This window comes from Sander vitreus, chromosome 16, assembly GCF_031162955.1.
Source record: "Sander vitreus isolate 19-12246 chromosome 16, sanVit1, whole genome shotgun sequence".
In the NCBI taxonomy this organism is placed as follows: Eukaryota; Metazoa; Chordata; class Actinopteri; order Perciformes; family Percidae; genus Sander; species Sander vitreus.
Window position 1 is genome coordinate 5,185,681 of NC_135870.1, and position 144,179 is coordinate 5,329,859.

At 40.6% G+C, this 144,179-nt stretch overlaps 5 protein-coding genes across 7 annotated transcripts in view; 3 read left to right on the top strand and 2 right to left on the bottom strand.

Moving 5' to 3' along the window:
- adamts6 (ADAM metallopeptidase with thrombospondin type 1 motif, 6) overlaps window positions 1-20,293 on the top strand; it is a 67,344-nt gene extending 47,051 nt beyond the window's left edge. Inside the window, exons 17-25 of the mRNA XM_078272192.1 lie at window positions 2,519-2,642; window positions 3,525-3,605; window positions 5,862-6,025; window positions 7,414-7,552; window positions 10,224-10,353; window positions 12,864-13,068; window positions 13,150-13,326; window positions 16,860-17,016; window positions 19,720-20,293. Of these exons, the coding sequence (XP_078128318.1) occupies window positions 2,519-2,642; window positions 3,525-3,605; window positions 5,862-6,025; window positions 7,414-7,552; window positions 10,224-10,353; window positions 12,864-13,068; window positions 13,150-13,326; window positions 16,860-17,016; window positions 19,720-19,829 (1,287 nt within the window). The 3' untranslated portion in view covers window positions 19,830-20,293. The remainder of the gene's footprint in view (window positions 1-2,518; window positions 2,643-3,524; window positions 3,606-5,861; window positions 6,026-7,413; window positions 7,553-10,223; window positions 10,354-12,863; window positions 13,069-13,149; window positions 13,327-16,859; window positions 17,017-19,719) is intronic.
- A 16,367-nt stretch (window positions 20,294-36,660) lies between these two features.
- On the bottom strand, window positions 36,661-65,021 carry cwc27 (CWC27 spliceosome associated cyclophilin). The gene is made up of 14 exons (XM_078271775.1): window positions 64,780-65,021; window positions 64,341-64,437; window positions 63,256-63,368; window positions 62,909-63,052; window positions 61,971-62,069; window positions 61,764-61,867; window positions 61,466-61,535; window positions 59,991-60,070; window positions 59,865-59,901; window positions 59,593-59,768; window positions 49,379-49,482; window positions 41,945-42,054; window positions 41,702-41,808; window positions 36,661-37,199 (listed from the first exon to the last, which is right to left on the bottom strand). Exons 1-14 carry the CDS (start codon window positions 64,819-64,821, stop codon window positions 37,031-37,033), a joined length of 1,452 nt encoding a protein of 483 aa, XP_078127901.1. The 5' UTR covers window positions 64,822-65,021; the 3' UTR covers window positions 36,661-37,030.
- Window positions 65,022-65,457: 436 nt separating this feature from the next.
- ppwd1 (peptidylprolyl isomerase domain and WD repeat containing 1) lies at window positions 65,458-72,867 on the top strand. The gene is made up of 11 exons (XM_078272311.1): window positions 65,458-65,642; window positions 65,752-65,854; window positions 66,378-66,481; window positions 66,657-66,777; window positions 67,226-67,673; window positions 67,756-67,946; window positions 68,933-69,122; window positions 69,239-69,420; window positions 69,517-69,598; window positions 70,431-70,613; window positions 72,694-72,867. The coding sequence occupies exons 1-11, from the start codon at window positions 65,510-65,512 to the stop codon at window positions 72,835-72,837; spliced, it is 1,881 nt and encodes a 626-aa protein (XP_078128437.1). The 5' UTR covers window positions 65,458-65,509; the 3' UTR covers window positions 72,838-72,867.
- A 4-nt stretch (window positions 72,868-72,871) lies between these two features.
- On the bottom strand, window positions 72,872-88,116 carry trim23 (tripartite motif containing 23). 3 transcript variants are annotated; one of them, XM_078272314.1, is made up of 11 exons: window positions 87,971-88,116; window positions 85,589-85,751; window positions 83,029-83,150; window positions 82,669-82,947; window positions 82,030-82,188; window positions 81,695-81,910; window positions 79,679-79,813; window positions 79,442-79,571; window positions 79,203-79,313; window positions 76,236-76,360; window positions 72,872-74,988 (listed from the first exon to the last, which is right to left on the bottom strand). In XM_078272314.1, exons 1-11 carry the CDS (start codon window positions 88,067-88,069, stop codon window positions 74,794-74,796), a joined length of 1,734 nt encoding a protein of 577 aa, XP_078128440.1. In that variant the 5' UTR covers window positions 88,070-88,116; the 3' UTR covers window positions 72,872-74,793. The 3 variants fall into 3 exon arrangements, with proteins under 3 accessions (XP_078128440.1, XP_078128439.1, XP_078128438.1); XM_078272313.1 differs by having other exon boundaries at window positions 72,872-74,973; window positions 82,006-82,188; window positions 87,971-88,107; XM_078272312.1 differs by having other exon boundaries at window positions 82,006-82,188; window positions 87,971-88,107.
- A 7-nt stretch (window positions 88,117-88,123) lies between these two features.
- On the top strand, window positions 88,124-94,735 carry mzt2b (mitotic spindle organizing protein 2B). Its single transcript, XM_078272315.1, has 6 exons — window positions 88,124-88,140; window positions 88,603-88,697; window positions 89,342-89,530; window positions 89,797-89,960; window positions 92,867-93,004; window positions 94,460-94,735. Exons 3-6 carry the CDS (start codon window positions 89,355-89,357, stop codon window positions 94,603-94,605), a joined length of 624 nt encoding a protein of 207 aa, XP_078128441.1. The 5' UTR covers window positions 88,124-88,140; window positions 88,603-88,697; window positions 89,342-89,354; the 3' UTR covers window positions 94,606-94,735.
- The last annotated feature ends 49,444 nt before the right edge of the window (window positions 94,736-144,179 follow it).

Below are 144,179 nucleotides of genomic sequence, written 5' to 3' on the forward strand. Positions count from 1 at the left end.
GCCCCTGTGATAATATAATTACACACCGCACTATGACATTATCCTCAGTGGGCTCTTGTGATTGTTTGTGACTGTTAGCTTTACATTAACTGGCCTTGCAAGAGTTTCCTCAGTCTCCATGCCAGGTTTTTATCTTGGACAGCACAGTTTACCAGATTACTGATTGTGTAAACACGACTGCCAAAGTACAAAAGCGATTGTGCAAGAACAATCAGGCCTTTGAGTTGCTGATTGTGATTGGATGACTGGCATTGCTCTCTCTGACTCTTATCACGGCTCTGCAGCCTCGACCAGGATTGTTTTGTGATAAATAAAACAGACATCATTGTTGTGATTGAATAATGATTATATATATATATATATATTTGAAAATTGCTGATTTAATAACATTGTATTGAAAGTGAGTTGGCAGTTAGTGCTGTCTTTGTTTTCATGAGCATAAATCATTTTTGTGTGGAGATGAGGGTTTTCTGAGATGCAGCTGAAATAACTTTTTGGTTCCTCGCTTTAAGTATTTGCTTTGACTTCCATCTGACCGTACCATTTGAATCCTGTTTGGCATGAAGATGCAACGTCTGTGCCAACAACATTACTCTGATTTTAATACAAAAACACAACATGGCGCGTGTTTTAGCGGGTTAAGAGGTGGAATATTCCCCACCAAAGGAGCAATGCAGGTTTATTTCCAGTCTGGATCCAGCATAGTCGTTTTTATTTTAGAGGCTGGCTCTCTGGGTTCACTGCCACACTGTGATAAATCTCTAGAACACTGTCTGCTTGGAAAGCTTTCAGAAAAACTCAAAAGCTGCGATGCTGTTTACAGGTGTTGGAGAGAGGGAGAGAGAGAGGGAGAGAGAGAGAGAGAGAGAGAGAGAGAGAGAGAGAGAGAGAGAGAGAGTTAGAGGAGAGGTAGTGACACAGAGTCAAAAAAGCTGGGAGATCTAAAGGAGAAGTGTATATATATATATATATATATATACAGTATACTACTATCTGCTATTTTACTGAAATGTATGTTATAATCGGGTATTTACTCGATTGAATTGTCCATAAAATGTTAGAAATGGTGAAAATGTCCTGCTTTTGTTCGACCAAATGTTTAACACCCAAAGAAATTCTATTTGCGATGACATAAAACAGAGAAAACGCACAAAGTTTCACACTGGAGAAGCTGCAACAAGATAATTTTTTTGCATTTAAATTTGAGTTAATGATTGAATCAGAATAGATTGACAGAATAGATTCATATTGAATAATAAATAATTAATAAGCTCTGATATAGTGCCCTAAAAAAATGACCTCAATGGAAGAAAAACCAAGTATTTACTGCTCTGCTAACTTGCCAAGAATAAAAACTATTTAATTTAATAAATATCTGTAAATGTTACGTGCAAAATAATTTGAAGAGGAAGGATAATTAAAGTGCACATGTTGTTAAACATAGTACATACAGACAAATTATTAAAGGACAATAAAAAGACTGTACACAGATTTTACACAGAGAGCACAATGAAATAAGAGTACTCTACACACATTTACGTAAGTATATTTCTAGACCTTTTGATGTCAAATGTATTAAAAATATACAAATTAAACTTGATTCCTTTGCAAATATATCACAGTAGACCTTAAAACAGACTGTGGGCCTGAAAAATAATGAAACACGGCTCTTACCTTCAATCAGAATACCGCTGTTCCATCTTTAAAGCTCCAAGGCATGACTAATCAAATAGTGGTGAAGCAATCATTACAAACTGAGCACAGATAAAAGATTTAATGGGCTCCATACGGCCTGCGTGTTAAAATTTATATGAAGTCAACAACTTTTTATCTGTTACGTTGGCTAGTTTAAACACCATCATTTTTTATGAGTGCTCATATGTTTTACATGTAAATCACTGCCAAGTTACAGCTGTAATTGCTTGTATCAGTGTTGTGAGAGGATCAGTCTGACTTTATTCTTTTTTTTCTTCTTATTGTCTACGAATGGATGAAAAAAAAACAAAATCAACAAAAGTGTTAGTCAGCCCCAAGTCCACTGGTTCCTACTGAAGATGTAAACCTTTGAAAACAGTTCACAGATATACAGTTTCTTTAAAAAAAACAGATCATCTTAAATCAGCTGGGCACTGTATGTACTCAAACTGTAGTAAATAGTGCATTGGTTGGGGACTATTTTCAGCTACAGATTAATACACATTTGGTGTTATATAACGTGCTAATTAGTGATTAGCGTTTTCAGTCTTTTTTTTTTTTTATATAAATTCGTTTGTTGTGTGACCATCATTAAACAAACACGTTTTCAGTCTTTATGTTAAACTAAGCTACCTGTCTTTGTATTTATCAGACAGGCATTCTCATCTACAGTAACTCTCAGCAGGAAACCCAAAATGTGGAAGACCATGAAGCCTGTGCTCTGAAATCTGACTTTAGGAGATTTGTAATGAACTCTAAATCCGGAAACCATTTCCCAGTCTCTGATTAAAACAATGCTCCCTCTCTTTCTCTGACTTCAAAGCATGTGGGCTGCGACAACATCCTGAGCTCTGACGCTAAAGAAGATCGATGCCGTGTGTGTGGAGGGGATGGCAGCACCTGCGAGGCAACCGAGGGACTCTTCAATGAGTCTCTACCCAGAGGAGGTAAAACATATCCCACTCCAGGCATGTTGTTTTTAGGATGAGAGACTGAGATATTCTGTCCCCTCGGGTTTCGTAAAGAGTAAGTATTTACCAAAGTCACGCTGTAACAAAAATGATCCGATCGAAGCGGTGGTAGAGCAGCAACTCCCGTGTTCTGTGAGGTACAGTTTCTGTTTTTGTGAAAGGAGTCTGGACAGCAGGACATTGCTTAGCTTCTGTGTCGCTAGTCCTGCCTGCTTCTCCAAACTGGGGGCGTGCCGACCGCCATCTTCTATAGCTAACACACTGACTATGGAGAAGTAGCTCATGCAACCACACTTGAAAAAGATCCGAACTATCCCTTTAAAGTCACCAGAGATGATCGTGAGGAAAGCAAAGTAACTCAGCCACCGCCCTTTTGGCAAAGCAGCTTTTGTCCAAAACATCCCCAAAAGCCAGGAAGATACTCTTTCATGGAAATGTGCCTTTTTTCGTCTTTGTCACCAGCCGAACAGAGCATATGTTTTTCTTTATTTAGAAAAATGTTGTCAGAATATACAACAAAACATGATATTTTCCTCATTAATTACATCATGGAGTGAAGAAATCAGGAGTAGAGATTGGGACTTGGTGTTGGCTTCAGCCTGAGGTTGTCTATAGAGAGCAGGAGAGAGAGAAAACATATTTCTCCTTCTATGGTATGGCTAGTAAACCCTCTGAAAATACTGTGTGTCCACATGTGTGTGACTGTAAAAAAATAATAATAATAATAATAACGTAGGGGATTGTTTTGTCCTCCTGCTTTGTCCTTTTTGGGTGATTTGGAATTACATTCTATATGTACTCCCTTTGAGTTTGAGTGGGAGAAATACCACCTTTACGATCCCTGTCCTTGTCCTCCAGGCTACATGGAGGTGGTTCAGATCCCAAAAGGATCCGTTCACGTCGAGATCAAAGAAGTTGCCATGTCGAAGAATTACATTGGTAAGTTGCGTCACATTTAGAATTAGACTAATATGTACTTTTGTGAGCTTTATTGTTGCTTAGCCATGACTAGCAGCATGGCTCTACCCACCTCTTTGGTCCAGGCTGAAATAGCTCTACAACTATATCATGAATTGCTGTGATATTTTGTACAGACATTCGTGTTCCCCAGTGGATGAAGCTCACTGACTTTGGTGATCCCTTGACTTTTCGTCTAGCATCACCATGAGGTTGAAATATTAGTTGTTTTTAGTTAAATAGCTCAACAACTATATGGATGGCCATTAAAAGTTCCCCAGAGGATGAATTCTAATGATGATGATCCCCTGATATTTCCTCAAGCACCATCAGCAGGGCAGAAATATTAGTTATCCAGTGAAAGATCTCAACATCTACTTGATAGATTGCCATGAAATTTTGTAAAGATTCATGTTCCCCAGAGGATGAAGCACACTGACTTTGTTTATCCTTTGACTTTTCCTCTAGCGCCACCATGAGGTAGACATGTTTGTTTTTTAATTAAATATATCAACAACTATCAGACAGATTGCCCTTAAATTTGGTACAGATAATAATGTTCCCCAGAGGATGAATCCTAATGACTTTGTTGATCCCCTGGCGTTCCATCTAGCACCACGACACGGTTGACATTTGTGGTTTTAAATGCAATGTCGCCATGAAATTTGGTTCAGACTTTCATGTTCCCCTGAGGATGATTATCCACTTTGGTTAATGACCAGATACCTGCAAAACTAACAACAGCTGTACTCTAGACTGGTGGTGAACATGGTAACCATTACATGCATTCAGCTCAAAGCAACGCTGTGTCTAACTACAGCCTCATAGAGAGAGTGTTGCTGTGGACTCTCCAGTCTTGTTTCACTATCAATCCATCAATCTCAGTCGACCCTGCAGCTCACTACAGTGGGGCGAATTAGCAATTTGCGACATGAAGCTGTTTCATATTATCTGTTCAGTTCTGTGTCAACCACATTTCCAGGGATTTCCTTGCATCTTTGTCAAGAGCAAATTAGAAGATGCCATCGTTAAATCTCCTAATGTCAAGCCGTAAAAGTCTTGTAGAGTCTGTTAAAACTCGCTCAATCCTAACACGCGTGATGGCTCTCTTGGCACCAGACTCATCCGCTCTGTTCCAGACTAAACAAAAACCATTTGCAACACTGGCAGCTTCGGACGCAAAACAATCAAACAACCGGATTCAATTAAGCTCGTTCTGTGCCTTTTCATTAACAAGAGAAAGATATGTGACAGCGTGTTGAATTTATATCGGATGGTGTTGATGGAGGGCTTAAGTTACACTTTGAACCAGAGAGCTGCATCAGATTTATAGGGCCGTGGTGACAGCTGCCTGGTCCACAAGGATTATGGCGGATATGATGTCTATATATCAAAGTTTAAAGACTGCAATTTTGGCTATTGTGTTGGACTACTTTTACCGTTCCAAGCAATCTGTAACTTTGTTATGAATTTCATCTGTGACCCCAGTGATAAAGATAATATTTTTCTTTTGCAGCATTATCTGAGTCCTGGAGATCTGGGTCAGCAAAGTTTGCAATTTTTAACTGTTAACTATTAAAGCAAAAACCAAGTGACACAGTTTAAAAATTGAGAGTTGGATGCCTGTGGTGACTTGTGTAAACTGCACTGTTCAAAATCACAATGCTCGCAATCAGTGCCAGATGTGCTGAAAATGAATTTATTGAGAAGAGGATTTTCATATTTTAAAGAGGAGTAAACTATTGTTTGAGGGAGGGAAGAGAGGGGAATCTGCAGCGCACGAGCCAGAGAGACAGAATAGCGAGTGGTTAGATTGTTTCTCCTGAATTTGGCCCCATTTCCACGCAGAGAAAGTGGATATTTTCAGATCTGTTGTGCTTGGAGACCAGCTTTTGTTTTGACAACCAGACAGAGTGGTATTCATGAGATTCGTCCAGGCTTTCACCTGAAGTGTGTTTTCTTTCTCTTCCTAATTTAGACGTATGTACATGTCAGTGCACGTGAAAGTCTGCATTTACAGTGTGTGTGTGTGTGTGTGTGTGTGTGTGTGTGTGTGTGTGTTTCTACTCAGAAAGTTGACATCAGGGAAGCAGAAAGTGATGATGATGATGATGTAGATGAACGACAGCAATGACATCAGACCAAATGATTGCCTCCACCTGTTGTCTCGGCTACTGTTCCTCTGTGCTTTGGATTCCATCTTTCTGAAAGTATTTCTCTCTTTGTGTGATTACCTAGCTCTGAAATCTGAAGTGGATGATTATTACATCAACGGAGCATGGACCATCGACTGGCCCAGGAAGTTTGACATCGCAGGGACGGCCTTCCACTACAAGAGACCAACTGATGAACCGGAGTCTTTAGAGGCGCTGGGTGCTACCACTGAAAACCTGATTGTCATGGTAATATTTTATTGCATACCATGCAAAATCACACAGTTTATTTTGAAATTGCCATAGAGTTGCACAGTGGAAGAACCAGCTTGTCTTGGAAGTATTTTCCCCTACTGCATTCCTATTTGAAAGTTTTCTTTTAACAAAATCCTTAATAATCCTCAACTTAGAAACACAGGAGTCTCCTGGACAATTTAAACCTGCAATAACCCACCTTTTACATTGATATAACAAACAGCTGCTTGTTTACACATCCAGCAGTCACAGAGCAACATGATGGTTCAGTTGGAGTCATGTTTTGTGTCCTTATTTGTGAATGTAAGTCCAATGTTCTCTCTCATTTTTAGCTCTGTTTTTGGTCTCTACCAACTCATGAGGGAAATATCTGTCTCTTTCGCTGCTGAATGCTCCTCTATGTTGACCATATTCTCTAACTGTGTCTGTCTGCTTTGAGATAACATTATGAGAGCGGTGAGAGTGAACCAGAACAGTAAAAACAATGAGCTGAAACTCACTATAAAGCTCTGTAAAGCCGAGGGATAATTCTCTGTCGTTACGACAGACACTTTTGGCATTGTTTTCACATTGTCATTCCTTACATTTTTATTATGAAAAATATTGATTATAGCCACTTTCAAGATAATATAGGTCGAACTATTTCAACTTTCATCAATTTGTCATGGCATGCAGAAAATGAATCAGACTTTAAATTTCGGAAACTTGGGACACCCAAAATAACTTCTCTCACTTTGCAACTCCATAGTAAGTCCTGTGCATATCATGCTGTATGTTTGCTGTTGGTCCACTTAAACTCAACATCTGGTTGCTAACCTTAGCTGACTGTCAGCCAGCGGTTTTGGGGTTAAAAGCTATTTTTATGTGGATATAGAAAAAAAAAACCTGTGGAGAGCATCTGTGTTGCTGAGATGCTTGTTCATGTTAAGTACTTTTAGTCTCTCTGCATGTTTGTGTGTTAATGTGAGGCAACTGAGCATTTTCTTGTCGTAATACTCTGTGGTTTCTGCCTTGACATGAATGCTGAAAATACCAGACCACACAGCACCACTGGAATAGACGAACAACCGGCCACTCGACCACTAGCCATTTCTTTGTGGCTTGCAAAGCCTGACTCCCTCAGGCTCCCTCTGCATCCAGCAGACTAATATAAACCTACCAGAGCCTCAGTGATCTGGACTATTCAAACTTCATTTAAAGCTGTTATAATCAATATTTTTTACAATGGATGAAATGACTATGTGTGATGTGAAAGGGACGGCTTGCAGTCACAAACCCACACAGTTCTCACCTGATTGTTTATAGTTTGTTTTAAATACAGACATTTGACTGAATGTCTCTTTTTTTGTGTCCTCACCTTCTGTTTGCTGCTTCCTCTGCAGGTCCTCCTTCAGGAGCAGAACCTGGGAATACGCTATAAGTTCAACGTGCCCATCCAGCGCACAGGAAGTGGTGACAATGAGGTGGGCTTCTCCTGGCACCACCTGCCCTGGTCTGAATGCTCGGCTACCTGTGCTGGAGGTGAGTCAGCACGGCAAGCCTTAAATGTGGTAACTTTCCTCTCTGGTCATCTGGAATTTCAATGGCCACAGAAAACAGTCTTTCCAATGTGAAACCTGTAGCGAAGAACCTCCGGGTGTCCAGTTTAACTTTTCACACAAAGGTTAAAATGTTTATGCAGTTGTGTTTTCTTCGGCTGGGAACTAAAGTTAAGTTTTCATCCAAATTAGGTGAAAATCTTCACAGAATTTCCATAAAATCAGCAACAGAAAATGCAGATGAATCTGCATTTCCATCCACAGTAAATATTAGGCGTTGGTGGTGCCAATTCTCAAGTCAAATGCCATTAGACCTCTGCAGAAGAATATAGCGCAACAAGATGATGTAATTGAAAGTGCGGCAGTCAAAGCCTCAAACAAATGAAAATAATGTTTGTTTCATGTATTCCTTCGAAGAACGTTACGATGTCCTCATTGCTCCACACAGATCTGGTGTTTTGATCTTTAATGCATTAATTTGTTCTTCACTAAATTCAACTAACTCCCTTTACTCATGTCAGGTTTCAAATACAGAAACGCTCAAATTGTAACATTGTTACATGATTTTAAATAGATTTTTTTAATCAATTCTAACGTTTTATCTTTTAAAGTTTTAGTGCGTACATTTTTGATATCAATGAACGTCCGTTACATTCAACCCATCGCCAAATGAGTTGCTACAAAGCTAATTAAGACTTTCAGCTCCACACAACTCTCTCTGGATTTCTCAGTATATCGCTATGTTTAGAAATTGGTGTCGTCCGGCGACTTTCGCGTGCAGAAACTCCACAGAAGATAATTAGTCCATCATGTTTGTCAATCCTCCGTGTCATGCTTGGCTATGTAGCAACTGCGTGGAGGAGGGGTGGGGGTGGTGCACGATCACCAAAGGCTTGCGTCATGTGGATGCAACGACAGTTTTGTTGTCATTACTTAGAATTCTTAATGGGGGAGACAGAAACTACGCACTATAGCTGTAACCGTCAGTCACAAAACATACAGAATGTCTTTTATTGTGTGTAAATCGCTTCATAAACACTGATTTTATAAAACTGCTGTACAAGTTTTCTCTAAAGTTTATTTTTCTGTGAGAGAAGAATGGCGTCTTCTCTGTGTCGACCTTCTGCTGAGCTCCAGTGGCCAGTTGACTTTTGCAAAAGAGCACTCCAAGCATTTTGGTGTTGAATAGCATAACACGCTGTGGGTGTTTAAATTCTTTTTGAATATTTCTAACCTTTCTCAAATATTTAAGACTTGTGTGTGTGTGTGTCATTCTGTAAATCTTGCCCAACCAATAATTACACAAATGCTGAAGAGCAGTGTGTGGAAAACCAGTATCATAATTTGCGATGGCTTTCCAAAATCATTACTTTATAGCTGGAGATTCAGCCCTCTAATAAATTCAATATGTTTATTTTCCATTTTTGAGCCAGAGTAATGAATATGGTGTAATTTCTGTGAATGAGCTGCTCTGCATAGCTCCTGGTTTACCAGCGCTGCACACAGATACGGCCACTCTTCCAGAGCGCTTGTCCTACAAAGTCAAAACATTCAAAATCTGAAACCGCAGTGAAATGTTGACCATGGCCTCAAGAATGACTAAACCAAACTTTTTAGCCCAAAAGCAATGGGTTTCATGTAACAATAAATAGTGTTTCTTCCCAGTTGTCAAGTGTGGCCTGGACGGGTTTGTAATATTTTGTAAAAGCATGACTGAATAAGCATGTGGGTTTTTCTGAGGAAGGATTTCCAAGTCCGGAGCAGAAGTTTGAAGCTGTTCCACAGAAGGGGAAGCACACATGCTCCTTCCAGTGCTGTAAACATGCCTTTGCATTGTTGATTCAAATGATCTAATTCGAGTCTCTGAACGCGCCGGGCTTTAAATCAGTAAAATGTTATTTAATCACACACCCATTCGATACAGCTAGCTCGGCTAATCATGAAGCGTTGTTTAATATATCACCACAGTAATAAAATCTATGAAAAACACCTTCTGACAGCCTTACAACCAAAACTCTTCTACCCCATGCTTTGCAATGTTCCTCCAAACTGTATTTCACTTCTGTGTTGTTGCACAGATGGGTAGATTTTCTATACTTTACATACACACACACACACACACACACACACACACACACACACACACACACACACACACACACACACACACACACACACACACACACACACACACCATATCTCATTACATCTGCCAGACAAGTCTGCTGTGGGAAATGTCCCACGAGGGCCCAAACAGACCCTTTCTGAGTTGGTATGGCACACACACACACACACACACACACACACACACACACACACACACACACACACACACACACACACACACACACACACACACACACACACACACACACACACACACACACACAGTGGGAGGTGACACCGATACGGTAGCCCTCACTCTGTCCATTAGAAGCCAAAGTAAAGAGCTTTCTGCTCTGTAAAAGTGATTTGCCAAGATATCCTGCAAAGAATCAGGAATTTACATGTCTGGATTTACTACAGACTGAAAGCGATACCATCTCCGCTCGACACGACGGCCAGCCTCCATGTTTCTGAAGGGGTTTAAATGTGCGAGATCAGCTGAGCTTGGTGCTGCCTTATTGATCGGGTCTTTTTTTCTCCCCTGCTAGGTTCCCAGAAGCAGGAGGTGGTGTGTAAAAGGCTGGATGACAACTCGGTGGTCCAGAACAACTACTGTGACACAGACAGCAGACCTCCAGAGAACCAGAGAGACTGCAACACTGAGCCGTGTCCTCCAGAGTACGTAACACGGAGCCTAGATTGTTTTTCCACTATCAACTGATTAATTGGTCAATTGTTTTGTCTGTAAAATGTGAGATATTAGTGAAAAATATCACAAGTTCCCACAGCCCAAGAGCCCAGACGACTTTTTGTTTTGTTCGACCAACAATCCAAAACCCGAATATATTCAATTTACAACGATATGAAACACAGAAAACCAGCAAATCCTCCCACTTGAGAAGCTGGAAGCAGAGAATCTTTTCTTGATGAATGACAAACATGATTTATATTTATGTTGATTAATTAATCACATTTTCTTTCATTCCCCCCCCCCCCCCCCCCCCCCAAGTTCTGCTTTCCAGCGTAGTTAAGCCTGCTTCGTTCAATACTTTTGTATTTTTGAAACTTTCATTGACACAGAACGTATCAAAAATGCAGCTGAAACAGGCTGTTAACACAACACTGACATATTATAGCCTTTTAAGGTAACTAGCAAACAGTTGCCTATGTACACATTCAGCAGTTACAGAACAACATTGTCATCCATTTGGAGTTGTGTCTGTGTTCACCTGATGAATCTAAGTCAAATATTTACTCTTCTTTTGGCTCTGTTTTTGGTTTCTACTAACTCCTGAGAGAAATATTTTGCTGTTTATCTGCTAAATGCTCCACTATGTTCACCAGCTAGCCGCTAACTTCATCTCCCGTTTGGTGCTTGGAAAGTAGCGGACGTTGAGCTGAGAACAGCTGCCTGCTGCATCTGGAAACAACGCTGATGACAGCAGTGAGACTGAACCAAACCAGTAAAGTTGCGAGCTGTAAAACCAAAATAATTAGCTGAAAGATGTTAAAATGCCCCGTAGAGGTGAGGAGGTGATAATTCTCTGTAGGTTTTCTCTTTACGAGCTGCACCTTTAACATCACACAGAGACATTTGATCCATTCTTAATATAAAGCTATTGAGAATAGCAGCTTTACGTTAATGCTTTCAAAAGGAAAATCCCTCCATAAAAATGAGACTGACTCGCGATATTAATTTGCCTTCAATGAGCCCTACTTTGTGAAGCGTTTGGAACAAAATAATAAAATAAAATGACCGTGATTTATAACTTCACATGTTAACTATTTTCAATGTTCGCCTCGTGCCAAAAATTAGAGCCTTGAAAATGACCACCTGTGTTTGATTGTTTTGGCTTCTTTACCGACCCTCGAGGGGTAACATACACATATACAGGTGGAATATGAACTTGTGTTTGGTGGCCAAATGTCTGTAAACCTCACACTCTAGCTGGAAGCATGAAGCCTGTCTGGAAAAAGAGGGATTAAATGCATCGGGTTGATTAGTTTCAGAATATCTAAAAATGGCTTGTGTATGAGAGTGTTGGTGTCTTTCAGCCAGAAAAACTGATAGTATCGTAAATCTACTGTATAAGTGGTCATTTGTTTTCATACATTTAGACTGTACTGTCTTGGGTTATTTATTATCACATCTGTATTCAGCGCACGCAGACCGGTGCTATCTTATTTATTTTGGTTAGTACTTGAAAGCTATTGCAGTGCATGTGTGTGTATTGAGTCACAGTGCTGTCTGCCTGTCTGTTAGGGAGGCAAACACCCCCCCTGCAGCCTGAGGAAAGGCCGACTAAAGGAGACCATGTAAACACGATTGTTTTAGAATAGCCGGGGTTTTATGGGCTTGAGTAATGAAAGCTAACACAGATGTTTGAACACGTCGTTAATTCTGTATACATTCCTTCAGATGATGTAATATCTCACAGGCTGGATGTGTTTGAAGGGCTGTTGTCTGGGCAGTTTTATGATATTAATTCTGAAGTCTTCATTCGGAGAGATGAATAGGACTGGGACTAATTTTCTTTCTTTTTCAAGCAACACTAAAACGAGGATGCCATATGAAATAGAGATTGTATAACATTTTTCCTCATTATTGAGACGCAGGAGTCGAAACATGTGCTAACCCGACTTAATTCAAGCGTAGGTGAATTTTAAGAAATTACAGCCTGACGGGTCCAATCGGGATTGAGCAGAGAATCAAAGCCCTAGTAGGGCTGGGTAGAGTTTGAAGTTCTTGAAGTATTATCTAAACACAAGTAGCTCTACAAGAACTTTGCCCAAATAAATTAGTCTTAAATTGTCAAAAAAAAAAGACTGATTGATATAAATCAGTAACAAGATTATTCATTTGATCACACATTCAATGCCACCGTTTGACACTTGACAGTTTGCACTGTGGACATATTTCAGCTGGTACCAAGAAGGTACTGAGGTTCGATGCCCTGCGGCGTTTTCCAGCTTTGCCCTTTTGGCAATCCAACCTTGATAAAGTCACCCAAATGTACAGAACCATAATGGGATTTTACACTCTGACATTCTCAAAAGCCTTTGTTGTTTTGAGAATGTCAGAGCGTTTGTAATGAAGTAACCGCAGGGAGCGTAACACACTGGTACACAGAGTAACAACACTGAGCTCACTGTTAGCTTTGGTTCTCCTGCATGTCCCTCTCCATCAGGTGGTTTATTGGCGACTGGACGGAGTGTGGGAAGACGTGTGACGGCGGGATGAGGACGAGGACAGTCCTGTGCATCAGGAAGATCGGCCCTGCTGAGGAGGAGACACTGGAGGACACCCACTGTCTGACTCACCGGCCCATCGAACGAGAGTCGTGCAACAACCAGTCCTGCCCGCCAAAGTGGGTCCCTCTGGATTGGTCAGAGGTGAGATCAAATTCTGAAACTATCTTTGGCTCATTGTGCCATCGAAGGCTTTTCTTCTCACACATTCTCCTCCCTCTGCAGTGCACGCCTAAATGTGGCCCCGGCTTCAAGCACCGCATCGCCTTGTGTAAGAGCAGCGACCTGACAAAAACCTTCCCGCCCGCCCACTGCCCGAGCCACAACAAACCTCCGGTCCGAATCCGCTGCAGTTTAGGACGCTGTCCTCCTCCTCGCTGGATCCCTGGTGAATGGGGACAGGTAGGACGCCACCTCCCTCTGCACTTCTTTAAACTTGATTTTAGTGGGCTTCCTAAACAGCAGTACGCTGGTTAATCCTTTAAAAGGATAGCTTGGATGTCTAAAAGACAAAAGTTGCACAGATGGATACCATGCGATGGTGAATGGTTAATATAATTTACACCTGGATGACATACTAAGCAGGCCTGTGACGTGTGTGTGTGTCTGCGTAGATGCTGTGTTTGTGTGCGCGAGTCCAAGCGCTCCAGAAGGCCTGGAGTGTGTGATCAGTGGCAGTAATATCCTCCTGGCTGTTTGAAGTTTATCTCTGCCTCAGACCAGGCCTCTCTATCACTTCCAGGAACACGATTAGAGGAAGGCCGAGGAGGAGCATTCTTGGGCTCACTCTGACATGACTTAGTGCGCTCAGCAAAGCTGTTGAACACTTTACAACACAGCTGACTCATGTTGATGAGGGGACGCCAAAGAAACGTGCGTCACAGCGAGTTGTACGCACAAAAAGTACGGCTTGTTATTTTTTGTAGGATTTGTTAATAATATGGTGTAAAAGTGGAATTTTAAACAGTGTGCTCCGATGTTTAGAAGACGGTCACTCGTGCTCTGGTGGTTTGAGCCCTGCATTGTTCAGGTCAGAGGGCAAAGGTCAAGAGTCAGGCTGTCTAGGTCACATACCCTTGGCTTCTCCTCATAACGGCCACATGTGCGTTCACAGACATCAATAACACACCTTTACAATTCGATCAGTGCCATTAACAGCCGTAAACAAAGCAGACCTGACTGATAACCTCAGCGTAGTCCATCAAAGAGCCGAGCCAAGGTTTAATACCTTTTGGAGCAACAGCTGGAGTCAGCGCTTGCACAACACTTGCTCATGCACTGCAGATGGGGGTGTGTGTGTGTGTGTGTGTGTGTGTGTGTGTGTGTGTGTGTGTGTGTGTGTGTGTGTGTGTGTGTGTGTGTGTGTGTGTGTGTGTGTGCGCAATAGGGCTGGGTATCGTTAAAAAAAATGTTGATACCAATACAGTGACTTCGATACCGGTTCCTGAACAATACTTTTTTTTTTTTAATACCAATTTTATAAAATCCATTTTAACAAAAAATTTTTTACAACATTACACATTAGGGCACACATCTTTTTATTAATTTTTCAGCTCATATTACGTGAGCCCCGCCCCAACTCTACGTTACATGCGTAACGTAGAGTTTTTCCTGCGTGTCTCAGCCAATCAAGAGCATTATTAGATCTTGGTAGAAGCATGCTGCATGCCTATTGGCTCACTGACGCTGATGAGATTTATTCATTTAGGTATTGAAATTTGGTATTGAACGACGAGACATTTTTCCGATACTTGATACTATGGAGGCAATTTGGTCGGTGCCTAAAAGGTATCAAATTGTGTACCCAGCCCCAGTGTACAACCCTCTCCCTCAGCCTCCACCTCTTTTGTTTTGTTTTTGGCTGTAATTACAAGCTTCGCCCTCGCTGCTCCGGTCCCTCGAAGCATCAGAAAGGGGAGATTGTTGCCAGCTCCTGAGCTCCTGGTCTCCCAGGCCAAAAGGTCACCAGTTCAAATCCCACTTAAGTCGCACCATTGACGTACGCCATCTGTCATGGCCGGCAGCGGGTCCTAATAAAGACTCTCTAATTGGGAAGGGATGACATGCGGGCTCACTGATCTGAGGCAGCCAGAGAGGATCATTGAAGGTGACGGAAAGCCCGTTAGTTCTCTGGTCAGCCGAAGAAGCGGCCATTTGTTGACGGCTGAGTTCATATCACACACTCGCACACACGCATCTTGATGGCTGACAAGTGTGTTGTTTCTCTCTCAAAGTAGAGCAATTATGAAGAGTCATTCGAGGCTCTTGTTTTGCCAAAGGTGTGCTGGCATCTACTGCAATTGTTTTTGTATTTATTTATTTTTATTCCAAAAAGGCGTTTAATGGCCACACATAGAACCAATCTCACTTTTTATTACAACTAGCACTTTTATAGAAGTCAGGTGCACAATTTGGGTTCAGTACAAGAACCGTTGTTCATGTGTCAACAAACCCTTTCTCCCTTAGTTCTGTGGCCAAGGCGAGTCCATCGAATAGAGTGATTTTTCATTAACCTTTTGCTTCTTTTGTTTTAGAAAATCAAGCCAGTATGAGCAGATGCTAAAAGAAGCATCTTTTAGGTTGCTTTTATTAAGATCCATCAACATTTAACACTCTAATCTTTTGGACAAATCCTAAATAAGACTGCAGTACTGGGAATAATCCCGGAAGATTGTAGACATTCATACTTATTCTTTTGTTTAAGGAACATAAATATATATCTGGACATTGGCAAACTGAGGATGCACCTTCCGCAGGAGAATGGACAAGCAGATTAAAGAAAGTAGACGGGAACTATGGACAAAACGTTTGAAAAGAAAAAAAGGCACCCACTTATTAGACATAATGTCTGTCCCATGAAAGAAACAAAAATAAATCCATCCACTGGCTTTCATTTCTTTTGGGTCTTTTTTTTTTAAGTTTTTGTCTCATTTCTGCAGCTGTATTTGTAAGACCATTTTTGCAAACTGGGTGGAGAGTTTGGGAAAAGGTGAAAGGGTCGGGTGCATGCAGGTGTTATAAGTTAGTTATTGACGATTAACGATAATATATCGTATAGTTATTGAAGTTTGCCCGCTGATTTAACCCATGAATCAACACCGTCAGCAGTGAATCCCAGCTCATGGAGGCAATATGTGAACATACTTTGCAGCAAATTGCACCACAATTTGTAATCTCTCAGTCATAACTGAGTGAAATCTGAACACGCAGACATGATACACACATTGTCAGATTCACTGTGACTTATACTTTCTGAGGATATCATTCCTCATGAATAAACATCAATAAATCTGCTTAGAATACTGGACTTACATTCATCAGGTGCACACAAACCTGACTGATGAATTTATAAAATAAAGGTATTTCAGGTTTTTGATGCTTTCTAGGTATTGCCTTTCTGCAAGCAGCACTTAATAGATGTGGCCTTATAATTCAATCTGAAAAGATTCACCCTCGTCTCCTTGAGCCGAGCACAGTTTGTAGCTCAGCTCTTTGTCTGTAAAGAATAAAAGTGAAATTCCTCAGGAGAAACAAGAGGGAATTGTCTGTGTGTCTGTTTCTCTGTCTCTCCTTACACATACACAAAAAGGAGGGGGAAAAAAACTCACAAGCAACAGTTGACCTGGTTACTCTGAGTTAGGAAACACAGCCACTGACAAGCAGCCAGTTGAATGAGACAATAGGGAAGGTGAGTCTGGCTGGCTGTGTGCGCTTGCTGCCTGCGTGCCCTGATGATTGGTTAATTGGATCAAGTCGTGCGGCGTGTGTGTGCAGGGATTACTCAGAATGGCTTAGCATGTGTCTGTGTGCATGAGGGAGTGAAGACTTACAGCACTCAGGGTCACAGAGGAAAGGTGGTCCTCATTTGCCTTGTTGAATCTCAGTCTTCATTGGCCAAACTTGCTCCTGCGTAACTCTGACGTTTTCTGTTGCAGTGTTCAGCGCATTGCGGCCTGGGGCAGCAGATGAGGACTGTGCAGTGTCTGTCTTACACCGGGCAGCCGTCTAATGAGTGCGCAGACTCCCTCCGACCCACCACCATGCAGCAGTGTGAGAGCAAGTGTGATGCCACCCCCATCTCCAATGGCGACGGTAAGATGAGGAAACGTAAGACACACATCTGACTCTGCCATCACATTTTAATAGCGCTGGCTCTGCGAGCTGTCACCTTGCACTTTTTTTTTTCCATCACGAAGAAAATGCGTGCTCACCAGACGGACAGTTTCTATTCAAAACTGCAGCTCCTTTAAATGCAAAGGCAGATGGTTTATGTGAATACCTATTTGCGCTGCACGTGAATTGCTTTCACACAAAGCCCCAATTGAAAAGGTTATAAACTGTCTCTATCTTCATCTTCACTGTTCTACTATGACCTAAACACGCTTGGATGACACACTCCTCTACACTTTGCCAGCTACATTAATCTTTCCAGCGAGGTTGGATCATGGTCAAAGCGAAACAGCTCAACCCCTCCATATACACTTACACATGATGGATGGTTATTCAGATGCATAGAGAAGGGCCTTTCGATTAGCCTGAATGGAAAACGTGAGCAGCGTTTAATGGGATTAGCTGTAGGCTAATTGTTCCTTTACGGACAGCAGTGAGGCAATGTCTCGTTTCATTTGGCTCTGCAGAGGCAGGGGCCAAAGCCTAATAAGGGAAGACACTCTGATCGTGATAAGGCATTCAGAGCACTGCCTGTCTGGCATCCAGCAAGCAGTTTGTGTGTGTGTGTGTGTGTGTGTGTGTGTGTGTGTGTGTGTGTGTGTGCATTTGGATGGCAGGAAGCCCAGTTAGTGAACGGGGCCAGTATCTGTCTCAGCTTCAGCCTCTGCGTCCAAGTATAGTTTGATTCTGTTGAGGCCTGAGGGAGATGCACCAGTCCTCGTATAGCAGGTTAGCCCCAGTTTGTGCCTCTCATGTATTCTGTGAGTTACAGCGCTAAGCATCCGATTCTCTGAAGAAAAATAAATATACCTGGCGGTATTTGAAAAACCCAGAAGGTTTTTTTTAAAAGCACTTACCACTGCATTACATTTGTTGCGCAAAAAAAATATTTCCTAATCAAGTTAGCGGAATTGATGTGTTCATTTTGTAAACACAAGCAAAATATTAAGACATTTTGTATTTAATATGAAATATTGGAAAGAAACCTACAGGTATTGTAAAGCATTGGATCAAAGCATTCAGTTTCCTCAAATAAGGCCTTAGAAGGGCGTCTGGGTAGCTTACCTGGTAGAGCGCGCGCCCATATATAGAGGTTTACTCCTCGACGCAGTGACCGCAGGTTTGACTACGACCTGCTGCCCTTTGCTGCATTTCATTCCCCCCCTCTCTCTCCACTTTCATATCTTCAGCTGTCCTATACTAAAGACCTACAATGCCCAGAAAAGAAAAATGACCTTAGAAGGTATTAAAATAGTCACAAAAGTCTTAAATATTTTCTTTTGCCTGTCGCAAGCAGTATTGTTAGTTGTTAGATGTTTATGTATCTGATTGCAGACTGTCAGGAGATGTTATACACCTACAAACTAAAAGAGGATGCACAGTAGGCTGTTTAATCATGTTTTATTCAGCACCATAAGACCTGCAGCAAACATTGTCACTACTGCTAACTACAGTAGCAAGGAAGCTCATCAACTCATAATGGGCACGTGTTAATTTGAGCAAAAACCTACATGAACTTCACCTTTTTTAATTGGTGTTAGGGACATTTTGATTTACATACTTTCTCTCTTGTTAATATTAAACCGTTTGCATAGAATAATATTATACTGAATACTCTAAACAAGATAACATGGAGCCATTGCGTGTCCTTTTCTGGAGCACGGTGTGATGCTGAGGAAGGAACAGGTGCTCCCTGACTAGATAAGGGAGACGTCATCGTCTCTTACCAGATAACAACTGACGACACCAACTCTTGTATGATGATTATCACATTCTACGTTGTATTACAAAAGCTGCTGTGGAGAGCTTTTCGTTAGGTCACTGTCTGTACTATTCCGTAGTGCGGAGAAGGCCTCCTCGTTGGGTTCTCGAGTAAAATGAACTTTAATATCTCTTCAGTGGTCCCTGTCTATCATTTGATAATATAATTATTCTAACAATTGGTTAATCTATCCATCCATTTTACATTGCTTATCTGGGTCCAGGTCGAGTTAATTTAGTTAATTATATCATTAGGAAGTATTGGTTGTTTTTACTGCTGGGAAGTACTGAAAAAATACCATCCCAGCTGGTTTTCATTTTGGATGTTATGCTTGTGAAACAGGAATTGAATTGCATTCTGTGTGGTGTTGAAAAGATCCTAAAAAGTCTTCGATTTAACTTAGCGAACCTGCAAAAACACTGCACTAATATAACTGATAATGAAGTTGTACATTCTTATTCACATGGAAAACATACATACCATTTCCAGCTATCCAATTTGAATTAGGAAAAAGAGTTGCAATTTGGGAATTCAAGTAGTTTTTTATTCTTGCAACAGACCTAAATATTTTTTTTCATCCAGATGGTTAAAGAGTGTTTGAGGGGTCTTAAAATACTTTCAGTACAACAGTGGGCTAAGTGCTGTTAAACGACATTCTGGGCTTTTCAAAAATTGCCAGAAAATAGGATGCTGTGAGTTGAATGTAATGGAAACACATGAGGCCGGAAGCTGGTCACCTCTTAAAAGGAGAGTCATCCTCATGAAAACAAACATAAAACATTACAAAAGTCACTCAGGAAGCTAATTTAAAATGTATAACAATTCTTCACTCTTAAACCCAGCCCTCTTCTTTCTCTCTGCAGAGTGCAAAGATGTAAACAAAGTGGCCTACTGCCCGCTGGTACTGAAGTTCAAGTTCTGCAGCCGTGCGTACTTCAGACAGATGTGCTGCAAGACCTGCCAAGGGCACTGACCCTTGGAGCACGAAAGCGAGACGTAGCGAGAGGAAAAGGCAAGACAGATGGAGAGAGGCTGATACGGCACTGACAGGGAGAGAAAAAGAAAACAGGGCTGACTGAAAAATAACTCAAACCTCTGGACCAGTGGAAGGCAGACGAAGAGAGATCAGCGCTGGAGAAAGAGACGGAGAGAAGTAAGGATTTCCCCGTTTTATCACACCTGGTCCTCTGGCCCTCCATTGCAGTGGAATCCAAACCACTGCTCAGCCCATAACGCTGACACAAACTTTGTTTTTAAATTTCACTTCTGTGAAGTGGAACTTGGAAGATTATTCGTTGGAGATGTTATTTTTATTATAATAATAATTATTGATATCATTGTTAGTCTTCTTTTGTTTTATGAATCCAAAGTGCTGGACACATCGCTCGCAGAGGATGTTACCCCCCGGAGACGGACAGACAGAGGGGAGGACTCCTCAGTGACAGGGCGGGGAGGAGTGGGGGTGGGTGGGTGGGGGTGGGGGGAGTCCTGTTTTTGGGACGACTGTGATGGTGCTGTTGGCAGGCAGACTTTTGGCTTCAGTGCACTTTTTTGTTTAAATACTTTGCCAATGTACTCGCTCAGATATGACGGAGAAACCCCATCAGTGTACTGTATATTTATTGTACAATTCCAAACAGAGCTGAGATATTGTCCTCTCATCGTGTTTGTGTCAGATAGTAGCCTACTGTCATGGAAGGGAATGTAATGTGATCTCGGTGCTGGAATGAAAATATTACATACTGTAACATACGTTAAACCCTTATATACTGTAAGGATTTGTATATTATATTAATAATATATATATACAATATATATATATATATATATATAATATATATATATGTATAATATATATATATGTATATATATATATATATATATATATATATATATATATATATATATATATATATATATATATATAATATATATGACGTTAATCCAGGACCAGAAAATACCACGTGGTCATAGGAGGATATTTAAAATCACTTTTTCTTTCCCCAGACGGGTGCCTTAGTTCCTAACACTTAAACAAAAACTTGCCCAGAGTCAGCCATTAGTCCTAAGTATTGTTAAATATATTGTGAGACGGTGCCTGGGACACACGGAACACTACTACCAAACTGGCCTTTACGAAACAGTTCAGTTCACTATTGAAGGATTCATTTTGAAGGAGCATATTCTGTGAAGCAGCTTGTTCATTGGAATCACAGTGCAGTCACTATTTCTTACTTTTTTTTAAGCTGGATGATTATTTAATCAAAAGTTGTCATGGTTTCAGCGCTGATAAGAGTTAAAGGAATAGTTCGACATTCACTTTCTTGCTGAGAGTCACACGAGAAGATTGATACCAGCTAGTCTGGCTCTGTCCAAGCGTAAAAACATCCACCTATTGGCACCTTTAAAGCACGTCACATCTCATTTCTTTAATCTGCCCAACAACCAAAGTAGAGACACTTTGTTGATTCAAATCATTTGCATTTCAATCTGTTACGGTCAGTTCAAAACGAGGCCCACCATCACTGTATTTAACCATTGATGTAGCTTTTGCTGTCCTTCAGTAAGCTTTTTAAAAGGCAGTAGCATACTGTATATCACAGCTGAGCTAAGGATGAACTGGATACCATGTTCTAAGACGGTGCCCCATTCATTCCTATGAAAGTTGCTCACTGTGTGCATGAGCCTGAAAAGCCTCCACGCTATCTGCAGGCACGCTCAGTAGAGTCCTTCTCCAGCCGAGCAGGTTGAGAGCATGCAGCTCTGAGACTTCAGAGGCGGCTGATTTCCTTCCATATGATATTATGTTAATGGACTGAAAAGATAATAATAAACAAAAAGAGTCATTTGAGGGGGTCTGTGACACTCAAAACAATTCTCTTACAGCTTACAGCCGCTCCTTTTTCATCATGTCATGAACGCGGAAGTTGCAATACCCTATGTGGCCACTAAGCCAAAATTGCTCTGCAGCTCCGTTCCTGACTTTGTTTTTGTAAGAATTAAATATACAAGATAAAACGAGTTAATTCGTATATATTTCAGGGTTGCCCTCTACTTTCTTTATGCTAAGCTAAGCTGTAGTTTTATGTTTAGTGTACAAACATCTTTTCAGCTATTGTTCAGCAAGAAAATGAGTACGCATATTTCTCTAAATGTCTTAACTATTCCTTTAAGTACGTGACCAGCGCTAAATATACACACACATCACATTTGCTTTGGATACCCCCCCCCCCCAGATAAAGTTACCCCCCTCGTCCTCTTTCCCTTTCCTTTCATCATCTTTGTCCCTCAGTGAAAAGACAAAACCAGCCAACTCAATGGTGCTTTTGCCCTCTTGTATTTTATTTTTTATTTCCATGGAGTACTGTGTTTACCTCTTCTTTTCCTCCCGCTCTGCTCCGAGGGTTACAGCCTTCCCAGGCTTTTGGTGCTATCAAGTGGGTGCTTCCATTCATCCCTCCAGTGTGCTTAAAAGTGAGGCTGGATCCAAACAATATGAAATAATTCTCCTTGACAATATCTCTGTTGGTAAATGCTGGTCATGTTATGTTTTGTTTGTATCTGTTTATACCTCACACTGGGAATTTTCATTGTTAACCGTGTATTGCTGTTTGTGCTACCAACAAAATGGACACTCACCCGGTTGTAACGGACTTACCCAGGTGACATTCCTGCTGGTGTAGGGGTTGTGAAAGAGAACGTCTCCATCACACACTTGTTATGGAGGTACAGTGGGAGTCTTTAGAAATCTGAAAGGACAATTTAGGAGTTTGGAAGAATCTCATCGAAGCTGTTAACAACTAATTTCTAATTTTGCTGCTGCTACTTTTTTCGTAGCCACGTTCAGTATGACAATGTCGAGCAGATTTGATCGGTTACCAAACCTTGAATGAGGCCGTTGGGAAAGGACAGTGGATGCTGAGAAGCATTTGAAATCAATTTTAAACTGCTTGGACTAACTCATCAACTGGCTGCGGGATACGGAGCCTCCAGAAAAAGAAAAGTGAAATCACTCAAACTGGTACTCATTGCTGTGAACTTGGATGTTTGAATGTCACATTGCTTATACCTGTACCTAAAGTGCAAGAGAAATGAAAAGCATCGTGATTAGTTGCGTATATTTTATATTCAGTATTAATGTTGGTACACTGTTACTAATTTTTTTTTTTCAAATGTAAATTATATGCTAATTTATTGCGTTGTCTCACTTGTACATTTATTTCACTGCATGCAAACTGAACTTTAGCATAGTGAAAAACAATGCAGTGATGCAGCCCTTCACAGCCCTTTTTTAAAGTAGATACAATAAAAAGAGCAGCTTTTAAAGAGACTCTATTAGTGGATTCATTTTTTTCCCCCTGCTTGTCAAAACACATCAACACATGACTGCGCAACATTTCTAGCGGTGTACACAAGTGATCCCTGTGAGAGGGAAAAGCTCAGCATACACTGAGGATCAAATGAGTGTTGGTTGCCAGGGTGGATGCTCCGTTCTCACAGGCTTTAAGAGATATATACTCTTGTCCTTTCACTCAACTCTTGGAAAGCACCTTACAGCACGAGAATAGCTAATGGCATCACACCAGGATACCCGTTACCACCGCTGAAGAAATCCATTCATTCGCTGCCTCAGTTTAGGGTGACCGAATCGGAGAAGGAGGGCAACGTTTGTAAAAGCTTTTGTCCTTATCTACCTAACTCTGACACACCGGCTGCGTCATCATCGGAGATTCAAACATAATAAACGTCAGCTACTCTAAGAGAGCAGCGTCAAACACCTTTCTGAACTGCCCCAGCTCTGTTGCCATAGCTTTGGTATGGCACTCTCCTTCCTCTCATCCTGGCCTCAAGTGTCTGGATTCACTCTTTGGGAACTGTGAGGTTTCCAACTCTCCTTGGTAATTAATTCCAAATAAACAGTAACTAGCCCACTTGGCTGGGAAACGCAGCCGTCTCCTTCTAATCCACAGTGTCCAATTACAGAGGGAGACAGATGGCCTGTTTGGTCTAATGTAACCAGTTTAGAATACCTGTACGTCTGGCCCTGCTTCCGTCTCCCGCGCTGGCCCGTCTGCAGGGGTCTGTGATTACATTAGTCCTAACCCCACAGAGCTGAGGGCGACAAGAAGAGAAAAAAAAGATAAGGTGATGGAGTTTGTGTGCAGATGACCTGACAGCCCTGAGGTGGCAACTTCACATGAAACATTTGCCCACGATCATGTGCGCATGCACATACGTCGATAGACACACGGCCAAGAGGCCTCCATGATGATGATGCGATTAAAGTAAGATCGAGTTCAAGACAACACGTCATGCAGTATTGAAAGTATTTTCATGGTTTCAGTTTGTCTGAGGTCTGGTTACATTAGAAAGTTGTACGGCGTTATTAATAAGCATATGGTTGCTAAATATTTGGCTCTAGAAGCTGGGTGACGTAGTGACTATACTACTGTAGCTGACGAGCTAACCGCCAACCCGACTGGGCTAGTGCTAGTCACTTTTATTAGCACCTGGAGATTCCCTGTTTTCTCTCTACTGTTCCGAGAGAAGAGAGAGAGAAAATAAAGATTTCCAAGTGTACAACCATGCTAACGGTCAGTTAGCATTCTCGTTAACTTAGCTCCAGTTGCCAATGGAAAAATAAGTTCTCACAGTTTATTCAAAAGACATACTTGTAACATCCTGCCTCAACACTGTTTGCAAACCTTTCCTCTTTTGCAGAACAGTTTTTACTCTGACAGAGGAGGGTTAATTTAAGTGAAGGTGCAACACAGCTATGATAGCTTCCTCCAATTTGGGCTCTTTGTCCACTCAAAGGTCAGCACTGCGAAGACAGGTTGCTATTGGTCAACGGTGCAAATTCAAAGTTCACCCGAAAAATGTGCGCAGACTCAATTCCCCTCGGAGAGCAAATCCACTAACGGTGGAAATGTTAATTCGACAGTAAATTTCACAGTAAGACACCGTCAGCATGACTGTTTACAACAAATTCAAGACTGCAGAAAAGTACTGTTTAACTCTCTTATTCCTGTATGTTGACTTTATTAGTCAAGGGGATAATATTAGTCTCCCTGACATGTCTCATGTGCATTTGACTGAATAAGTGACACAGTGATTTCCCAGCACACGGAGCTCACGGGCTGCTTATGATAAGAGGTGTAGAGATGATTGGGAACAGATTTCTCCTCTTCTCTGGGATTCTGCACTTCAAATGAAAACTACTGACAGTGACAGAAGCCATTGCTGTTGGCTTATCAGCAATTAAATATTCCTCATAAGTTTCATGACAAAACAAAGGTGTGCAAGATGCGCCATCGAAGTACTAACATGAGGATATAGGAATAGTTAAGACATTTTGAGAAATACGCGTATTCATTTTCTTGCTGAGAAATAGATGAGAAGATAAACTACAGCCAGAAGACGGTTAGCTTAGCTTAGCATAAAGAAAGAAGAGGATAAGAAGTTGCATGACAAAACAAAGGTGTGCAAAGTTGCGCCACATTATTACAGTACTAACATAAGGATGCACAAAAACATTCACAAAATATTTAATTCTCTCGGGGGGTAATCACCGGCCCCAAAAGACCTGTGGCATTGCTCTTGGCGTGGGTCCTGAAGACATCTCTTAGCTGAAAACCTAATGACAGTGGCTGCTGTATTCATTCGGAGGTGTGATGATTAGCAAAGGGACGAACAACATATCTCTCTCAGGGTTCATCATTCTTAATCAAAGTTGCTGTGGTACTGCGGTGTCGTCGATGAGTGCTTGAAGCGTTTCCGACACTCCTCCATTTGAACACAGTGCAGCAGGACAAATAGCCCCAGATGGTGTTGGTGGAAACAGTGCATGCATGGACAGGGGTGGGGGGGGGGTCTGACAAGCAGGAATGCTGGCCAAAAGGTCACGGCTCCAGCACCTGCTATCTACTGTGCTCTGTTTGGGCTCAGTCCTGTTAAGCCTCGCTGCTCTTTCCCACAGCTGAGGCCCAGATTGAACTTCCATGGACGAGATCAAAGCGGAGGAGAGGGCAACAGCCACCTCATCACATATACCAGGAGGATGTGTTTTTTCTTTCACACCTTTAAACATGTGAAGAGAAGTGTTTCAGCTGTGCACCGTGGCCTCTTTCAAAGCTGTTTTCTTCCAGTGTCAAGAGCTCCACACTTTTCTTATCAGCTGTGAAGCAAACACAAACATACACATTATTTTGTGCATTTCAACAGGACACTGTTCCTTAGTGACCTCTCCTAACTGCCCTGTCACATCACAAAGTGGCACATTGAAATCGCTTGTCATAATTCCCCAAAAGGAAATTCTGCTTTAAAAGAAATTGCAAATGGAGGAGCCTGGTGCGCCCCATGTACTAAGGCTCAGTCCTTGCCGGAGCAACCCAGGTTTAAGTCCGACCTACGGTCCTTTGCTGCATGTCGTCCCCACTCTCTAGTGTGGAAATTAATTGAATATGGGAGTGCCCTGGTGGCAACATGAACCTTGGCTGCAAGCTGTTGCTCACCACCCCAAAGTCAGGGTCACAGATCAGTCTTTAATCTGTAAAGGGTGGATTGTGCTTCAAACAAAGACGTTTGTATGAAGTGTTGTGTGTGAATGGCCACACTCAAAGGCAGGGTGAAAAGCCTGTTATCACAGAGAGGGGCAAAACATAATGGGGAATAATGGACAATTTCAGACATTCTCTCCTTGAAGACATTCTTGGTGTTGCACTTGTTTGTGCACACAAAAAGGATGGAAGTTAGCCTGGGAAAACCCTGACGAACTTCCGGCAAATTTGAGATTTGCTCTGCAAGTCAGTGTGGCCAAGAGCCCATTCAAGCCCACTTCCAATTTGTCCAAATCGAGGCACCAATCACAACCGTTGAGGCGGGCTTTATACGATGACGATAGCACAGCGACGGCAAGCAGCTTTTTGTTTACATTCAACATGGCGGCCACCAAAGCGCAGCAACCCATTGATGCTGCTGTCGCTGCTACGTCACCCGGATCGTCGGTCTTATTGGTTGAAGGACTTTCCAAAATGCGCCCAGAGGCATTTGAGCGGCGTCCGTTGGTGACGCCCCTTTGGGAATGGGCTGTGAATGAACCTTGCCCAGACCCACTCTCAGTTACAACTGAGAGTGGGTCTGGTGTCAACCAGGCTAGATGGAAGTAGTTGAAAGAATTACTGCCTACTTTCTCACCTCTGCACACCCGGCCAATCGCTGCGTGAAGTGGGCACACTTGTCAAAGTACAGGAGGGAGTTTCAAGCATACTGAGGCCTTAACTCTTCCGGCTCCATACTGTACGTGCAGCAGTTCAGCAGGTAGCTGGGTCACCTTTAAGGGATTTGTTCCTATACTGTCCTCTGTCAGCAGGACAGACAGCAGATAAATGGATTAAGGGTATAAAAAATCAATAGCCAATCACTTAGGCCAATGGAGTAAAGCCAAGAGCTTTTGCTTGGTTGTGGATGAGGCTGACTAATGTTGTGTGTGTATGTGAGTGTCATCATTTGAGTAGATGGTGCTCTTGAACAGCACGCTCTATGTACAGCATACTTAAGGACATCTTCTCTCTGGAGAACATTATGAAATCCATCAAGAATGAATTATGTCGTGATTTAGCCTCTTCTGCTCCAACCGTCCACGACTTATAAATGACAGCAAGCTAATGAGGACAAATGATAATGGGGGTGTAGTCGTAGTACAGAGAGCTACAAGGCTCATGGTTATTACTCCGTTCAGTTACATTGTAATGCTGCTTCTGTCTCAGTTTCATAGCCTACATGTCCTTCACTCTCAACAAGGAAACGGTGATAACACACGGACGCACCGAGGACATCCAGCGGAGGCATACTGAAGGTTTGACAGCAACCTTGATGGTCCGCTGTTATATGAACCCTCTTTAAGATGTATTCTTTTAGTAGCTTGTAACTGTAATTATGTTCTGATGTAATAATGTTTTATGGAGGAATAAATAATCCTATTTCAGTGTCTTAGTTGTCCTTAATGTCATCCCTCCGCGCCCCTATTACAATGAAAAAGTGGCTGTAAGGACAAAATGATCTGCTTGCAAGCAGTTTTATTAATTGACTAGAGATTCATCAATCAAACGTCCTATTTCAGGAGTAGGTCAATTGAGTTGTCCTTGTCTTTAAGATGTTAAAATAGCACAGCCACTACAACAAATACCACTCTGCTTTAAAGTCACATTGAAATAAAAAAACTGCCTTTTCCTTTTGTAAGCCAACTCTCTATACAGTGTCTCTTTGGAAAAGAGACACATACAGTATCCCTACTCAGCTGGCCTCTGCCCTGGGCTGGTATCTTTGAAGTACATTGTCTAGAGTGGGATTGTGTTAGCCTTGATGCCAGCCGAACTTAGCCCCGCCCACAACATTTGAGGTCGGGAAGTTCGGTCTGGACTTGATCTCGAACCAGAGCTGTTCGGACCAATCAAATTGTCAGGGCGGGCTTTATACGATGATGGACAGATGATCAACAGTAACGTAATCAACCACAGTCACCAAAGAGCGCTTGGGTTGAATTAGTTTACAACAAAGATGGCTGCCATCGCGTCTGTTAGAGAAGATATTAACAGCGCATTCATTTTGAAAGAGGAATAGAGAACCGTGATCACGTATGTATACACTTTGCCACAACCGTCCGCACGACTCTGCCTTTGCTCTGTCGAAGCCTGCCTTTGACTTACAGCTTCTGTGATGACTGTCTCCGTTGCTCTGATTGATTGCAGGTCTATCCAATTGAGTGCAGAGGCATTTTCTTTCCTGGTTCGGTTGAAACATGCCCCATAATCACAGCTTAATGGAGCAGTATCAGACTCATATTCTGACTAGAATCTGAGTAAGACCACGTCAGGCTAGGATTTTGTCTGAACTGGTTAAAATGTTTCTGACTTTGCCTAAGGATCAGGTCAAGGCTCCAGTCAAGACCTCAAGTGTTGTCTATTTTTAGAAAGCAGAACATGTCGGCACTTCAGTTCAGAAAATACCTGGAATTATTAGTTGAATTTAAGGCATGGGGTCTTCAATGAAGAGGCCACAATAGTCATAACTGGCTATTTACATGTATTAAGAGCATAAAACTAAGAAAGAAAAAGGAGAGGAGGAAGCAATTATCCATCCTGTGGGAACAATGAATGTTTGTACAAACGTGTGTGCCAATCCATATTACAGACGTAGAGATATTTCACTGGATAATTGAAAAGTTTGACTTGCAAGTGGTGTTAGATTAAAAGTCACAAGATGACCAGAGTCATTATTATATATCCTTTTGGGCATCATGAATATTTGTACCACATTTTATGGTAATCCATCCAGTAGTTGTTACGATATTTCAGCCTGTACCCAAGGTGTTGGACCGGCCGACAGACGGACATCCCTATCCTCAGAGATTCACGGCTTGTTTGCCTAAAAACATTATTGATAAAACCATAATGGTTAACCTGTAACAATTCAGTTTAACTAAAACTAAAAGCTGAAATAATAATTAAAACAACATTGTATTAATATGACTGCACATATACTAAGAATGGTTGGCATCCACATGTAAACCAAACCACATTACATCTCACCAAAATTCAATATTATACTTAACTCTTTCTCTGATGATCTCTCACAATATGGAATAAATTCACCCAGAGCTTAAATGGAAATACGGAGGTTAGATAACAACTGCCTTCCATGTAACTCAATGCTAAATGTTCTTTCAGTTTAAGGTGAAGTATTAGTGAGGTTTTCTTTTTTGAATTTGACCTTGGTCTTAGTTGTAGTCCTTCATTTATTGTTTAGTTTCCTTCTGTGTGAGGAGAAATAACATTCATTCCTGATCCGTCCTGTCCAATTGCTGTGGTATTGGAAATTTCATGGGGCAAGCCTGGCTTGGACCTCATGTGTTTGGCAAGACGTAGAGGAATGAATATGCTATTGTTAACAGCTCTCTGCTCCATTTTCTTCCTCTGGCTGGCATCTCTCTGGCTCATGCACCTCTGCACTGACATGTCATTTTCAAGGTGTGTCTGGGGAGATTTATCTATGATCCACAAAAATAATGGCAACAAAAGAGTGTAGCAGCGCTGCCAGACAAAGACTGCTTTGTATTACTTATTTAAAGTATGTTCTAACAAGTGTGCATGCTAATTTTGCTCTGGTGTAATGTATTGTGAGATTATTGTTCACAGAGGGGGAAAAAAGAGATGAAGTGGTGTATTGGGGAAGACTTGGCCTGGATGAAAAATAAGCTTATAAAGTAGCTGTGAAATATGATCAGTGACATAAGGACATTTATTCAAGTAAAGCATATTAAAGGAGAAGGGGGCCCTGATTCAGCTTGTGTTAAAGGATCGCTTTACATTTTTTCAAGTCTTAAAAAACAATACCTACATGCCCAGATGTACATTTAAAGAGTTTCTGGAGACTGTAAGTCTTCCTCCTGTCCATTCTGGCTGTAAAGAGATCCCTTGCTAACAAAATGACCTTGCTCAACTTTTACCACTATGCAACATCATCTTTGTGCACATTCCTGGTGGATTATTTTGTACCGTGACAGCTATATTCCTACTGTTGACCTCTCGATTGTTGCGACAAAAGATAAAATAATTGCTGCCTCAATAACTTTCCACAGTTGTAAAATCCTGGCTCATAGTATTATAAACTGCTGTGCAGAGTTCTGGTGTCTGATAAGCCTTCAAACTGGACTTCCTGGATTTTATTTCATGTCTCACCAGTACCTGAAACAACCCCTCGAAAAATCTGCAGTCTTCATTCTGTATAAAAATGCATTAAAGTAGCTTACTATTTACTTGGTCAGTGGCTCTCAGCGTCAGATACAGACGCAACAATCACACTTTAGCTTCTTGATGGGCTGCACCGAGCGTAGCAGCAGCTCGACCACGACTGTAAGATGACATAGTGTTAAGAGCGACATCAGTATCCAGCTTGGCGGCCCAATGGTTAGTACTGTGACCTCACATCAAGAAGGTTCTGGGTTCAAATCCAGGTTGTTCCAGACCTTTCTGTGCGGAGTTTGTATGCTCTCCCCATGTTTGCGTGGGTTTCCTCTGGATGCTTCGATTTCCCCCACCATCAAAAAAATGTACTAGGTTCTCTGTTCAATGAACTTGATCAAGGCACTGGTGCTGTAAATGGCTTCCCTCTGCTCCCTTGAGGGATGGGTTAAATGCAGAGAATTAATTTCACTATGACACACTTTCACTTGTGACAATAAAGTAATCCTTTAAGGAGGAAGGTTGGGGTTCTTGTGCTGCGTGTCAGTTAAATGTACATATTTTAACCCTGCACGTTGAAAAATGATGCCAAATCGGTCTCGACCCAGAGTGTTAAAAAGTGACTAAGGCTACTAAACCAAATGAGGGAGTGAGAATGTGTCAACTACTTAGTAGGCAATTTCCTCTTGGTGTTACTGTCCCACAACTGCAGCTGAATAAAGGAAAAACAAAGTGGGACTTTGGTACTAAAAAGATTGTAAATTTTGTAGATAAACACATGATTTAAATAACAGACTGCTGAAGCTTCAGATAAACTTTAATATATTCTGATTTTGTCCTCCATCTTTAAAATGACTTAAGGAAAGGATCTCTTCACGGCCAATATGAACAGGAGGGACAATTCCAGCAACCAATGACTCCTTGAATGTATATATGGGCATGTAAGTGTTGTTTTGACATGGACTCGAAGAATTCAGAACCTTTCCTTTAAACACTAAAGTAGAGAACATCTGCAACACAAATAGATTGCTGCTCTGTCCTTGTAAGTCTGTGAGTGACTAACCATTAAACATGAAAATCTGCCTGGCCACACCACCTTCTCTCTTTGATCTCGCCAACTCATCAATATCCCTCCTATGAATGTGTGCTAACTCATCGAGCTCTCCTCTTCCGCACATTCTGTCCATCACACCCTGGGGAATTGTCCGTGGAGGGGAGGACTTGTGGTTCAGGGGTCAGGCATGTGGGCCATCTCTGCTGCTCACACGCACACATGTCCATCCAACACATCAGTTACAGCAACAAAGGACCACTTAAACCTGCAGTGTGCAAAGGAAGACATGCAAATACTTGTGTAAATGCTGATTCAGCAGCATTCACAGTATTGTTATCTGATTTTTTATTCTTCAACTGATTACGTTCAGCTACAAAAAAACGATAAAAATGTTTAGCTCCTTAAGGACATGATGGCTATTATTCATGAAATATATATGAAAATATATAAAATATTAAGCTTTTTTCAAAAAAGATTTTCAGTCAATGGAGCAATCTTCAAATCCTCTTCAGGCTTATTCCTCTTTGAAATGCTACTCCACCCACATACTTTGACCTACAGATGTCATTCAAACTTTAAACTATTCACAAAACCTTCAGCTATTTGACAATGATTTAACTTTTTGATATCTTTTACAGTTTTTGTGTTATTACTGTTTCTCCTGTACTATATGGTAATTCCTCTACTGTGTGACAGTAAGTCCCGTGGTTATGACACAATCGTTAGCCTATTTTTACAAAAACGTCTGCTATGGAGCCATAACGTGAGATAATGGAGCCTTTTATATATTGTTGTGTTTCTTTAGAAATAAACAATGGACAAATAAAGTCTTTAAACGCTTCAGATGTAAAGTTATTTGCTGTCAAAGTGACGTCAAAATGAATGGCAGTCAATGGAATGCTAACGGCGGGTGAGCGTTTGGTAGCATCAAAATGGCGCCACAGGAGCTACGCGTAGCGGGGAGAGGCTTACCCCCTTGACATTTATCTATCCTGCTTCCGTTACAAATTTGCGGGAACCAATCACAAACTGGCTTATCCACCTGGCGCACTATTGGTGGGTTTAACACGATGACGACAGAGAAGTGAAGCAGCTTTTTGTTTACACTGTCACTGCTGTTTTAAAAGATTTCAAAGGCAAGTTTTCTCTGAAGACAGAACAGAAACTTTCGTAGGGACAATTCCTACAAAAGAAGGATGTGTTTGCCTTACTAGGGACTGGCTTTTTATTTATTTATTTTATTTTTTTTTAACTACGGACCGGCTTTCACTCTGCCTCGTTCTGCAAAGTACGTCACCCGTTGGTGGCATGCTAATTAGGACTACAGTTGAAAATTAGCCGACTGGCTAACACTGGCGCATTTACAGAAATGTTGATTAATGTGCATTGTCCTAATCAAATAAACTTACAAACTCAAAGTCCCCAGACTAATGTTCAATCTTAAAAGATTGAGCTTGGTCTGGTGATAGGCAGACTATCAAATCCCGGCTCCCCTGTCTAGTTATACGATCTTGAGATTATCAAAGTATTCCTCTCAGTGGTGTAAAGAACAAATCAAACAAAATAGCATTTTTTAAGCCATAGGTGTAACTCACCAAGATAAGATGTTGACTTTACATATAGATAGATCATCTGAGGTTGAAGGATCAACCCCCTGCTGTGTCTCCAGAGTTTTTTATTTTCTGTCCTCCGTAATGTTGATCAATAAAAACAATGTCAAACCACAATATTTCATTTTTTTTTGTAAATACAGGAATAGAAACAATACATTAAAACATTTTACAGGAATAAAAAAAACATTTTTTTTTTTTTATTTATTACCATTTTTATGGCTGGAAACTATCTTTTTACATGCATTTTATGGCATGTACAGACTTTTTGACATACTATACTATGAGTTTTAATGACTTTTTCGTCATACTATACTGTGACTTTTTTCGACATAATATACTATGACTTTTTTTTACTTTTTTCGACATACTATACTATGGCTTTTTTTTTATTTCAATGGATATTGACCCAATTTTTTACAAGAGAAGTGGCTCAGCAAGTGAGGTTGTTGCATTAAAGTCTGAAGTGAAAGGCTCAAATCCCTGCTCCCCTGTCTAATTATACGATCTTGAGATTATCTAGGTATTCCTCTCAGTTGTGTGAAGAACAAATAATCACACAAAATAACACACATTAAGCCTTAGGTGTAGCTCACCAAGATAAGCTGTTGATTTTACAGATAGAGCATAATCTGAGGTTGAATGACAACAATCTTTTTATGTGCATTTTATGGTATGTACAGACTTTTCATCATACTATACTATGACAGTTTATGACTTTGTATAGCTTGTTGAAAAAAAGTCATAGTATAGTATGTCAAAAAAAGTCACACTAATTTATTTGATAAGTTCAAAACATGAGGGTTTGATGTCGTATTTATTACTCAACATTACTAAGGACAGAAAATTAGAAAAACTCTAGAGACAGGGGGGGTTTGATCCTTCAACATCAGATTACAATCTATCAGTCTAATTATACATCAACATCTTATCTTGGTGAGCTACACCTATGGCTTAAAGCTGGCTATTTCGTTTGATTATTTGTTCTTCACACCACTGAGAGGAATACCTAGATAATCTCTAGATCATATAATTAGACAGGGGAGCAGGGATTTGAGCCTTTCACTTCAGACTCTTAGGAAACAGCCTCACTTACTGAGCCACTTCTCTTGTCGAAAAAGTGGGTCCATATCCATGGAAAAAAGTAAAAAAAGCCAAGTATGTGGAAAAACAAGTCATATATAGCATGTTGAAAAAAATGAGAAAAAAATCATAGTATAGCATGTTGAAAAAAGTAGTTTTTTTAAAGTCATAGAATAGCATATCGAAAAAAGTAAAAAAAATTCAATGATCCTGACCAGGTTTGAACACACAACCTTCAATTTTCAGGCAGATCACCAGGTATTTATCACACTAAGCTATTTGCAAAGACAAAAGAATGTCAACGTATAGCATGTCGAAACAAGTTTAAAAAAAAGTCATAGTATAGCATATCAGAAGAAAATTGAAAAAAGTCATAGCATAGCATGTTGAAAAAAGTAAAAAAAAAAAAAAGTCATAGTATAGTATTTCGAAAAAAGTCGAAAAAATGTCATAGTATTGCATCGTATAGAATGTTGAAAAAAATAAGAAAAAAGTCATAGTATAGCATGTTGAAAAAAGTAGTTTTTTTAAAGTCATAGAATAGCATATCGAAAAAAGTAAAAAAATTCAATGATCCTGACCAGGTTTGAACCCACAACCCTCACTCTTTAGGCAGATTATTAGGTATGTATCACACAAAGCTATTTGCAAAGACAACAAAAAGTCATAGTATAGCATGTCGAAAAAAGTCATTGTATAGTAAGTCGAAAAAATGTCATAGTATTGCATAGTATAGTATGTCGGAAAAAGTAAAAAAAAAGTCATAGTATAGCAAGTTGAAAAAAGTATATATATATATATGCCTTTGTATAAGAATAAGAAGAAAAAGCTAGGTAAGTATAATCCCCGTCACAAATGAAGTGTTGGTTGAATTTCTAAGAGATGAAAAGGATTATCTCGCTATATTTAGCCCTTTACCCACAAGGGCAGGGGGAGATAGTAGTTGTAGAGTTGCATGATAATGCTATTACCATTCCATCTCATCCCTGGCAGTGACATGACCAGCAGCAAAAAGTGGTATTTCCTGCTCCGAGCCGGGCAGGGTGACACCGGGGGGAACATTAAGTATTCTCCTGGTGGTGTTGGGGAGGAATTACACTGCCTTGTATCCTTTTAACATAAATTACTCATGTATGTGGCAAGCAATGTCCTTCTAAAAAGCTAATTTATATGAGCATTTCTGCGTGTCTTTATGAGAAATATTTGATGATTTCTTTTTTTCAGCTTTTCTCTCAACGGCACATCTCAACCTGACCTGGACCCAGAAGCACGTAGAGTCAGTTAGATCATTGTATCACCTGTTTTAGATTTGCGGCAGCTCGGGCCGAGCCGGGCTCATAATGTAACATTAACTCTCCTTCCTGTTCCATATGAAAATTTAAGCATAATCCCAGAAGTGCAGTAAAAAATAGTGAGCTGGCCAAATGCAGCTCCTGGTCACACACATGGCAGTGGCAGATCACTTACCCCCGAAAACCACCGCAGTGAGGTAAAGTCTTTGGTTTAAACAGTTCCTTTTTACAAGCTCTGACTGCTCCAGTGGTGACCTGAGCACGACAGTGTGGCAGAGAAATATAAAATGCAACAGAGTGGTTAGGCCATCACTGTGTCCACCTCAGCATTAAAGGAATAGTTTTGTATTTTGGAAAGTAGGCTAAGTTTTTTTTGCTAAGAGCTAGTGGGGAAGATTGATACCACTCTCATGTCCGTTTAATGTGAAACTATAACCAGGAGACGTTAGCTTAGCTTAGCATGACGACTGTAAACAGAAAGAGACAGCTGTCCAAAGGGAAGAGAAAAAATAAACACCATTTTTTTTTTTTGTAAACCCACATACATTTTTTTCACTGCAGTTTTTGTACGGATTTAATGTACAATATATAGTTTTCTGCTGGTAGGGGGTCTCTCAATCAAAACAATAATAAAGGACTCAGTTTGGTGAGGTCGTGAAGTAGCGTGGGATCATGGGAGTCGTCGTCTTCACCACCAGACAGGTACTCCTGTTTAGGATTCCTTCAGTGTTCATCGTTCAGGAGGTTTTTTCCCCGCAGAGGTCTCCTCCTCTCTGATCAGCTGATTAAAACCGGCAAAACACTGAATAAAGCAGTTTCACGTTAAAAATCAGTGTTTCTACAACGCTGTTCAGCTTGGCGGCGGAGGGTCTGTGAGCCCAGCTGCCGCTAACGTTTGCTCAGCTTGTGTCTCATTTAATTAAGACATTTCTGACAATGTCACCATAGACTGAACATTATGCTTTTGGTAAAGATAAAATGTATGGCAGAGATGTTTGATTGTGGAAAGAGTCAAATCACTACAGACTGTTTACCAATGCTATTTATTTATTTATTTTTGTTGCAAAAGTCTAAATTCTCACATTTAAGCTGATAGATAACATAAAACAGAAGAAGAATGACAAAGAAGCGAACATTACACATAATCAAATCATGACCTTAATGACCATCGCTACGACCACAGTTGTCTGAGTGACTGAGCCTGGTCCGGGTGTAGCTGTTCTAAGCGAAGAGGCCTTTCCATCACAGACTACAGGGATCGTATGCGCTCAGTTCAGCATCCTCGATCCAGATGTTGGAGCCAGGAAACAGTTCAACAAAGTGGGGTTTGAAGTGTTGGAGAAGCGGAAAGGCAGGATGCTGAGGAGTTCCTCGAGGCTTCGGCGGGACCCGACCTATGACCTCACCTTGGCCTTCTTCTCCTTCATGAGCTTCTTGCTCTCCTCCCTCCTCCGTTTATTGACGGGGTTGCGTGGGTCGTAGATCTCAAAAGTGTCCTCGTCCTGCATGGCGGCGTCCTTGACTTTTCTGGTTTGCTCATCAAACTGCAGAACATGGGCCATCCTAAATCAGATGGAGAAAGAGTTCAAAGAACAGCATCAGAGGATCCACTAAATCACCGCTCTGCAGAGCTTTTACTGGGAGTCTCTTTTGCTTTAAGCAAGTTTGATTACAATATTATAATCACAATGGGAAAAACTTGAAATTGAAAAACAGCTGTTTTTTCAGCCACTGATCATAAATATGATGATCTAAATGATTATAATAAACTTCATTTGTATTCAAACAGGCAGATAAAAGTGGTTAAACTGAGTCCTAGTCCACATGTACACAGGTATTTTTTTAAACAGCTTTTTCGGGTGCCACGGTAGCTCACCTGGTAGAGCGTGCGCCCATATACAGAGACTCAGACCTTGCCGCGGGTTTGGTTCCGACCTGCGGCCCTTTGCTGCATGTCATTCCCCCCCCTCTCTCTCCCCTTTCATGTATAACCTGTCCTATCGAATAAAGGCCTTAAAAAAAAAATAATCTTAAAAAATTTTGCTTTTTCTCTGCGTTTTGGCCTTTCGTCCACACAAACTGTATTTTAGGTCACAAAATGAAATGAAAATGGATCTTCTAGAAAACTCCTGCCAGGGTGATGATTTTCATTGTTTTTTTGTAAAGATTTTGGGGCCTTTATTAGATAGACAGTGGATAGACGGGAAAGGTGGGAGAGAGATGGGGGATGACACGCAGCAAAGGGCAGACGGTCGGATTTGAACCCGCGCCGCTGCAAAGGACTCTTACTGGGTGAGCTAGAGGTCTCCCCGATGATTTTCATTGTTGATCAGTGTTGAAGTGTAGACATGGAAACTGAGTTTTTGGCTAATGTCAGAGTGTGAGTGAGTGAGAGGAGATGTTTTGTGCAATGCCAGACGTGCCCAAATTAGTGCTGCTTCTAACCACTAAGAGGACCTTTCACATGTTTACACATAAATGTACAAATGTAAATGTGACTTCCGCTATACTGAGGAACAGAGAGGTCAAAATGCACTATAAAGCGAACAATGCATCATTGCAGCCAGGTAGCTATGATAATAACTTTTTTTTTCAGGCTTTGGCATGCCAATGACAGCGCTTCAATTGTGTTTCTACGTTTTCATTTGGACAACAGTGCCTGTGTGGACAGGATTTTCTTTGAGAACGAAAGAGAGAAAATACCTGGGTACTTGTGGACTAGGCCTGAGATAAGTTCACAAACACAAAGAGATCAAAACTAAACATTAAAAGCATAAAACAATTAAAATATTGTTTGGATTGGCCTAGTGCAATGCTTGCAGTCATGCATTCACATACTTTGATAGGAATATGGGTCTGTCATAAATACACAGTCATATGATGCATTGTGAATATGAAAATATGGATTATTGTAGCTCTAAAAGGAATCATAATGGAGATAAAGGTTGTATGTTAAATTATAGTGATTAGCTGGACTTCATTTCGACTAAACCCAAAATATTTCCAGAATACTCTGTATTGTTGTCTGTGGGAAGCTAATATGCAGCCACGTTAAGCCTATAAGGGCACACAAGGTGTTTTGGACACAGACTTTAAGCCTTGTTGGAATTTAAAGACACAAGAGCACCCAGACAAAATGGTTAAAATACAAACTGAGTCTGGTTGGGGGATATACTACCATATTAATACTGGTATTGAAATTATAGCAAAAAATATTTAAAGAACCACACCAAAAGCACTTTCTTTGACAGAGGAGCATTAAGCAGGTATCTGAATGTACAAAGTGAGAGTTACAGTAATAGGGCTCATATTTTCGAGAGATTTTAGCAGTTCAGAAATCCAGAAAGAAAGCCCTGCTCCCCGGAGAACAGACGCTCATGTGTCTTTCATTTCCCCAGTCAGTTTCTCTTCCCCGAAAGACAGATTAAAGAATCAGGACATTCCTCACAGGAGATATCAGTGTCACAGATAAAACACATTTTCTCCCACTGACACGATTTCTTCAGCTGCTGTGTGAATGCTATCAGTAAATCTAAACAACACAGCAGGAGTGACTAATCAACTGTTTTCAGTCATGCTAACAGCAGGGCTCCATGGATGGCAGCCAGTCCGTCGGTCCACTACTTTGTTCCAGACTAAATTATCTAACATTTATTCACAATATCTAATAACTATTGGATGGATTGCCATTCATGGTCCCAAGAGGGTGAATCCGGGCGACGTCGGTTATTTCCCTGACTTTTTCATTTAGCACCATTTAGCTTTGAGCTAAATGCTAGCTCAAAGCACCGCTATGCTTCAGTAAAGCTTCACATAGGTGCTAGCATGGCTGGAGACTGTTAAGGCTGTTTTATGCTTCTGCGTCAACTCCGCGTGGTAGCTATCCCCGAAGTGGAACGTCCATTGATCATCAGCTTTAAACCCTTTAAAGCTGATCTTCTTATCTGCTAGAGATCATTTACATTTTGCACGAGCACAAAATAAAGAAACTGCGTATTCTCTATTGTATATTTTAGAATATTGTGATGCCTTGTCTACTGTGTATAGCATGTGGTATGTGTCTGCTGCGTTCTCTGGCTGAGCGTTCACAATTCAGGTGTGTGTGTGTGTGTGTGTGTGTGTGTGCACTCTGCACTCTCTCCAGCGTTCGTTTGAAATCGGCAGGAGTTGTGACAGCTCATCTAGAATGTCATGGCTAGACTCTGGCAGACCCTGAGGACTCCTGCTGTGCTAGCGGGCTGCCTCTGATAATTTGTCTAGCAGTCTCAGTGATGACAGCCCGCCGGCCGTACGGCCTCAGAGTCACACAGCTCCGAGACGGGAGGAGGAAACCCAGCGTTCAGGGCTTATCAAAACCGATCTGTGCTGCCATGATGCCACGCTTTTTTCACCTTAAATCAATGCATTTGGTCACTCTTTACATCTGTCTGTAAATAAATATATTAAATAATATAAATATTTAAATAGTGACGAGTGATTTTGTCTGAGAAAAACAGATCAATTAAATGTTTTCAAATGATCCTTTTTTGCTCATCTAAGGGAGTGGAAATCAAGGAGTACAGGAGGGATGGTAAGAGCAACTCCTTGCACTGAGAGCATGGACTCTCAATGTGAGTTGTGAGTGTTAGCGGAGACCGAGAGGAGGAGGAGCAGGAGGAGGAGGAGGAGGAGGAGGAGGGGGCTGAAGAGGGAGAGTCAGAATTTGTAGACACAGACACAGATGGAATAGTTTACCTCCTCTGGCCCAGACTTGACTTCCAATGTCTGACCTGTTGTAACCCACATTCTGTTCGCAGTGCTCCCAGAGTGGCACAGACTTCCCACTGGTGTTTTTCTAGGACTGCTATGCTACTGCCCCTGTCCCTCCCTCCCTCCGTGCCCATACCTGGCGGGGGCGACACAGTGAGGTGTCTACAGCCGGGAGAGGCTCCAAACGCCAGCCAAGGCTTCTCTCAGATTCATTAGGGCCCCCCCCCCACACACACACACACACACACACACACACACACACAGACAGACTGCACTTCAAGGGGGCTTCTCGAGACTAATAGCAACTACAGATTTTGTTATTCTAAATCTCTCACACACAGACACTTTGCTCAAATTCAAACACATGGTATTCATTTCAAGCCCCTACTCTGTGTAGTAAGACTTTGAGATCTTTGGTGAAAAACAGAATATGAGAGGAAAACACAGCGTCGGGGCTGATTTCCTGATGGCCAATCTGGTGGCTGTGGGTTGATATCCCAATTTGACAACACACACACACACACACACACACACACACACACACACACACACACACACACACACACACACACACACATTGAACTTTCACACACATTTATCAGAACCCTAAAGCAAGCATTGTATCTGGTCAGCTTCATCATCCCTGTTACAAAGAAGGGGTTTCTGCAGTATTTGACTATTTTAGTGTCACATTTAAGCTGATATTACTGTTATGTTAAATGGCTTTCTTTTCTTGATTCAGTGTTCGCCACGAGGGTATCAATAGGAATAACACAAGCAGCCGAGGCTAATGAAAAAGGCCTTTTGTCATGCTCGAGATTCATCGTCGAAAAAAGCTGTGTGTCAGCCAAACTGCTTCTTGAACTCTCCAGGAGCACTCAGGACTCTGGTGTGCTCACATGCTGCTACTAATATGTGCTACGGCGAATAGTGTCAGCGATTTAAAGCTGAGCAAGAATACTTACACGGCAGCTATTTCATTCTGTCATATACAGTACTCCTTTTCCAGATGCATAAGCTTTCATACGGTTCATCATAAAATACTGAAAAAAATGTCCTCCTAACTTAAGGTTGGTATGAAATTACAATAATCGCAGATGAAGTAAAAAAGAAATACTTAAGTAAAATAGAATTACCGCCTCGCGGTTGTACGTCAAGTTGCAGTTTATATCCATGTCCGTCCAGACTCACATAATATACATATGAAGGGAAGGACTTGGAAGGGATTTAATAAAAAGGTATTAAGTGTATTTTTTTTTTTTTTTTTTAATGCTTCAGATACATCTTCAACCCGGCAGCATAGAAGGCTCACTGACCATCCTTTGTCGTCGTCCTCTGCCAGCTCCTCCACGGCGTCCTCTGGAGCCTCCTCGGTGATGGCCGAAGACAGCTTGGACTTGAAACGATTGAGGAGTTCCAGTGTCTACCAAAAAGATCAGACATACTTTAATATACACAGTACAAACCTTATTAACTAGGACAGAGTCCCCACTCTGTCTCCTGAATTGTATTTGTATTTCATGTTCAGTAACGAATGACAGCATATTGTGTTATTTTACCTGCTGTTCTCTGCTTGAGCCTTTCTTCAGTTTTTGTTGCCTCTTCTCTTCGTACTTCTTTCGTCCCTCCAGATACTCAGCCACCGCCTCATTGGCTGGCTTTTCATCCACTGGAGAGACAAGAGAGACACCGCTTCTGATTACTATTAACTCTTTGTTCGTTTTATATAAATCTTAGAAGGCTGTGGCAATGTGAAACCAAATCATAAAGTACTTTACAAAATATGTTCAAAATAGAAACAACAACATAACTGTTGAGCATATTAAATCCAGTTCTTATTATTTATGAAAAAAAATGTCAAAGTTGTCCGTCCCAGATTGGACGACTTTAGACCAATCAGAACAAATATTGTGGTATTTTTCCTTATCATTTTAAATAAAGTCCTTATGCACAAATGAGTTAAACTGGTGTTACTGAAATATTAGCAAAGGGTAATCTTTTTATGAATAATTTGCTTTATAAAATGTTATCTGATAATGAATTAATCGTAAAAGTCATTTTTGAAACATTCTCTGGTTACAGCTTCTTTAATGTCATTTTCTGCTTTTCTCTGTTTCACATCATTCTAGTCTGAATATCTTTGGGGTTTTTTGGACAGTTGGTTGGACAAAATTACACTTGAAATAGTTCCAGGTTCTCAAATGTTAATATATTCTGGATTTTGTAATCTTCTGTGATAGTAACCTGAATATCTTTGTGACTTTAGTCTGTTGGTCTGACAAAACAAAGACAATTCCGAAAACGTCTCTGGGAAATTGAGATTTTCACTACGTTCTGACGATTTATGGACTACATGATTAATCAAAAAACCAATCGGTAGAATGATCGACACTAAAATAAACGTTAGGGGCAGCTCAAATGTAAAAGTAGACACTGCAGCAGACTGGTGCTACAAATGCAGGCAGAGAGAGTAAAAGTCACACTTTTTTCCACCAAACTGTCCTCCTGCGCAGTATGTGTGAAGTAGTACCTCATCATGAATGAGAGAGCGAGAGAGACAATCAGCATGCTGACATTGGTGTCTCATGCAGTCAATGTGCTTCTGTAAATCTCCCAGCTCAGACACACAGGCTGTGAAGTCACAGAGTGGCAGACAGTGAGCACAGTCTGCTGGCTGCCGCAGCGCTGTCTTTCCACAACAAAATGTGATGTCACACATACACCGCCACTAGCCCCGGGACAGCCAAGCTGTGCCGCCTCTGGGCTGGATGCTGGGACACATTCAGCTGCACCAAACAAATGATGTAACAGAGAAAACACTGAAGTCCACTGCTTGTCATTCAGTAAGAGCGGCAATGTTATGAGTTTCTGTTAATGTGTGTGCTGTATAAAGCCCTTTATCATGAACAGTAAAGTCAGTAAAAGTTCTGCTAATAAGCACCACATTAAAGAACAAATGCAACAACGTAAAACACAGTGCAGAAAATTGAAGCTCGAGACACAAAATAACGTGTTAGAAACAATCCTAAACTATCCTAAGGTCACTTGGACATGCCATGTTTCAAACAGGTCATCTGTTATTCTGCTTACATAAAGGTAAAACTTAGCACTGATAAACACAGATTTTATTATAAATACACAATAGTCCACTTGTGTATCTGTTAATAATAAATCAAGTTTATGAAATTACAGTCAGAGCCTCAGCCTCAGTCTCTGAGAAATAAAGGCAGGTTTCTTCCCACTAAGCAGATCTGACTGCAGTGAGCTCTAGAGGTGCTCGTAGAGTGCGGACTTGATTTGTTTCCCCCTGTTTTCAGTCTCAATGCTACGCTAAGCTAACTGGTTGCTGGCTGTAGCTTTATATTTACCAGTGTGGTATCGATCTACGGTATCAAACTCTCTGCAAAACTGCAAAGAGCGTATTCCCAAAAATGTTTAAGCATTCCTTTAAATTAGGAAAAACTCTGACTTGTCAAGATTTGTTTATCTGTCCCAAGGGAGATTTGGCTTGGACAAAAGGCTGCTATTACTGTAATCAAACACCAGAAGGTGACTTTTATAAAAAGGTAAAACTATTGTCTTACCCTAACGTGGAAATAAGATCTCCGTTGTAAATGGTAAGAGCATTTGTAAGTGCAAAGCACTTTACAATTTGCCTCTCACTCACTCACACGTATAGACACATTCATACGCCGATGGTGGTGGGAGGAGCAACTCGGGGGTTCAGTGTCTTGCTCAAGGACACTTCGACATCCAGACAGGATGAGCCGCAGATCGAAATGTCAACCTTGTGATTAAAGGACGGCCCGCTCTACCTCCTGAGCCACAGCCATCATGATAAACGTAGTTATATGTTATATATGTTAAATATTTAAAAAAAAACTTGTTTCAGCAATACAAATAAAGACATTTCAATTTTAGCCGTAGCTCGACGTGCACCTCCAAAAAATGTGTAACGTTGCGTCGAGGCGACGCAGACCGCAAGGACTGTGATTGGTCGACTGGTCCTGCGTGTTGATAGTCGGTGTTTCAAGCAGCCTACTGTGGGGAGTAGCAACATGCTAGTTCACTGACATAAGCTTTGCAAATAAACTCAGACATATTTTGGTTACAATGACGGGGTTTTCCGTTTGTAAAGTGTCTATATGTCAGTAACGTTTTGAAATTAGCACTTTGCCAGCAAGCAGTACTTTGTGGGCAGTTTGCTTGTTAACATAACATAAACTGGCTGGCAGACACCTCGCAAATAACCTCAGACTTATCACCCCCTACTAGCGTTATGGCGGTGAAATGAACCGCGATGCAAAGCAACCCCCGACGCAGAACTCCGAAAGGGCCACGACGCCGTAGGAGCGACGGCGTAGCTACGGCGTGGAGTTGACGCAGAAGCATTAAAACAGCTCAACTCAGGAGGAATGTAACAACGAAAGGCTTCAGTCCCACAGGGCGCTTGAGTCGGCTGTCATTTGAGAAAACCATGCAATTATTCTCGCTTCTCTGAGCTTTTAGGCTGCGAATACTGAAAATACACAGCAATCACTGGAATTTCCAAAAGCAGCCGTGGAAATCTAAGCGTAACACTTTCCCCGCTTCCCCGAGTGTCAACATGGAAGTCTGCTCTGCTCCTCGAGGGCCAAACCTTTTTCTCTTGATTTATGAGACCAACAAGTGATCATCCCTCGTCACCGCTCCTCCTCTGCCTCCCTGCTGCAGCCTGTGACATGCTGACTGATGACGCCCCGAGGTCCTACATGAGGAACACGCAGCACTTTCTCCAGCTGTTGTCGCTAACTACTATCTTTGAGTTTGATGGCCTTTCTAACTACATTCCTCCCCTCTCCTGTCACCTGGGCTCAAGGGAGCTACAAATCAAGCTGCTGATGTTGTCGCAACCGAAGGATGTTGTGGACGACAAATGCCTCTTCTGTGGGATAAAAAGCTCCTCTTCTCTGTTAAACAATCAAGGAAACAGCGACGAGCTGTCACGCAACACTACTGCTGATCATCAATCAAAAACACATTAAAAAATGATATTGTCAGTTAGTGCTTTGAGGTTAACACCAACTGTCCATCTTCGACTACCGGTATGCAACTGAAAGACTGTCCTGTGAAAAAAAAACTAACATGGACAAAAACTGTCCGAAGGCATATTGAGGAGACAAAATAACACGCTAATCTTGATCACAGGTAATTGCCGTTTCAAATATCACTCTGCTGCAACAATATGCAACAGGCGGCAGTGTAATACAACACCAAGGGCACACACATGCATAACCTGTATAATATCTAAGCGGGATAAAGACTGCTGCCACATCATTTAGGGTGGGTATTGAATGGACAGTGGTTTCAGAATGGCTCTCTTATTTTTGGCTCTGGCACCCAGCGGTCATGCCAAGAAAGAGAAAACCAGACTACAGGAACATGCTATAATTTATGTGATGAAAACTGAAGGGAAAAAGGTGAATTCTGAAGAGACAATTTGCGTTTCACTCCAATCAACGTTGTGCACATGCCAGCAGCCGTATGGCCAGCGGCTGCTGGGGGGGGGGAAAGGAATGGGCACTGACTGACTTAATGCAGAACTGAGAGGGGAAGGTCAAGGATCACAGTAAAAATCTTTACTTTGTTTCCTGTTGTATCCATCCATGGCCTGCGTGCAACAGAAGACTGAATAAAGATGGAAATGACAAGAAGGTAACTGCCTCCATATTTGTTTCATCATGCTTGTGAGGGTCACATATTGAGCTTCAGTAGTTTAATGGCAAAACTGTGGGAATGTATGGATCTTAAAACAACCACTTTACACTGAGACTAATATAGCAAAGAAATAAACATCATCTTGGAGTCTAACCTTAATTTAAAAGCTAAAAAACAAAAACCGTACGGTGACTTTTACTATGACAAAAACTGTGCTGCTGAAGAAATTCATGTAATGATTGTTCACCTCTTGTCCGACTGTGGTACAACATCTGTCCATCTTAAGAGATATTATTCAAGTGCCATGAGATGCAAAATTGGTGTGTTAACATGTTAACGCTTGTTATTGTTTTCACTTTGTCAGTTTGTGTGTGTGTGTGTGTCATCATGGCAAAATGTGGTCCTGAAGATACCTACTGTAGCGAAAACTACCGGTGTTTGATGTTTAAGCCCCCAACGTTGTCAGGCAGCGCTGCCTGGACGGCACTAGGATTAGGCAATGGTTAGGGTTAGGTGCCTTGAAGTCGACAGTCCTCAGCGCTGCCTTGAAGTCGACGTTGGGGGCTTAAAACACCATCGAGCGAAAACTACCACAGAGGCAGTTTTGAGTACTTTGCCAGGTGTTTATATGTCTGCTGCCAGATTTTGCCACCACAATAATGTCGCAACCGTGCAAAAAAAACAGTCATGAAATTTTACAATTGTGTAGTTGAGATCAAAAATGAAAATGTGTGTGTTCCGGGCAAGGGCGTCGGACGTAGGAGGATAGTAAGTAGGCAAGGGCACCCACACTTAACGCCCCTGGCCCGATTTGGCGTAGAGACTGATGTAACCCCCAATTTCCACCGGTTGCGGAATGGCTGCGGAACGGCGGCGGAGTCAATAGGTTTCCATTAAAGTCAGTGTGTGTATTTCCACTGACTGCTGAACGGCTGCGTTCCGACTGCGTCCCAGATACGCAGACCTTCTATTTTTGCCGGACGCCGGAGAGCTCCGCAGCAATCCAGCACAATTCAGAAAGTGCGGGACAGGAAGTCGAGCACAGAAACAAAATAAAACATCTGGTTAATTTTCAAAATAAAATACACCGTGCTCACGGCGGATCATATTTCCCTGCACTACACCTTGAAAACACAGCACAGAGTTGTTTCCCCTCTACTCCTCTGGATGGAAACAAACTGATGTTGGTTTTGTGGTTCTGTTCTACCTGACTTCGCGAGTTCTAGTGGGTTCTCGTGACTTCAGCTGTCAGTCATGGCCGCAGCCGTTCCGCAACAAATCCGGACCTGGTGGGTATTGAGGGACGGCAGAGCACGGAGCCGTTCCGCAACCGGTGGAAATGAGGAGTACTACTACTGGCAGGGCTGTAGTACTTAAATCCGGACTGGAGGTGCTTTTCTGTTGTCTCGGACTCGTTGGTATTTGGACTCAGACTTGTCTCGGACTCGGGCGTTAGTCTCACCAAATATTCTAGTTTAGTCCAGCACTATATTTTTTTGTTCTAAAGTAACGTCCTCCTTCAAAACAAAACTAGGGCGTTGAGATAGGTCGCCTGGTATACGCCTGGCTGCATCATATGCCTCAATCATCAGGTATCAATAATTTTCATTTTGGCCACAGACACAATGTCAGTGAGCACTTTGTACAATGGATTCTTCAGGACAAGTAATAAGTTCAAGAATGGGAACAGTTCCATTTCATATTTAATATGTGTGTGTGTGCTGTCCAGTGTCTCCAGTGGGATGAGATAAAAACGAGCCCTCACCACAGTGTTCTTCTGTGGCTGAGCTGAGTTTCAGGATTTACAGCATTTGAGCAGACATCCGTCTCCCCTGCAGTGGCCATCGGCCCATGACATCTTAGAATTCCATCTAATGGAATTAACTTTTGATTCCAACACAGAAATGTAACGAGGAACTCTTTTAAGAAACTCCTGCCTCTGAGAAGCACAAAACAAAGGTCCTTGGCAGAGCTGAAATACCTTGTAAGATAATGGAGGAGCTTAGGCTAGTTGCCACTCGCTATAACAATGCAGGACTGTTACTGACTCAACACTTGAGTTTAGTACTGGATCTATTAAGAAAAGGCCTCTTTCTGCCTTGGGTGTTTATAGAAACAGCTTAACTCTATGAAGATATCACTAGGCGCAACACATTAAGTCAGACACACCAACAGAACTAGGGCTGCAAAGATGAATTGATTAGCTGTCAACTATTTAATTAATCGCCAACTATTTTTGATAATCTCTTAATCGGTTTGAGTCATTTTTATGAAAAAAGTCAAAATTCTCTAAATCTAGCTTCTTAAATGTGAATATTTTCTGGTTTCTTTACTCCTCTGTGACAGTCAACTGAATATTTTTGAGCTGTGAACAAAAGTCTTGGACTTCGGGAAACACTGATCCACATTTTTCACCATTTTCTGACCTTTTATAGATCAAACAACTAATCCATTAATCCAGAAAATAATCGACAATTTAATTGACTATGAAAATAATCCGTTGTTGCAACAAAACCTTTGTTAATCTTCGTATTAAAGTACAATGTAATGATTGTATTTTATGCTTACATCTTGAATCAATCAGCAAGTCAAGAGTGGCCTCAGTGTCTGTGTTTTAAACAACAAAACCATCAGTGTTTGTGGAGACAAAAACTATGTTTGAGCAACAAAAGCCCATCATGGTCTCCAGTAAATTCTGGCGGGTGGTAATCCCGCAGTTAGACTGTTCCCTGCAGAACCCCCCACGAACTAAATATACTAACAATATACTGTACACACACAGCCTCAAGCTAACCTCTGTGCCTAAGCGGTTTTTGTAATTTTCAAAAATGTGTTTCAGCATCAGCAAAAATCAACAAAGATTGACAGCATTATGACAGACTGCAGTGTGGTGAAGACCCAGGGAGGTTTTGGGGGCAGATTTTTATAGACTCCCATCGGCCAAAGCTGCAAACTAACAAACACACAAGGGGTTTGATGTGCAACTATGGAAGCCACTAAAAAATATCACCCACACAATTTTTCTGTGAGCTTTAACACAAAAATGCAGACCCTTGGATGGGGTGGGGGGTGAAAAATAGCCGTCTGCAACTAATTGACTAAATCAGAGGGTTGCCTGTGTAAGTGTCCATTAGCAGAGAATGTAGCACGGACCACCCTCTAAGAGACTGTTCACACTCAGCTCTGTGCTAAAAGACTTCTTTTTCAAGCACCTAGTTGTGGTGAGATACATGTACAGTATATTATCAACCGCCCAGTCATATGCATCCATCAAAAAATAAAATCTGCTCACATACCCTCCTTGGCTTCATCTACTTCAGGTTTTGAACTTTCTTCTTTCCTTTGCTTTATGGCCTGTAGTTCCTTCTTCAACTGTCGGGCCTCTTTCCGTAATTCATCACTGTGAGGTCAGAAATGAAGTTAAAAGAGTGACTCAACATATATATAAAACGGTTATGAAAGACTAAACCGGTAACAGACAAGAACGATGACAGAACAACAGGTTCACAGACAAAAGTCAGTCACGACAAATAGTATAGTGGACAGTTAAAGCAGACTTCTGGCTCCACTGGCTCCTGCTGTTAAACAAGGTTATTCATCATTAAAACAAATAGATCAACACCCTCAGTGTTACTGGTTTTCACAAACAAACATCAATTGTTCTGCCTCTCAAAATGTAATGTTCATGGCTAATTAGGTGGGTATATAAAACAAACATAAAACACTGTGTGCGAGTGTCATAATGAAGAAAGGCTTGTGTTACTCCAATAAATTTGATGGAGCCTTAACAAAATAAGTGTTATTCTCTCCCTCCAGGCTCCTGGAAAGCACTAGATGAGGTGTTGTGTTTGAGCACACTCAAGTGAGAAAAATGTCAATGTGTTTCTTGTTTTGAGATGGGTAATTGTCATTGAAGCTAGCCTAGAAATCTGGACGCACCCTAGCGGCAGCAAATGTAATTTGCAGCCAGGGTCGTCCAGACTCTCTGTTGGCTTGCGAGCTGGAAAAACCAAACTCAGGTCAATCACATTGTGTATAGAGTCGGTGGGCGGATTTAACATAATGGCAGAGTTGCGACGGTTCCACGGGAATTCCCTGCTACTTGAAAACAAAGAAGATGGCTGCTGCTGCTGGCGAACAGCGGTCTTTGGAATCGGCTTTTGGCCGCGACTCTGAAAGACTTGGAGTTAAGCACTGAAGTCATTCTTAAAAAAGGAAGCTGTGTTCGGAGTTTGGCCAACTGGATACAGCAAAAGTTGAATCTATCAACTAGCGTTGCTCTGGTTGGCTATGAGGGCAGAGGGAATTTGAAAGACAACCGTTTATCTCGCCCCTCGGATTGAGCCCTGCCAATGGTGAGTTCCCAGACCCAACATCTTGATGTGGGTCTGGCTTGTCAGGCTACATTGTAGCAGCACTCAATAAAGCTTTTTAACCTTTTAAACGGCACAACACTTAACAGCGGTGATGAATACAGATATAGCGTGGAGCAAATTATTTTCAAAATACACGCATGTGAAGTAAAATGCAATTAAAACTTCAAGGTCTCTAATCTTTTATGGTGCTGTCTGAGGCTTTTCAAAACCTTTCTTTGTATTTATAATGATTGTTTAGTTGTACATAAGCACAAGATGTGGGGAAATATTATTGTTTTGCAAGTCACAAGTAAGTCTATAATCTTGGCAACAAAGTCCCAAGTCAAGGGCAGTAAATCTCTAGTCAAAGTCCCAAATCAAGTCCCAAGCCAAGTCTCCAGTTAACAACTCCCAATTAAAGACCAACAAGCCCAAGCTCAAGTTCCCAGTCAATACAGACAAGTGCCAAGTCAAGACTAACGATTCCTATATCAAGTCCCAAGTCCAAACGTGCTTTGAGTCCTAAACAAGTCATGAAATTAAATGCCATTGGTGTTACATTCCAAGACTTTTTGATTTTGTCAGGTCAAGTCTTAAGTCATCAGATTCATTACTTGAGTCTGACTCGAGTCCAAGTCGTGTGACTCGAGTCCACACCTCTACATATGCACACAGTGAACATGCATGTAGAGCAGAGCACACTTTGGATGAAAGTCGTGTGATATTCCTGCATGTTGTGTGCGACAAACTACAGAAATGTCCTGTGAAACATGAAATACACAACTGTCAAATGCTGTTAGTGGCAGAAGTAATGAAAGACTTTATACTTCCTTTACTCAAGTGGCACAACATTAAGTATTACAGGCACCGCTCCTGTCCAGCCACACTTATAAAATCTTTAACTGCATGACAGAGGCAGGCCAAGGCACATCCTTGCTTCCTTGACTCAAGGTAGCATCCCCTTTGGCAGGTGGCCCTGAAGCGAAAGGCTAGAAGTCTGAACCAGGGTCAGCAAATGCTGATTATTGCTCTTGTTCACATTATTGAGACTACTGCCAGTTGCAGAGCAGATATGTTATGTTAGGAAATGATAATATTTTTGTACTGCCTGACAGCTCTGTTTTTGTCCCATTCTCTTGCGGAGCCACAAAGCACAGGTAAGCTGCACAGTCTGGGTCCTTGGCTTAGAAACATGTGAGGCATCTCCAGACCAAACAATGGCTGCCTTTGTTTCTTACATCTGCTTCTCTGGACTGACGTTCACTTATATCCTTTTCTTGCCTTTTATTTCATTCTTCTGTTTCTAGCTGTCCAACACTCATGTTACTTTTGTTAAATCTCTGACATTGTCTGTGGCAAAGCATCGAGGCATCAAACTGAGTGATATTTTAACCGTAAGTGCCTTGGCAAATATTAACAGCTGTGGCCGATTTGATGTCATGTCTCTTCCTCGTTAGCTTCTCTGCTGCTCCCGAGGATACACATGAGGAATCAGTCAGACGTTTGGTTGTTTGTTGTCTCTCTTCCCGAAGAAAAAATGTTGTAGCTGAGTCCAGACGGAGTTGCCAGGAGCAGAACTGGTTGGCAGAGTCACACTCTGCGTGGGGAAGTCGTCAGCTCAGCTCTGTCTAGGAGCAATGGCAACAAACCTCTTTTCTGAGACAAAGACTTAGATGTGACAAATCCAGAGGTTGGCAAAAAAGAATAAAATAATTCAAAGATTATAACTGCCCATCACAATGTCACATGTTACATAGTCTATATCCTTGACGTTCCACTTCCGGGATTGCTCCGGTGCCGCAGGATGCATGTATTTTCGCTGATGCACGCTTCCTTCTGCTTTCTTTGTGTTGAAATTTTAAACTCCGGTGGATTTATGAGGACTATGGTTAACTGCTCCTCAGATCTCTGCAGGGTAAATCCAGACAGCTAGCTTAGACTGTCTGTTGAATCTGTGTTTTCTCTTGCACGACTATTTTGCAGCGGCTCCGTGTGGCGCTTACATCGCCCATGACGACTGTGATTGGTTTAAAGAAATGCCAATAAACCAGAGCACGTTTTTCTCCCATCCCAGAATGCTGTGTGGACTAGCCAGAACCTCCTCCGTTCCGCAGCGTGTGGATGGTCTGGCAAAGCGAGACTACATGTTACACAACAGGTAAAGCCTGGTAAATCAGGTCGGCTGTAAATTATTTTTTTGGCTATTTCACGTCGATTTAAGACAGCATATTGACATTTATCAAAAGTAAAACAGCCAGTTTATCTTCTGTTTGAAATGTGTGATTACTGGGCAAAATGATATGACCATAAATTCTGGAATGGTCTACATTTGATTATTTTCTGCTAAGGTACTTTAACTCTCTGGAATGTGATCATGATTTTTGAGACGCTTTTGTGAGGACTTCATATGACTCTATAACTGTGTTGTCAGGCCCTTGAAATATCAAACTAAGAGTCAAGAATGACGCAAGGCTCTTACTTGAACACAGTCCAGCCTCTTCTCTCTGGGACTGAGAGGTGAGGTTTTATACATATATTCTGCAGCGTGGAACACTTTGGACTGAGTGATCATTTTCTGCCTGCCTTGACATGCTGCCATTCGGAAAACAAGAGACGTATCCAAGGCAACAGCCAAACAATCGGCTCCACCGCCCCGGTGCCAATAAAGAGAAAGAGGCCAGAAAGGATAGGAAAAGCCCCGACAACACCTGTTAAGACACACCTTGCGGCTCAGCAAATTCCTCTCAAGACATCACTACAAATGATTATGTAACCACTTTTTTTTTGACAAGACTAGATAAATCACAATTTGTTCAGTGTGATGTGCGTGTGTATTTTTTGAGGTTCTGATTGAGGCCGAAACTGTTATCCGTATTTGACATTTAAAAAAAATCTGATTACATGTTGGCCATAATTGTTTAACATAAATGCATACAGGGTTCCCACACATTTTCATTGACAAAAAAACACTAACAAAACTGTATCGTTTTTTTTTTTCTCAAGACGCGGAGTGATAACTCATGTGCAAAGCAATTAGAATCAAAGGTGTTGTATATGGTTATTATATCACGCCTACGAATCAGATTGCTCGATTTGAGCTACCCGTTTTATAATGTACTCCAAATGTTAAATATTAAACAGCAACCCTTTTCTCTAATAGTTGGTTAGGTCCCTACGTCTTAATACCTCAAACTACAGGCACAGTCAACTCAATACATTGTCCAATATTAAAAAATAAGCTTTATAAGCACTTATCAGTCTGGCACTGGCTATTAAGCATGAGGGGAAAGAGAACCGATTGTAATTTGAGTGTAACTAACAAAAGTCTGGAGTGTGAAGGTGTGTCACCCTGAAGAAGGCTGCTTTGTGCCGATAAGCGTTGGTTGCTGCCCAGTTCTATTTTAAATGTAAGATTTCGATATGAAATAGCCATCTAAGTAAAGGCCTTTTCAAATAATTTCACAAGAAGGGTGCCTTGGACCTTGTTTTCTCTTTGTAATGTGAGTGTATTCTTAACACATTTAATTATAAACCAATTTCTGGATGCAAATCTAAAAAAAAAAAAACATAAAGAATAAATATTCAGTACGGGTGATTTATACCCTGAAAGATGAAATGAAGGATAGAGGAAGAGGATTTTGGCATGTGCCCTCGCTATCTCCATCCAAAAGGACTCTCCATCTGGTGCAGGAGAGGAGACTCTGATGGTTATTTAAAAACCATAAGGCCAACAGAGTTAGAAAAGCCACTAATGTTGTCATCCAATAATAAACAAACGTAAACGGGCAAAGCTAGATGCATTATGGATCCTTTTTGTGAATCCCTTCTAGTCCCAGCAGCCTCGGTCTACCAGCTGCTGTCACTCTTTTAGAAAGTAAAAAAAAAAAGAAAGTGAAACCCAGAGAGCTGTGGATGATTAACTTTTCATAAAGAAAGCATATGAAGTGATTGGCAGAAGACCAAGAAACTCTCTCATGATTCAGAACCTTGCATTTAATACTCCAGTGTCTGGCAGGAGTCTGAGGCTGACACAGGAATTTCGACAACCTTAAAAATAGTACAGTGATGACTGTATGGTTCATCAAAAATTCAATCCTTTTCCAAAATGTACAAGCAGGCGTACTTGCCTTTTTTGGATTTGTCTTTATTTTAATTGTCCGGCCTTCAAGGTACTTTCGAGATGTAATTTACTGATAAAGTCAAACTGTTTTAAGTTAAAAATATAGCCACAACAAGTCAAATGTGTATTTAAAAGTAAACATTGAACACCCAAGGATGGCAGCAGCAGCAGCAGCTTCTCCCTGCTATGCCGGACTTAAACTAACGACTGAAGCAAGTGATGTGGATGAATGTGCTAGAATAACAAGATGGCTGGGTGAACTCCCCTCAGGGGGCACTCCATGGCTTGGTCAAAAGCCAAGGAGAACTGTGAGCTGGAGTGGAGGAATCCAACCTCAACACAGGAATTTGCATGACTTTGCAGAGTGATCTCGACCAACACATTACCCATGCAGCGGACCAAAGTTCATCTTTCAGATCGCTTCGTTTGCCTCGCAATTATTGACCAGATCTTTTTCTTAGTTAGTCATGATTGAAGATATCAAGTGTATCTTTTCGTGACACTTATATCAGTTAAAGTTAGTTGAGAATTTTCTATTCCGCTGATAATATGTTGCTTGCTTTTGAGAGTAAAAGACAAAGTACATGTGCACATTGTCAAATGTTGACACTGATCACAGTCCAAGTGGCGTTCTGCTGGCTTTTTATTCTTTAAAAAATAAATAAAAATAAAGTCTTAACCCCCTCTTCCTAGACATGCATCACTGTCTGGAACCGTTTCCAGCGAGCAAGTGCCCCATATGGGGCAGACATGCTACAGTGGGCCACAGATGTGTAAACCTGGCAGTTCCAAAATATACACAATCCCGCTGCCAAGAACTGGATTATCTCAAGCAGTTTTCTGCAGAACAGCAGCGGCGAATGCTTTCTTGATCTCTGCAACCTTTCCTCGAGACCGCATTGGGTTATGACCGATGACAAGAGACAGGTGCAGCCAATTAATAGAGAGTGACGCAGCGTCCGGGCTACGGCCACTCAGGCAGGATAATTAGCGTCTGATGTCCCATTTAAGTTACACTGTCCACAAGGCTCGAAGAGTGCTGTCTTAAAGAGCAATGTGGCAGAAGACCGAATCCAGAACCAGCAAGATGAAGACTAGAGATGCAAAGAATAGACAATTCATCAGTAAGCCTGTTAGTCAGTTAGAAAAATTAACTATTTTGATAACCAATTAATCGTTTCTGTCATTGTTTTTAAGCAAAACTTATGAACATTCTCTGGTTGCAGCTTCTACAATGTGGGGATTTGCTGCTTTCCTCTGTTTTATGTCGTCGTTAACTGAATCTCTTTGGTTTTTGGGACTGTTGGATGAAACAAAACATTTGAAGACGTCATCTCGGGGTCTACTAAATTGTGCTGGACATTTAATAGTGATTAAATCAGCAGAATAATCAATTATTAAAATAATCCTTAGTGGCAGTGAGACACACACACTTGTATGGCAGAGTGCCAGAAGAAACACAAACTGATTTTTCAGAGTGGACTTTGACATAAAAAAAATATTTTACATTCCTGACCCCAGTAACAATGCGTTATTCACATATAAAGCTGGGTGATTACTCCACATTATACTTATTGATTTTAAATGGAATCATATCATGATGATATGATCCTATTTCTGAGTACAAATTAATCAAGTTGTAATTAAAAATGTACTAAATTATACGGCTTATGTATAAAGATTAGTCGGTCGACAGAAAATGAATCTGCAACTATTAATCTTTAAGCCAAAATGCCACAAATACACTGGTTCAACCTAGTCAAATATGTATATTTTCTGGTTGTCTTTTATGATATTAATTCATATGAATATTCTTTAGGTTTTGGACTGTTTTTTTTTACCTAACAATGAATTTGAATATGTCAACTGGGGCTCTTTGTCCAATATTTTCTGAGATTTCACATTGAAATTGAGGAATTGGCAGATTGATCGATAATGGAAATAATCATTAGTTATTAAAGTTTTGTTTTAACACATAAAATCAGTTAGATTATTTGAATTGAATGAATTTGTGCGCACACACACACACACACACACACACACACAGACACACACACAGACACACACACACACGTTTGTTTCACTATCTTTGTGGGGACCCATCATTGGGATAATGCATTCCCTAGCCCCTTACCCTAACCTTAACCATCACAACTAAATGCCTAACCTTAACCCTTACCCTCACCCTAACCATAACCTAATTCTAACCCTAATCCTAAAACCTTAACCCTCAAACAGCCCTTTAACCTTGTGGGGTCCAGCATTTTGGGCCTCACTGTGCAGACCCCACAAGTATACTGTTTTCCCCAGTTTTTGGACCCCACGAATATAGTCTCACACACACACACACACACACACACACACACACACACACACACACACACACACGCCCCTTTATAGGTATTTAGTTATTATTCTAACGACTGTAAAGCGACATTATGTGGCTAACGTGATAATCTTGCACCTTGATTTTTACGGACTCTATTATTATAAAGTCGGCATTATTAAAGCCTGCTGCCACACACTGTATACACCATACATAAGTATGTGATAACAAGTGATATAAATAACAGGAAGTGCAGTTGTGTTATCTTCAGCCTGAGCTACAGCAGAGGGAGCCAGGCCCTGCTGGCAGAAGCAGCTCACACTGTGTCCCACAGCCATATGGAAGCGTTTTGCTTCCCCAGTCATGCCCCGTCGGGTTTAACAAAAGTGGCGACTACCACATACACTGCTTTTGGGACTTCATTCAGTAGTGTCTTTTATAAAGCAAACCCCCTAAAGAGGCCTACTTCAAACACAGTAAAACCAGACTTGATCAATAGTAACATAAAAGAAGTGTCAAACTGTGAGCATAAAAGCTTAACCAGCGATACCAACAACATCAAACCTCACAGCGCGTTGAGACAAACTTAATATAAACAATGATCCCTTTTGATTGATCGTGAATCATCTTTTAAAAGTTTTTAAATTGTTTTGGTCCGGGGTACAACACGCCATTATTTGGCAGCTTCCTCATGAATGCGAACAAGTCCAAGCATTTTGCAATCTGCAGTGGAATATCATCTGGCTGCTGGATAGCAACGTACGATAGTTTTGACCTGATGTAAACGCTATTTTGGCTTCAGGGAGACTCCTAATTTCAAGGTTGTCTCAGCAGCCTTGACTCTGAGACAAAAAGATACAATCAGCGTTGTAAATTTCCCCCTAAACTGAGGCCTGAGTATGCTGCAGACACCAGTCCTTAAACACATCACACACTGTACATCTGCAAACAACAAAAGCCTCGCATCATTAAACTGAATCAGACAGAACTATGAAAAATACGGCTGCCTTTAACATCCTCTCTCTCCTTTTATTCCCCCCAGGTGACTAGATACCAGTTGGTGTTCCTAGTTGCGCACAGAGCAGCTAAAAAGCTCAAAGCAAAGCAACGGTGGGAGAGCGGAGCTCACCCTGCAACAATGCCCCCTTTGTGCCGGACTAACACTGTACCTACCAGTCTGCCCTTTGATTCCCTGCCAAGACAAACCACTGTGTTGGGTTACAGTTCTTGTAGCAAAACAATCTACGCTTGTGTTTAATATACTACAGTCTGCCTGCATTGGGCTGGCTGTCAGTCAGGACACACACACACACACACACACGACCCATTAGCACTAATGAGAGAAGGGTATGTTGATTATGTGTGTTGAGGGCTACCTGTTAAGAGGATATGGAGGAGAGATAGCCAGCCAACGAGCAGCATCAAAGAGAGACGAAAGTCAGGTCCTTTTCATACTAACGTTGTCCCAATCACCATCACCTTCCACTCTCACCTTCATTTCAATCACACTGTTGGCTCAGACAGACGTACTGTTGCTTCTACTTCAGCACAGTAAGTAATTTGGCTTGAGTGCCAACATTCCTGTTTCAAATAGCCGGTCCACTGATGTTGGTCCAGTGTGTGTGTGTTTTGTTTTTTTTGGAGGGGGGGGTTGTCGTGTGTGTGAATGTGTGAAAGCGAGTGGAAGTGTGTACTGTAGAAACTGAGTTGGAAGATATGTAAATGCTGTTCAAAATATAAAGTGCTGCAATTCATTAGATCATTTTTGGGGACCAAGTAGGAGAATTGAATAGGAGGACTTATTTTAGACACATTTAAAAACCTTCTTAAAAAGAGCAATTTTACACATGAAGTTTGGTTTACTCATCACGCCGAGCGCTCCTCAGCCTGTGATAACATGTCTTCTGTGGCTCTGCAGGGGCTTGGTGAAGTCTGAGAAAATAACTCTGATGATGTCACAGTGAGGTCATCGGGGTTATCTCAGCTTTGAGACTTCACTTTTATAAAGGACAGCCTGTATTACAAACTGGAGGTGTGAGGTTTGAAAGAAGTGGGCATTTAGGCGTCTAATTAAAGATGCATTCGAGTTGCATCATGGGAAATGAAGGATCCAGTGTTTTTTTTTTGGCCTCTGGTGGTTTCAACCGCTCTTTTAAAACTCTGTCTCTTGTGAGTCCCCCAACTTTAAAGTGATCTTTTAAGCAAAAATGTCTGCTTCTCAAATGTGATGATTTTCTCCTTTTCGTTGTCATATAGGATCGTAAATGGAATATTTTTGGGATTTTGGACCAAAAGACATTTTAAAATTTCCATTTATTCACTATTTCACATTTATCAACAATAACCATTAGCTGCAGCCCTAACTCAGGGTTGTAAATAAAAAATATTAGTAAATAAGTCAAGGTCCTCTCTCCGTCTCTGTGGATTTACCAAATGTTCTGCTTGTCTGAATGGTCTCTTCTTATCTAATTGTATTCACAAAACAGAGGAGGGCTGCTCAACGGTTTTTTCTGTTACACAGTTCAACAGTCCCCCCACCAGGCTGTTACGCTGTGTTACAAGTGGAACAACATTTGTGATACAGCTAAGGCTGCTCTGGGACCAAAGCAAAAAAATCATGCAGACTATTTATTAAACAAACCTGCCATCTGTTGGCTTCAGTTTATATTTCTACTCAATGACACACGGCTCAGAAACATGCAGTCATACCTGCGGCTGGTCTTTTTCTCTCGCTCCTCCTCACCGGGATCTGTGGTTTTCACTGCGCCTTTGTCTTTCTTTAGTTTGTTACTGATGAGAGCTTTCATCCTCTCTTTCTCGTCTGAGTCATACTCTTCATCTGCATCCATGTCACCTTCAACGTCATCGTCGGTCGCGTCATCTGTCTGGAAGGCGGAACACAAAGACATTTACAGATCAGTGAAAAGTGACTCTGGGAACTTTGTTTTGGAACAAAAGAGACTTTACGGTGTGCGACGTACCTCCGCTGTATCGCCTGGTGTCCCCTTCTTTTTTTTTCTTTTAAAAAGGTAGAAGGACAAAGAAAAAGGACAAGGATTAGAAGGCGCCTTTTGCGTTATTATTACTAAATGAATCATTGTACATACTTATCAACTGCTGGAACAGAGCTCAGTCTGGGATCATCTTTCAAAAGGTCATGGCTGCTTTTGCTTTTTCCCTTTAGTGTCTGGAGAAAGACAAACCATGGTAAGCAACTGATTTAGTTTTTTACACATGTTGCAACATATTCTTATTTCAGCGCAGCCTCAACCTCTGAAATGTCCATTTCATTTTAATAGAACCCCATTTAAAAAACAACAATACTGCAAATACCTGTAATTAACCAACAAACACATTTACAAAGTCCAATTGCCACAAAGGTTTGTCAAGCACACTAAGTTTCCATTCTAAAAGACGTAAGATTCTAACAACTTAAAGATAAATTACAGATATTAGATGTTTCATTTTGTAAAAATCAAATCAAATAGGTGGCTGTCCTATTCTGTCATATTTGCTGAAACTGACCCTATGTTCCAGTAGAACTACATGAAGCAGGTCATTTAAAAAGAAATCCAGCTCCTCTGGCTCCACCTACAGCCTGTAGTGAGATTTGCAAAAATCCACCGCTCCCTGTTCAGATGCACCAATCAGGGCCAGGGGGGGTGTCTAACTGCGTGTCAATCACTGCTCGTGCACACACATTCATTCTCCCTTGTGGGGGGAGGGGCTTAAGAGACCGTTTTGGTCTTTAGCAGAAAGGGGGGGGGGGACTGAGAAGTTGTCGATGTTCAAATTCTTTGGCTAAGTCCTGGATCTTCCCAGTCTTACCTACAGCACCTTGAACTGCTCCTCAGATCTCTGCAGGGTAAATCCAGACAGCTAGCTAGACTATCTGTCCAATCTGAGTTTTCTGTTGCACGACTAAAACAACTTTTGAACTTCCACCAAAACAAGTTCCTTCCCGAGACTATTTTGCAGATGCGTCGTTGCTCCGTCCGGCGCTTAGCGCCGCCCAAGACAACTGTGATTGGTTTAAAGAAATGCCAATAAACCAGAGCACGGTTGTCTCCCATCCCGGAATGCTGTGTGGACTCGCCAGACCCTCCTCCGCGGCGCTGTGGAGGAAGCTTCTGGCAATGCGAGACTATGGTAACGATAACCAAAAACACTCGCTTTTGGTTGGTCTGACAGTGAATAGACACTGAACTTGCACAAACATAGGTTTACTTACATCTTTATAAATACTATTGAAGTAGTTGTAAATTTGTATTCCTAACTTGTATATATGTTGTACATTCTGCACTTTGTATTTTTTATCTTCATTTTAAAAAAGGAAAATAATTGTTCTTGTATTCTATCCTATTTATTATTTCATGTATATTGTATCCTATTATTTCATCTATATTCTATATGTGTGCTGTGTGTCTGATATTTTGCTGCAGTAACACTGTAATTTCCCATTTTTGGGATCAATAAAAATCTATCTATCTATCTAGCTAACTATCTTGTGAAAAACTATTAAAATAATTTCACTGTGATTTAACTGGCTGCCATCAGAGAGACTAGTTTTGTGCTTCAGTACCTGGCTCACTTGATTCACCATCTCCTCTTCCTCTTCTGCTTCCTCCCCAAATGATAACAGACTGAAGTTCCTACAAAAATCAACACAGAGTTGGCATCAAAGCGTCTCTAACAACAACAAGACTTGTAGCAAAAGATAGAACACAAGAAGAATCAGGAGCAAAGAGGAGAAGAACAAGAAGATATAAGAACACCATACATGTTTAGGTCTGATCACATTGCTAACTGGGCAGGTTATAAGGTTTCTGACATTATTGGGCAGATACAAACAGAGAGTCAGATGACGTCTATGCGCTCACTTTGTGGCTTTTGACTGGGATTTCTTTCCCTCCTCTTTATCTTTCTCCTTTTTGGCTTTCTTTGTTTCACGGGGTATAATGTCATCAAAGGGAGAGTGAAGCACCTGGAAGAGACAAAATGTTTTATATCAGTATTTCAAATCACTGACAATGAATATTTAAAAGTTATCAAGGAAGTGAAAAAGTAGTAGGAGAAGAAGAAAATACCTCAGCAATTTTTATCTTGTGGGGATTCAGAGGTCTTTCCTCGTCGTCGCATTCAACGTCTGCCAATCTGAGCATATTATAGACGGTGTCTCCTGTGACCTGCAGTGGACATTGTTGGAAGAAAAAAAAACACACAACTTGGAGTACTCTTTAAAGTGCTCATATTGTGCTTTTTGGCTTTTTCCCTTTCCTTTATTGTGTTATATATCTTTTTTTGTGCATGTTATAGGTTTACAAAGTGTAAAAGCCCAAAGTCCACCCCAAAGGGACTTACCATCTCCAACAGAAAACACTGTTCACAAACTGCTCCAAACAGCTCTATTGTAGTCCAGCCTTTACTTCAGAGACAAACGTGGTCACTTTGTTCGCCTAGCTGCTAGTGTAGCACGCCCTCATACTCTGCTTCTGACTGGCTAGTAGTCCTTACCTAGCTACTGAGCATGTGCGACTCCCAACAAAGATGGAACAGAAGTGAGAGGTCTCACTCTGTAGCTAAAACAGAGCGCTCAACACACAGGGTGAAAAGAGGAGCTGCAGCAATGTGCAGTACAACAAATATATGGTGTTTTTTTGGAAATTAAACCATATAAACCTATCCTGGTACAACCTCTAAATACAATTATGAACCTGAAAATGGGCATAATATGAGCACTTTAACATACACAGTTCTGGGAAATGGGGTGGCAGTAGACCAGTCCTTCGGGAGTTGGGTTGGCAACCGGAGGGTTGGTGGTTCAAGTCACCGTATGGACTGAAGTAAGGAGTATGGACTGGTAGCTGGAGAGGTGCCAGTTCACCTCCTAAGCACTGCCAAGGTGCTCGTGACATCTCTCCTTTTGTGCATGTGTGTGTATTTCAGGCCCGTGTGGTAGTGTGTTCTAACATCAGAATACACAATGGAAATATTCATGCAAATTGCTACAGTTCTTTAGATTCACCTTGCCGAATATGGTGTGTTTATTGTTGAGCTCATCTGCACGTCCCAAGGTGAAGAAAAACTGACTTCCATTATCATGTGGGCCAGCATTTGCCATGGCAACCAAACCTCTCCGATTGAAGCGCAGTCTGGAGTGAAATTCATCCTAAAAGTAAAAAAAAAATAAATAAACAAAAAAATAAAAAGACTTAGGTACATTCATTTCAATGTCAGCTACATTCTCTTAATGTTGGACTGGGAATAAGGGTTAGGATGTTAGCATGTGCTAAGCATGATTCAAACGATGAGTCTTGTTAGTTTTAACATCATATAGACTGAATAATCCAAAAAGAAGTAGAGATGTCTGACCTTGAATGGCCGACCATAGATGGACTCTCCACCAGTCCCTGTTCCAGTGGGATCTCCCCCCTGAACAATGAACTCACGCACCACTCGGTGAAACACTGTGCCATCATAGTAACCTAGAGGATAGAGAAATATAAGGGCACACTTTATTTTACAGGACTGTTATTTCTGAAAAAAATTCTTAATAATCGCCTGGAAATAATTCTGTAATTTGGTAGAAAATACAAGGAAAATAGAGACGTAAACAGTACAGAAAAGTAAATGAGTAAATAGTAGTCGAGTGAACAATACCCCAACTACTGTGACAAGGTTATTTAAAATAAGTTTCAAATTAAATGTTGACCTATTTATGCAACAACAAACCAACCCTGAAGACCGTTGCAATCTATGTATTAAAGGTGATGAAAATTGCATGACGCGACTGCCGATGGACATTGAACATTGTAACACTTACAATTGATTAAGTACAATTTGTTGCCGGTGTAAATTCTTGTCTGCACAGCTAGTCGTTTGTCGGAGGCAAGCATAAGTCAACATATGCGGATAATGATAAAACAGTGATACATTCATATTACTTGGAATGTATTTTTGAAGTACAAGACCTCTTAAAACTGGGAGGATATGTGTGGGTGACTGATATTGCTGTTATGACATATTGTTTTACAGTGGTGTAGTTTACGTGATACGCAGGTATACACAGTATACCCACTAAGAATGCTCCAGTATTTATATATACCCACTTAAAAATGCCCAATGACACGCAACAACATACATCCCATTATATGTTTGATATAGTTTGAATTGTCATCTGTGTTTTTCTTCTTCACATAGGCTAAATAAAAAGGTAATTCCACCTTAAATTGGTGCATTAAAGTGTCTCCGAATACAGGAAATGAAGTCATAGATGTTCAAAACTCCCCCCCCCCCCACATATACACACACACACTCTATAATATGGCCCCTCCTCCCCCAGAGGCTGATTCTGGCCCATATACAGCACAGTATACCCACTACAATACATTAAACTACACCACTGTAGTTTTAGGAGCTCTGCACTGTTAGTCTTTTAACTGCCTTTGGATTCTTACCTTCCATGCACAGCTGCACAAAGTTCCTGCATGCTTTAGGAGCCTCTTTGGACCACAACTCAATGTCAATGTCTCCTGCTGAAGTCTTCAACAGGACCTAAGAAAAGATCCCAAAGTGGGGAAGTGTAAATAAGAAATCATATTCAAACGAAACAAAACGCTCTAGAGATCTAACATTTCATCTGACACACACACAAGGTTAGCTGCAGGACACACAACGAAGGTTCAAGTATTAGGCTAGTGATTTTATTGTAATATGAATATGTGAATACAATCACAATGCTGCATTTTATTAGTGCTAGCTGAAACGCGCAACGTAGCTAAACGACATCGACGTTGTAAACTCTAAAAGTATATAATGAAGCATATCGTTCGAAATTCAAATAAGAGGATTAAATGGTAACGTTAGTTAAAATTAAAGTTAAAAAGTCGCGCTCACCTTTCCATTTGATGGTGGCTCTTGGATGTAAATATTGCTCATTCTGCTGCCGAGGTTTGTCGTCAAAAGAAGAAAATTGTCTTTTTTTTACACTGTGTGACACTTCTAAATATGACACCCCGTTATATAAACCACTAGTTAACAGTAGATCTGTTAAATTAGCTTGCTTTACAAGTGACAAATATTATACGTTAGCTACAGCCATATCGAGCCATATTGGCCATATACAAGTGTGCTTATTGTTTACTTCCGAGTACGTGGGGGGTCCTTAATAAAACATTGTTTATTTCGTTATTTCTTCGGGAATTAACATTTAAATTAGTAAATATGATTTCTTATTATATCAAGTGAATAATAAAGTCACGTAAGTATCAATCTCCAGATGTGCTGGACACAGAACAATCCCAAGCAATATTGAAGACACCCCCAAAAGTTGACTTTTGGTTTGACCCAAGTGTCTATGACAAGATACCCTCGGAAACAACAGAGTACTTTTGTTCCACTATAGCTAGCCCAGTTAAAATACATCAACGGATGGTTAAAACCTGATAATGGCATGATGAAAAGGGCCCAGTTTTATATATTAAAGTACAACCATCATTCATAAAAATTAAAGTGGCCAATAATTTGTAGGTTTTAATCAAATATGGCAGGATATTAACCAGCAAGAGAGAATTTCCCGGCCGGAAGTACTGTAACACAGAAAGGACAACACGGAAAACTGGCAGCGATGGCGGCGTCTGAAAACAATGTGGATCTTAAGCGAAAAGCCGAGGACGCTCAGGATGGAGAAGGGGATGGAGAAGAGGAGGAGTGGGTCGGACCCATGCCAAGCGAAGCTATCACGACTAAGAAAAGGAAAGGTTAGTTTCGAGCAGCTAGATAACGTTACTTCGCCACATGTTTGACTCCTGCTTAAACAATGCTAACCATGCTAACTCCTGGATACTTTTGTATTGTTTTTTCCCTCAGTACTCGATTATGAGCGTGTTTATCTGGACAACCTCCCCTCAGCTGCAATGTATGAACGGAGCTACATGCACAGAGACGTTATTACACAGATAGTTTGCTCAAAGTAAGTTATTTTCCAATAAACTTGAACCCTTAACGTTGACACAGTGTATTCAACAGACTCTAGCCCTACAGGGGACAGCTTTCTTAGTTCATGGTGTCCATGTCCACTAATATATACCTTATTCCAAGATGAATGATCATGCTCAACTTACGTTTTTTCCAGATACAGTTACATGGTTTGGGTTTGACTTAATTATCAATCAAATGTTGTCAGCCTGTGTCAAAACAACGTTACAAAGTGGTTATAGAAAACTGTCCCATAAGTCTAATGAAGACTTGCAATAAGTGTAGCCTATTCTAAGATCGCGTGAGTGCCTTTAACTACTTGTGATGATTTAAGAGATCTCCCATTCTTCTTCATTCACTTTTTCTTTTAAATACGTGAATCCTGCAAAACCTGCTCTGCTTAAATAATGTTAAATCTCTTCCTTCACAATGAAGACTACATCTTAACATTTTTGACTTTTATTTCTCCGTTTGCCCCAGGCTTTGTTTCTCATGAAAGTAAATATTCCTTTTTTCAGGACGGACTTCATTATCACAGCCAGCCAGGATGGCCATGTCAAGTTTTGGAAGAAGAAGGAGGACGAGGGAATAGAGTTTGTCAAACACTTTCGAAGCCATCTCGGTATGCATTATTTATCATGTTTATCTTTCTGTTTATTATTTATAGTTCATGAGAAGAAGGAATGAAATGTTGGCTTCCTTGCGTTTTATTGACGTGTTTGCGTTGCATCGTCTACTCAAATGTAACATGTATTGTGTGTCACGATAAGCAGAAATTGTTCTTTCGTCTTCTGCAGGTGTGATAGAAAGCATTGCAGTCAGTGCTGAAGGAGCCCTTCTCTGTTCGGTTGGTGATGATCAGGCCATGAAAGTGTTTGATGTTGTCAACTTTGACATGATCAATATGCTGAAGTTGGGGTGAGTTATTACACAGTAATTGTTAGGGCTGGGCAATACAGCCATATTATATCGACATCAATATATGAGGATAGATATCGCCTTACATTTTGGATATAAGTCTTTTCCTGGTTTTAAAGGCTGCATTACAGAAAAGTGATGTACTTTTCTGAACTTACTGACTGTTCTAGCTGTTCTATTATTTGCCTTTACCCCACTTTAGTTACTGTATCCACATTGTTGGTGGTTATTTATCAAAATTCATTGTGTTAATATTTTGTGAAAGCACCAATAGTCAACCCTACGATATCGCCGCAATATCGACACCAATGAAAATATCGTGACATTTGATTTTTTTCCCATATCGCCCAGCTCTAGTAATTGTACCTCATGTGTACACGTGAAGGGCAGAACATGTTTACATTTACTTTCCTAATGGAACATGATTTTCTGTCCCTCCTCTGTGTAGCTTTCATCCAGGCCAGTCCGAGTGGATCTACAATCCCGGGGATGCCATTTCCACGGTGGCCTGCTCGGAAAAATCCACAGGGAAGATCTTCGTCTATGACGGACGGGGAAGCAACCAGCCGCTCCACATCTTCGACAAGATGCACTCCTCGCCGCTGTCCCAAATCCGCCTGAATCCCAGATTTCGAGTCATCGTCTCCGCTGACAAAGCGGGAATGCTGGAATACTGGACTGGCCTCCCGAGCGAATTCAGATTCCCCAAGCATGTGCATTGGGAATACAAAACAGGAACAGACTTGTACGAATTCGTAAAACACAAAACGTATCCCACAAGCCTCACGTTTTCTTCGGACGGGAAGAAAATGGCCACCATTGCGTCCGACAGGAAAGTCAGAATCTTCCGCTTCCTGACAGGGAAGCTGATGAGAGTGTTCGATGAATCGCTAAGTGTAAGTTCTCGCACATGGCTCAGCCTGGATCTCTACTGATGTGGCTAATTCGCGTGCTTATCACACCCGCTTTGTGTGTCAGATGTTCACAGAGCTGCAGCAGATGAGGCAGCAGCTGCCCGACATGGAGTTCGGGAGGCGGATGGCTGTGGAGAGAGAGCTGGAGAAGGTGGACGGCATCCGACTGACAAATATCATCTTTGATGAGACCGGCCACTTTGTGCTCTATGGGACCATGCTCGGCATCAAGGTCATCAATGTGGAGACCAACAGGTACGTTCATGTGAAGGTGGAGAAAGTCTTTTTTTTGTGTGTATGTTGATTGCAGGGTTTTCCCTGCCATCATAACGCTTAGGTGCAGCACCCAAGCCATTTGGGGTCAGCCTAAGACGAATGAATGTATAATAAAAAAAAAAAAAAAAAAACGTGAAACTAGTGCTACACAATTAATTGCAGTTAGTGCAACAAGTGCAATATCTAAATTGGGGGGTGGGGGTCAGGGGCCATTCAAACCATTCTGAATTAAGTATTGTGTGGCGGCAGAGACGTCCCGGCCTACAAATCCTGTCCTACAGACTAAAGAAATGTTCTTTGTTTGGTACAGATCCTCGCAAAAATCACACTATAATCATAAAAAAAAATAATAATAATATTTATTTTTTGATGAAAATGACAATAATGTTACAAAAACCCCTATACCCAAACAACTACATCCCTATAAATAAATACAAATACAAATATCCCTATACCCTCCAATATCGTGAATCGTATCGCAATTGTAATATCAGTCAAAATAATCAATTGGATGTTTTCCTCATATCGTGCAGCCCTACTCGAAACTTAAACTTCAAATACTACTTCAAACTTCAAAAACTAACTGAATGACTTTTCTCAGCTCTAATGATTGTAGTCGGTCCCCAGTGGACTTCATTAGCAAATGTTGTCTTTAAGCTTTTTGGGTATTAATTTATTGTATATCTGCTCTAGCTTTTTCAACGTTTTAGACACAGATATAGTAATAATATTGGTTCAAAATAATGTGAAATTGCATTTTTTTTTATTATTATGGAAAAACATAACATTTTCTTTAGGGAGGACCCCCTAAACCCCCACCAAATACGTGCACCCAAGTCTTTAACAAACCACGGGAAAACACTGGATTGGTTAATTAAACCTTGAAGTCCATGATCAGTCTACGTCACTACCTAATGATGTTGAGGTCAAATGTCAGACACACGTTTCTGGATCTCGTCCCCCAGATGTGTGCGGATCCTCGGGAAGTTGGAGAACATCCGTGTGGTCAAGCTGTGTCTGTTCCAGGGGGTTGCAAAGGCCACGCACGTGGCACCCACTGTGGAGATGAAAGCGTGCGACAACCCTGCCTTAGATAACGTGGAGCCTGACCCCACCGTATTCTGCACCGCGTTTAAGAAGAACCGCTTCTACATGGTGAGATAACATGGCGTTCAAAATAACATGATGCAGCGAGAGAGAAGAACAAAAATTCTCCCACTGCTATCGGTCTTAATACAACATTCTTTTTCTTTTTCTTTTCTGTACTTAAGTTCTCAAAGAGAGAACCAGAGGATACGAAGAGTGCAGACTCGGACAGAGACATCTTTAACGAGAAGCCCTCGAAGGAAGAAGTGATGGCTGCCACGCAGGCGGAGGGCCCCAAGAGAGTGTCTGACAGCGCCATCATCCACACCACCATGGGAGACATCCACATCAAGCTTTTCCCCGTGGAGTAGGTTTTTGAGAACACAGTGGCTTTGTTGAGAAGTCTCCTTTACATTTAACAAGATATAAGTATTAGTTCTCTGCTCTTTTATTTTTATCTTAGATGCCCCAAAACTGTGGAGAACTTCTGTGTCCACAGCAGGAACGGCTACTACAACGGTCACATATTCCACAGAGTGATCAAGGTAGGTTTTCTTCTCTGGTTAGTAGACAATCTATATCTATTTCTATTAAAGCCATCAAGGATATTTAATTCATAGCTTTTCAAGCTTCAAAAACAAAACATTCTGTCTCGAATACTAAAATAAATTGGATACATAAAACTACAGCGCTGAGCACACGGCACTTCGTGAATGTGCACAACATACCAGAATATGTAAACCGAAAGGTTGTTAGGCCTACATTCAATTGTAAACAGAAATAATCGATTATGGCCCGGCCGATCATCGATGCAGCATCGTCCATGTCCACGATTCGTTGCATCGATTATTTGATTAATTTCAACACCTCCTAATAACAACAGCTACTGCTACAGTATCCAAGGGTGCTGTGTGGAGCGGTGCTAGATCAAACAAAGTGGTCGAGCGATCGAACAGAGAGAGGGAGCGGCGCTACTACGACGTTAGATCAGACAAAGCGAGTTCCCTGAACAGGATCCACCCGGTCATATCATATAACTCGCTGTGCTCCCGACTCCATTTTTTCCCGTTTTGGAAACGACAGGTCTCGCTACTCTGCTGTCATTGGCCAGCTGTATCGAAAAAGCACTTGACGTAGGGCGTTTTTAATTTAAAAAAAAAAAGAAGAAGAAAAAAAAAAGCGGAACTTTTTTCAACTTCAAAAAGACGCTCTGGCGTTTTAAAAAGCGTTCAGGACTTTTTTTGAAAAACGGTTTACTCCGTAGGATTATAATGTAAAACAGACGCTGGCAGCTTAAAAAAAGACGCCAAGTGTGAACGTTGCCTTCTCCGACTCTGCATTAAGCTGTGTGTGAATCTTTGTCTTTGTTGTGTGCAGGGTTTTATGATTCAGACAGGAGACCCCACAGGCACAGGCATGGGCGGCGAGAGCATCTGGGGAGGAGAGTTTGAGGACGAGTTCCATGCCACGCTGAGACACGACCGCCCGTACACGCTCAGTATGGCCAACGGAGGCCCCGGCACCAACGGCTCGCAGTTTTTCGTCACCGTTGTTCCAACTGTAAGTTGCCTCTTTAGTAGCTCACATTGGCAAACCCAACTAAAGCCCCTTTCAGACATGCACTTTATTAATGTGCTGGAAATGGAAAATGTCGGCCTCAGATTTAGATAAGCGCCCCAAGCCACTTTTCCATAAAAAACACAATCTGAATAGGTGGAATAGCATGTGTTGTTCTGCCTTTTTAAGGGCCATGTTAAACATTTGACCTTAAAGGAATAGTTCAACATTTTGTGAAATCCGCTTATTCGCTTTCTTGCTGAGAGTTAGATCAGACGATTAATACACTCTCGTGCTTTTACAGTAAATATGAAGCTACAGCTAGCAGCCCGTCAGCTTAATTTAGCATAAAATCTAGAAATAGGGAAACAGCTAGCCTGACTGTCTGAAAGTTAAAAAAGAATCAGTCTACCAGCACCTCTAAAAGCTCTCTGATTAACATGTTATTTTTGTCTGTTAAATTTGGGCAAAAACCAAGGCCCGGCAGCGAATAGGTCTGTTTCTCAAAATGTTGGAACTATTTCTGTAAATATCATCCCTTATCCCCAAAGAAAATAAAATCAGTTGAATAGACTGTGAAGGAGCCAATTTAAAGGTGTTGAAAGAAAGATTTCTCTTTTACAACATTTTTATAGACTAACAAAAATATTTTCCTCAACTGCTCACAGTATTCATATCCAGTAAAACCATACCTGCAAACTAGTTGCTTTTTGGCGAAAATCGCCATTTTGAATAGGAAAATGTCATCCACGTGAATCGTGTAGATCTGAAGAGTTTTTTTTTATTTTTTTTGGGGGGGGGGGTACAAAAACCTACTGCGGTCTTCTTCACAATAAAACATCTTTGGTGACACGATGCGAGTCATTTGGCCAATCACAATCCCTGACATTAGTTTTGAGGTAAGTGCTGTTATCTGCCAACAATATCATTGTTTTCCATAACGTTGTTGTTAACATGTTTAACGTTATAATGGAAAGCCAGCTTGTCGGCTTGTCAGCTAACGTAAGATCAGCGAATTGTGTTGTTAGCCTAAAATGTACTGTACTACTGTAAACTGTACTACTATGCTTAGCTCGTAGGTGGTAGCTCAAGCTTGACGTGCTTCGGTGATATTTTAATTCGGCTTTACACAACGTGCATATGGCTTTCGACTTGTCTATGAGCCGTCTGGGAGTTTTGGAAAATAAAAAGTTCCATTCAGGATTTCATTCCTGCTGTCTTTCTCCATCATGCCTGCAGCCTGCAGCAGCAGGATGTGTTAGGAGGAAGTGGCAGCTTGATGATAAGTAACGGTGCTGCAAAGGGTCAAAATAGTAGCCTGTGAGGCACGACGCAAAGCGATTTAAAAAAAATAAAAAAAAAAAACGCTGATAAATAAATAATTTTATTAATTAAATATATATTATATTTTATATATATTATTTATTTATATATATTATTTATATATATATATATATATATTATTTATTTATATATTATTTATTTATTTATTTATATATATTTATTTATTTATATATATATATATATATACACACATACCTACCTAAAGGTCACAGTTCTATGTGTAAAAATGTTTTTCTTAAAATCAAGAGGGCCTTATGATCCCCTGTGAAGCTTTGGCCCCCCCCTAGTGGTGCTCCAGTGCGTAAGTAGATTAATTAAGAAATTAAGTTAGAGTCTGACATCTTGTCATTTCTAACTCTGCTTGGGTTTTGTCGGATTGTAAATGGGCAACAGAATATCATAATTTGGCTAGTGAGAAGCATGACTCACAATAGTCATTAATTTAACTTCAGCTGAGTTTTAAATCCATTATTGATGCAGCCTGGAAGAAGAATATCCTGGATATGGTTATTGTCCAACTCATCGCTGTTCTTCAGCAGTGCCACTCCATCTTTCACCAGATGTCAAATATTGTGCGAGCATTGTGGCTCTTTCTTTAAAGGTCCTGTCGTGTCTGAACGACAAAAAAACCCATTTACAGATGGATGAAGCCAGTGACGCTACAGATTCCATGTCTGAAAAGGGCTTAAATATCTTATCTGGGATATTGTTTAACGTGCTACTGTATTTCCTCCCGCAGCCTTGGCTCGACAACAAGCACACGGTGTTTGGAAGGTGTACGAAAGGCATGGAGGCCGTCCAGAGGATCTCCAACGTCAAAGTTAACCCCAAGACCGACAAACCGTATGAAGACATCAGCATCATCAACATCACCGTAAAGTGATCGTATGTCTTTAGCATGTCCTGTACAGTGATGCTTACCAGGAGTTATTAAAGGATGCTTAGAGCAAAACTGTAGTTTGAATTATGTGGAGATGAGGTTTCAGTCTAATAATCAATGGTTCATGAGAACAGGCTGCTTCCTGTGGTCCCATGTTTAGCTGCTGTCACTCGAGGGTGGGAGGTAGCCCATTGGCTACTTTAAATGGCAATCAATATCCGAGACAAGCCCCTCCCTAGCTTTGTTTTTTACCAGAAATGCGGAAATACTCGGAAACAAATAGCGCTCGGACTTCCGTTTCATGAGGCCTTTAACAACCTGTAGATGAAAGCAGCAGAAGCCAATGCTAAATTGTTGATTACATCAAAGAAAAATCAAACAGCCAGACACATAAGGTCAATTTTATTTTTATTTTACAGCAACACATTATGAATAATTTACAAAAGCCATTATCAAGTCCACTGGTAACAAAGGTTTCGATGCGCATTGTGCTTCTACGTTTCAAAAACATGAAATGTTTTCACAAATGTGGAAAGGCTTATCACACGTGCATTTTTTTTTTTTTTTTTTATTAGTACTTTTTTATACATAGATACATGTAGTAAACATTACATAGCAATGAATTAAATCTAAGTCAAAGGATGGGTTCTTAATAACAAGACAAGTGTCAGTGTTAGGCTCAATGTTTCACATTACATTATTACTGAAGGCTGTTGATTTAAGGTGTACCATCTCCAAAGCACCTGCAACAGATTAACATGACTTGGGAAATGTTTAAATATGAATATATATACATTTATTTATTTATTTATTTTGCAGTGAGATTAATACTCCGTCTTCTAAGAAACAGCAGATAGTTCATTTGCTCCCAAATGAAAACTGGTAATGAGGCAGAAAATGAGTGCATTCGACACAGTCTGCGTGCAAGACTCCACAAATCAGAGGCAGAATCTGTGCTTAAAAACGCCTCGTATCAAAAGTAACAGCCGTGTTCCTGCTCATAAATAAGTTCAGTACAACAGTTCTGTAACAGAAAATATCCAAACCAAAACTCGTCCGGTGCGCCATTTCAAGACCAGCTGTGGCATTAAATAGGTTAATACAGTACACTTCAAAAAAATTTTAAAAAAAAAGCCCACACATAACTTAAAAGACCCGATGAAACTATCAACTGCTATTGCTTACATTAGATGTCAAGGCAAAGTGAGAATTTAGCCAAAATCAGAACATTTGACCATCCGTCTAAAGCCGCTGGAAGTTGTCTGGGTTCATTCAAACCGTAGTGAACATTTCTGTCCTGTCTCACCTGCATATATACTGAAGGTAGCTTAAAAAGGTAATTGTAGTTATTTCTCAGGATTATAAGCGGTGTTATATACTGAATCAACAGAAGGTACGTGAATGATACTATCACGAATACAGACTACTCTGCCGTTTAGTTAAGGTTACTGTCACATATGGAGGTGGTTATGATGAAAGTGAGATAGAAAAAACATAAGAGTTCACTCAAGTCGGGACACAAGGACTTTTAACATTTTACTGGACATAAGTCAGGTAGCTATAGATGCCAGATAAACGGCTTGTCTCTGGAAAAAAAGGGTTAGAAAGAAGAAAAACTAAAGTAAGAAATGTGTTACGTTACGTGTACGCTGCCTTAGAAATGAACCAGGATGGGAGTTTGTAGTCTGAACTCAGGTTTATTTCTTTGAGGGTGGGTGGTTTTGTAGTTTCCGTGTTTTCGATTCAATGAAGCTAGAGAAAGTAAATGCATCTTTGTTTTTCTTTGCCCACAATGGTGCATAAAGAAGGAAAGATGAGGAGGGCAGGCATAAAGCACGCAGTCTTCAAAGTTAATATTTGGAAGTGGTGGGAAAAACCGATGAGCAGGGCTCAAAAGGCTGGGGGGTTGGAGTCGTTAGGGGAGAGTCAGTACGGGCCAAAACGGAGAGGTTTTTACATTTAGGCAACGTCCAGGACACCAGCGGCCACCAGCTGTCTGGAGAGCCAATCCAGCCCCTCGTGGAGGCCCATCCCACTGCGGGCGTCACAGCCCTGAATGTGCCAGCTCCTCCCGCAGCACAGCTTGTGTAGGCTCAGCAGCTCCGTCATCTCCTCCACAGACACGACACCGGGGACGTCCTGCAGACATGCAAACTGATCATCAACTCTGTCTGAGCTTAGACAAGGTTATTCAAATCAGATGTATTTCCCAAGAGTGTGTGCACATACAAGATATTAGACTCTCAATGTACTTAAAGTGCTCATATTATGCTCATTTTCAGGTTCATAATGGTATTCAGAGGTAGAGCTGTTTGTGAACAGTGTTTTCTGTTGGAGATGGTAAGTCCCTTTGGGGTGGAGTTTGGGCTTTTCCAAAAAGCATAATACGAGCACTTTAAACATAATAAGACTGCTTAAGCGTGATTTATGCTTCTGTGTTTAATCTACGCCATGGCTACGTACGTAGATACGTGGAGACACAGACCCTACGCCGTAGCCTGACGTACACCTCTCGAAAAATGTAACTACACGTCGCTCAGCCGTGGCTTGGTAGTGTAGCATTTCCCCTAGTCTATATCCTTGACGTTCCACTTCCGGGATTGCGCCATTGCCGCAGGAAAATCTGCCGGATTTCACTCATTTAGGCCAGATGTCCATTACCTTCCTCTTCCTTTGTGTTGGCATTTTAAACTCCGGTGGATTTCTGAGGACTGTGGTTAACTGCTCCTCAGATCTCTGCAGGGTAAATCCAGACAGCTAGCTAGACTATCTGTCCAATCTGAGTTTTCTGTTGCACGACTAAAACTACTTTTAAACGTACACACGTTCCACCAAAACAAGTTCCTTCCGAGCCTATTTTGCAGCGGCACCGCGGCTTTTCTCCGGTTCTTAGCACCGCCCAAGACGATTGTGATTGGTTTAAAGAAATTCCAATAAACCAGAGCACGTTTTCCTCCCATCCCGGAATGCTGTGTTGAGTAGCCAGACCCTCCTCCAATGCGCTTTGGAGGAGGGTCTGGCAAAGCGGGACTACATTTCCTGGTTCTCCTTCTCCATAAACGACATGAAATCAAGGAGAGGGTTAACTTCTCCTGCTCCAGATTTCCCACCGTGGTCAGAAAGAACAGGGGAGACACTTTGTTTCTCTCACTATGACTCTAGAGTTGTAAGCTAATCTCAGTCACTCTCTCCCTTGCTCTACCACACACCACCCATGCACACAACTAACGATTATTTCCATTGTCGAATAACGTGTCGATTATGATAAATAAAAACGTGGATCAGTTTAAAAAAAATAAATATAAAAAAATCACTCAAAATAGTTTGAATAATCTTTGCAGCTCTATATTTAGTATATAAAAAGCACCAATGACCTACAATATAAATAAAATAAAATATACCTGTTTGTTTGCAAAGATGAGCAACAAGGCGTCTCTCAGCTCCTTCTCCGTCAGTAGTTTGGCCAGCTCACTGTGAGCCTCCATCAGTCTGTCCCTGTGGCAGCTGTCAATCACAAACACCACCGCTGCACACGCACAACAAGAGGGAGGGAAAAGAGCTACAGCTTTGACTTCCAACATCCACCTCAGAAATCATTCAGCAATTACATTTTAGGTTTATGATGCCACACAAGAGTTAGAGAAATAAAAAAATCACCTATGAATTAAAAAATATATCTAATCAATATGTTTTAAGTTCATGTTGAAGATAATGGTTTCCTTCAAGGGTGCATTTTCACGCTTTTTGGTATTACTGTGCCTTTGTCTAACTTAACCCTCCTGTTGTCCTCGGGTCAAATCTGACCCCTTTTCAAAAAGTTATATCAGAAATTTGGGTTTCTTTCAACCAAATTGTTAAAAAAAAATATATATATATATATAACGTGGATGGTTCCATACAACTCTCTTCACAAGTAAGTAAATGACCAGTTAACTACTTTCATTGAATGTGGGTGTTTTATTCAATTTTATAGCATTTGAAAAAAACAATGATAAAAGAACTTCGACACAGACATCGGAAAAAGGGGAAAAAAAACAACAACAAAAAAGTTACAAAACAGCGGGACAAGTGACAAACGTCGGGAAAAGCGACAACATTGTCAAAAAAGGCGAGGGGGAAAAAAAACGCCGGAAAAATACTTTTAATTTGAAATTTTGACCCAGAAAAACAAAAGGTTGCATGGTCGACTGGAAGACAAGCCCATGGTTAACTATGATCAAGCTACTGGACCAGAGTACCAAATCTCTAAAAATCATGTTTATTTGTCTCAACGCAATCAATCAAAGTAGGTTTAATGGGTCTTTTTTGACAATGACCTAATGTCCAAGTGAAAACCGATCTCTACAAAGTGTCTAAAGTCTAAATGAATTACCGTATGAAATACACAATAAGTCAGCATTTGTTAAATGCACCTCGGTGAATACTTAAAAAGGCACTGAATGCTGTACATTTCTGACGAGCATCAAATAAAAAGACAACCGCTTCTGCATTTTCACCAACTGCAGCAGCCAAATCACATAATACAGAACTTTAAATGACATACTTTGTGTGTGTGTGTGTGTGTGTGTGTGTGTGTGTATATGTATGTATGTATATGTATGTGTGTATGTACAGTGGTGTGAAAAAGTGTTTGCCCCCTTCCTCATTTCCTGTTCCTTTGCATGTTTGTCACACTTAAGTGTTTCGGAACATCAAACCAATTTAAACAATAGTCAAGGACAACACAAGTAAACACAAAATGCAATTTGTAAATGAAGGTGTTAATTATTAAAGGTGAAAAAAAATCCAAACCATCATGGCCCTGTGTGAAAAAGTGATTGCCCCCTAAACCTAATAACTGGTTGGGCCACCCTTAGCAGCAACAACTGCAACCAAGCGTTTGCGATAACGTGCAATGAGGCTTTTACAGCGTCCTGGAGGAATTTTGGCCCACTCATCTTTGCAGAATTGTCCTAATTCAGTTACATTAGAGGGTTTTCGAGCATGAACGGCCTTTTTAAGGTCATACCACAACATCTCAATAGGATTCACGTCAGGACTTTGGCTAGGCCACTCCAAAGTCTTCATTTAGTTTTTCTTCAGCCATTCGGTGGTGGACTTGCTGGTGTGTTTAGGATCATTGTCCTGCTGCAGAACCCAAGTTCGTTTCAGCTTGAGTACACGAACAGATGGTCGGACATTCTCCTTCAGGATCTCTTGGTAGACAGCAGAATTCATAGTTCCTTTTATCACGGCAAGTCTTCCAGGTCCTGAAGCAGCAAAACAGCCCCAGACCATCACACTACCACCACCATATTTTACAGTTGGTATAATGTTCTTTTATGAAATGCAGTGTTCCTTCTACGCCAGATATACTTGGACACACACCTTCCAAAGAGTTCCACTTTTGTCTCATCGGTCCACAGAATGTTGTCCCAAAAGTCTTGGGGATCATCAAGATGTGTTCTGGAGAAATTGAGACAAGCTTTGATGTTCTTTTTGCTCAGCAGTGGTTTTCTCCTTGGAACTCTGCCATGCAGGCCATTTTTGCCCAGTCTTTTCCTGATGGTGGAGGCATGAACGCTGACCTTAACTGAGGCAAGTGAGGCCTGCAGTTCTTTGGACGTTGTTGTGGGGTCTTTTGTGACCTCTTGATGAGTCGCCGCTGCGCTCTTGGGGTAATTTTGGGCGGCCGGCCACTCCTGGGAAGGTTCACCACTGTTCCATGTCTTCGCCATTTGTGGATAATGGCTCTCACTGTGGTTCGCTGGATTCCCAAAGCTTTGGAAATGGCTTTATAACCCTTTCCAGACTGATAGATCTCAATTACTTTCTTTCTCAATTGTTCCTGAATTTCTTTGGGTCTCGGCATGATGTGTAGCTTTTAAGGATCTTCTGGTGGACCTTACTGTGTCAAGCAGCTCCTATTTAAGTGATGCCTTGATTGTGAACAGGTGTGGCAATAATCAGGCCTGGGTGTGGCTAGAGAAATTGAACTCAGGTGTGGACAACCACAGTTATAGTATGTTTTAACAAGGGGGGCAATCACTTTTTCACACAGGGCCATGATGGTTTGGATTTTTTTTCTCCTTTAATAATAAACACCTTCATTTACAAATTGCATTTTGTGTTTACTTGTGTTGTCCTTGACTTTTGTTTAAATTGGTTTGATGTTCCGAAACACTTAAGTGTGACAAACATGCAAAGGAACAGGAAATGAGGAAGGGGGCAAACACTTTTTCACACCACTGTATATATGTGTGTGTGTATATATGTGTATATGTATCTGTGTCAAATGTGCTGTAAATGCTGCACAGTGCATTGAATGTATGCGTGTGTGTGTGTCATTTAGACAACATTAAACTATATATTCAAAGTGCAAACAATACCTTGAGTGTTCAGGTAATAGTGTTTCCAGAGGGGTCGGAGCTTATGTTTTCCACCCACGTCCCAGATGGTGAATTTCAAGTTCTTATATTCAACCGTCTCCACATTGAAACCTTTTAGAAAAAAAAAAAAAAAAAAAAAAAAAAAAAAAGATTGAAAACAAGCTCCATTCAAAACAAAAGCTTTTGTATTCTTGTGGATTCATTATAAAAAAAGATCTTTATACTGTCGATGCATTTACCGATGGTTGGGATGGGTTGCATGAACTCGTCTTGTTTCAGCTTGAAGAGGATGGTGGTTTTTCCAGCTCCGTCCAGCCCGAGAGTTACTACACGGATCTCCATCTTCGGACCGATGTGGACCCGGTTGTCCTGAAAACCCGGAGCACATTGTTACATATTGGAACAAACCCAAAACTCTTCACGCCAAGTGTCAGATCAATGCAGACCTCCAGCTATGAGTGGGGGCCAGTGTGTACCTTGGTGAAGGTGACGGGGATGCCAGCATCCAGCTGAATGTGATCTGCCAGCTCTGTGAACTGGTGCTGCTGCTTCTGAAGCGTCTCCAGCAAACAGTTGATCTCCTGCTTTGCCAGCACAACTCTGCAGTCATCCTACAGCAGGACACAGGCAACATGAGCTAGAGATTAGGGCTGGGCAATATATCGATATTATAGCGATATCGTGATATGTGACTAGATATCGTCTTAGATTTTGGATATGGTAATATCGTGACATGACACAAGTGTTGTCTTTTCCTGGTTTGAAAGGCTGCATTACAGTAAAGTGATGTCATTTTCTGAACTTACCAGACTGTTCTAGCTGTTCTATTATTTAGTCCTTCCAGAAAAATGCAGAGTTTTTTTGTGATTGTTGCGGGCATAAATCCTTGATTATGCGTCACGTTTTCTTAAAAAATGCGATGGGATATTTATGCAATTTTATGCGATGAAATTGCGGGAACTTGCAAAAGCTGCGGTTTCATCGTGGCTTCATCGCGGGGTTTGCAGCTTTTCGACGATGTTCACATCGCGTAATTACGTCACTTCATAACGTTCCCATGGCAACAGGGTAAATGGCTGCTCTTGTGTGAAGTAAACGCAACATTTTTCAACTTTCTGCTAAGATATATGGGACTTTTTTGCAACGAAAATGCGGGGATTATGAAATCATGCAAGCCAAGCATATTTTGCGCGGAAATCGTCAATTTATGCGGCAAAAGTGCGATGTATTTGAAAAAAATGTGCCTCAGCAATTCGTCCCTGGACCGTCGACAACTGGTCCAGAACGCTGTAGGGAGGCTTTCAGTCTATATCGACGACGTTTCATTTCCGGGATTGCTCCGGTGCCGCCGGAAATTCCACTGGATGTCCCTCATTTTGGCCAGATGTCCCTCACCTTCCTCTCTTTGTGTTGGCATTTTAACCTCCGGTGGATTTCTGAGGACTATGGTTAGCTGCTCCTCAGGTCTCTGCAGGGTAAATCCAGACAGCTAGCTAGACTATCTGTCCAATCTGAGTTTTCTGTTTCACGACTAAAACAACTTTCACATTCAAAAATTACGATTCCAGTGCAATCGTTTCTTTATTGACAGCCTTGGAGCACAGTAAGCAGCGCTCTAGTGTGGCTTTATTTTACGTTGAAAAAGCCCGGTAAAACTGCAACCCACCACTGAATCAAAATAAAACTTTCCTCTTATTTGTGAAATAAGCATTTGACCCGTTTCAACTCCACCCCTCAAAGAACCAGAATCGATAAGAACCGAAATCAAAAGGAAGAATCGGAACTGGAATCAGAATTGTTAAAATCTAAAACGATGCCCAACCCTACTCATCCCTATATTACCAGTAGGCCACACAGGTCCTCTGGTCAGGGATTACTGGTGGTTCCTCGCACTCGACAAAAAAACAAAAAGGTGACCGTACCTTTGAGGTGGTTGCTCTGACGCGGTGGGACACGCTTCCTATTGTCATACGACCCGTGGTCTCCGTTGACGCTTTAAAGCAACACTAGAGAACTTTTCCTGCTTCGGTCGCCCTACAGGTTGGAAGCGGAATAGTCCGTTACATTACTACAGATCCTCTACCCGATCTGGCAAACTTGCATAATGTAATGTAACGGACAACTAGGTAGGGGGGACCGAAGCGGGAAAAGTGCTTTAGTGTTGATTTAAAAAGCAGCTGAAGACTATTTACCATATCTAAACTTGCTTTTGTCTCATGTTTGTAATTCTGTTTTTAAGTTTCATTTTACCATTTTTAATCTTCATTTCAATTGTTATTTCATTCTTTTTTGCTTGTTCATTTTAGAGTTATTGGGTCTTATTTTTTTTCCTGGAAGCACTTTGTGACTTTGTCTGTAATAGGTGCTATATGATAAATAAGCCTATTAACATATATCACTGCATTATATATGTGTGTCATCCTGACACTAGAGGCTTCATCTGTATCTGGTCAGGTTTATTCATTATACTCAGTGTTTATTGCGTCTCCTACCTGTTGAAGAGTTTTCTCACAGTGCAGGCAGGCGGTGGAGACCTGAGACAGCAGGATGGTCATGTCCTCCTGCTGCTGCCTCAGCCAGATCAGCCTCTCCCTGACGTGAGCGTCCACCACGCTCAGTGCCATCTCCTCCTGCCGACACAGAGTCTCGTGAAGGTCGGCGAAGTAAGCTCGGACACAGGAGCGTGCGCTCTCTGCTGTGCCGGGGACCTGGCGAAAAGACGCGGCGAAGTTGTTAGCGCCAGGAGAAAAAGCACAATCACCAATGTTTTCCTATGAAGAGAAAGTCCTGTGACATATCGTACATGTTCAGTGTGTGCCATGCCTACTCCGTCCTCGACTATCTGCTCTCCACCTTCTATTTGCTGCACAATGCCCACCAGCTTCCTTGAGTACTCGGACACTTCATCTGTGAAGGTGCGGATGCAGTGGGCCATGTCCAAAATGGATGCACGGATCTGGTTAGCTTCGGTCTCAAGAACAGCGTGCTGAAAGGAAAGATAGGGAACACATGAGCAGGGGGTCACATTCTCATTAGGGGCTGAGCCCCCCTAAAGGTCTGATCCTAGAATCACCCCTGCTGCTGGCCCATCGGGCCTAAGTTGCCCCCAACCAGACCTAAGCCACTGGGAATTTATGTATTTTTAGATTAAAAACATTTTTTAAAACTACAATTTTTTTTAACAACTCGGTTGCAAACTTAGACTTATGTCCAGTTAGCTTTTAGCACTGACTTAATGTAGGGCCCTATGGAATCTGCTTATAGCTTTTTTAAATGATCAATTTTGTGATTCCTTCCATGATTCTGTTATCACAGAAACTATTGGGCTCTACATCAGCTGCCATCAGTCTGTAACTGGCACCAGCCTGGCCCTCGGTAAAAAAATTGCCACCGGGCTAAACAATCTTTCTGTGGGAAACCCTGATGAGGCTATCTAACACGAGGCTGTTAACTTGTTTTGAAGTACCTTATGTCCCTGGTGCTTGCCGTACTCCTTACACACACAGCACATGAGCGGCCCAGACTGACAGGCCTCCTCCAGGCAGACAAACTCAATGGCGTGGACCTGATGCTGCGGGCACAGAGTCTTCTCGTGAGGCTTGTCGGCCAGCGGCACCCGACGGTGTTTGGCCAGCGTGCGGGTGGAGTGGGTGAGCTGGGAGCACTCGGCACACAGGTGGGTGGCACACACGGTGCAGTACATAGAGGCCGTGTGGCTCTCATCCTCATCACATCGGATTATACACTAGGTACGAAGAAGAGTTGTGAGTGAGAGGTGCAGTAGGTGTGAGGGTGATGTAAATATCTGATATATCAGTACTCTTACTTCTCCCATGCCTCTCAGGGCATCCTCCGCCATTCCCGACTGGTTGGTAGCTCCATTCTGGAGTCGCTCCAAGAGCTCAAGCAGAGCAAAGTTCTTCTTCAGACCCCAAACTCCAGAGTCCCCTAAACAGATGTGGAAAACAAGAAAACACTTTAAGACTATAAATGACAGAGAAAGGGAAGAGTTGCACCTTTTAATACAGAGAAAACGACTGAAGGCTGAAGGAATAGTGAAATAATGGCTTCCATACTGTCAATTGGATGTACACCAACATCTGTAGCAGTAAGTGTGTTTACTGAGTCTAACTATTTTGTAGCTGTTATTTTGTCCAACCTACATTTGGACTTTTGACACCTCTATCATAACATCTATACCCAACTTTCAAGGACAAACGTGGGCTTTTTAATTAACTTTGCTTTATAAATAACTGCCATAAATTCAAAGGATGAAAAGACCAGAAGATCCCTAAATCTTGTTGTAAGGTTTACACTACAAATCTTCCAAATGGAGAAATCCAGGTAGACAGACACTTGTCAGACACAAGCATTACAAACTGGTTCACATTAGAGCTGCGGAGATTAATCAAACTATTAAATTCATCGCCAACTATTTTGATATCGATTAACCGATTCGAGTAAAATATTCTCCGATTCCAGCTTCTTAAATGTGAATATTTTCTAGTTTCTTCCTCCTCTGTGACTTTATCTTTGAGTTGTGGCCAAAACAAGACATTTGAGGACGTCATCTTGGGCTTTGGGGAACAACAAACATTTTTCACCGTTTTCTAACATTTTATAGACCAAACAACTAACCGATTAATTGAGAAAATAATCGACAGATTAATCAACAATGATAATTTTTAGTTGCAGCTCTAGGTCACATAATCTTTTCTTAGCATGGCAGGATGTGCCTCTGTGCAGTGTCATGTTCAGGGCCTGTCTGGTTTACACTGAGCAAAGACTTGACCTTTAAACCAAAGCATTAAAACAACTGACCAAGATGAATTCAAAACGAAAGATGCCTGAAAAGGTAAATAAAAAATTCAGACGGGAGATGGATATATTTGCATGTTACCGTAGTAACACCTAGGGATAGACAGATTATCGGGCCATTTTTTGGGCGGTTTGCAGATTATCTGTATCGGCGTTATTTGCCCGATAACTGATCAAGTTAATTAATTAAAAAGTGTTCTACAGCTCTGTGTCTGTCCCTCTGCCAACCTGTATTCATTTGAACATCAATGTACTGTAACGTTTTTTCACTCTAAAGTCCCTGAAGCGGCTGCAGTTTAGATCCTGTCGGGTCTCTGCAGCGGGCGGGGCTGCTCAGTTCTCCCCGCGACTGACGCGCGCGCACACACAAACACACGGTGGATGCAGGAAAAAACGGAGATGAGACGTATACAGGAGGACCTGACAGCTACGCTCCTTATTGTAAGTGCAATGATAAGTCCAATAAGTACTTTATCAAACTGTATGACTGTGTGTCCCAGGCCAGGATAGGAAATTAACTAACAACGCAAACTGTTTTTATGTTTAATGTCTTCTGACTTATTCAAAAGACGGAGCTTTAAGAGTTCCTCTCTTTTTCTTTTAAAGGATACATTTTTGTAAGAGCTACACTGCAGTTGGCAGTTTGATAAATGCAAGTTATTTCAAATGATATTCTGTAATATTTCAATCTTCATGTGCTAACAAGGCATATAAGTTCCTGTAGATGGTAATACACATTCTCCTTTTTTTCCAAATAAATGAAAAGCATGTTGAAATCATCAATGTCTTCCCTCTTGCTGTATCAAAATCTCAGCTAGCTTTCCTCAGAGATGGTCCCAATAATGTGCTTAAAGTCAAGTCAAATTCAGTTTGTGCATGATTACATGATATAACTATATAATTATTTAATACTGTATCCTACATTGTGGATAATTAAGCTATATATCATATGCTGAAGTATATTTCTGGAGTGTTAAAGATTAAAAGAAAAAATAACAAGAACCGTACAGAACCGAAAACCGTGACCCTAAAACCATGATACGAACCGAACAGTGGGTTTTGTGAACCGTACCACCCCTAGCAGTTAGACACCCCCCCGGCCGGCCCTGATTGGTGCATCTGAACAGGGAGCGGTGGATTTTTGCAAATCTCACTACAGGCTGTAGGTGGAGCCAGAGGAGCTGGATTTCTTTTTAAATGACCTGCTTCATGTATTTTACTGGAACATAGGGTCAGTTTCAGCAAATATGACAGAAAGTTAGTTTTACAAGTCTTACCTGCTGCACCTTTCATGTCCCGCCCACAACACTAGCTGACTCTATTTTACTGGGTATTATGTTGAAAGTTTCTAATTTATTAAATAATTTCTTCAAGTATTTAAACAAGGTTTTGTGTTGGAGTTTTTAACATTCCAAAATCTTAATTTTGACTTTAAGATTTCCATTTTCCCTGTATATGCATATCAGTTCCAAATATTGGTTATCGGTTTCATTAACTACTAATAATCTGCATCGGCCTTGAAAAACCAGTATCGGTCTATCCCTAGTAACAGATGTCCTCTTACTCACCCAGCTCAGTGACCTGTCTGTCGAAGGGGCAGCGGACCGCTCTACCATGGAGGGGCAGCCGGGTTAGACAATCATGGCACACTGTGTGACCACAGAGCAGGAGACGAGGGACCTTGTCCCCCTGGAGAGAGAAGACGTCCTCGCATACACCACACTCCAGCACCTGCAATTATAAGTGAATTAACACTCATTGATTACCTTCCAGACAACCAATATGACAGTCACTGCTGCACAGAAAAGCCAGCGGGAAGACATATTTAATACCCGGCACTGACTTCACAATATACAACGCTCTGCCTGAGGATATCAGGTCAGCTCAGTCAGCGATCTCCTTTAAGTCCCTTCTTAAAACATACTTTTATCTTGCATTTTCATATGGCTCGTTGTAGTTTGGCTTATTTAAAGCTAATGCACTTGCACTTACTTCTTGCTATTTGGAGTTTGTACCTTCAAGGTTGAAAGCTGCTTTGGATAAAAGAGACAGCTAAATGCCATGTAATGTAATGTATCTGAGAGTCTTTTTCTAATTTTATTTATGCTTGAACTGTCTTTTATCCTTTTTAAAAGTTTAGTTCTTTTCTTTTCTTACCTACACTAAGGGTTGGGTATCGTTTGGATTTTTACGATTCCGATGCAGAACCGGTACTTTTGAAATGACTCCGATTCCTAAACCGATTCTTGAAAAACTGAAAAATGACATCAAAGAAAGTCGCGATCATGTGCAGTGAATGGTTAATATGCTTTTACGTCCGTTTTGGTGAGCCCAGAGGGAAAATATGGCATTTTAAAGGTGGCCTACATTTACAACAGTAGACTACAGAGAAAGTGTGATATTTTTACGTCCGTTTCTACGGTGCCTGACGGGGGCAAACGCCCTGCAACTTAAGAAAACACACACAAAAAGACAAAACACAAGCAAATTAAGAAAACAACTTCATTAATTTGGCAACAGGTGCAGCATTCAGCAAACGTGCTGCAAATACACACAACACAACCAGATACATAAACGCGCTGCAAATACACACAACCAAATACATAAACGTACTGCAAATACACACAACACAACCAGATACATAAACACGCTGCAAATACACACAACACAACCAAATACATAAATGCGCTGCAAATACACACAACCAGATACATAAACACGCTGCAAATACACACAACACAACCAGATACATAAACACGCTGCAAATACACACAACACAACCAAATACATAAACACGCTGCAAATACACACAACACAACCAAATACATAAATGCGCTGCAAATACACACAACCAAATACATAAACACGCTGCAAATACACACATCTCTCTCTCTCTCTCTCTCCCCGGTCGTTTCATATTTGCAGCGCGTTTATGTATTTGGTTGTGTTGTGTGTATTTGCAGCGCGTTTGCTGGATGCTGCACATGTCTTGTCAAATTAATGAAGATGTTGTCTTAATTTGCTTGCGTTTTGTCTATTTGCGTGTGTTTTCTTAAGTTGCAGGGCGTTTGCCCCTGTCGGCCACCGTACGTTCCATAGTGGAACCGGGTTTCGGTACCCAACCCTACTTACACTGGACAGGTTTTCATACACCGAAATAGTTTTTATTTGTCGTTTTAAAAAACCTGATGTTTTTATGACTTGCTTGTTTCATTGTTTTGTGAAGCACTTTGTAACATGGAGTTTGAAAATTGCTCTATAAATAAAGATTATTATTATTGAGCATGCAGAGGGATGCTCTACAAGAAGCCAGAGAGAATACAGACGAGTCAATTAGATTCAGACTCACTGAATATCTTAGTGTGAGGCGCAGTCACCTTGACTCTTAGCATTTTAGATGGTTCAACCCTCCTTGTTTCTAGCTGTGATCTTTAAACAAATGTTATGTTGATATCTGTTACACAACACACTTTAAGAGAGAGAGAGAGAGAGAGAGAGAGAGAGAGAGAGAGAGAGAGAGAGAGAAAAGCATATTCTAACTTGCATGCACGCTGTGCAGCGACTTTTAAAATCTATGACGTTAGTGAGCTATGCTACCACACAGAGGAGCTGCAGTCAACCTAAATGGCAACCACAGTGACGCCTGTAGCGATGGTAAACTTGTTAGCATAACACGAATGTTGTTAGCACGAATCTAGCGACGTTTATTATAATATACGTAAGCAGTAACCTTCTACTGATACAGCTCGGCTATTATAGAATCTAGCTGTCTGTTTAGCATCCACTGCCACTGCCACCAACGCCAACGCAGCAGCAGCAGCAGCAGCATTCACCCAAAATCAGAAGCCACGAAGACGAGCCTGCAGTCGACCTTTCGTGCAAACTAAACCCAAACAGCATAGCCACCGCGAACGTAACGCAGCTGTGGATTTTTGTGACAATATAACAACCTTAACCGTGTTTCCATGAGCTCCCCTCCCGTGTCGGATACAGGGCTCCATCGTCGCTACGGCGCCCTGCTTGTTTATTCCTGCTGCAGCAGCGGCCATTCTTGGACGACGGCGCAGAGGACTGAGCAGGTGCGAGAGGAGAATCCCGCAAGTACTTCCGGTTTCGCTCGGTAAGCGGTATTAGCATACAACGTCGTTCTTTCGTCTTCTCTGTTTTGTGTTTTCATTATCGTGTCACAAATTTTAGTTTTATGATACGATACGGGTAGCGTAACGTAAATGTGAGGCATCGCCTCGTGCAGATAACGAGAAACTTGAGATGCCAATGCCATCGTTTTTCCTTCTTCGAAGCGCATGCGCAGTACCACAGTCTTTATTTTTTTGCATTTAGCTGACTTGAATCACTCGAATGCAGTACTTCTACCAGAGTATCTTTACTATTTTTACTATAAGTAAAATATCTAAATACTTGTTCCATCACTGATGAAAAATAAATCCTATTTCACTGTCCCACTTGATACATTAATGCTGACTACAAGCAAAGGGTACTTCTATACTCTTTGCTACCAGTCCCAAAAAAAAAAAAAAAAACAGGACGATTTGTCTTATGTTGATGACGTATTTTTTTTTAGCGCGCCTCACCTCTTAATACACAATACATCCATGAGTAGGACTGTTGTTTCTACGATACTCTAAACCTCTTAAACTCATCACCGCAAATTTAACGGTAGGTGTTTTTGTTTTTTTTACAGAATAGTTGAGTCGGGTCTGTTCGGCAGGTCGAAAATATGTCCTCCATGTTTTTTAATTCTGGGCGGGTAACGTTAGCTAACTATTAAAACCAGTGGTGTAGTCTAATGTATTGTAGTGGGTATACTGTGCTGTATATGGGCCAGAATCTGCCTTTGGGGGAAGGAGGGAGGGGGCATATCATGGGGGGGGGGTCTGGGTGTCCTCCCCCAGGGAAGTTTTGAGCTTCTTAGATACTCCCTCCGGTCGGAAAGCCCCTACTCTATGGTTTTGAGCATCAATTACTTCTCATTTCCTGTATTCGGATACAATTGTATGCACCAATTTACGGTGGAAATACCTTTTATTTAGCCTATGTGAAGAAGAAAAACATAGATGACAATTCAAAAATATAATGGAAAGTATGTTGTTGCGTGTCATTGGGCATTTTTAAGTGGGTATGTGGAAATCCTGGAGCTTTCTTAGTGGGTATACTGCGTATACCAGCCTATCACGTAGACTACACCAATGGTTAAAACCCATGCAGTCTATGGTTGAACAGTAACGTTACAGTCTTATTGATCGAGTTATTTTCATTTACCATGTTATCGTCATCTAAACCACCCATTCACGTCCACTCAGGTATCCATCACTGATGTCTCAACAACCGCAACAAACGGCGCATTCCGCCCCGGACTCCCCTGCGCTGGTGGTCACCAGTAACGTGCAGAAATACGCCATCAAGAAGAAGAAAGTCCTCAGTGCTGAAGAGGCAGAGCTGTTTGAAGTAACCCAGGCTGCAGGCATCACCATGGACCAAGAGGTCTTCAAGTAAGTGAAGACCTCAAACACGCACACACCCACTTCATCTTGCCCTCCTAGACTCCTGGACTCACACCACAGACAGAGCTGTCTAGGCACAGTGCACTTGCAATGCAAAGCAAGCTTTTCATTGCATGGTGTAAGTTGTCTTTGCTGTGCATATGACAATAAACCTCTTGAATCTTGAGCAGACATGTGACCGTTATGCATATGGAGTAATAAACAGGTAGAAACCCTGATTCCACATCCTTCTACTCCTCTTCATGCCCTGCCAGGATCATAGTGGACCTGTTAAAGATGAATGTGGCTCCTCAAGCAGTCTTTCAGACTCTGAAGGCGATGTGTGCAGGCCAGAGGGTAGCTGACAGCTGCAGCGGCGGAGAGACTTCAACTGCCGCCCACACCACTAGCATCACCACAGCACCAACAGAGGCCAGAGGTCAGTGTCTGCACTCTGCAACCTCAACAATGACTATTAAATTGACTACTTGATCACAGACAAAAAGTTAGTTTTAAGGCTCATAGTCCATGTACTAACAAAAATAGTGCAGGTGTAAATAACCATTTGCGGTTAATATAATTACACTATATAGTAGAGGTGGGAATCACCAGAGGCCTCACGATACGATATCGTCACAATACTTATGATACAATATTATTGTGATTTGAAACACATTGCAATACTCTGCGATATATTCCAATGTATTACCATTTTCCAACTTCAAATTCTTCCCAATTTCAAATGATGTCCCCAAAAGGAAACTTTGTCAACATCTGTTTTATCTAAAAAGATACATTTCTCCGTTTGTTCATCTCACTTCAACTTTATTGCTGCAAAATGGGATTGTCAAGCAGACAAACTGACCGACACGTATATAATAATAGATTGATACTTGGCGTCTGTGTATCAATACAGTATTGCCACAGAAAATATCATGATACTATGCTGTATCGATTCCCCCCCCCAATAAATAAATTGGAATAGATTACTATTGTTCCTTTGGCTGGTTAGTTAAGCAAATCTACCGGCCACTTGCATATTGCATATATATATATATATATATATATATATATATATATATATATATATATATATATATATATATATATATATATATATATTTACCAGCATTTGGTGTGGATTAGATTGATAGATGCATGAAAACCACAAGCATTTTGTTAAATATTAAGAGCTTATCAGATGTGTCAAAATGTTAAAATTGTATTAAAATACAAACTTAAGATATGAAACTTAAAGTCCTTTGAACAAAAACACAATAACAACAAAAATCTGTGAGTTGCCAACAGGACGTTGTAGAGCGCCCTCTGGTGGACAAACTGCAACGCCAACACTCATAACATAGTTGAAGGGTGTTTCGTCCCTTTTTATTTTATTTTTTAAATATTAATTTATCGGCTATTATAAATGCCAATACAGTTAGTTTGGAAAATGCCTTGGTCGGGCTCTAGTGGTAAGACAGCGGCTACTTCTGTATCGCTTGCTAGACGGCAGCAGGGTGAACAGGCTGTTGCTGGGGGCGGGTATCGTCCTTTGGGCTCTGTGCAGACCCCTCCCCTAAATGTTCTGGGTGGGTTTAATCAACCACTGCAGAGCCGTCCTTTTTCCTGTCACCGTTTGCACTGTTGTTGGAAAGTGCTGCAAAGAAATGGCAGAAGCCGCTCACAGCTGCAAAAAAAAATAAAACTTCTATTGGATGGTGGTCAAAACTGCTCAGGGAACACCCAAGAAAATTACGACAAATAAATATATAAAATGTTGTCTCATTGGGAAGTTTCATTGGCAGTGGTATTCTAATTGATGTCCAACACCACACGTAGTGTTATCATTTCCTGATAGTATAAATCTAAAAGTGTGTTGAGTTACTTTCAGGATTAGAACATTTTATTTTATAGATGTAAACTTGACAGTTGTGCAACTCTACACGCATCAGTGAAGACACAAAATGATGATAAGGATTCACAAGTGTCCCGTAATCCCAATTCAGATTAGGCATTCCAGTTAGGGCTGGGCAATCTATTGATATCATATCGACATCAATATACAGTATGAAGTTAGATATCGCCTTCAGTTTTGTCAAATCAGAATCATTTATTTGTCATTGTAAAACATTGTCACAACGAAATTTAAGTGCTACTCCTTCTGGTGCCTAGAAGTATACATTCATACGCACACGCCATACCCTCACATACGCATAATGGGACAGGTGCTTCTAGTGCATAGTAGTATACATTTTTTTTTTTAGAAGATCCCAGTACTGGATAAGTGCAAATGCAGTGCATTTGTGTCATGATATGACACAAGTGTTGTCTTTTCCTGGTTTTACAGGCTGCATGACCGTGAAGTGATTCTGAACTTACCAGACTCACTAGCTGTTCTGTTATTTGCCTTTACCCACTTTAGTCATTGTATCCACATTATTGGTAATTATTTATCAAAACTCTCATTGTGTTAATATTTTGTGTAAGCACCAATAGTCAACCCCACAATATCGCCGCAATATCAATGTATTTGGTCCAAAATATCGTGATATTTGAATTTTTTTCATATCACCCAGCTCTAGTTCCAGTTCATGCTTGCTGTCTTGTATGCCTAAATGGAATGAAGCCATCATTCATGGTATAGCCAGGCCTGAGCTTTTTCTGCAATCATAAGGGAAAATGTCTGCCGTGAAAAATGTTGTTCGTTTCGTACTTGACATATTAAAAAAAATCCCTGTTGGTTCTCTCAAAAGTCCAAATGTTTTGGTTAAAAGCTGTGAGAGGAAATAACCCAAACTATGGAAACTGGAAAGCGCTTTTGGACGTGTGTGTGTGTGTGTGTGTGTGTGTGTGTGTGTGTGTGTGTGTCCCTTTCTACAGAGTGAAAGAGCTCAAGGTCTGCAAAGCACAGGCTTTCATATCAAAGTGTAGAAAACAACTTTCAGAATGTTTCAAATATTTATTAACTGACAGACTTTACCTTTCTGTTTGCTCTCGTTATTCTTCCTGTGCTCTTTGCTTCTCACTTTGCTTTTCAAGCATGTCAAATATTCACATTCCTTTTTACTTAAGTAGGGCACACACTGTAGCAGAGCTTCTTGTCCTGCACTTTGCACCATCTAATCCCCTCACTAACTAAATTCCTTCTTCACTCCACCCCATACTGAGGTTTTCCACATAAATGGAGGTGAACTGAAGATCAAGGATATACAGTAGATAGTCCTAAAAAAGAAGAAGCTGCTCCTCACTGTGTGCATGTAGTGCTTTCTAATTTCTTTTCTATCCCCCTTGAATTCTGTTTATTTTTTTTATTTTTTTTTTTTCTGTGCCTCTGGTTTGCTATAGAAGAAGACTCTTTGGTCTCTGGAAAGAGCCCTAAGCCTCCTGCAGCTCCCCCCTCAGCGTCTGTCCCCAGAGCCACAAGGGTCAACACTAAGATTGTGGTCTACGGCCCCCAAGACGCTAGTGCTCCTCACTCTCAAGGTCCCCTCTGTCTCCCTTTGTCCTACACCTCCATCTGTCCGCTTGCTTGCCTTTCTTATATCAAGTGTTGTGCATGTTTACGTCACTATATGGACCAAGATCGTGGCAAACTACATGCTGTGCTGTCCTCATTTTGTGTGTGTGTGTGTGTGTGTGTGCGTGTGTGTGTGTGTGGACATATTCACTGCACCACATAGTTTTGGGTGATGTGTGAACTTCTGATTTATAAACAGCAGTATGCTTCATTAATAGCGTTAAAGTAAAAACATATATATATTTTTTATTTTTATTTTTCATCATTCTAAATCGATTCACAATTTCCTGTGCGTTAACGTTGTGGTTCTTTATCGCCAAATATGCTGATGATGGCAGAGAATTGAATTCAAACAGCTCAATCTTCATTCACTGCAAACATAATATAATAACATAATAAAGATTATTAGTCTTTTTTTTTATTTTATTTTTTTTATATGATATGAAACATAACTAACTGGTGAAAGCCATTGCTGTCGAGAAACTGACAAATAAAGCGGAGAAAAGTGTGTGGGAGCTTTTTATGTGACGTTAATGTAACATCTACTGTATGACTGAGACAGAACAACATTTTGTCATACAAAACTAAAACACTTGTACTATTAAACTGGCTGCACCTTTTTATTGAATGAAACAATTAGTTGAATTCATTGGAATCTTTCCCCCAACATTCCCACTACTACTTATTAAATATTGGTTGTTGCTGTGTAGTGCTTTTTGATAATCTACCAGGCCTGCTTGACTTTGTTTATTGTATGTAGATGTTGTTCATCCAGATAGTGAAATGTTTTTCAAGCGCGGTAGACTGTGGAAAGTTTGATGAAGTTAATATCTAATAATAAGGAAGTAAGTCAAGTTTATTTCTAGAGCACATTTAAACACAGTTTAAGCTGACCAAAGTGCTGAACAAAGAAGCACCAAGGTGCTGTATAAAAAAAACAAAACATTGAAATATAATAAGCTACTGGTCATACCAGACCAAGTGAGGCGGTAAACCCTGAGAGTATTGTTTTGAGCAAGACTGTGTTTATAATTTGTTATTTAGGAAATCAACTTTTCATTTGTAAGAGGAAGAATTAATTTTCTTCTGTCAGACGTAACATAGCTTCGTCTGCAGTCTCCTGAGAGACACACACACACACACACACTGAATTATCCCAGTCCATAGTCGCAAAAAAATCCCTTTCTAGTCACTTTATGGACCCTACTTTAGTCAAGTGTGCAGGGTTGATGTGCAGTGCTATAAATTGTAGCTTCAGGAAAGGGAAGACATTGGAACCATTTCCTTTTCTTTATGTTATAATGCATTTGTACGTTTTCCATGTCATCGCCATTTTCCATTTTTCCATGTTGTTTTGGATCTTGTGAAGCAACAATCATAATCCTTCAACCCGCTGTGTTTTCTTGCTTTGTCCCAAGCAGTGCGCGGTAAAGCTGGAGCGAGCCACGGCGAGAAGAGCAGAGAGGCGTCCAGCCAGCGAGTGCAGCGGCAGCCCAGCGCCACCAGAGGGCAGAAGACTAAGAGCTCCGGCAGCAGCAGTTCCTCCTCTCAGATAAACTCCACATGAGACATCGGGTCAATATGTACGGAAGAGGATTAGGAACACGTGGAAAAATGTATTGATTACTGGGTTTAAAGTCAGCATCCTGAAAATGAAGTCCGAATTCGGACTTTATTTAAAAAAATTTGACTTAAAATCAGAATTCTGACTTTAATCTCAGAACTCAAATAACATTTTTTTCACGTGTGGCCCTAATCCTCTACTGTAAATATGAGACCGTTTGTAAATATGTAGTTTTCTTTACATTTAAGTTATCTGTGTTCTTGACTGTGCAATGTGTTTTAAAGGTTTGTTTACCTAAATTACAAAATAAATGTTTTTGTATTATTATTATTAATAGAGGTGAATGGATTTTGTCACTGCTACTTGGAGCATTGCTAGCATTGGAATAAAAAAATAATAATCTTTCCATAAACAATGTCCAGATAACCTAGGATCAGGGGTTTTCAAAGTCAGCACTGTTGTTTTTAAGCCTGTATTTGTTTTTGGCACCACTAAAAATATACCGTTTAGCTTTTAGCAGCTCCTGTTTGCAGTGTACCCATGGATACTCGGACAACTATCACTGGATTATTTTGACACTGAAGAAAGCTTAAAAACATGGTGATTCTCAGGCAAGTCCAGAAGTTTATGGACATGTATCTGAGAGAGACATCAGATATAATGATATCCTCGGAAAGTGTTTGTCACACTGGATCTAAAATATGTGTACCGTGTCCGTGTGTTTAGATTTGACTGAGATATCGCTCCAAAACAAGAGTGAGGTTTCGCGCAATTGCAGTAATCAGGTGCTAAAGTACCTTTTTAATTTCCTTTCACGTCATGCCTAACGGGGCCTCTGGATAATTCACAAACCTCACTGTGAACAGTTTTTGTAGGGACTATTTCTTTGATTCAACACACCGTTTACAGTGAGGTCAGCCTCATCTTAAATAGATATCTTAAAACCTTGAATTTTCTTTTGTAATTTGGGTAAACCAATCCTTTAAAGTTCTAACATAATGTAAGGAGGTCCTGAGTGTCTCCTCACTCACTCTCGTTTCTTTCTTCTTACTGGAAGGTGTGGAAAGTCTTTTGTTGCCTTGTAACTTTCATGAGACGGGCAGAAAAAAAACAAATATTTACATTTTCTACAGAAAAATGTAAACGTCTGTATTCAATATGCACCTTTTTATGAAATGATTCATCTTTAATAAATCCAATAACAATATACCGACCCGGATGTGATCCTTCTATTGCGTCGTCTTTGTTATAGGTGCATCAATCCAACTTTAGCTCTTCAGATACCAATTCCGATACCTCACCTCAGATTTCTTGATCCAATACCTGCACTGTCCTTTTCCAAATTTAAAGATCCCCTGCACACATATTAAAGATATACAAACATGAACAACATTGTTCTTTGAATAATAACTGGTGACTGATATGTTTTGTCCACCAAAACTCATTGAAACCTCTATATTTTAATTTCAACGGTGTTAATGCTGGACTCAAGATGTCTCCTGTTTCCATTGCGTTTATAATATTTGTATTGTCATGCTTTCTCTTTTTTTTTTGTAACAACCAAAAGCTTGGTTTTCTGTTATGTAATGACTTGCACAGAGAATCTCAGTCAAACTGTTACACAAAAATAATCTTTAAAGACACTACAACAGCACGAGGCAAAGAAAGATTGCCTTGTGTTTTTGTTGTTTGCTGGCAACAGTTACCTGCACAGATGTCAGCGTAGTGATGGTCTGTCTTTCTTCTTCGTCAGGCAATGGATGAGTACAGCTGTTCTGTCTTTCCTCTTGTTGAATGGTTGATAATACGGCAGTCGGAGCCTTGAGGAATGCAGGTTACTCTGTGATGGAGACGATTGAACACATTTAGTAAGCATCACTTTCAAGGATGCTGCTATTGGTCGTACTCTTACTGTGAAGGTCTAATTGATTTTTGTTCTTCTCTGTCCCATGATTGTGAGAAGTGTGGGTGGGACTACATTATAAGGGGTATATATATATATATATATATATATATATATAAATATATATTTTTAGGTTTGGAATTTGATGCTCGTGCCCCTGAATAGTTTTACTGCTGTCACATGGGGGCAGTAAAAGCACACTGCAGTTAATACTGTCATCCAGTTGTGCCCAAATCTTTTTTTTTTATTCACCTTTCCTGCTGCTATCATGAATGAAAGTGAATCTGAAATGAATGCATTTTTTTGTGTGTGTGTATTTTAAAAACAAAGCATCTTCTCATTCACAAACAGACTGATGGTAGACCTCACAGGTGATGCAAAGAGAGCCAGCGCGGGGAGATGCTGTGTGTTTAGCGGTCTATGAGGCAGGCTGCAGCAGGGCTTTATGTGGCCGTTTGTCCTGTTTATGTGTTACTGCCTCTCCTCTGCGCTCTGCATTGATGGCAGCGTGCCTGTAATTGATGGCACCTTATTGCTGTGGTGTAGCAGGTTTAATGGGGCTTGACAGAGCAAGAGAAAGCAGCATGCAACCAGGGAGGGAAGTTAACCCTTTCGCACACACCCCCCACCCTCCGTCCGTGTCTCCACCGCCACCCTCGCCTGTTTTATCCTGGTCTTTGCGCCCTCCCCCTGCACATCAGTGCAAGCAAACACAAATGAGAATACAAATAGGGCCCTCGGTGATTAGCTTGTTTACGATTCCTACTGTTATCAGTGGTCATGGTAATGGCAGTTTGGTTCATGATCAAGGAAGCCCAGACACCCCTCTGACTCCACTTCCGAAAATAAATACTCGCCAGCTGTTGGTGCTCTTCCCTGTCTGTTTTGCTCGGAGGAACCTAAATGTGTTTGACAAAAGGTAAATGGCTGGGAATTTATTTCCACAAACTTGCTCCCAGACTGTAGTTCCCGGTGTGACCTATAGGGGCCAGTGTGGATCCAAGCTACCAATGTGGCCTTCCACTGCCTTGGAGTTTCTGTAGGCATCCACTCCAGCATTTTGGATGTGTTTATTTTGTTATGAGGGAATTTCATGGCTAGTGCAGACTCCTCCATTAAATAGGGAGTGTTATCCTTCACTCAGGCGCACCGCACACACTCATGTGAATGAATGCAGTGAATTTGTGCGTGCGCATGTACACACTGTATGCACCATTAATCAATAGAGACGATGAAATGATGCTATTGTGTGCGAGGCAAAGCGAACAGCACATTGAATAATGAGCTAGTCGAAGCTGTTGGCAAATCATTAATGTAAGGTGTTGGTCTAAACCAAGTTCTCACACTCTCTCTGTGCAAGCTGTTCCCAAGTGACAAAAAACTGGGAAGAGACACTATTTTAGGAGCCGGTATCACACCTCTCTTCTATATATATATATATATATATATACATATATATATATATATATATATATATATATATATATATATATATATATATATATTTTTTACCCCCATCACATATATTCCCCCCTGAATCTCTTTCTCTGTGAGAGCACTCGGGTGGGGTGTGGAGGAATATCATCCTGTTTTCTTTCCCTTCTCCATCTCCATCTTTCCTCTTTCTCTCGGGTATTATCCTTTCCTGTGAACTCTTGGTCCACATTTCTCTCTAAATTTATAGGCCACTTTCCCCTCACTTGTTGTCTCTCTACATTCACTCCCTCCTCTAACCCCTTCACTCTCCATCATCACACCGCCCTCCTCCGCTCCCCGCCATCACCCTCCTTGCCAGGCTGGCTGCAGATTGGCTATTTCCTGCACGCGCCCAGTAGAGCCCTTATCAGAGGTAAAGTGCTGATTGTTGGTCTGTCTCTCAGGCTGACTGACAGTTCGGGCTGCGCTGCTGAAATGCCTGATTTGGTCAATGTTTGTCTGTGGGGCCTTATCTCCACACCTTATATTAACTGCCTTGACAGTATGTGCAGGCAGTCTCTCTCCATCTTGTTGCCCCCCCCCACACCTCCCGCCATCCTCTGTCTCTGTCTCCATTCACTCTCTGCTACGCACTATAGTCTTTCAACCACCAGCTAAACCCTTTCACGCTGATCCTCCTCTTCCATCATTCTCCCTCTTGTAGCTGGATCAGCACCTTCAGCACCATAATCGTCACTTTATTTCTTGTTTGTTATTTCTTCCCAGAGCATTCCTCGAGGGCCAGTTCAGCCAAATTACAAAAAAAGACCCCCTATTTACTGTTTTATATTTTTGGTTTTGTGTCTGTGGTTTTTGCTGCCAATTCAATACAATGGAGGTGAATTGAGTTGCATTTCTGCTCGTCAAAGCATTGCCGAATGACATTTGAAGAATTCACAATTGTTTCCAGAAACAATGTCTCTGTTACACTGGATGATCCACAGACTTCACCGCACACAGTTTAAACTGGACATTTTACTGGAAAAACTAAATGTTGCGGTTTCATTTTTCAAAATGTATCTTTTTAAAAGCGGGACCATAGCCAGTATTTTTTAGAAATAATAAAGGTCACGAGTCAAAATTCCTACAAAGAAAAGTCTCTAATGTTTTAGTTAATTGCATTTTTCACATTTGATTTAATAAGTAGCCTACCGTGTTCGATATATTTAAATGGTGCAGGTCTTTCAAGGTAATTCCTCTGGAAATCATCAACACAACCAACCTAACTCTGATTAAATAACTAATTGTATTTCTTTTCCCTGTAAATAGTGTAGTTAGTAGATTACATAGGCCTACTTCAATCTTACTACATCCAGGAAACTTCCTCGGAAATGATTAGCAGTTTACATACATGCAAGTTAAGCGTGAGAATGCGGAGAAAAAAGGTAGAATAAAGTGTGCAATTAAGCTCTGAAAAAAGTAGTAAGTGGACCTTGAGTTGAGAATACTTTGTCACACATAAAGCGTTTTATAAGGCGCTATATTATGGCTGAACTTTCCCTTTTAAGGACTCTCTTGTACAGCTGTCTTTACAGTGGTGGACAAAAATCCAGAAGCAACATTAAAGGAATTAGATTAACACTTACAGCGGTGGTTTCACACAATATATTCTTAAAAAAGCCTATTATTACATATTACTTTATACATCAAGAGAATAGATATAAACAATAGCACAATGTACCCTAACCATAACATAACATGTCATGAATACGTAACTATTAGTCTCTAAACAGTCGTCTTGGAAACACCTGCGTTGACTGATAGAACTTTAATAAAATATTAGCTTTAAAAAAAAACCTTAACGTGTGGCCGCTCAGTTGGTAGAGCGGGTGCACATATGCAGAGGTTTATTCCTCGACGCAGAAGGTCAAGGGTTCGAGTCCGACCTGTGACGGTTTTCCAGCATGTCTCTTCCCCCCCCCCCCCCCCTTCATATCTCAGCTTTCCTATCGAATAAAGGTAGAAATGCCCAAAAATAAACACTTACAGTGAAGTCTGGTGATATTCTATATTTTTCTTATTGTCAATAAATCCCATGAAAAGACCAAAACCAACAGTGAATGTACTACTAACAAGTATTATCTGATGTATCTTCTTACTCTGTGTAGTAGAACTCCATTGTTTTTAAAGACTCATCAATGAGCCACACTGTTGCACTGGCTGGCATGTTCCTTCATTACCATGAGCACACACACACACACACACACACACACACACACACACACACACACACACACACACAGTAGTTTATTCTGACTCAATTCCCCCACACACCGTCCTGCTGCCCCAAATACTCACTATAGAGCAGCAAATGTGGATTAATCCGCCGCTGAAATTAGTCTCCAATAAATGTACAATTTCATCCTGTTTAAGAGGAGTTTCATAAAAAACTAGCGTTGTAAAGGAAATTATCTAGTCTTATTGAAAAATGAAACTACATTTGAATGCCCTTTTTAATGATTTACATCTTAAGTAGATATGTATGGGCCTTAGGGCTGAGTGCAACAGACAGGAAGTCAGAAAGTATAGAGAGACAGACTAACACATTGCTGGTTCTGTTGTTTTCGTGGGATTTGTTGACAATAAGAACCAATCGGAAGTCAGTTTTAATGTAGACGTAAACATACAGGGGATTTAGCTCAGAAACAGACACATAGACATCCAACTAAAAACAAGGACAACAAAGCTGAAGATATGAACATGAAAATACAGAGTAAGCGCAGCCATGACCTTTTAGCAATAATCTGACTAGCAATCCTCAAAGTGACTGTAATTACCGAGGTAAATGTATGAACTGTATTGACAAGAGTTAATCCACCAAACCCAAAGTTCTTCCTGCTTTTTATTTATTTATTTATTTTTTTCCTTAAGCAGCACTAATCGACAGAGACTGAGGAGGTAAACATGGCCTCTTAAGCGTTATTTATTTATTCACTTTATTAGCAAGAGGCTGTTCACTCCGTCTGTTAATGGCAGCTGTGGGAACGAATAGACTTCACACTCACTTGGACCCCTATTGTGTGGCAGGCTGTCAGGTTACACACACACACACACACACAGCCGAACACTCATGCACAAAAGACGAGACACTCCGCACAGCTGCCTGCGAGGTGCGTCTTACATTGTTTTCTGGAGTCACTGTAGCTGAGTATTACTGTGCTATTGTTACTATATAAGGTGTGACATGGCTGTTCAACTGGGTGACTCTACATCAACTTTCAGATTTTGTTTCATTTATGTTCAACCAGTGGTGGAATGTAACTAAGTACATTTACTCCAGTACTGTACTTAAGTACAAATTTGAGGTACTTGTACTTTACTTGAGTCTTTTCTTTTCATACTACTTTCTACTTCTACTCTGTTACATTTCAGAGAAAAATATTGTACTTTTTACTCCACTACATTCACCTGTTACAGCTTTAGTTACTAGTTACTTTACAGATGAAGATGTCTGCACATAAAACACATGGGTAGTTTATAAAATACAATGTTTAATTATAAATTTAACGACACAATATAACGGCCTACAAGTCCAGCTGAAATGATTATACAATTAAACACACAATTGTTTGGATCGTTTCCAGTTTCTAAAATGTGAGGATTTTTCTGCATCGAGTACTTTTTCATGCTAATACTTGCATACTTTTACTTAAGCAACATTTTCAATGCAGAACTTTTACTTGTAACAGAGTATTTTTACAGTGTGGTAATATAACTTTTCCTTTGATAAAGGGTTGGAATATTTCTTCTACCACTGTGTTCAACATACCTATGGAGTTATATTCCTATCTTTATTCAAGAGCGCATTCTTTCAATTTGAGAGCATATCTCACTGATATTACGTTCAGATTTTGTAATAATTTCCCTCAAAACCTTGCTCTCACACTCAAATAGTGGATTTGCTCTGCTTGTGCTCAAACTTTCTGCTTGGACTCAGATATGTTGTTCTGTGGACAGATTTCCTGCGCTCAGCTTTGGCCCTTCTCCTCGCACTCAGGCTGATTCTGCGCACTTACAAATCTTCTCCTCTCGGATTTCTCCTGCGCGAACGGATTTTTTAGTGTTACCAAAGAATTTCTAATAAGGGAAGAAGTTCCACTCTCTCGTTACTTCCGGCTTCTGAACTGGTTGCAGTTCCACCAGAGTTCCATATAGGGGGCGCTCACAGGCCAGTGCAGAATGAATGGGACTCTATGGAGCTATACCCCTCAAAATCCACTTTTCTCAGGATATCATTTTTTTTGTCTAGTAATTTGAATGTTGCATTCGAAAGGGGAGGCTAAGAAAATACACACTGCTGGGTGTTAGATTTTTTAAAGTGGCTTTTTTGTTCTAAAAAGATGTAACTGATGTAAATGACGTCATACACATATACGGCCAGAGATACTGCTTTACGACAAGCTCTGAGTCGCTTCCTTTGTTCTCTCGAAGCATCGACAACACAGCTGACAGGTTAGACTCTCCCTATTAATACTACACAGCTGACAGGTTAGACTCTCCCTGTTAATACAACACAGCTGACAGGTTAGACTCTCCCTGTTAATACAACACAGCTGACAGGTTAGACTCTCCCTATTAATACTACACAGCTGACAGGTTAGACTCTCCCTGTTAATACAACACAGCTGACAGGTTAGACTCTCCCTGTTAATACAACACAGCTGACAGGTTAGACTCTCCCTGTTAATACAACACAGCTGACAGGTTAGACTCTCCCTGTTAATACATGTGCTAGAAAGAGGTTTGCTAATGTTTTAAAGACCACGCCGAAATATTCACTCTGACATTCTCGTTCGGCTTTGGATGCCGTCAAGCGGGATCTCCGATCGGAATCAGTCCTTCACTGACCAATCAGCATTCATTAACAGAATGCTAGCGTGTTATGGGCAACAACGACTCAACCTGTAAGAAATCGAAAGGACACAAGTACTCGTTCATTCAACTTTTGACCTATAATTCATGTTGAACTTGCAAAAACTACAATCAAATCTGAGATTTCTCAACGACAATCAGGCTAAAGAGACACATTTAGCCGTCTAGCTCCATAGAGTCCCATTCATTTAGCACTGGACCGCGATCACCCCCAGTGGAACTCTGGTGGAACTGCAACCAAATTCGGTACAATGGGGCTGAACAGTGAGTTCGGCTTTCCGTAGACGGGCTTTGGTGTTACAATCCTATCAAAATTCCCCAACCAATAGAATGCCAGCTGTAGTGTTGACCAATGAAATGATCCCTGCCCCGTTGAGGGTGCGTTTGTTTTACGTTAGAACGTCTGTTGTGGACAACTGTAACCAAGTTTATTTACCCCATGGATGTATGTCGTCCATCGCTTTATTATTAGTATATGTCAACAATGTGCACAGAATGGTCGACGCTCTTTCACCTGCACCCATCAGGAAACGGGAGAAAGCTTTGAAGTGGGACATATCAAGTTAGGTCCACAACTACGAGGGTGAGTAACATAAATTAAGCACGTAGCATATGGCGCTAGCATATAGCCTAGCTTGATGTCCATAGACAAATAGATTTTCTTTATAGTTTAGCTAGATTGAATGACATATGACTGACAGTATGTGTGTATTTACAACTGGTATTTAATGACCCCACTTTGTATTTTTCCTCGTTTGGTTAAACATGTTCCTGGGGATTTGGCTAATTTCAGACATGCTAGAGCCAATAGTAAACCCTAAACTGTAATATAACTGAAAAACAAAAGAAACTGGATTGTTTGTATCAGTTTTTACATCACTGTTGTATGTTTTTCAGATATTGTTCGGTAGTTGATCGGTCTGTATAGAAAGTTGTAAGTACAATTCCACTCCTATAATAAAACACTATTTAAAATAGCAGTTATTTATTTTTACCCTAATGAATTCAATACAAAGCAAACTGAACAGAAAGAACAAGTATCGTGTTTCAGTTTCTCTTCTTCCAGGTGGGGCTGAAGTACCCCTGTTGAGCTGCATCACAGCTGCACCGTGTGCATGGACCAGTGTTGTACAACCACACTACTGTGTTGTTCCAGTCAGTACATTACTCCCAACTCAAAATCCCGTTGGTTCCCCCTGTACTCACCTGTGTGCAGAGGGCAGGCAGCAGTGGCACAAACCAAGAACGTTGGCAAGTCTGATAATAATGTAATTGTAATTAAAATACTACAACTACACACACATCATGTGACATACACTTATTTCTCTATCTTGCTTAAATTCACAGGGTGCACAACCAGGCCCGGGAGAGAAAATTACCGTCATGTCTACAAAACCAAAGCAGAGAAGGAAAGTTAAGATAGTAATGATGTTAAAGAAAGCTATGTACACCTGATATATTATGTGTTGATGTCTATGAATTTGTCTTAAATAGGAGCACACTATACAAAGACAACAGTGGAGAGTTGCTGGATCTGTCTGTCCTCAAAGTGCCAGAGATCTACAAGGACTTCACCCCTGTTTCTGCACCATCACCTGTATAATCCAAGTGATAAAAGAGAGAACAAACTATTGTGTTCTCGGCTTGCATGAATAGGTGCCTGTAATGTCTGTCCACATATACAATCAATTCAATACATGTTGATAAGTATCACTGATATTTCTTAAATCATTGCAGTTTTTCAGAGCAATAAGATACGGATTATTAAAGCCATGATCATATTTGCAACAAATTAAAACCCTGATCAAGGCAAATGTTCTGTAGCCTTTATAAAAAAAATTAAATTAAATTTACCAGAGCGGACACTTGCAGGTTGTTAAATGGCTTTAATTTACCTTGTCAAAACAATTCATAAACTGCACAATATTTGACACAAAACCTAAAAAGCATATGGTTCATACTACTGTGAAGCAGTACACTTTTCCTGTAGGATTTACTGTAGCAGGAACATTGATATTGGCAAACAGATGACCCAGGTACAGGTGAGTTTGTGAGCAGGGTTATGATATGAACTAAAATAAAGATAAGATAAGCCTAGTGTTCACAAGAGGGATAATTCAGGTATTGCAACAAAAATTAAGAATAATTACATTAAATAGGAGATATATACAACTAGTAGAATATAAATTAACTATATAAGAGCAATTAAGGCAAAGTTATGAGGTAGTGGCAAGCTAAAGTGATGTATAATCAATAGCAGGGAGTCAAGTCAACAGTGTACACCAGAATAATATATACTGTGATTAAGTAATGATACTTTGTGTTGTCTGTAGACTACTAATATAACAAAACAGCAAAATAATATAGTGTATGATGCAGTATGGAGAAAAACCAAGTACCATATGACCCCAAGAGACTTTAAGTGCAGCTGTTGATGATGTTTACTACAAACAAAACTTGCAGATGGTTGGTTGGTAGTCTGTAGCTAGCCGTACAGTAGGTAGATCTGGAGCAGATGGTTGTAGTCTGTAGTCAGTCATACAGTACCTGTAGATCTGGAGCAGATGGTTGTAGTCTGTAGCCAGTCATACAGTAGGTAGAGCTGGAGATAGATAGATCTGGAGCAGCAGGGTGACTTCTAGCTTTCATGGGTTGGTGATAAGACACTGTGCTGCTATGATGCAGCAGCTCAACAGTGGTCGAGCCCTTCACGACCAACTGGAAGAAAAAAAAAAAGTAAAACAAAGTACTTGTTTTTTTCTGTTCAATTTTCTTTGCGTTAATTAAAAAAATAACCGCTATTTAAGGAGCAAATAAGAACACATCATTTCTAGATCTGTTTTTATTATAGTGGTGAAAACGTTTTATATAGACTGATTTGAATCCATCATTTTCAGACTAATGTTATATGAAGGAATAAAGACTAAATTCTGATGAACAACACATAACATTGATGCAAAAACGGATACAAACAATCCAGTTTCTGTTGTTCTTTCAGTTATATTACAGTTTAGGTTTTACTATTGGCTCTAATATGAAATTAGCCAAATCCCCAGGAACATGGTTAACCAAACGAGGAAAAAATACAAAGTGGGGTCATTAAATACACACATACTGTCCGTGATATGTTGTTCAATCTAGCTAGCTAAACTATAAAGAAAATCTATTTGTTTGAGGACATCAAGCTAGGCTATATGCTAGCATGTCTGAAATTAACCAAATCCCCAGGAACATGTTTAACCAAACAAGGAAAAATACAAAGTGGGGTCATTAAATACCAGTTGTAAATACCCACATACTGTCAGTCATATGTCATTCAATCTAGCTATATCTGAGTCCAAGCAGAAAGTTTGAGCACAAGCAGAGCAAATCCAAGCGCGAGCAGTGACTATTTGAGTGTGAGAGCAAGGTTTTGAGGGAAATTATTACAAAATCTGAACGTAATATCAGTGAGATATGCTCTCAAATTGAAAGAATGCGCTCTTGAATAAAGATAGGAATATAACTCCATAGGTATGTTGAACACAGTGGTAGAAGAAATATTCCAACCCTTTATCAAAGGAAAAGTTATATTACCACACTGTAAAAATACTCTGTTACAAGTAAAAGTTCTGCATTGAAAATGTTGCTTAAGTAAAAGTATGCAAGTATTAGCATGAAAAAGTACTAAAAGTATTAAAAGTAAAAGTACTCGATGCAGAAAAATCCTCACATTTTAGAAACTGGAAACGATCCAAACAATTGTGTGTTTAATTGTATAATCCTTTCAGCTGGACTTGTAGGCCGTTATATTGTGTCGTTAAATTTATAATTAAACGTATTTTATAAACTATTAAAATAGTTTAGTTTAATAGTAGTTTATTACAAAATCTGAATGTAATATCAGTGAAATATTTTTGGTACTTTTTAGGCCTACTGATAATGTGTACATATTTCTGCTTATATAACGTTTTTGCTGCAGGAGTTTTACAGTGCGTGGTGTGGCTTTTACTTATATATCTAAATACTTCCCCCACTATGGGGTGCCGAATGTAAAAGTTCGGTTACAATTTTTTAAACATTTAGCTCACTTTCCTCACATTTAGCGCACTTTCCTCACATTTGAGACAGAATATATATATATATAATATATAAATGTTAAATCTAAATGTTATATCTAAATCTAAATGTTAAATCTAAATGTTAAACTAAATGTTATATCTAAATCTAAATGTTAAATATATATCTAAATGTTAAAAGTTAAATCTAAATGTTATATATAAATCTAAATGTTAAATTTATATCTAAATGTTAAATGTAAAAACTATATCTAAATCTTAAGTATATATCTAAATATTATATCTAAATCTTAAATATATATCTAAATGTTAAATCTAAATGTTAAATTTATATCTAAATGTTAAATGTTAAATGTAAATGTTATATCTAAATGTGTCGCCAAGTGTAAAGCTAAATATTTAGAAAATATTCAAATCCCCAAGGAAACCACGACCACTGCAGTGGCTTCAAATCGCTGCACCCAGTGATGCCCCAGCAAGGGGTATCTCTGCTGTAGCCAGTGGGTACTTGGAAAGATTGTGGAGCAGCTTAACTAATCAAAATAATAATTGAATTATGATTGATTTAAAACAATATATCAGCTAAAACAGCTCAACACATATGTTAAAACATATAGCGAAGTAATCAATGGTAGAAAAAAATAGCTAAAAGTGGCCTGCTGACTTAGCTAACAGTTGAAATGATTAGCTAAAAGTAATGGATGACTTTTGAAACATTAACCACACTTCAAGTAAAATGTCTAGTTAGTAGAATTTCTGACCAAACCAACCTAAATGTTTCAATTGCATGAAAATGTCAGAATATTCACTTTAATATGATAAATAGTGTGAACACATTGGGAATTGATAGGGCGGGGTATGTGAGTTCATATGACAGGGCTGTGGGGGAACCTCAGACCAGAAGGGTTGGAAAGCACTGAGCTACAGTATTTTATATTATTGACTGACCCGTATATTACAGACATGCCTAATAGTTGTGTTAATCATAATACCGTTGTTTGAATTACATATCTCCGTGTGTGACTAACGTCATCTTCCCAAGCAATCTAACATTAGCCCAGCATGGATAAAGTCCAGCTATGCATCCAACATATTCATCCGAACACAACTAAAATGTCACAATCCAGCCACTTGTAAGAGGTTTGTAATACTGGTAACATAGCTAGTTATCGTGTTTTATTAACCTTAATTCTGTTTGCCAAGGCTATATTTTATTGGCTTGCAAAGTAGCTATCCGTTGCTAACGCTAACGTTAGCTAACTAATTTATGTCAAAAAGCAGTAGCTAACTAATGTTACTGCCAAGATATGGTTTCATTGTAAGACAGTGTAAACACATGACAACACTTGACGAGTCTTACAACACCTTTCTGGTCTCTAGTGGAATCATATCTTGGCAGTAGTTAGCTAACGTTTCTGCTTTTTGAGATAAATTAGCGTTAGTTAGCGGATAGCTCCTTCGCAAGCTAATATAACAACATAATTCAGGTTAATAAAATACGGTAATGTAACCAAAGTATTGAAAACTACTTACATGTGGCTATAGTGTGACAGGCCTACTGCTGTTCAGTCTCGCATTGCGAGACCTAGCTAACTTAGCTAGTTACAGTGCTGCGAGGCCTGTTCAGATGACATGTCGGCTGCAGTGTGTGAGCTAGATTGCTTGTGAACGATGAGTCAAACTAACGTTAAACACACAAGGAGATATGAGTCAAACAAAACAACGGCATTATAGTACACACAAATATTAAGACATTTCTGTGCTATAAGTCAATAATACAAAATACTGACCGAAATGTGTTTTAATCCAGTAACATTAGTCGAACAGCTCCACTGTAGTCAGTATTTACTGTACCAACAGGTGTTGACTGAAAATTGCGGTGCAGCGCGATTTGAAGCCACTGCAGTGGGCGTGGTTTCCTTGGGGATTTGAATATTTTCTAAATATTTAGCTTTACACTTGGCGACACATTTAGATATAACATTTAGATTTAACATTTAACATTTAGATATATATTTAAGATTTAGATTTAGATATAATATTTAGATATATATTTAAGATTTAGATTTAGATATAACATTTAGATATAAATTTAACATTTAGATATATATTTAACATTTAGATTTAGATATAACATTTAGATTTAACATTTAACATTTAGATTTAACATTTAACATTTAGATATATATATATAATTTCTGTCTCAAATGTGAGGAAAATGCGCTAAATGTGAGGAAAGTGAGCTAAATGTTGAAAATTTATCAGCTAAGAAATTGTAACCGAACTTTTACATTCGGCACCCCATACCCCACTGGTGTCATTCTTTGCTCCTGGAACTTGTTTTCCACTATTTCCTGACGTGTTGTAGACTAAAATAGTCATTTAATTAAGTGAGTAATTGTCCCATTATGTGTAGGCGTAGCTGCCAGTAAAGGACACTGAGGACATTTCAAAGTTAGACACCTTTTTTTGATTTCTTGTCAAAATGTTGTGAGTGTTAAGTGGTGCGCTGGCTGCCTCATGACCTCAGTTTTTCCAAAATTCTGGCTAAGAGATGCTGTTTATCTGCTACATACTTGATGAAGTCCATTTGAAGTGCAACGTTACTCCAGTGTTAGAGCTGTTAAAAGAAGGAGAGGTAACAATAACCGTGCTGTGGGTTATGAGCTGCTAATTGTCGACTGAAGAATAAACAGGGAAGGAAAGACTTTAATCATTCCCCAATTAAGACGCTTCCAAAGGTGTTTTGTGTGCATGTGTGTGTGACACGCAAATTCCTTTTAATTAAGGCAGAGACAGAAGTTACTAGTCTATCTTTGTCTCAGTTGTACTTCATACATTTTCTATTCTTTGTGTTTAAACTGTGAAGATTTTAATTTGCTTTAATTATGCATATTTAATGAATACACCTTCAGTTTACAGTTTAGGAACTTTTAAACCTGTTGAGTTGGAATCATTTTCAGGCTTTCTTTATTGTGTATAGCACACTTGAAATGCAAATCAATTGGGGCAGAAGAACAGACTGCAATTAAGGGCTATACGTTTTCTTTTAAATGTATTGGTTTTTTTTGTGTTGTATAATTGTTTGTTGACTGAGAACTATCTCTAAAAGATTTGTTCTTTGTTTTTCTGGTACTATATTTCACCGTGTGTGTGTGTGTGTGTGTGTGTGTTCATGTGTGTTTGTGTGTGTGTGTGTGTGTGTGTGTGTGAGAGAGAGCTTGCTCTGGCGTGTGTTTGCATGTATAGGCTTCTCCAGGTGTGTGTGTGTGTGTGTGTGTGTGTGTGTGTGTGTGTGTGTGTGAGCTTGCACTGGTGTATGTTTGCATGTATAGGCTTCTCCAGGTGTGTGTGTGTGTGTGTGTGGCTGCAGTTAAAGAAACCAGCTGGGGCGCCTGGGTAGCTCACCTGGTGGAGCGCGCGCCCATATATAGAGGTTTACTCCTCGATGCAGCGGCCGTGGGTTCGACTCCGATCTGTGGCCCTTTGCTGCAAGTCATTCCCCCTCTCTCTCCCCCTTCATGTCTTCAGCTGTCCTATACAAATAAAGCCCTAAAATGCCCCAAAAAACAATCTTAAAAAAGAAACCAGCTGTAGTGCAGGACAGTATCCCCCTGAGGAATCCATTAAATGTCAGTGGTGTTATGTCATGTCCTGTCACTGCCTTGACTCGCGGACACAATACCAGCATAGTATTTTGCATGTGTAAAGGCAGATTATGTACATTTTTTGCCACATGCTTTTACCCTGGTTTGTCTATGCATGTGCATGCATGTGTGTGTGCACAAGAACAGGGTTATCCTGTAATGGCGTCCTGTGCATATGTTGGCCGTGCACCCCAACAGACTGCTGTGCTGCTTGCCCATTGTGTGGGCTCCTCACATACTGGTTCGCTGGAATATTGCCAGCATCTACCCCTTTTGTACCTACTCTGAAAAGACTGAAAGAGCTCTCTCTCAGACACACACAAACACACAAATACACATGCACATTCACCTGTCTGTCAAACCACATGGCAAAAGCCATACAATTACCCTATAACACGATGAATATTTACATACACTGCTGATCCTGTTAAGGTTAATGCCATTTTCATTCGGGCTTCTTTTGTGCCTCAGTGATTCGAACATGTCCATGGCGTTGCACCTGAATTTAGAAGTTTGCAATTAATTTGCGACTTGACAGTTTATTAATGAAGGTAGGGGCTTCCTCGCGTCTCAGTAGGCCGTTGGATGAACAATGTACCTGCAGTTTTGTGGTTTTGAATCAGGGCCTGATGGGGACCCTGGATGCAAGTCATCCTCTCATCTCTCTGAGCTCTAAAAGACTAAACAGATCATTTCATTTGTCCATGTTTTGAGGTATCTGTTTTTGAGATTTCTGCTTCTACTCCAATGCACAGTGGAGGTAAAAGGAATTTAGTTTTTGCAGGTCAAAGGGGTGAACATTTTAATTTAAAAATTGTAAAAAAGAAAAGAAAAAAAAAAAGAACCCTGCGTGTTTCCAGAAACGGTGGGTTACACTTTACTTGAAGGTATCTACATAAGAGTGACATGACACTGTCATGAACGTGTCATAAACATTATAAACAAGTCCTAACGCTTCTTTTAGTAAGTCTCATTTGGTTTTTGTCATGACAAGTTAGGGTTAAGGTTAGAGTTAAGGTTAGAGTTCATGTGTCATGACAGTGTCATGTGTTCATGACAGTGTCATGTCACTCTTATGTAGATACCTTCAAGTAAAGTGTTACCCAAAAAACTAGTCCCTATAAGAAAATTGTTGAAAGTGGATTATCATGACTTTTCTGTAAAAACATGTTGAATTTTACATTCCTACATTGAAAATGGTTTTCAATGCCTCTATAGTATTGTTTTGTATTGCGGACATGTTGAAAACTGAATAAATGAAATGTAAACTATCTGCATGGCCAGATATCACTCAAGGTAAAAGAGGAAATGTGTTTTTTCTTTTTTTTTCTTCTTTTTTTTCTTTGGGTGAACTGCCCCTTTAAAAGTGTAAACGCTTGGTGTGATTGTTTTTATGCGTATCAGTGCGTAGAATAATGAAGTTGACACGTGACACGGTGTAACACTGTTGATGCTAAAGTGTATATGTGATTTTGGTCTGTAATGACAGAAACAACAGACCACGTTTCAAGACTTTATTTCTTTTTGACAAATCTTAGATACTAAAAAAAGTCTCTGTCACCTCACGCTGTTCTCTCAATCTTTAAATTTTCACTCTCACTTCCTGTCTCCTCTGACTTTCCTTTTCTTTCTTTTTTTAAACCTCCCTCCCTCCTGTCTCTTGCAGCCCGCTAGCACCCTCATATTCTGTCTCACTCCCTCTATCTCTGCCCCTCCCCTCCTCCTCTCTCTATACACTAACCCCCCTCTCCTCTCCTCTCCCTCCCACTCCCTCTCTCCCTCTCGCTTTTCCCCTGGCAGGCTAGTGATTGACACTTACAAATTACCCGGCGGCAGTGGCATTGTGTGTGACCCCTCTCTCTCATCTCCGTTTTGTCATCTAATTACTGTGAATCCCCGGCCTGCTCCCCACTGCTGCATTTTTAATATGCCTGCCTACCCCCCTTCTCTCTCTCTCTCTCACACACACACACACACACACACACACACACACACACACACACACACACACACACACACACACACACACACACACACGCACAACCCCCCCTCTTCCATTCACCTGCAGCCTACTTTACCTGCTTCTCTGTCCAACACTTGGAGTGTAACCATCGTCTCTTTATCCTACCGCGCCACCCTCCGAGTGTTTTCTCTCCACCGCCTCCATTATCACACCATCGCCTCTCCTGCCTCCTCTCTCCGCTCTCCTCCTCTCTGTGGAGTGTCACTCCATCCCACACACGGGCCGTTCCGTGTCAATCTCTCTGTTTGCGTTCCAGTTTTCAGTAATATCATTAAAGTGTTTGGTAAACACGTTGTTCAGTTCACATGATCAATACGAGCTAATGAATGCGCGGCGCTTCAGAGGCTGTTACAGGACAGCAGATTGAACATTTTTTGCCTTCTGCCTTTATTCTCATTTTCTCATCTTATTGAGTTGCCTGTGTATACAATTTAGTGAGCTGTAGTTCAGTATTTGAATGTTTCTCTACTGTTCTGTATGCTTTCTATCTATTCTTCAACTATAGCAGGAAATCACAAAGTACTGTATTTCATCCTGATAAATTTCAGAACAATGTACAGTTTCTGTTTGGGCATAATTGATTTCTGTTTACAGTGCTAATAACTGTATTTTCTTTTCATACATATATACATATAATAGATGTGAAAATCTGTTGAATACAAATGCACAGAACGCCAAAGCAAGCCATTATTTTACCTCAAGGTGACGAACATATGGAAGGCACGGCATCTTCGTGGACTCTTTGTCGAGAAGAATGCATAAAGTTGTGAAAAAGAAGATCGCAAAGAAGTATCCAACACTCTATTCTATGATGTACTTTATTTCCTCCGACATGCATGCAGTGTCACCTACAGGCATAGATCAAGGTTTTAATTTACGCAGAGCAAACACACAGAGAACCTCCACTGAGTTGTGATGATTGCAGCATACAACACCCACAATTCCTCTCATACCTGGGTCTCACATCGAGTTTCTACCTGTGTGTGTGTGTGTGTGTGTGTGTGTGTGTGTGTGTGTGCGTGTGTGTGTGTGTGTGTGTGTGTGTGTGTGTGTTTTGTCCATGGCTCAGCCAGACTGAGCTCCCCCGCCGATCCCCATCTTCCAGCTAGAAATCAGCAGAGCATGGCAGACTGCTGCTCCAGCACCGCTCCAGAGGAAGGAGGGAAGGGAGAGACAGAAAGAAGAGCTGAAGGAGAGAAAGAGAGGAGCAGGATGGCTGTAGAGGTAGAATTCTTCTATGTTTTTTTTGTCTTTGGTTTGCGTGGTTGTGCAGATCCAAAAGTTTTATTTCGAGTCCGTGCGATGACAGATGCCTCACAGAGTGGCTGAAACAGACGCAGAGGCAGCCTGGCCAGGCAGGGGCCAACCTGCCCCTCCACCTTCTGATGTTGCTCCAGGGCGTGGTAGGATTTAGCATGGCCTCATTACCTTGTCATGAGTTTGGAGAAATATGGGCCTCCTGAGAGAGGCTCAGCGACGTGGACTGATGAAAAGAGAAAAGCAAGGGGAGAGGTGACAGCGGACGCACGGAGAGCGCAAAAGAAAAAAAGAGACGCAGGAGGTGGGATGAATGAGAAAAAAAGGAGGGAGGAAAGAGAGGTAAGAGAAGGAGGGTAATTGAGAGAGAAAGGGAGGCGAGATGTTGGCAGAGCTGGAAAAATAGAGGGAAGATGGGGAGGGATGGAGTATGGCGGGGAGTGGCGAAACTAATGGTCCTGCCCGGAGAGATAGTAGTCAATCAATCATCTTTAAACAAAAGCAGCAGGCCCAGGAGAATATTTAAGAAGTGCTTATTTAATTAAAAGTCCCTTTGCTCATATTTATGGGCCATCCTTCCTTCAAATATTAACCTTCCAGGTCCTGGGAGGCCTCGGACGACTCAGCCCTGCACTCACTGTGGGCTGGATGGCCTGGAACGGGGCGACGCAGCTGAGCTTGGAGAGGAAATACAGTATGCCACTCACATCAAGACATTAAACAGTCTCATAATCTCAGATTTCCATGTGCATCAATCATTTGTCACAAAGGAGACAGTGTGTGTATACACGAGCACATTAGCTCATAAAAAGCAATACCAAAATCTAAAAAGTTAAAATTTCTACTTAAACTATGCTTAAAGTATCAAAAATTAAAAGTATGCATTGTGCAGAAGGACCTATTTCTCACTGTTGTAATCTTTTCTTTATTTATTTTCGGGGCTTTTGTGGCCTTGACAGGATAGCTTAAAGACAGGAAAGGGGAGAGAGAGGGGGACACCATGCAGCAAAGGGCCGCTGGTCAGATTCGAACCCCGGGCCGCTGCCAAGGACTGAGCCTACGTGGGGCTCTCGCTCTACTGGGTGAGCTAGAGGTCGCCCCGCTGTTGTAGTATTCTGAATGATTGGATTAATAATTCTGATGCATTAACGTGCGAGTAGATTTTTACTGCTGCACAGGGGCGTAGCACAAAATTCTGGGCCCTGTAGAAAGGCATTCTCTATGGGCCCCTCCCCGCATCCACAGCTATTCATTCTAGCATCTTTTTGGGCCCTCCTCACATGAGGGCCCTGGGTACTCAGTCCCCCCAGTCCGACGCCCCTGCTGCTGTAGCCAGTCCAGGTGTAGGTTATTTCAATAACTTTATGTACTGTAAACTGACTTTTATGTGTTAAATTGGTGGAGAGCCCGTTTAAATGATTAATCCATTATTGAAATTCAGCAACTATGAGATGAATATGACTAAATTGAACTGTTTCCATTTGAAATCCAGCAGGGTATAATTACCAAGCAGCGTAAAATGGAAGAACTTAAAGGATCATTGGTGTTGCTTTGAATTCTTATAGAAACTTTTCTTGCGTGCTTCCACAGTGAACGAAGAATCCAAAAATGGAGAGAATTTTGGATGCAATAAAGTATTAGGGTTACAGCATTTAATGACAGCAAAACTATATCGAAACATCAGTTTTCAAACTCTCACAAAACTCATGCAGTATAATCCAAGTCGCATTAATCCAGTCGTGTGCTCAGTACCTCCCAAACACTATACATTTTGGCTAAACCTTTACTATTTACAACACAGCGCGCTACTCATCTGCACACATCCGTCCGTGTTAACGGATGTTTTGCTGTTAAACGCGGCCCCTGTTCACTTCTATTCATGAACAATCTTTTGGTTTTTGGATTCTTCGTTCACTGTAGACAAACAAAGTTTTCTTTAAGAATTCAAGCAACGGGCACCTGGGTAGCTCACCTTGTAGAGCTTGTGCCCATGTACAGAGGCTTAGTTCTCGATGTGGCGGCTGTGGGTTGGGTTCCGACCTGCGGGCCTTTGCTGCGTGTCATTCCCCCTCTCCCCTTTCATGTCTAAGCTGTCCTGTCAAAAATGAAAGGCCTAAAATTCCATAATTGATGTCTGTTTGCAGTGCTAATAACTGTATTTTCTTTTCATATATATATATATATATATATATATATATATATATATATATATATATATATATACACACACATACACACATATATATATATATATATATATATATACATATATATACACACTCAACAAAATTATAAACGCAACACTTTTGTTTTTGCCCCCATTTTTTATGAGCTGAACTTAAAGATCTAAGACTTTTTCTATGTACACTAAATAACTATTTCTCTCAAATATTGTTCACAAATCTGTCTAAATCTGTGTTAGTTAGCACTAAGTTAGCTCCTTTGCCGAGAAAATCCATCCACCTCACAGGTGTGGCATATCAAGATGCTGATTAGACAGCATGATTATTGCACAGGTGTGCCTTAGGCTGGCCACAATAAAAGGCCACTCTAAAATGTGCAGTTTTACTGTATTGGGGGGGGGTCCGAAAACCAGTCAATTAAAAAAAAGAAGTTGCTGGATATTGGCAGGACCTGGAACACGCTGTCGTATACGCCGATCCAGAGCATCCCAAACATGCTCAATGGGTGACATGTCTGGTGAGTATGCTGGCCATGCAAGAACTGGGATGGGGTTTCCAGCTTCCAGGAATTGTGTACAGATCCTTGAAACATGGGGCCGTGCATTATCATGCTGCAACATGAGGTGATAGTTGTGGATGAATGGCACAACAATGGGCCTCAGGATCTCGTCACGGTATCTCTGCATTCAAAATGCCATCAATAAAATGCACCTGTGTTCATTGTCCATAACATATACCTGCCCATACCATAACCCCACTGCTACCATGGGCCACTCGATCCACAACGCTGAAATCGGCAAACCTCTCGGCCACATGAAGCCATACACGCTGTCTGCCATCTGCCCTGTACAGTGTAAACCGGGATTCATCCGTGAAGAGAACACCTCTCCAAAGTGCCAGACGCATTTGCCCACTCAATTCGGTTACGACGACGAACTGCAGTCAGGTCGAGACCCTGATGAGGACGACGAGCATGCAGATGAGCTTCCCTGAGATGGTTTCTTACAGTTTGTGCAGAAATTCTTTGGTTATGCAAACCGATTGATGTAGCAGCTGTCCGGATGGCTGGTCTCAGACGATCTTGGAGGTGAAGATGCTGGATATGGAAGTCCTGGGCTGGTGTGGTTACACGTGGTCTGCGGTTGTGAGGCCAGTTGGATGTACTGCCAAATTCTCTGAAACGCCTTTGGAGATGGCTTATGGTAGAAAAATTAACATTCAATTCACGGGCAACAGCTCTGGTGGACATTCCTGCAGTCAGCATGCCAATTGCATGCTCCCTCAAAACTTGCGACATCTGTGGCATTGTGCTGTGTGATAAAACTGCACATTTTAGAGTGGCCTGCCAATATCCAGCAAATTCTTTTTTTGTTTGTTTATTGACTGGTTTTCGGACCCCCCCAATACAGTAAAACTGCACATTTTAGAGTGGCCTTTTATTGTGGCCAGCCTAAGGCACACCTGTGCAATAATCATGCTGTCTAATCAGCATCTTGATATGCCACACCTGTGAGGTGGATGGATTTTCTCGGGCAAAGGAGCTAACTTAGTGCTAACTAACACAGATTTAGACAGATTTTATATATATATAGACAATAATTTGAGAGAAATAGTTATTTAGTGTACATAGAAAGAGTCTTAGATCTTTGAGTTCAGCTCATAAAAAATGGGGGCAAAAACAAAAGTGTTGCGTTTATAATTGTACAGTGTACAATGTACAGTTTCTGTTTGGGCTTAATTGATTTCTGTTTACAGTGCTAATAACTGTATTTTCTTTTCATACATATATACATATAATAGATGTGAAAATCTGTTGAATACAAATGCACAGAACGCCAAAGCAAGCCATTATTTTACCTCAAGGTGACGAACATAAGGAAGGCACGGCATCTTCGTGGACTCTTTGTCGAGAAGAATGCATAAAGTTGTGAAAAAAGAAGATCACAAAGAAGTATCCAACACTCTATTCTATGATGTACTTTATTTCCTCCGACATGCATGCAGTGTCATCTACAGGCATAGATCAAGGTTTTAATTTACGCAGAGCAAACACACAGAGAACCTCCACTGAGTTGTGATGATTGCAGCATGACGTGAAGTGCAAACGTCCTCAGATGCACAACACCCACAATTCCTCTCATACCAGGTCTCATTAGTTTCTACGTGTGTGTGTGTGTGTGTGTGTGTGTGTGTGTGTGTTTTGTCCAAAAAAGTATTCAAGGCAACACCGGGTGAGTGGTTGATGTACAAATGATCATTTTAAGCATTCCCTTAAAGCAACACTATGTAACTTTTCCCTCTTCGGTCCCCCTACAGGTTGTCTCATTGGAACTACAGCTCGCGCAAGCTGTAGTTCCAATGAGACAACAGGGGGTCCAAAGCAGGAAAAGTTACATAGTGTTGCTTTAAGTACAGTACTTCAGTAAATGTACTCAGTTACTTGCCTCCAAAGTAACACAACCTTTTGTGTACCTTTTTGTTTTTGTTTGTTTGTTATATTTCTTCTACAACAATTACAATATACGTCTTATATTCAGCCATATTCATATTATATTCAGACTTAGCTGGTGAATACTCAAACAATATAAACATCACTCAAAGGTATAAATATACCTAATTTCTCCAGGCCTTTTATAAATATGCCACATGTCACACAGTGTGGTATTCAACAAGCATCTCCTCTGTGTTCTCACTTGTGGCTACACGGTACACATCAAACACAAATCAGCGTTCCTCTGTTCCTGCCTCCTTCGTCTCCTGTCTGCCTCTCTTCAGCTGATGTTTGGAGCTGACATCAAGCGGGTTTCTGCTTCTTCTTCTTCTCGTCTGACATCAGACGCGTTCTCACATATTCACACACATCTTCAGACCGCAGTGACTATCAACTCTTCACAATGTTCTCAGTTTCTCATGAGACTGAGATCACAGTAATGTTCACTTAAGACCTTCAAAAACACTCCACTTTACACATCTGTTTTATAGAACCGGTGCTCACTTTGTAGAAGCGCCTCACTACGTTCAAGCACCAAACCGGGAGAGTGTTTGTTCATTACGTTTTGGTGATACTTACACATAATGCCTGCATTACCGTTTGTTTTACATTACATTTTTGCCATTGTTCTGCCATGAGTTTATTTACTGAATTCATCAGTTTGAAATTGACAACATTTTAACACCAGAGAGGAATGATAGTAAGATGGAGCATTGAAATAACAGTTTTTCCTCCCTTTTTTTTCTAGCATTTATGTATTTTTAAAAACCTCAACATTGTAAATACATGAAAGTGCTAAGGGAGTTTGGGCATGTCCATTTGTTTGTGAATGTCTGTAGTTTACATTTAAGTGTTTGTGAGATAAACTTTGGGTAATCGTTTGGGAGATAAAATTACAATTCACTTACACAAGATTTAATGGGAGGAATGAAGTGGTCTTTATGAGAAAATATGCACAACTTTGCGACAGTCAGGATTTCAAACGTGAAAAAAGGCATGATTTGTGTGTAAACTATTTGATACATGCACTCGAAACTCCAGTTTATTCATAGTTTTCGTTCTCTCTCTTTAATGCATCAGGTAGTGAATACCAGTTAGTGTTGAAGTTCCCAATGCCGCTCACAGGGTTCCTCACTAGATGCTGATTCCATAAGCACTGACCACAGACACACAGTATTAAGGTTAGTGGGAACACAATTTTCACTTCTAATGTGTGTGTTTGCAGCAATATAAAAAAAAGTGCCATTGAGGCGATGCTGTGACTTAAAACTCACTACATGGGGTAAACATTGCAGATTATTATTATTAAAATTCTTCTTTAAAAAGAGAGTAAATGGTATCAAGTGTCAAGTATTTTTGTGGAATGTATCACACTAAGGCCATATGGTCAAATTTAAATAATTTATTTAAAATGTAATATCTTATTTTACCAGTCAATTGCTGCTGTAACATGCACTTTTCCCAGTCTGGGATCAATAAAGTTTATTTGATCTTATCTTATGTTAGCTTAGCTTACACAAGTAAAAGAGGAACCACTAGATGGTAAATGGGTAGCCTACTACAACCTACTTTTGACTTGTCTTAGTAGGAAAAGCACAGCTGAAATTGATAACCTTAAGGATGGTTCAATTCCATCACCTGTCCCAGAAAGCTATTTCAGTGAGTCAGCATGCACAATACATAGACTGTTAATATTAATATTTACAGTCAATGGCACAATACCAGGGCCTCTCCTAAGTGGAATGCAGCCATCATTAATGGTTTTGAATACGCCTGTGTTTTTCTTACTGTGACATATCATGTGACATATGTCTGCCATGAAAAAGATAATTTTGCGGAGAAAGAAAGAAAGAAACTTTAATACATTATTTACAGTTATAATAATAGATAGCACAGAGGTTAAAGGAGTGCTATAGTGACCCAAAGTTTGCCTTTTTCTGATGTATCAAATACTTATGTCATGCAATACAATGCAAATTAATTACTTAAAAATCATACAATGTGATTTTCTGGATTTTTGTTTTAGATTCCGTCACTCACAGTTGAAGAGTACCTATGATAAAAATTACAGACTTCTACATGCTTTGTAAGTGGGAAAACCTGCAAAATCGGCAGTGTATCAAATACTTGTTCTCCCCACTGTAGCAGTACTTTTACTTGGGTTTAATCAATTTAAAGGCACTTTTGTTGTAGAACTCTAAGATACAGTATAGGCCTACTGTATTGAACTTAGGGCTGGGTGATTTAGTGAAAATCATATTTTACGATATTCTTAAATCTCTGCTAGGGCTGCACGATATGAGGAAAATATGCGTTATGGGATAACATTGTTTTCAAACCTTTATTTAACCAGGATAAAAAACTCCTTGAGATTACAAATCTCTTTTACAAGAGTGTCCTGGCAAGTGGCAGCAGCGTGGTTTCAAATAAATACAAAGACAATAACAAGTAAAAACATAGACACACTTTCACTCATCATATTCAAACAACAATGTCATCATAAAAAAAAATCTGGGTCCTAAATCAATTTAAAAACAATGACAGACAGACTGCCTTTCTGCAAGATGCTTTAAAAAGCCTTTAAAAGAATAAAAAGAGACCAACTCCTTCAACTGTAGTTCATTCTGAAGCTGATTCCATGCAGATGGTGCTGCAAAATTAAAAGCCTTTTTACCAAAGTCAGTGCGGGCTTTAGGGACTGACAATAAAAACAGATCCTGTGAACGCAAGTGATATGTCCCTGCAGACCTCGGGAGGATGTAAGCGTTCAGATAAGGAGGAAGTAGTCCTAATACTGCTTTATAAATAAAAAGATGCCAGTGCATCCAACGCTTGATTGAGAGGGAGAACCACTTGACCCGAGAGTACAGCAAACAGTGATGGATATGAGATTTTAAGTTTGTGATGAATCTTAAGGCTCCATGAAACACCGTGTCCAAAGCATGAAGACACTGGGAGGTTGAATACATATATAAAATGTCACCATAGTCCAAAACAGACAAGAAAGTTGCCTTTACAAGTTATTTTTTTGCTTCAAAGGATAAACAGGACTTGATTCTAAAGAAAAAACCTAACTTCAACTTCAGTTTTTTAACCAAACCTTGGACATGCAATGTAAAAGACAGTGATTGATCAATAATAATGCCAAATGCAAAATAATAAAGTATTTGTAATGTGACACTTCTTCGATTTCTGTACCTGAAAGTGTACAAATGGTTGGGACATTGTTTTTAGATGATTTTCCCTTAGTGAAAGTCATGACTTTAGTTTTTTTAGAGTTTAGAACCAATTTTAAAGTAGCCAAATTATGTTGCAAGATGTTAAAAGCAGATTGTAAATTTGTGATTGCTTGACCTAAAGTGGACCCAGAACAGTAGAGAACAGTATCATCAGCATAGTAATGATAGTTTGTATTATTTATATTATTACAGAGGTTGTTTATATAAATGCTAAAAAGAAGCGGCCCAAGGATTAAGCCTTGAAGCACCCTTTTTGAAATATTTAGGGAGGCAGAAGTGAAACCATCTACTCGCATCTACTCGCACACATTGTGTTCTCCCTGAATTGTTGAATATCTCAATAATGATATTACTTGCGATAAATAAACAGATGTAAAAGTGTACCCAGTTCTGCATTTCTGCTGCTTTCAGTATTCTGCTAAAATCCAACAAATTGCTTGTTGGATTCAAAATAAATGAAATGAAATAATTTCCAACATTCTTTTATTGAACAAATTGAACATTGAATTGACACCTATAAAAAAAGTGCAGTTTTCTACTGATATTTTCTTTCAACTAACACAAAAAATATTTTAAATGTCGTGATATGTCGCAGCCTTTTGCGATGTGTATAGTGCGCCAGTTGATATCGGCGATGAGGATAAGAAAACGATATACTATATATTGTGCAGCCCATAATTTCTGCTTTCAAGGGTCTTTTATTCCATGGCCTCTTGGCCTCTTGTAGATTGGACATGTCTTTTATTGTATTTTTTTCTGATATTTGTTATTTATGTCTTTACTTCAATTGAACATGTGGTTATGTTGCTTCCACATCTGCCAACAAAACCGCTTCAATTATCCGTTGTCCACAGTGTTATTTCACGCAGTTACATACACTATGCATGATATTATTTGTTTTTGCTTTGCATTATGTATGTGAGAGAGAAAGACGGGAAATTCAAGTGGATAGCTCTGAAAATATATATATAGAGAGACAGAGAGAGAGAGAGAGAGAGAGAGAGAGAGAGAGATGGTTTGTAAGTATTTGTGTATGTGTGAGAGAGGGACAGACATACACAGAGAGAGAAAAAGATAGAGAAAAGAGAGAGAGGTTATTGCTGCAAAGCGTGAAGACAATAATGCAAACTGACACTTTAGAAATGAGATGCTGGTTGCCTTGGCAACAGGCCCTGGGCTAGGGGCTACCGGGGAAGGGGTGAGGATGGGTGAGCGAGTGCGGGTGAGGAGGGCTGAGATAGGGAGTTAAATTACGTTTGATTAGAAGCGCAATCATTTGAAAGCGAGCCGAGAAAAGCCTGTGGTGGCGAGAGGACAGAAATGTGCTGTACTGTATGTGGAGATGGCAGGAATGCTGCTCTATAGGAAGCCGCTCCGAATGCCTCTCGAGGGTTTTCTCCAGGGTTTTCACTGCTGGTGTTTACCTGAAGAAGCACTACAGCTTGATTCAGGCCACAGAAAACATATAGTTTGTGCTCTGTGTTTGCGGTAAGGCATTACTGCGCTGCTCTGTATTTACTTTATTCATCTTATTAGCTCAGATGACAAAGGACTTTGTATACAGGATGATATCGTCTGCTTATGATATCGTATGCTTATGATATCGTCTCATATTCCTTCGCAGGCCCCCGAATTGAATCTCATCAAAATCACATCGTGGCAGACTTGTGAAGTATTAGGGATGTGACTCTTCACTGGTCTCACGATTCCATTCAAATACGATTATCCTGCCAACGATTCAATGTCCCGATGCATCACGATGCGTCAGCTCCTCAAATTTACTATATATTGCTACACATTTTCATCAACAAATTCAAGCAGTCCCATGAACTCCCCTTTTTATTGCATCTGCTCTTAAAGTGCTCATATTATGCTCATTTTCAGGTTCATAATTGTATTTAAAGGTTGTATCAGAATAGGTTTATATGGTTTAATAAAAAAAAAAAACACACCATATTTTTGTTGTACTGCACATTGCTGCACATCCTCTTTTCACCCTGTGTGTTGAGCTCTCTGTTTTAGCTACAGAGTGAGACATCTCACTTCTGTTTCATCTTTGTTGGGAGTCAAACATGCGCAGTACCTAGGTAAGGACTACTAGCCAGTCAGAAGCAGAGTATGAGGGCGTGCCCTGACAGTAGCTAGGTAAGGACTACTAGCCAGTCAGAAGCAGAGTATGAGGGCGTGCCCTGACAGTACCTAGGTAAGGACTACTAGCCAGTCAGAAGCAGAGTATGAGGGCGTGCCCTGACAGTAGCTAGGTAAGGACTACTAGCCAGTCAGAAGCAGAGTATGAGGGCGTGCCCTGACAGTACCTAGGTAAGGACTACTAGCCAGTCAGAAGCAGAGTATGAGGGCGTGCCCTGACAGTACCTAGGTAAGGACTACTAGCCAGTCAGAAGCAGAGTATGAGGGCGTGCCACGCTAGCAGCTAGGCGAGCATTATAACGTGTGTTACAAAGTGACCACGTTTGTCTCTGAAGTAAAGGCTGGACTACAATAGAGCTGTTTGGAGCAGTTTGTGTTTTCTGTTGGAGATGGTAAGTCCCTTTGGGGTGGACTTTGGGCTTTTTCACTTTGTAAACCTATAACATGCACAAAAAAAAGATATATAACACGATAAAGGAAAGGGGAAAAGCCAAAAAGCATAATATGAGCACTTTAAAAAAAAGACCGTTCCTGAATGTAGCGGAGTCTGAACACAGCAGACAAAAGGCAAAAAAAAAAAGAAGCGATAATAATTGATTATGGTCTGTCACTGCATCGATGCAGAGTCATCCACGTCCACATCGCGATGCATCGATGCAATGATTAATTTCAACACCCCTAGCAAATATCATATAAATTTCCAAAGAATCAATATATTGTATCGTCGTATCGATTTACACCTCTATGAAGTATATAACATAGTATTCAGTTTAGAACCCCCCCTATTTAGTATTTATAAGCAGCACAGACACATTTAATTTATGCTTTCTAACACACTATAGTGTAGTTTTTAAGCAGCTATAAGGACATTTTTAAGTGTTTATTAATATTCAATACAATTATAACGTCTCCTAAGAAGACATATCTTATATTATTACACGGAATTATTATTATTGTGTTTGACTATATTATCATGAATTATCTTTAACCTTATAGACAAGATAAGATCGACTTTATTGATCCCACACTAGGGAAATTCCCTTGTAACAGATAAGAAAAATACACATTAAATATAAATAAATAAAAAAAATTTGAAATAAAATACAATAGGTAATAGAAAATAAGACTAATAGTAATATATATATATATATATATATATTACTATTAGTCTTATTATATACATATATATACACTATTAACACTTCTATTATTAAATGTATTTAAGGAATCAAACAGGAGTAATTAGTGCTTTTTGGGGACTTTTTTCAGCCTGGGATTTGATGCATTAGTGAGTATTTGTGGCAGCAAGACGGTGTGTGCGCGATTGACTCAAAGTAAACTACAGTGTGTGTGTGTGTGTGTGTTCATGGTGATGAAGGAACATGTCAGCCAGTGCAACGGTGTAGCTCACTGATGTGTTTTTAATAGTTTTTTGACAACAACAGAGCTCAGAGGCACTGAGGACTAAGATATATCAGCTTTGGATCAATTCATTGTTGGTTCTGGACTTTTCATTTGATCTGATGACCATAAGAAAAACCCAGCATATCCTGTAAACGGGCTCTTCTCCGGTCCTTCAATAATCAGTCGTGATGAAATCTTGACAACAGTTATAGTTGAGTTGCAAACCACAAACGAGAGACCACAGTGAAATGTTACCGAATGAGCTGCACCACAGACTCATTTCTGCATGTCAGCCACCTGTAATGGTATTAGACAATGTTAAATATGTTCATTTTAAACAGCCGCACAATGCTGCACAAATGATGTGTGGTATGAGTGTCGAACATTTTTAATCTAGACAGTACTTGCTACTTGTGAAGCGCCGCAATGATGCTGTTGTCATCGTTTTTCAGCTTTATTATTTAACAAGAGTCAACTAAAATGAGCAGCCAGTCGATTTAGTTCTCTAATCTCTCATAGAAGATGAATAGAAACAGCTTAGTGTTCTTTGCTGTCCTGTCATGTCAGCTGCCTTCAATGCAGAATAAGGATTCATTCACAATTCACAAGGATTTGTCATGACTGTATACTATTTTGTAAAATGTTTATAGAAGATATAATAGGAAGTAGGGCTGCACGATATGAGGAAAATGTCAAATTGTGATTATTTTGACTGATGTTGCGATTGCGATATGATTCACGATATTGGAGGGAATGATAATTTTTTGGATCATCATTCTCATTTTCATTGAAACACAAATAAAAATGAACTACAGTCATGTAGTGTGATTCTTGCAAGAATCTGTACCAAACAAAGATGTTTTCCTTTAGTCTGTAGGATGGGATTTGTAGTCCCAGGACGTCTCCGCAGCATCACAATACTTCATTCAGAATGGTTAGACACATATTTTGCCTTTAACAAATATTGCGCCCCCCCTGCGATGTGGATATTGCACTAGTCCATATTGCGATTTCGATAGAATTGTAATTAATTGTGCAGCCCAGTAGGAAGCCATGTAGACTCTACACATATCCAATGTAATAATCAAATCAGAAGCTAGATGATTGCAAGAATGCAAACTGCAAACGTAGCTCGGCCATCACTTCTTGTTAAGATGACTTAAAAGTTTGTAGAGTCTGAAGCCACCAGAACCAACAGTGAGTTTATTATGTTGCAATATTTAATATTATTATAGTTAATAACATATATATATATATATATATATATATATATATATATATATATATATATATATGTATGTGTAGCAAATATTTGTTATGCGTTTTCTCTGAAGTAAACAAGGTAATTGCAGCAGAGAAGTTCAATACACGCAAAGTTCAAGACACCAGCATTAATACTCAAAACCTGACTTAGCATTGGTAGTATGTTCTACTTTTTAGCTACATTACACAAGGGGCAATTTAAAGCTGCTAGAACCAATATTTTTATATTTAAGCTGGATGAAATTACTTTGCATACTGTATGTGTAAGGCGTTTGCTTGTCGTGATGAACCAACAGAGTGTTATCACCCAGCTTTGTGGTTCCCTTCAGCTACGGAGCGTTTTATCATCTTTCAGCTCATTGTTTCAGTTTTCTGGGCCACAACTTTACTGTTTTGGCCGCAGGAAGCTGTTTTCTAAAAACCCACTGTACATTTTCTGTCTGCACCAAACGGCAGACAGACAAAGTTAGCGATTAGCTGGTGAACATAGTGGAACATTTAGCAAAGAGAGATATATTTCCCTTGTTGTTGTTGTCCCTTGCAGGTGGTTGGAGCAGTTGGTTGGAGAACACAACAGAGCTAAAAGGAGAGTGAACACTGGACTTAAATTCATCTGTTGGCCAAACATGACTCCAAATGAATGCTAATGTTGCTACGTAATTAAAGAATCAGAATCATCGGCTCAGCATGGTGCACTGTGACACACTGCAGCTAAAACATGCTATACTGTAGCAGTGCTAAAATACTAGATCTGACCTCCACAGCAACAGTCAGAGTTAAATATGTCTCCTAAGAATTTACAGTCATGTTAGTTCAGCTGCAGCTCTGCTTATATCCTGCGTCGTTACATTTAGAAAAGATGACTGATTCAGCCGACTACTCGTGTTCTTTAAAATACTAACCTACACGTAGAGTTGGAACAAACAGTAGTGTGATATACATCTCAACATGTAATAGTATTAATAGCTGCACTGTCAATCTGGCAAAGGATGTGTGAACATTTTGCAGTCTTGCACTGTAAGACAAGTGATTATGCACCAGTCCATGAGGCCACCATCATTACGCATGCGGTCCATTTACCGAGGTGATAGCGTGTTAGCATCGTGCTGTTTACTTCACAATCAACAATCTAACAGCAGGGGGAACAAAGGAGGGACAAAACAGAAGCTTTTAATAAGCCTTATGGCAATTTTTAAGTGTGTGCAACATGTTACTGAATCTGACCCTACCTGGTTTAGGAAGATATCATTTGATTTCCCGTAGCAAGGATGTGCAGTTCAGAGGCAATGTCAAAGGAGACATGCTGTCACTTCAATTCACATGTGCAAATAAACCGCTAAAGAAATAAATCTCAAGCAAACTTGTGAAATACCAAAATCCAAATTTAAAATACATATTTTTTAAAGTACTGACTATCACATTTTGCATACATTTTAAAGCAAATATTTTCCTAATCATGTGTACAAAGTTTGTAGTGAAATTGTGTATTGCCTCCTCCAGCACAGATGCACACACATGCACGCACGCACGCACACACACACACACACACACACACACACACACACACACACACACACACACACACACACACACACACACACACACAGCAGCAGCAGAATTGAATGCGATAGGGAAGTGAAAAATGATTAACCCGGGGTCAGCTCTCAGCCTCAATCTCGGCAGCGCTCAAAGAACATCCTCGCCTGATTTACACTCGTCATGTTCCACAGCACACATTTGCATATATTTATTAAATTCACCACGCGTTGGAGAATAAAATATAACAGGGTGGAAAGGGGGGGCATGAGGGAAGGAGTGGAGGAGGGGAATGAGGGAGGGGGTTATTTAAAGGAGGCGTGTTTCTGATAGATTTGCCTTTCATTCATATTCATTTGCTCTCTCTTTCTCTACCTCCCTCTCTGTCTCTGTGTTTTGTTCATTAGCATGGAGGTCAGTGCAGGCATCAGATGTGACTGCTTAACGCTTTAGGGAAAACATTGCTGTTGGTCAGCCTATTGAATTGACCTTGTTATCGTTGTGACAGACTGTTATTTATCAGTTAGTTAGATAAGCCGGCATGTAGGATGGTGATAGTCTACCACACGAAAATGACTCTCGATAGTGAATCTGCAGTGACAAACACGGCCCCGGGTTGTTTTCACACATGCTCAGTTATCTTTAAGTGAGCCGAAAAAGTGAAGCAAGAAAAAAACGAGTTGTCTCTTTGAGGAGGACTGAAAATATTTTTCAGTTCCCCTCAACTACAAGGCTATTTTAGGTCTGCTTCCATCCTTCCTTCTGACCTATATCAGTGTAAATAGTATTGGGACTTACAATCTTCGTTCCCAGGATCTTTTCCTTCTGTCTATCCCAAAGGGTTAGAACTGAACTGGGGGAAAAAGGCGTTTAAGTTTGCTGCTCCCTCTACCTGGAACAAGTTCCAGAAATCCATGAAACTTAATGAGCTGCTCTCATTGGTCGCTTTTAAGAGGGTGTTGAATGACTTGGAGGCAGCTACAGTACATCTGGCTGTAGATGTTTTGCCTGATGTGTTTGGGATTGTGGTTGACTTTGAGGGATGTGCTGATTCAGTTGTTTTATGTTTTTAATGTTTTTGTGTATTTTGTGTTTGTACGTATGTGTGGTTGTACTGCTTGGCCAGGACACTCTTGAAAAAGAGATTTTTTAATCTCAATGGGTCTTATCCTGGTTAAATAAAGGTAAAATAAAAATAAAATAATCATAAAAAATAACTTTAATGACATTTCTATTTATCTTTGATATTTTGGCAGCGTGGCTCCAGGGAGCGAAATGTCCTCTCCTCCATCTCTTAACAACTACTTGAATGGATTTCACTCTCACTTACTTTGGTGATCCTTTAACTTTCTATGCAGCGCCATCATCAGGTCAAATGTATTAATTTGTCGAATGCTCTTGCTGATGACCAAAATAGCTACAAAACTAATGACATTCCCATCAGCCTCCGTGTTTTTTTTAATTAGCAAATGTTAGCATGCCAATATGCTGAACTCAGCAGCAGCGTCAAAATAACTTCTTTTTTGGGGGGGGGGGGAAATCCAGCTGTGGATGATGTAATAGGCTGGTCAACTTCCTTTCCATCTCAGCCTAGCCTACTGTTTTTGTACAATTAAAATATGGTAAGAAATGCATTCCCTTTTCTCATCAGGGTACTTACAGATCAAAATGGTAGCATATTTTCTTCCCACCAACAAGCGGTGAGCGCGCAAGGCTTTCTGCGGTGCGCGGCGCTCTTCTGAGACGCTCTTCTGCACGTACTTACGTTAGAATAAAGGACAAGGACGTGGCGACTCAAAAGGAGCATCCTATCTCCTGTTAATACAAATTGCAGACCGTTATATTTTTTTATCTAAGAACTGTTCAACCAGTTAATATGTTTGCTTTTTAAATGAGGTTAGAAAGAGAATCAAAATTCATGCCGTATTAAAAAGGAGTTTTTACATCCAATATGCCTACTTACATACAAATAGCCAGCCCCCTGCAGCAGAGCGAGGTTTAGTCCCCTAGACTTATTTTCCAAAGTAGTGAGAGTGTGCCTGTCACTTGGAGCAAAAGTTATTTAACACTTCATTGATAGATGTGCAGGAAAAGCAGATAGGCTTAGACATTAGTCATTATTACCAATGTTCTATGACCGTAGTACCTGGCTTAGACCACTTTATTACCACAACACCCGAAAGTGAGGGGGGGGGGGACTGTTGTTGTCCCCCCTATTTCGGCGCTAGTGGCAGAACTAAGATGCTGAACAAGGTAAACATTATACCATGTAAACATCAGCATGTTAGCATGCGGACGTTAGCTATGAGCTGAATGAGAATAAGTAGTCTCACAGAGCTGCTAGCATGGCTGTAGATTCTCAGTTCTTTTTGTGTCTGTATTTGTATATTGAAATTTAAATGACAACATACAGCGTATAACCGTGCTGATAAACAGTTTAATTAAGTCAGAACACCAGCAAACAAGATGAGTTTCATTTAGTGTGGAAATAAGTTGGCTCATTTAATTAGGTAACAGCTTACACCCACTCCCTCTACAAACCTAGTGCCAATTAGCTTCAAGTTCTCCTTTTTAAATTTCATTTCCAGATTGTTTTTATTGTTTTCAGAGTTCAGGGTTCTGAGTCGGACAGTTAATGCTGTTAACACGTGCTGATTAATCTGTTTTAGAGTTCACCTAAAAAGTTGAAACCGGCCGAGTGTGAAAACATCCTTAAAACGCGCCTCCTCATGCTCTCTATCCCCTCTTATCCCGCCTCACACCAACTGATGTGAGCAGCCATGGCAGGTGAGATCAATAGGGCTGAAACCTGTCCAGAGCTTTAATCCATCAGTGGTGAGCCGGGAGAAGAGACAGGGCAAGGAAGCCATCACTCACACACAGACCCGAGCCCCTTTCTACTTCAGCCTGCTAAATGGCCACATGAAGAAACTTGTCAATCAGCAAAGTTCCTTTTTTCACACTAATGTGTCTGGATGGTAACTGCATTCTGTTTGGTGGGTATTTCTGTTTGGCATTTTCCATTTGAGTAAATGGATTCCTGAGATGGCACATGTTGTTATATCTGCAAAGCAGATGAATTTACAAACATTAATTAGTTTGGTAATATGTGCAACTTAGTGAATTATATATTGTACATAGTGTTGTTTATTCATTTTCTTGTATTTATTTCTTTATACCCAGTGTTGGGAAGGATACTTTCAAAACGTATTCCATTACAAAATACAGAATACATGCCCAAAAATGTAATTTGTAACGTATTCTGTTACTCAATCTGAGTAACGTATTCTGAATACTTGGATTACTTCCACATTGAATTGCATTTTATAAGTGTAGGAATGCGGCCATCACATCCAGCTTACTAAACAGGCCTATTCTGGTGTGTTCTTCTGTTCCAACTGGCTGAATGTGTACCTGAACAAGCAGATAGATTTTTGTATTTGTAGTCCCGAACTGCATACTACAAAAATCTAACCGCAGTCTAAGCTACCATGAGCTAATTTTAGCTAACGTTAGCTAGCATGTCAAATGGGTCTTTCAACGGCTCTGGGGCTAGTAATTCAGCACGTAGGAGAATGTAAAGTCAACTATAAAATAGCAAGGTGACCATTAAAACTACAGCAGACGACTACCCTTGGCTAATTAAAAAAAATAACTTACTTTAAGATGCTTCTTCAGGTTGGAAGTGGAGTAATTTGGACGCTGAAAGGAGGTTGGTTGCTGGCGAGGTTGCACTGCACAATTATATTTTTTAAAGAACGTTTTCCCTGTTCTTTCTTTAATGTGAAATGCTGTTTGAATTTCCAAGATAGAAACGCATTCCTGCCCTGGCTCTGTTGTGCCGGTTCCGGCTCCATCTCTACCTCTATCAGTGATCACGCAAATAGCTCATTTTTTTGTTTTCATATTGGGGCTTGTGGGAAATGCATGGAGTTGCCTTAATTTATTCAGAGAGTGAATAAACTTGTGAAAAAGAGAAGTATCGTCATGTAATCCATGTATTTACAACAATGTAACTGTATTCTAAATACCAACTATTTCAATTGTAACTGTAATGGAATACAGTTACTCATAATTTGTTTTCTGAATACGTAACGCCGGTACATGTATTCCGTTACTCCCCAACACTGTTTATACCTCGTTTTTCCTTGTAAACGGCATTCAGAGTGGAAGTGGCAAAGGAAGAATTTTATTGTACAGTGAAACTTGTTTTTAACTGTGCATATGACAGTGAGTGCTTTGACTTGACTTGAATTGTTGTGGCAGCAACAACTTTACTCTAGAACATGATAATGCTGATTTTATAATAATAAATACAGCTCTGTCTGTCACCCAAAAGGCAACATGATGTGCTAGAGATCAGTTTTGTAGTTGTGCTCCCAGAAACAAAACACTGTATAGTAGGGCTGGGTGATCTGGAGAAAATCAAATATCACGATATTTTTAACCAAACACCTCGATATCGATACCAGAACGATGTTGTACTGTTGACTATTGGTGCTTTCACAAAATATTTACACAATGAGATTTTTGATAAATAATCATCAGTAATGTGGATATAATGACTAAGTGGGTAAAGGCAAATAATAGAACAGTTAAAACAGTCTGGTAAGTTCAGAAAATGACATCACTTTACTGTAATGCAGCCTTTAAAACCAGGAAAAGACAACACTTATTATGATATCCAAAATCTAAGATATCTACTCTCATATCATGATATCGATATAATATCGATATATTGCCCAGCTCTACTGTGTAGTACTACTTAGAATCCCAATTTATTTGTGGATCATTACGAGGATCACGTTCATGTGACAATCAGTCCCTCCAGGATTTCGTGGCCTGTTTTGGAGATTGTGGCGGTCCAAAATGCCTGATTTTGTGGGAGCTTTTGTAAAAAATTGCAACGTCTTTTGTATTTTTGTTGCAATGAAGTTGCGAGAGACAGTGAAAATTGCAAAAAATAGGTTGCGATTTTCTTTTGGTATACTTCTTTAAAAATAAAAAGGAAACTTGTTTCGAGGAGAATAAAACTACTCTGGGCTACTACTTCTGAGTTTTCCTAACCTTACCAAAAAGGCTCAGGATGCTGCAAATGTTGGTATAATATGAAAACTGCTGGTGGATTTAAGACAAAAAAAATAATTTATTGAATAAATCAAATTTGTCAGTGGCTTCTTGATCTTTATATTGTTAGTTCATTTCCTATCCTGGCCTGGGACACACATTCATACGGTTTGATAAAGTACTTATTGGACTTTAACTTGTCGTTGCACTTACAATAATGAGCGTAGCTGTCCTCAATTTAGGTCAAACTGTACATCTCATCTCCGATGAAAAAACATTACAGCGTACATTGATGTTAAAATGTATACAGGTTGGCAGGGCGGTCTGAAATGTTTTGCACGGTCTAACGTTTTGTTGGTAAATGTGAGATGTTCGAGTCACACATGTCTCGTCTTCATAACAGAAACAAGGAAATTAATTTGACGTACGTGTGTTACGTCAACCCGTTGACTCAGAGTCACATACTGACGCAAAGTCTGGCACATGGAACTTCTTTGATTGGTTGAAGTCGCGGGAAACTCCAGTTATTGGTCAAATTTGTGGTAAAGTTGCGTTGATTGGTCAAATTGTGAGTGGCGCCAAATTCATTGGTTGAATTTGCGTGAATTGTTGCAATTGCGACATTGCAAAATCTTGGAGGGACTGGACAATATGAAGATTAAATAGGCACCAATTTTGTTCCCAGATTGTCAGCAATAATAAGTCCCAGGCCCTCTGAGGGAAACTCTCTCCAGGATTCCCAAACTGTCAGTGCGTCATGACGGTGAGAGCCCTGTGACTAAAGGCAGTAAAAGTAGTAAATATAATTGCCCATGGTTGTCACAGCCTCTAACGAACCCATAATGTATGATAATGCGTTCTTTCTGATCCCACCCCGTGCCCAAGTGAGCCACTGCCACAGGTGCGCCAAGGGAGCCTGGCTAGGAAATCACCAAAAGTGTGTTTGGCACACTCCCGATGCACTTGACAGGGCGCATTTGACTGCAAACTGGCTGCGCCGCTGGGTTCACGAAATAGAGTGTCCTCTTGTGCACACAGAGCAGCAACTAACCATCGACTTGTCGAGGTAAAGAGATTAAAACAAACACTCTGTGCAGAGGAAGTAGTAGTAGTAGTAAGTAGAAGGACGGCTTCTTATTCTGAGGACAGAGGATGGACATCTGAAACATGAGGCATTATTAATAATACGTTGAATAAAACACCACAAAGTCAGCGTTAATCAGCGTGTACGTGTTAAGTCTGTATTTGAAGTTTTGCAGTTTTGATGAGTCAGCTGCAGCTGAGCTCGTTGCACATCATTTGGATCATATTGTTTATTCTGCTGGCATTATTTCCATGCAAGTTACAGATTTAATTTTAGAAATCGAACTACTGTACTTCTGTCAGCTGTTTATTCTAAACATGGATTTGCGTGTGTATGTAAGCTGTGCCCCCCCACCCCCCTGCTGAAAATACATTCCCGCTTGCATGCAACGCAATGTATATACGTTTCTAGATATGTGTATTTAATATATGTTATGCACAGTAACTATTTTTTGTAATAATTTGATTATGCTTATGTAATTGTATACATGGAAATTATATGGAAGACATGTACACTATATATATGTAATTATATTGTTTATACATATATGTGGATACATACATATATACAGTATATGCATGTTTGTATATGCATGTGAAGGTGTATATGTGTACAGTATATAGTATGTACATATACCCATACTGTATACACCTTCGCATGCATACCATTATACATGTACATGTGTGTGTGAATAACCAGAACAAACAGACCACACTGAAACAAACAAATAAAAAACCAAAACAAACCCTTTGGGCAAACTCCACAGCTCAGGGGGCTGACTGCCAGGCAGCCTGCCTCCCTGGAAGGCCCTGTCGGATGCATTGTAAAACAATTGGCAAGAGGGATGTGAATTTCTCTCTCTCTTCCTCTCCCCCAAACACACACACACACGCACACGGAGAGGTAGTGATGGCAGAGGACCAGCAGCTTATGCCAGTAGCGTAGTAGGACTACTGGACATGCTGGGACCAGCCTCAGGAGTTGAGACTTGCTGAACTACAGCTGCAACCAACCCAGCCATTGCCAGAGAAAGAGAGAGTGGCCATGGGATACATGCTCCGAGACACTGCTACAGAAAAACATACGCTCTCCACGCACGCACTCACGCACGCACGCACGCATGCACAAAGGCGTCTGTCTGGTCCAGTGATATGTGTCTCAGCTGTGCCAGCATCGCCCCCCCCCCCCCCTCAGGCTTGGACCTCCCGCATATGCCACCCCTCTCCACCCTATTCTCCCTCCTCCTCCTCTCCTCCTCCCTGCCGGTAGCCTTTGTGGGCTAATTAGCGGTAAAATTGGTGAATTGCAGGCTCGGGCACACACACACCTACACACACACCTACACACACACACACCCACACACACACACACACACACACACACACACACACACACACACACACACACACACACACACACACACACACACACACACACAGTCGTTGAATTGCAGGCTCAGACACTTCAGCATAGCCAAGCGCCACTTCAGCCTCTGTAAAGCCTCTGAAATGGGGCACACAACACAAAGACAGGATTGGAGAGGAGAAGAAAGGAAATTGGAGAAGAAGAAGAGAAAGATTGTAAATGGAGAAGGAGGAATATATTTTCTCCGGTTTCCTATTTACACTTGAACATGCTCCTGCTGTACTTGCAAAAGTTTAAAATGTGTATATTTTCCTTCTTATATCCTTACGGTCCGGGCTTAGCATTTGTCTGAGGGTTAGCTGACACTCACCTGTGTGTCATCTGCTCGTGTCCAGAAGGAGATGGTGAGGGTCTTTCTTTGATAGAGGGAGAGTGAAAGTGAGCTTCCAGTCTCTAATGATTTCTGTGATGGACGACACTCATTCCATCATCCCTCCATCCCACCCACACCCCATAAATTAACTCTCATATTAACAGGCTGTATTAAAACTATGCAACGTGTTAGGGCTCTCATTTAAGATTAATAAGTGGTAATTATGGAGGGAGGGAATCTGATGAGGAAATAAGGGAGGCTGAAAAAGGAGTCCACTGCTAGGAAAAAAAAGACTAAGATGAATAAAAAGTGTAAAAGGATTGAAAGAATTCTATGTTCCTCTGAGGAATCACTGTGCCCACTTTTCTTGTATCTGAAATATACAAAATAATCAACAAAACATGGAGATAAGTAATTTGAAGAAGCACTGTTTTATTCTGAAGATGTTGTGATACCTTGTATCTGTGTGATGCTCGCCGCAGGCACAGTATTAATATCTGAAAGGACAACAAACAATTTAACAATAACCTAATCATTATTCTTCACCACTGTAACTCTCTTCATAAACCTCTTTATTGCTGTTCTTTCTGTCTTTTCCAATAGCCATAAACAACTAGCTACTCATGAAGGATTATTTATTACAACTTTGGTCTTATTTTGGCCATTGTTTGTACAATAAGTCAGATGATCGGACAGGTTGTAAGCAAATCTTTTTGGAAGGACCAAGGCGAACTGTAAAATAATTACCTAAACCTGTCTGTTGTAAACATCCATCACAGTTTAAAGATCTACTTCCTAGTTTAACTTTAATGTATTTACTGTAACTGTGCACCCACAATCTTTCAGTACAATGAGGGATTATTACTGGCATTACGCCCTCACTTTCAGTTTGACCTCTAATTATAGTGATTTAGATAATCTGGTTAAACTGTCGGTTTGTTTACAACCTGTCTGATCGTCTGACTTACTGTGTTTCTCCTTCTCCTTTCAGAAATATAATATCAGTAATTAACCAGCATGCAGTACATGCCCTGTCACACTTCACTATAGCAATGTGTGTGTTTTTTTATTAAAGATGATTTTTATTTTTGGCATTTTTCTCCGTTATTAGACAGATAACAGCGTAGAGGCAGACTGGAAATGTGGGAGAGAGAGAGAGAGGGGTATGACATGCAAGAAAGTTCCCGAGGCAGGAATCAAACACAGTTACATGCATGCGCTGTGATCGTTTGGCTACCAAGTAGAGCTTAGATCGGGCCCAAAAAAATCAAGCCCGACCCTACCCGAGCCCGTGCACGTTGCGTCCGAGCCCGGCCCGTCACATTAACTGTAATTATGATCCCGAGCCCGATTTAAACCCGACAATTTTTTAATACTTGGGCCGTTACAACTGACGTTCTCAACTACAATTCCGAGTTGTTTGAACTACAGAAATCTGTTTAGAATTATCTTAATAAATACCGGTAATGCAACAAGGACGAAGCATGTAAACTGCTCTGTTTGTTTATTCAGAATGGAACGGATCGCAAATGGATCCGAATGAAGAAACGTAAAAAAAAACTCAACCCTAGCTCCCTCAGCCGAATAGTGAGGGTAACAGATCAAGGCAGCAACATAATCAAAGCCCTGGAACCATGTAGGAGACTTTCTTGTCTCGATCACCTAATTAATACTGTCCTTCGCCACGGTCTGCATGCTGACGCACTGGCCGACGACAGTGCTGCAGATGGGGGAGACACGATGTAGCACAGTTTACCTCACACTCAAGTCAGTGCAGGACATACACCCAAAGCTACGGGAGAAGCTGGAGAGGCATAGCTTGCTCCCCACCGAATAAGGCTAATAAAGTCATGATTGAATTGATTGACAGGCCCGGCCCGGCCCGAGGATAGCAGCAGAAAATATCGGCCCAGCCCGGCCCGTGGGTCGGGTCCGGTTCGGGCTCGGGCAGAGAATCTAAACTCTACTACCAAGGCGCTTCCTGTGAGTACATTTTTATCTTAAAGCAACACTAGAGAACTTTTCCCACCTCGGTCCCCCTACACGGAAGCGGAATTGTCCCATTATGTCTCATTATGTCTCATTATGTCTCATTCGAACTACAGATCCGCTACCCGATCTGTCAAACTTGCATAGTGCGGTTACAGCCGGTAGAGAGCCGCAAAGTGAATGCAGAAGTGCCGTTCACCCTGTTACGAGTTGATGAACCACTGAAACGATTTTGGAAACATTATTTTAAGTTACAAAAACTTCTCTAGTGTTGCTTTAACAGATAAGAATTATGGTCTTAACATAAAATATAAGTTACCATAAACCATAATTATCCTGTTAATATTTGCTCAAAGGTACATAGTTACACAGCTGTAACTATTGGGCCTTTAAAACAAAAATGAAATAAAATATTTGTGACTTCCTACAAATTGGTGTCTTGAGGAACCAATGGGCTTGGGGCTAAGTGCCATAGACAGTCAGGGTAGGAATTCAGAAAGTATATTGTTGGGTTTTGGCCTTTACACTGGATTTGTTGACAATAAGAAAAATATAGAATAACACCAGCTTTATCCTTGACACCCACTCATTAATGTAATCAGATACAGCCATTTTTTTTTCTAAATTCAACTTTAAAGCTATAGTGCGTAGTTTCTGTCGCCCCCATGAGGAATTCAAAGTAATGACAACAACGTCGTCAGCGCGTCCACGTGATACAAGCCTTCCGTGATCGCGCAAAGACCCCCTCCCCCCACCTCCACGCAGTTGCTAGTAGCCAAGGAGGACACGGAGGATTAAAAAAAACATGATGGACTCTTCAGAAGAGGTCATTATCTTCACTCGAGTTTTTGTGGGCGAAAGTCGCCGGACGACACAATCTTCTGAACATAGTCATACTAAGAAATACAGAGAGAGTTGTGTGGAGCTGATAGTCTTAATTAGCTTTGTAGCCACTCATTTGGCAATGGCTTGCACGTAACAGACCTCCATTAATGTCAACAAGTTACGCATTAAAGCTTTAACGTCTTCAGATTAATATGGAGTAAAGAAGTTAGTGGATAACAGAACATATTGTGCCCTGATTGGATAGTTAATAGCTGTGTGAAATTTACTTCTTATGTCCAGTGCAATGTCAGTGTGTTTGTGCAGTACATGTAGCCTACAAATAAAAATAGATTGAACATTAGATTGTATGTTGTGTGTGTAGGTCAGAGCATGTGCATAACCACAGAATACACATAAACATGGACATAAACGTGTTCATTAATGTGAGGCACAGAAACACTTTATCTTCACTGCCTTTCAGCCTTTCAGCCATCCCCACTTTGAACTCATTATGCTTGAATAAAAGGAGCAGAGCAGTGTTGTCTGCTGAACTGTCCTACTCATCCTTCCCTGGCCCTAACGTCCCCCGGGGACACATTAGTCTCTTAATGCTTTGTCATCACCACAGGTTAATGGACCTCACAGCAGTCTGTTAAAAACAATCCTGATCGATACACACTGTATGCAGAAAGTGGATAAGGGCCAAAAATAGAGCGACTGGACTTTATTTTAATTAATTTTTTAACAGTGACGAGTTGTCAATTTTAGTGACTGCTGGGTAGAAATAATTACAGAAGAACCATCTAATCAGCCCTGATTCTGCACTGCACCATCATTCCTTATGTGTTATGACAAAGACACGTAATATGCTAAGAATGAAATTGAATCAAGCATAAACTTGAGTGCAACTACATCATGCGTGGAAGAAGTATTTAGATCCTTTACTAATACAGTATACAATTACTTCTACTATATTGTAAAAACACTCCTCTGCAGTAAAGGAAAGTAATACTATGCATTAGCAAAATTCAGATTCAGAATTCAGATTCAGAAAACCTTATTGTCTGTCATGACAGGAAGTCGTCAAAAAACAACAACTCTGTAGTGAGTAAACATACAATGTGCATTGTCCTAATCAAATAAACTTACAAACTCAATAACTTATGATAAAAATGGATTTGAAGGTTATTTAAATACAGTAACTGAAGCTGTCAGATTAATATCTTCCTCTGAGATGTAGTAGAGTAGAAGTATAAAGTAAAATTTAATAAAATGGAAATTCTCAAGTAAAATGCAGGTACATGGTACTGGTTCAAAGACTTGGAAAAGGGTTCTCTCTTTCTGTAATGTGGATGCATTGTGCATGTAAAGCTGATAGGGCTGCAGGTAAAACTTGAGTCGTAAAAGCCACTGGAAGGAGGTCCACAGGCGGTCTGAAAAATGGGAGTAAATAAGGGAAGGGAAATCATTAATATCAAATCAGGATTCTAGAAATGGAAATTGAAGAAGACAGGCAGCGTAGGGACCGCAGTTGAGCTTGTTTCGATGGTGCAAATCAGTCCTTTTTTTATCATCATCAAATGTTTTGGCAATATTGTTCAGGGTCCCCTCTGATTGGTTCATCACTAGCAAGATATATAAAGTAGAGAGTGGCGAGGGAAATGCTATCTATATACCGAAGCATCTGCGCCCTAGTTAGCACCTCTGCGAAGTCAAACTCATCAAGCAAAGTAAGGTTGTAGGGGGACAACCAACACAGTCCAAACAGTAAGTAAACAAGCTAACACTTGTACGAGCAAGACACATGGAAGACCAATCACACACACACACACACACACACACACACACACACCTCCTTACATCATTATTTCTTTCTTTCTTCCTCTCCATCTCCTGCAGAGTGAGTCCCTTGTCTGGCACCTTTTTGCCCAAATCTGGCTCCAAGTGTGGGGCTGAGCCAAGGGCGTAACGCGAGAGAAATAAAGAAAGGAAGGAGCAAGGAGGCAGGGAGACAAGGTGTTAACACCCTTTTCAACACCGGAGCCCCCTCGCACAAACCAAGCAGAGGGAACTGTCTAATTGTCAGGTGTGTGTGTGTGTGTGTGTGTGTGTGTGTGTGTGTGTGTGTGTGTGTGTGTGCGTGCATGTGTGTTGAGGCTCTTTAGCTGTGATTTTTTTTGAAAGCAGTTTTAATGCAAGCGTTTCATTATGGTATTAGTAACTATACTATATTGCAGCTAGCTCGTTGTTTAGACTCAAACCCAACATTTTAAGACCTTTGCTGCACTTTCCGGCTGTACATTTTGTTGCTTATTGTTGTGCCCTGGGTGCTAAAATGTTTCTTTTTACATTTTTCTCTTTGTCTGCCTCCCCCTTCTTTCTTTGTCTCGGTTTCATTTCTTTCTTTTGTGTCTGCTGGTATGCTGCTCTTTCACCTCTATCCAATATACTCAGACAATCTCTTTATTTCTCATTAGTGCGTTTTGACAGTTAATGAGTGTGTGTGTGTGTGTGTGTATGTTTTCGTGAGACTACAGCGCGAGAGAGAAAGTAAAGGAGGGAGAAGGAGAGTGAGAGCAGGGGGAGAGGAAGAGATAGCGGATGGGGGTGAAATTCATGTTGATAAATCATGTGGTCAGTAGCACAGGCCTATGTTTATCTCCTGCTGTCAGTGGAGTATGGGGTCTGAGATACCGCTCACACATTCAAACACGCGTTCAAAACACACACACACACACACACACACACACACACACACACACACACACACACACACACACACACACACACACACACACACACACACACACATACACACACATCAACAAGGACAACAGAGGACCGTTGTTACCTGAGATTTCTTGCTTTTCCTTTCCCCTCCATCCCCCTCCTCCTCCATCTAGGTGGATGTGGAGGTAGGGCCAGCCTCCTCCTTCCCTTTTTTGCTTTGTCCGACCCCTCCCGAATCCCATCAGTCAGCTGTTTGTGCTGATTACTAGTTGACTAATAGACGCTAAATCAGTCTCACCCCCTTTCTCCCTTCTGCTTTTATTCCCCCTTTTCCTAGTTTTCTAGTCAAATATAATTCCTTCTCACGCACAAACAAGCAAAAATATCATATTTCTCTGTTCTGGCTTTAACTTTGCCTCACGTATTTTGGCTGCGCATTGAAAGTCCTGTTTCAAAATGCATTGTATACTCGTGAAAAACAATGCCGCTTTGCTTTTTTCAAAATGAACATTGATAAGCTTGTAATCTGAAATTGGATGGAAACATGATAATAGCTGCTGGCTATCGCAGGTGTTCAGGATTCTGTTTTTATGATTTTAACAAAGGTCACGTTGTGGCTGCACACACTGGATAGTGATGGAGATGAGATGTTTCCCAATATACAGTATGTGTTAAGTGGAAAATCTTACACTGTGTATTGTCAGTGGACAGATTTTCTTAACGTATGTTTTCAAACCAATATATTGTGTTACGAAGATGTCATGAAACCTTTGAACTTTATGAGATTTGGGTTATCCAATGTGTGTTTAAAAAATATGTAATACATGCAATTTAAAGTCCCAGCAGGAATATGTGTAAATTTTAGTCTAATTGATTGTCGATTGACATCTTTTGTGAATTTTGTGTTCAGATAGTAATACTCAATGCTTCTCTCTCTACAGAGGAAAGCTACTGATCCTTTTACTTTTACACATATTTTATTTTTATATGTGCAATGCCACTAAAACAGAAATGTACTTAAATATTTTTGAGATGTCCTAAAATAAGTACTATTTCTGTACAGCTACTTTACTTTCATGTTAATCAAATAACGTGAAACTTTACCGCTAGTGCATAAGACATAATTAAAGTGAGCAAAATGGGCTTGCTGCTATAGCAACTCAAAACATGATGTCTTTATACAGTTAATCATGCAAAAGTTACAACATTCATAATTTAATGTAGTTTGGATGCATTGGCTGTTCCTCTGTAGTAAGGAATCACTCGTAGTGATAACCTGACAATGACTCTGCAGTTTCCTTCCGGTCTACAAAGCTTTTTTTTTGTTTTTTTAACTGATTGTAGTGGTTTGACAACCCCAAACTTTACGGTTTTACATCAGTTATTTTCAACAAAAAAGCTCTTAATACTAACTGTACACTACCTGCTCAGCATCAAAGACACAGTTCGAGACTAGCTGGTGAACATAACGGAGCATTTGGCAGCTAAAAAGGTGGATATTATCTTCAGAGTTGGTAGAGACCAAAAACAGAGCTAAAAGAGAGTGAAAAATGGACGAACTTGACTCCAACTTTTGCAGCTGTATGCTGCATAATGTAAATAAGCCACCGTTATTCCATAACTTGAGATTATATTTCAGTGTTGTGTTTATAGCTTGTGCTGCCCCGAATGGACAAAAAAAATCAATGAATGCAGGTTTTTTATTACTTTTGTCACAATTGAGAATTTCCTTTATACGATACTTTATACTTCAAATGAAAAATGTGATTTTTACTCGACTAAATCTATTTGACACCTTTAGATAGTTGTTACTTTACTTCAGAAGTTTATATACAGGGGCGTCCTGGCCAGAAGAAACAGGAACAAAAACAGATTCTACACACCAAACATGATGTGTTTATAAAATATGATACATATTACAATATCACACTACCTTTATTCATTGTGACTTATTTTACCTTTGATACTTTAAGTACATTTTGCCAATAATACGTGCATACTATTACTAAATAATTTCAGTACTTGTAATTGAGTATTTTCAGTGTGTTTCCTCCCCCACTGTTAAACATGATGCACAATAAGTATGTATAATATGTATGTATGTATAATAATGTCTATCTGTACACTTGCTTATAACAAGTTATTCCATCATTCTAGTTATTCTGTACACATAACAGTGTCACATAGACACGTCTCACCATGTGCACATTGTTCATGTGCCAGCCACTGCGAATTAATGCGGAGTGTGTTCATTTACATAGTGTGTGTGATGACACATGCCCGTAAGTGTGTGCTCTCGCACTCGTGTTTGACAGTTGGGAGTGTCGCGGTGACATTGTGGCCTCGGTGAAGACGTGTGTGTGCGTGCGTGTGCGTGTGTGTGCACGCGCACGTGTGTGTGTGTGTGTTTCCTCTGCAACAGGCCGGTGGGAAGAGAGACAGATTGCGTTTTAACAGCCATCGCTGTCATCTGAAACAGCTGTCCTCTTCCCATTCTCTATTCAGAGGGCCTGTGTTTGCATTGTCTCCCTCATGACCTCCCTTCAAAGACCTTCCAGAGAGAGAGAGAGAGAGGGGGGGGGGGGGGGAAGAGGGAGAGAATAAAAAAAAAAGAAGGAAAAAGTGAGATAGACCATTGGACGGT

Excerpts from the sequence above, each read along its gene's own strand:
- cwc27 (XM_078271775.1), bottom strand. The coding sequence starts at position 64,821 with ATGAGCAATATTTACATCCAAGAGCCACCATCAAATGGAAAG. Across the intron at positions 64,438-64,779 it reads AGCCACCATCAAATGGAAAG|GTCCTGTTGAAGACTTCAGC; the intron begins GTGAGCGCGACT and ends ATCTTTTCTTAG. Across the intron at positions 61,536-61,763 it reads TCCCAGTCAAAAGCCACAAA|GAACTTCAGTCTGTTATCAT; the intron begins GTGAGCGCATAG and ends TGATTTTTGTAG.
- ppwd1 (XM_078272311.1), top strand. The coding sequence starts at position 65,510 with ATGGCGGCGTCTGAAAACAATGTGGATCTTAAGCGAAAAGCCGAGGAC. Across the intron at positions 65,643-65,751 it reads CACGACTAAGAAAAGGAAAG|TACTCGATTATGAGCGTGTT; the intron begins GTTAGTTTCGAG and ends TTTTTCCCTCAG. Across the intron at positions 66,778-67,225 it reads ATCAATATGCTGAAGTTGGG|CTTTCATCCAGGCCAGTCCG; the intron begins GTGAGTTATTAC and ends TCCTCTGTGTAG.
- trim23 (XM_078272312.1), bottom strand. The coding sequence starts at position 88,069 with ATGGCCGCTGCTGCAGCAGGAATAAACAAGCAGGGCGCCGTAGCGACG. Across the intron at positions 85,752-87,970 it reads CTCATGGAAACACGGTTAAG|GTGCTGGAGTGTGGTGTATG; the intron begins GTTGTTATATTG and ends TTATAATTGCAG. Across the intron at positions 79,814-81,694 it reads GTGAGAAAACTCTTCAACAG|GATGACTGCAGAGTTGTGCT; the intron begins GTAGGAGACGCA and ends GTCCTGCTGTAG.
- mzt2b (XM_078272315.1), top strand. The coding sequence starts at position 89,355 with ATGTCTCAACAACCGCAACAAACGGCGCATTCCGCCCCGGACTCCCCT. Across the intron at positions 89,531-89,796 it reads ATGGACCAAGAGGTCTTCAA|GATCATAGTGGACCTGTTAA; the intron begins GTAAGTGAAGAC and ends ATGCCCTGCCAG. Across the intron at positions 89,961-92,866 it reads AGCACCAACAGAGGCCAGAG|AAGAAGACTCTTTGGTCTCT; the intron begins GTCAGTGTCTGC and ends GGTTTGCTATAG.